The 121,491-nt window shown below is 42.1% G+C and overlaps 3 protein-coding genes across 11 annotated transcripts; 1 reads left to right on the forward strand and 2 right to left on the reverse strand.

The window, feature by feature from the left end:
* Window positions 1-13,957: 13,957 nt before the first annotated feature.
* On the forward strand, window positions 13,958-48,939 carry CTXND1 (cortexin domain containing 1). Its single transcript, XM_051796984.1, has 3 exons — window positions 13,958-14,406; window positions 40,808-40,983; window positions 45,491-48,939. Exon 3 carries the CDS (start codon window positions 45,545-45,547, stop codon window positions 45,722-45,724), a length of 180 nt encoding a protein of 59 aa, XP_051652944.1. The 5' UTR covers window positions 13,958-14,406; window positions 40,808-40,983; window positions 45,491-45,544; the 3' UTR covers window positions 45,725-48,939.
* A 6,857-nt stretch (window positions 48,940-55,796) lies between these two features.
* Window positions 55,797-71,913, reverse strand: FAH (fumarylacetoacetate hydrolase). Its single transcript, XM_051796961.1, has 14 exons — window positions 71,712-71,913; window positions 69,363-69,473; window positions 68,605-68,726; window positions 67,471-67,520; window positions 65,885-65,975; window positions 65,271-65,368; window positions 64,952-65,004; window positions 63,784-63,883; window positions 62,954-63,084; window positions 62,151-62,226; window positions 61,498-61,544; window positions 60,268-60,369; window positions 59,164-59,281; window positions 55,797-56,020 (listed from the first exon to the last, which is right to left on the reverse strand). Exons 1-14 carry the CDS (start codon window positions 71,904-71,906, stop codon window positions 55,941-55,943), a joined length of 1,374 nt encoding a protein of 457 aa, XP_051652921.1. The 5' UTR covers window positions 71,907-71,913; the 3' UTR covers window positions 55,797-55,940.
* A 3,020-nt stretch (window positions 71,914-74,933) lies between these two features.
* On the reverse strand, window positions 74,934-111,418 carry ZFAND6 (zinc finger AN1-type containing 6). 9 transcript variants are annotated; one of them, XM_051796975.1, is made up of 7 exons: window positions 111,304-111,418; window positions 108,421-108,510; window positions 86,124-86,293; window positions 85,086-85,197; window positions 82,852-82,952; window positions 76,513-76,626; window positions 74,934-75,907 (listed from the first exon to the last, which is right to left on the reverse strand). In XM_051796975.1, exons 3-7 carry the CDS (start codon window positions 86,272-86,274, stop codon window positions 75,759-75,761), a joined length of 627 nt encoding a protein of 208 aa, XP_051652935.1. In that variant the 5' UTR covers window positions 86,275-86,293; window positions 108,421-108,510; window positions 111,304-111,418; the 3' UTR covers window positions 74,934-75,758. The 9 variants fall into 9 exon arrangements, with proteins under 9 accessions (XP_051652935.1, XP_051652931.1, XP_051652934.1 ...); XM_051796971.1 differs by lacking the exon at window positions 111,304-111,418 and adding an exon at window positions 110,786-110,803; XM_051796974.1 differs by lacking the exon at window positions 111,304-111,418 and adding an exon at window positions 110,745-110,762.
* Window positions 111,419-121,491: the final 10,073 nt, after the last annotated feature.

Raw genomic sequence — 121,491 nt, forward strand, 5'->3', positions numbered from 1 at the left:
ATGCAGAGACAGTGGTATTGTTGTATCACTGTCTTATCTGGCAAAAGTAAGAAATAATATCTACCCAGACATGAATTTGGCTGTGACACAGAACAGCACAAAGTCAAAAAATATTTTCTTTAGTTCAGTGGAATTACATTTGACCAGCATTTCCAGAAATGCCTTCTAAAAATCCCCTAATAAACTCAGTGGGTTATGAAGTAATGTTGAATAGCAGACACAGAGCAGTGAGAGGTAATAACATACATTGTTGGATTTATTTATTTATGACACAAGATTACTGGAATATGTGCTGGAAGAAGAAAATGCAAGGACAGAGACAGAGACACTGCATTTGTATCCCATGGATCACATTAGAACAATTTGGGGATAAAACAGGGAGCCAGATTGTCAAAATGGTTTAAGTGGATGAAAATTATTTCTTTCTGTGAGTACCTTATTTGAGAGTGGCTGTCAGAAGACAGAGTAAATACAATTTTACCCTGATGTTCAGTGAGTGTGAGTGGTATTGGATAGCTGTGTAAAAAGATATTTTAGAATTTTATTGGAGCTAGGACAACCTTCCCTCTATCCTGCAGTAAAATTATAGATCAAAATGAAGACATTTTTGTTTCATACATATCAAGGTGCTATGTTCAGTGAGGTACTGTGAAAGAAACACCCTGATCCTACTCAGGTACTGTCTCCTGGTAATAGACAATATTGTTCCTCTTGTCAAAATTTGAAATTACATTTACAAGTGGATTGAGAGTCTTAAATACTTTCAGCAAGCTGTTATGAAGTTCCTGATAACTCATCCTACCTATTTAAGCATATTAGCATTGATTTATCTATTTAGACATTTATTTAACCCTTATCTCTGTCTCCCATGTTCTATGTCACTTTTAAACAAGGCACAGATTTAAAAAAAAATGTATATTTAACCATTATGCATAACTTCCTGTCCTTTATCCAGCTATAACTGACATCAGTGTCAATGGGAAGACTCCAAATGACATCAGTCAGTGATGCTGAGGACTTTTGATAATTAAAAATGTTTCTTTATTTATTTGTAATCCCTTTTTTCCCAAGGGAGAAGGTGGTGAGTTCAAACAATTTGTTACATTTGAAAACCAAACACAATGCTTGCTCCTGTTATGCTGTATAAGAGTAGAAAAAAAGCAAGAGAATTCATGGGAAATGGTCAAGAGCTGCAGATGGAGACAAAGCGAAATTGCAGCAGAAAGCCTGAAAATAACTATTCATAGAACACAGTGAACTTCCCTGAAACCAGATATGCTGCTCCCAGTTCTCACACCCCTGAACTGACATCCACTGGTGCTGCAAAAGACACTGTTCCCATGTCTGCAGCCCCTACACAAATGTCTTCATTTGTGAGGAAAAGTCACTGAGGTTTATGGCTGGTTCAGGGCATTTGAATATTAAAATATCACACTCATGAGCGACTCCCAGCCCTACCCACTCACTGAGCACACTGGGCAGGGGGTCAGAGTAGGCTCTCTCTGAGTACCACGCAGAGCCAGAACCACTAATACCATCTTTTTTTTAAGTCACCCTTCAAGACTCACTTTTTCCAAGTCCACATGTTTCTTCCAGCAAGGATCCTGGTGAGTAACAAATCAAAGCTGTAAATCTGTGACGATTTAAGACCTGGCCTTCCCATGGGCTTCAGGAGGCTGTCAGTGCCTCCACTGTGATGGCAGTTTCTTGGGAGCAGTCCTGAGCCTTCCTTTTCCCTGCCCTGGGCTGAGAACATGGTTGGCCTTTAGCCAAGATGCAGAGAGTTGCTCAGGTGGATGTTAATTTTGAGGAGGCAGATGAACAAGGATAATACATCACTCTGAAAACTCTGTGGCATAGTAGTTCTGATAGACTTTATAATCCCCTGCTGCCTTGAGCAGCACAGCTTTATCTTCAGTGGGTACATTAAGCTAGTTCTCTGCAGAGATGGAAAAACCCAAGCTCCTGCATTGCTCAGTGCTCCCTGCTAACATTAGTCCGTGGGTGGACCTGGATATTGAGCCCACATTGGCACAAACTGGGGCAGATGTGTGCCTGTAACACAACATCCATTTTATTGAGGAGAGAGGGAATGGACCCAACTACACCATAAGATCTGTAGCCTTCTGCACAGCAAACTGGATAGAAGCATATTTAGGGTTTTGTTTTCCAACTGCACATACTCTAACATGGAAGTCACTATCTAATGGTCCCTGTTCTGCTGTGGGCTATGGCTCTGGTACTGCAGAGGGATTTCCTCTCAGAAAAAGTAGTATTTTCCTGAAGATATGAACAAGAAATTCCAAATTCAAAAGCAATAATTCAGTACTTAGGTGAATGCCGCTTGGATGAGCTGTTGTTATTGTTTTATAGCAAATATTTCTGTAGCATGTGGTGGCCAGCTCACTGAAACATGAAGATAATGACAATCCTTGCTCCATGGAGCCTTCAGCTGATGAGCCATAGCAGATAGACAACACAGATCTGTGGGATGGTGTGGGAGGCAGGCACAATGAGATTTCAAAAAAATCTCAAACAAACTCCAGCCAGAGAAACAGCTTCCAAAATATTTATTAAGGTTTTCAAGGCTTCAAAGAGAAAAGAGTCATTCCAAACATAAACTCTCATCCCACATAGACAGTGCTTGTACTTACATGCTGTTGTCTCAACAAGCTTCTGTTTTCAGTATAAAACCTTCCTGGTTTTGAATATAATTGCCAGGAGATGAGTTTGGAGATGTGATGTTGACTGCAGAGAAGTGCTGCATGGGGATGATTACAATTTACCAAAGGGCTGAGTATGGCTTGTCTTAGCCTGTATGGCTCAGGAGCAGTGTTAGAGGAAAGAAAGAAAGAAAAAGAGGAAAAAATGGAAGGGAAAGCAAAGTATGTCACAATCATGTTCAAACAAAATGTATTTTTCAGGAAAGTTCAACCTAAAGGCACTTACTTACCAGACAATTTGAATGAAATATATTATTTCATTTAGAATTTAAGCATATCTTGAAGACTTTTTCCACCAGCCAATAGTGGACAGAAACACCAGCCATTACTGCAACTGGTAAGCACGTGGTAGCTTGATGAACATTGCTTGCTGAACAAAGACATTAGCACCCTACAGATCCTTTTAAGTAGAACTGACAAGAAATTTCTCCACTGCGTAGAAAGTACAGTCTGGCTAATGCAGGGAAATATTAGCACAGAAAAAGGTGAATTCCAAACTGTAAGGGAATATCAGCTCCAAAATGCAGTTTTAGTTTGCCCTCTTCCTCGTCCACTGAAAACCAAAGTCTATCAAAAGACTGACTAGCAGTGCAAATCCTTATGGTAATCAGATATCTCTAGTTACAATATGCCCAGGTGCACCAGGACTTACTTCCACCTACTGCTGAAATAAGCCCCGTGCAGGGGTGAGTTTCAGCCCACATTTTCCCAGTCTGTTCAGTTATCTCCATCTTTGGGCTCGGCTGCATTCCCTTCCTTTTTCAGAGTCTTCCTCTCATCCCCAGGCAGTGGCTCATAGCCTACTCCCTACTTTCCAGTTCCAATGCAGTCCTTTTAAGATTCATATTCTTTTTGATCTCCAGGCTCTCAGACTTGGCAAGCCAGCTGTGTAACTGCCCGGGGCCTGCAAAATAGCATTTTCCCGACTGATTATTGAGTTATTGTTATTTTAACTCCCTTGAAGTTGTTTACCCCAGGTATCATGTCTTGATCACTGTTCTGTTGACCATTGGTTTCCATCTTCTCCCAGACTAAACAGCTTTCTTGGACTTAACTCTATAAATAATCTTCACATGCACAGGCTAAAGCATATAAACTCTTCATGAAAGCAGTACACTTAATTCCCCTGGTTCTCCAAACCACAGGAGTTAAGATCAGTTATCTAGAACATTATACTAACAATTCCCAGATTTATGGGTTAGATCAGTGGTGGTAAAGGCTTCTGTGCCACAGAAGAGCTGTGTCCAGCTCTTGAATTTGCTCTCCTTCATAGGTCTTCTCAGCTATTCATATGAATAGGGAGGTGAGGGAGTAGGTGAGTTGTCCTGAGGTATTGTATAAACAAGCATCTTCCTTCCAAAAATTCCTAGCAGCCAGAGCTTTCATGCCTGGTATATTCACTTGCTAAAATTGTCCCTTTGTTTAATATTTTCTAGTTATCTTTCTTTTCTTGTCCCCTCCAACTCATATTTTCATACCATTTCTTTTTATAAACCATTTTGTACTAAGAATATTTTTCCACTATAGCCCGAGGTTTCTTACTTTTTTTGATTCCTTTTAAAAAATAGTGGGAACTGAATAAAAGAGAACCCTTCTAGCAGAAAATGGAAAAATATTTTTCAAGACTTCCTAAAATATACTATTTGTGGGTAGAGCAATGCACTGAAAACAGAAAACACTGCATCTTACTTCTCTGCCTAATTCCACACTTCTGCTACTTACAGTTAAAATGACATACACTGAAAACCTAAGAAAATAAGCATAAGTACCTGGAAGAGGAAAAATAACTTACAAGTGCATTTCCAGTTTTCTGGGAAATTTAGCTTTTATCAGTGTGCATGTCAGATTTAGCAGCTGTCATGTACCAACAGCAAAGCTGGATGTTGAACACTTAGGACACAATGCTACAGAAAGCTGCAGTGGGAACAAAAGAGGAGATAGGGCTGCAACAGCTGTCACCAATTCCATTCTGTTCAGGCCCACATAACACTCTATTAAAATCTTTTATGTCTTTTGCAACCTTGAATATACCTGTGTCCCCAGTCGCTGCCTTCCTAAAGTAACCTGGATCCATCCAGCATCAACTTCCACTAAAGTCTGGGGCTCTCCTCATACTTGGTGCAAGGGCAACAGTTTTCTTCTGATTTAGCATTGAGGTGGAATTGCAACAGCAGGAGTTTTTGTGGTGCTTTGTAAGAAACTTTTGGAGCCACTGCAAAATCCACCCAGACAAAACATCCAACTGCTGGATAAAATGCAGTATCCCATTGCAGAATTAGGAAATGTTCCTTTGCAATGCAGGAAAACCATTCAACATGCTGGTATTTATAAACAGCCACACATTGCAGTCATGAGCTTCTGGAGAACACATTCTTTCCAAGAAGAATGTCATTGTTAATCCACTGAAGAGTGAGTGGGTGAGTGCGAGAGACGGTGTGAACGTCTGAGCACAGCGGCAGGAGGAGGAATGAAGTGTGGCTGTCCTGTGGCAGAAGGAATGAAACGTGGCTCTCTTGATGCAAAAGATGTGGATGAGAACTACAGCACTTACAGAGCTTCAGGACCATATTTGTGCACTGAAGCTATGGCAGGGAAAAGTCTTCTTCCAGCCTTTGAAGGCTTTCCCTTGAGCAACATTTGGCATAGGATGTGGAATTGGATTTTGGGATACCCTTGAGGAAAACTCAGTCCTATGTCTTCGGATTATCCCAGACAGTGGGACTCATTGAGAGGAATTAATTCTCTTTTCCCCTGGCAGTTGGTGAAAAAAATCCATCAGTGTGGAATGAGTAGTAGAAAGAAAGAAAAGTTGTTATTACTGGTGTGAAAGGCTCTTCAGAAAATGTTAGAATGAACTCTGATTCCCTTTTTAGCTGAATAGTGAGTGAGAAAGTCTGCAAAGGGATTTCCATGAAAATTTCCATCAGCTGGGTTGGCTACATTCTCACACTCAACTGAAATAGGGCTCATTTTTTTCCCCTGTATTTTCTATATACTGAAATATTTAGCAGCACTAAATAAGTAACAAATGCTGATTATATTTTCAAATGTCAAAAGAAGTTGCAGGTCACTAAAAAAACAAAAACTCAAAACCCTAGAAGACATTGTGTTACAATAACAAGGCTGAGATCTAGAAGGATTGTTTTCTGGTCTTTCAATTTGTGGCAGAGATCTAAAATCTATTTTAGTAAAGGACAGATAATCCTAATATGAGCAAAAATTAAAAGAAATTTGTTCAGTACTGAGCCATTCACAGACACTTGGTAATAAAGCAGCAAACAACTCATCATTCTTAATGGTATTCTTCTCTAGGGAACTGAGCTTTTTGTTTGCTGTAATGAACTGTTATAATTGAGCTCAGTTTTACTGGAGTAGAGCTTTTTGCCTTAACAGCTGAGAAACAGAGATTTATTTTGATTAAAAAAGATGCTTGCAGCAGAATAAATGTACAGGCTTTGTAACCAGGACCTTCCGTGTATGTAAACCCCCCCTACATTCAGTTACTTCCACCTTCTGTTTTATTTTTCAAGGAAAGGCATTTAATTTTCATTGCTGATATATGCTGGGCATAGAAGATCAGCTGGCAGATATTATAATGAAGTGTTCTTTGTTTACAGAAAAAAATTGTGTTCATGATTTTTTAATAATGTTTGACAGTCTCATCAGAAAGAAATGGAGGTCTCAACTGGAATTGTTGTTTGTCATATGCCCGAGGCCTGAGGCTGATTTATTTTGTCACCAAGCTGAGCTGATTTTATTTGAACTAGTAACTGAAAGTTTTCTTGCATCGTTTGCTATGACAGTGCAATGAGTGAAGTCCTAAAGCATGAGCTGCATCTCTCAGAAAACTCATTATCTTAATGCAGCTTTTCCCTACACTGCCTGGTAATTTTTAAGGCCATAATGTTTTATAAGAAGATACATATAGTAGATAAATCAAGATCTAGGGGTAACTTTGCTCTTCCTTCTACATCTGGAGCTCTAATCAGAGCTGATCATCTGTGCCAAATCAAGCACTGACTTATAGAACAGACTAATATATAACAGGTACAAGAGTGAAATAAAAATCCTACTCATGCAGCTTCATCTCAGGCTCACAGTGAGGTCTGTGGTGTGGCTGGAAAATAAGCCCACAGGTGCAATTTAACTACCATCTTACCAAGCACATCAGCTAGAAAACCTCAGAGATAATAGTTCTTGTCTAAATTGGGCTTGGCATACTGTTTTACAGCACCCCTTGGAAATCACAGTGGGTAAGCCTGGAAAATTATTTTGTCTAATGAAAAAAATTCTAAGCATGCAAGAGCTGCCTTTCATAGGGCCAAAATATGCTCTACAGAAGGAACAGGACTATGACAGCAAAACAGATATGTCCCACCCAAGGCCCTTCACCTCTCAGCTCACTAACTCAAGGCCAGTTCCTGGCTTCATTGCCCCTCCAGAAAGGGCAATTCCAAAACAACCAGTCAGTTTGGGGGTTATGATTTCTCCATTTGGATTCTAAGTATGCTTTTTACATCAGCAAAGGAAATCTGGGGTCTTGAGGGCTGGTTATCATTTATACAGTGTTTGCTCCTAAACATCAATCAAAACCTCAGGAGGGGACTGTGTGCAGGTGGGAATTTCTTCTCCCTTGTGATGAAGACCAGGTGTGTAAAAAACATGAACACAAATCTTTTTCAAAGGTAATTTTGAATGGAGACAGAAGAACATTTTCCAATAGACAACAATTTATATGACTAATGTCACATTCTCACCACTTCTTAAGGAATGTTATCTATGTACAAAAGGGAATCTCAGACGTTTTCAATCTTTTCTTAATCCACACCCTAGCAAATAATTCTTTTCTTCCTCACTTCATGCTGAGATAAAGGGAGCAACAGTCTGACTTTTACGGATTTTTTTGAGATGTTTTCAGACCATTTCTCAACTCAACATGCCTATATATACTCCCTTTGGCAATAGGACATACTGGAAGGTTTATGTTCTTTGAAGATATTTTCCCTGCAGCTCTCTGAACTGCAGCAAGATGCCTATTTCCTGCACAGAAACCCCAAAGCATCCACAGCAGGAATGCATGACTTGCTCTCTAACAAAAAAAACCAAAACCAAAACCAAATAAAACAAAAAAATCACTTTAATTTGGCATGATGAACCGTTTTTTGTTCCAAGTCCATATTTTCATTTTGGTTCTCCCAGTCATAAATGTCTTGTGATGTTGAGTAACAACAACATAATCTGAAAATTACACCCAACTGAATGAGACCGTTCATAGCTGTTATTCCTCATCTATGACTTACACATTCCAGATATGATGCATATTTTACCTGCATGCTGTTCCAAGTGATACATGCCATGCACAATGGCAAACACTTGAAGGGAGCCTGCTGTAATGTATGATCCTATTACCCACAGTCTTATGATCCAACCTTTAATAACCTATTTTTGGTTGGAGAGTGTTCCTATCTCTTAAAAAGGCCTAACTTGCTGTAATTATTTTTTGATTTAGTTTTGTTCCCTAGACATCTTAATTCACAAGTTTTAAGTTGTTGCTTAATACAAAGCATTAAGAGCAGATTCACACCCAGCTATTAACCACTTGATGTATCCAGACATTAGCTAATAAGCTAAAATTCATGTGTTGAAAGAAATTCTAATAGTCTGGGTCTGCCCTCAGACATCATCTGAAATGGCAGATGAGTCCTTTCCATCACGGTAACTTTGCGTAAGTCCCAGGTCACCAAGCTCCGAGAGTAGGACCCACGATCATTTTGACTCAGTTCCACTGAGAGGCTGAGCACAGTTTCTGAAAAGTAACAAGATCTCCCTGCTGTCAGGAGGGCTTGTTAACTCTGTGCTCAGCACTCCCAGCCCCATCACAGGCAAACCGTAAAGACAGGGACCAATCCATTTTTTTCCTGAAGCAACTCTGGGCTACAAAAATAACTCACAGGTGCCGCTTCTAAACATTTCTTAGTAGATTCTTTAAAGCATTACTGGCACAAGAACCACAGCTACCCATGTCAGACAGCCTTGGAGAGCATTATGGACCCACAGAGCCAAATTCCTTTCTCATCTCAGCTCCCAGCTAAATTAAGTCAGGAGAACAGTAATGGGCACAACACTCACCTTTCTCTTTGTAGAAACTGGCTGCATAAAAGACCCATTTTGCTAAATCCTTCATTTTCAGCCAGATTGCTTTCTCCACTACTGCAATTCTTTTGACCCAGCCTTTTGAGTGTTTGACTTTAGCCCTGAAGAGAATAAGAATAAAGATGCACAGATAAGGAGTTTGTCAGATCACACATTTCCCCAAAGACACAGGAGAAAGAGAAAAAAATATTTCTCATAAGATCTCGTTCAACTTTCATTCTCTTGGAGGCTTTTGGGAACTGGCTACATAAAAATAATTTGTTTTATTCCTCTAAATTTCAATACCAAAGGAGGTTTGATGAGGAGAATTAACAATGTTCAAATGGGAAAGGAACTTCATTATCTCTCACTGCTGCTCAATAAATAACCATCACAGAAGAGCAGTAAGAGACCAGTCGCCTGTCCTGGCTTTATCTCAACCTATATCAGAGCTGTGAATTCCCAGCCTCTCTCCTGGTACAGTCTGGGATAGCTGGGACTGGGATTTGTTCTTGTTTTCGAGGTCTCACTTTCCTTTTTCTTCAGTATGTCCAAGAGGCAGCTAAACCACTCTCTTCCCACATTCCTCTCCTCAGCTGCTGTTCAGGGCTCTCAGTAGTTCCAGTCTCTTGCCACAACCACCTCAAGTTCTCACCCCTATGTTGTCAAAGTCAAAACTGCACCACATAAACTACCCTTCAGCCTATGATTATCTCTTTTCAAGTCAAAACCACCTCCAAAATGAACACAAAAGCCAGAATTTAATATCAGTCGGTTGCCCAAAAATTTCATTGGCAAGATCCAAATGCAAAATGTGTTTGGAGAAAAGACATTCTCTGATCTCATGGACAGTCGTGGCTGTCTGCATGCCTTTCCATTCACATCATCTGCTTTCCTCAGGAACACTTTGCTCTTTTTCCCCTCATCCTGAAATACAAAACTGTAGCATCCCACATCCCCTCAGAGCACATGCCTTTGCCAAACTCAAAGGGTTTTTTAGGGCTGGGCTTGCCTTCTCATCAGCTCTGAAGGGTCCAATGCATTTTTGGGCACAGGGACTACAATTTTTGTAAATTGATCTTAAATATTCTGTTAGACCAAGTTCAAATTCCATGATCCCACTTCCAGTTTTAAACTGGGGACATACCTGGATTTTCCCCTGTGACAGGAGGATTTCCTCTCATTCTTGGTCTGAGACATAACAACCATTTGGAAAGGGTAAGGAAAGTAAAGCTGGACTTATGAACTGGAAAACATTATGGATGAAAAGTTGTGAATTAAATAACAAATTTTATTTGTAGCATGTCAATAAGAGTAAGAGCACCAAGAGAAACTCAAGAAGAAAAGCTGAAACAGATTATAGAAGACTATGCAATCTGCTAATTTAAGAGAAAAATATTAGCTAATTAAGATATTGATCCCCACAGTTAAGTGTCCCATTAAATTAGAAAGCACATCTCTAATTCAAGTGAGATGCTTTGCTGACTAAATACTCAGTTCTTTTTTCTCCTCATCTTCACAAACTGTAATATCTCAAATGGAATAGAATGAAATCAGTTTAAGAAAGATTTGAGAATGTCCTAGAGGAGACAAACATTATTCCCATGCATCCACTTTTGTCTGACTACATAAGCATATCCAGGAAAAGTCATCTGAAATAAGTAAAGACGTGTTTAAAGCAGAGTTCTAAATGATTCGTTCATAGTTTTATGCTTATGTTGAAAATTAAGGCATTTGTCATTCAACTTAGGTCAAATTATTCTGGAATAACAGCATGCAGATCATTAGTGGTACTGCTATGAATTGGTGTCCATCTCACATATTAAACACAGTTCAACCGTGACAAGTTTAATTCAGTGTGTATGCAAATCTGATCTTACACATCCAACAAACTATTATTGTCCTAACTCAATGTGCAAATGTCTATTTTTTATAGTTATTTTCCTCTAATTGCCACCACAAGATGACGTGCAGCAAGGAAGTCCTTCTTCTAGTCCTTGATTTCTATAAGTTGCAGTGAGCAGCTGACCACAGAGTCAGCTGAAAGATGACGAAGCAAGAGAATAATTCAAATTTGAATTACATAATTTATTTAAATAAGTAAGGGAAAAGGATGATCTTTTGCCTAACTTTGGAAGGAGGCACAAAGCACTCTTGGCTTGTAACCTGAAGTTGTACTCTCTGAGTCCTCTGATGACTCAAGTGACATGATAAGCGTTTGCTCAGTGCCTTTCTCCCCATTTTTCTCTTCCCTGCCTGAAAGAGAAGTGACAACGTGATCTTCCTGCAGACATTGGCCTCCAGCTCAGCTTCCCACTGTGCAGGCCATGCTCTTCATCTTGCTGTACACAAGTTATCCCAGGCTATTTCTAGGAATATTAAATGCAACCACAATTAACCTGTAACATTAACTCAGTAAAGGCATACCCAGGGTGCTCCCAAATTCTTTTAAGTGTATGGAATCTCTGCTTGACACAGATACATTGTTACTAGGTAAATCTTTATGTATTCATGACAAATAAATAAATACATTTACAATAAACATAAAGTCATACATGAACTAGTTTACTTTTCTCACAGGCAAGCACTCTGCACTATATGGCTCTCCTCAATATTACACCTCCAGAATCAATTATAAATCCTTTATATTTCTCTAACAGGAAGGTTAAAATTCAATTCTCCTTTATTGTAGTTTGTGAATACAATATACTCTGTGGCTGGCTTGGAAAATCTCCTCAGTTAAATCATCTTGTGCAATACTATTTCTTAGTCACTGTTACCTCCCCACACAACAACAAACGGACAGCCCCACACTCCCAGGCTATTTATTGGTCTGTTCCTTAAATGTGACAGTTATTTTACAATATGTTTATTTTTTACTGAAATGACCACATAGACAGTTTGGGGTTTCTTTTGTTCTTGTGGGGGTTTTGGGTGGGGGCTCAACTGTGCTCTTAAATGATAAATGTCTCCTAGAGGCTTTGAGTCAATGCTGTTGTCCTTTGTGCCTTGTCCCCAGTAAATCAGTTGCTTGGTTCTTTGTTTTCAGGGTTTAAAATACTGTTAACCAGCAGAAAGTAAAGTGATGTGTTAGCATAGCAGACTTTCTGTGTTATTGAACTGAGGCAAGGAGCCCAGAAAACCAGAGAAAAATGATCCATTGCAACCTATAATCCTTCCCTCACCACAGCTCCAGAACATGAGATTATTATGCTTGTTAGAATGACTACTTATCTGCCCATGGCCAGGGCTGGTGTCTCCTGGAATGTTAAAAAGGTCCACACCTAATTACGCTGCTGACTTGATTATTTTTGTCCAACTCATACTTCAAAGAAATCCATTATAGTTTATCCCCCAACCAAGGAAAGTAAATGGACTTACTAGAAGGATCAATATACTCCAAAAGGGTGAGGGAGGAATAAAGAGAAGAATTGGAGCTCCTTTCTACAGGGTCTTATAAAAGCTGAGATCCTTCAGTGTGCGTTAATTGTTTCTGCTACCAGTGCTGTGGCTCCCAAATCCATCCAGGTTTTCCTGCTTTGCTTGCAGCAAGGTTGTCCCCTGGCAATCCTGGTTGTTACATGTCTGCATCATTTTGCCTGACTTCATTGGATACTCCTTGGGACAGGGACTGTGCCTTGTCTGCATTTTAAAAGTTAAGATGCACACATAATACATAATTACTGTATAAAACAAACTTAAAATTCAAGGCAGCATTGTTGGTTCTTACTTTCTATGACTCAACAAATTTGTTACCTTGAGGTGCTAAACACTGTTGCAAGCACAAGGGTGAGAAAAAAAGGTCAGTTTTTCTACTACAGGAATGTCTTCACAAATCATAGGAACCCATGGGCACTGACACCAATATGTGCTGGTTTCCCCTCTCTTCTGAGGTGTTATTTTTGGGAAAGTGTAAAGCAGCACCTTTCCAGTAACATCTGTCAGGCAGGAAGACTGAGTATCTTTGGCATTTTCACAGGGAGAAGTTACAGCACAGTAAACAATAGGTACAGGACCAACGATGCTGAGGGGTATTGTAGAAAGCTGCATTTGTACAGAAATTCCAGGTAATAAAACACTTTCCAAAGGAAAAAAGACACGATGGTCTCTTTCTAGATGTCTGTCCTTGACTGCCCTTTTTCTAAAGGATCCAATTAGTAGTCCTGTAAAATTTATTATCCACACTGTTTTGGTGGCTGGGATTTCCCTGTGCTATCTGAAAGGATAATCAGCCCCCGGGGATGCTCAAAGCCATTGCTAAAGGAGTCAAAACCTTCTCTCACCAACTCAAAGCTGCTGCTGTTCTCATGATATCTTAATGCTCCCTCCAGTGGCAGAGAAAATTTCCCCTGCCCAAGAGCCTGGGGGCCCTAATCGACACCTTCCACAACACCTAATTCTTCGGAAATGTTTAGTAATGACTGCTGTGTTACCTATTGGGGGTGCCTAAGTGGAGGAAGTATCTCACTGTTGCCCGCAGGACTGCAATGTATTTGTTTTCACAGGTTTGCCATGCATGGTTAGGCACAATTAGCATTAGCAGGCCTGGGTAACAGGTAAGCACAGCCCCAGAATGGGGCTTTTCTCCTGTGAGTCCCTTTGAAGGTCAGGGTGGTAGAGGGCGGCAGTTCAGCTTCACAAATCCGCCCGTCCTGCACCTCACTCCAGCCGGTTACAGGGAAAGCAAGTGCAATTCCCCCAGTGCTTCCCAAAGGCACAGAGTCAAACACCTCCGTGCAGTGAAAGATTAGGATCCCTAATGAGAAATTATTCACTGTGACTCTTGCTCATTCTGCCTCCTTATTATTGCTGCTCATTATTTCTACCTTGTCTGCATGCAGGACCCCCCATACGGTGTCAGACACTCAGCAGACAATGGACAAGGGTGACAGTCCCTCCTTCAAGACGGGAGCAAAGCTTTGAGCCTGTTAAATCTGGGATGTGAAAATCTTTGAAGTTTTAGGCTACTACTTTTTGACCGTCTCCAGCAGGGCTGGTACAGTCCGTTTCAGAGCTAGGAAACCCCTCCCCTTCACTTGTACTTCTGAAAAACAGAAGATTTAGTTCATTTGAAACAGTGTTCCTCAGCATTTAAAAAATGCATTGGCTTGAATTTGTAATGCTAACTTGAGCTCTTTCTGAAACAAAAAAATTAGGGTTCAGCTGCGAATTCGACTGTAAGTTACAGAATACGACAACTTGCTCGATAAAGAACTGTAAAGCAAGATGAAGCATTCCCAGCCCCTTTGCCTTTAAAATGCCATGGAAGCACAGAGGCTCTCGGCAGAACACCTTATCTGCTCTCGAAAGCTGTGACTCTTCATCCTTTCGTTATGAAGACCCAGGGGATTGCTTACTTAGCATACACCAGAGGCAATGGATAGGGTGAGCAGCCACTGCAGCCAGAAACCCCCAGTACAGAGCACAGACAATTCCCCTCCACATGCAGAGACTTTGGAGCTGAATTGTGCTGAATAGAGAACCCTCCAGCTGAGTGAGCCATGTGTGCCCGGGAAGAGCAGCCACTTTCGCTCCGCTGAAAAGCAATGCAGTAAGTGACTGGGATATTGCAGCAGGCACCGGTTCCCTGAGCTAATCGGGAGCTGAAACCTTGCAGCTTTTGCTGGGAGAGAGACAACCTCCAGTCCGGGAGCAGTGTCAGGGCTGCATGATTTTTTGTTGTTGTTGTTTTTAAATGAAGTGAAGGGATCAAGTCAATATGCAGTGACAGGGACTGTATGGTTTGCTTTGTGTGCATGTGTGGGTGTTGCAGGGGAGCACTTGCTTGTGTGTCCTGTGCTGAACTAATACTGCTCTCTTTGTAGGTTTTTTCTATAGTCATGTTTGACAGTGTTTGTTCAGAGATGGTGCTTAATAACTTAATGTCAGCGGACATTTGTGTTCTCCTTCTGAATCATGCAGCATGCTTCCTGTGCTTGGGTGCAAACTATTTTCTGTACTGGTACTCTAATGCTGGATTTACAGGGGCTGTGCCTTTGGATAATGATAAATTGTACATTGAAACTATGTGAACGAGTGCCTCAGTGATGGATAATACTTTTATTTCACTTCAGCACATATGGCTAATTTCTAGTTTGTGGTAAATTGTTCACTGTGGTCTGAAATTGCAGATGCTTTTTTAGTAGAGAAATGTTTGTAAGCAGTACTTTATCATAGCATAGCTGTGGCTTTCTTCAGATTCAGATGTTCTGGTTTTGTACTCTGCAGCAGCAGCTTTCTGTTTGTACTGAGTAGGAGAGGGAAAGCATGATTTAAAGTTTGGTTTATATGAAGAGGGATTTTTACAGAGTTTGAAAGTGTTTGCAAAATTAGCATTTGAGCAGTAATTGCAGGCCTTTGGAAGAAACTGCAGCATTTAAAGCAAATTTTACCATGCAGTTTTTGTTCTGTTATTTAGGGACTAATACCAAGCTTCACTCCTCTGGTTTCCTGATACAGCTTTCTCAGTGACTTATGAGGCTCTGGCTTTAGGATAACTGCCTGCCTTGAGCCTCACTGCCATTTTGGGCTTCAGGCATGTTTAACTCTTTAAGGCAATGTATGCTAAATTTTTAAGAGAGCAGAACATGCAACTGCCAAAAGTTAGGGATCCTTTTCTTGCTGTTCAGTCAAATGTCAATACTAAATAGTCATCAGTCTCCTGTAAAGGAGTACTAATGAAAGCAGTCTTTGATTTTCCAACTCAATTTTTGTTTTAAAGTTAGGGTTTATTGAGTTATTGTAAACTATCGTGAAACTTATAGGAAGTCTTAACATAATGAAAAAAATTCCTCTGATATATCTGTCATTTTAGCTTTGAGCAAAATCTGTAGTGTCACTATATTTGAAGGGGTAATTCTCAGCAATTAGACAAATGAAGTTCAGTTTCTGCTGGAAGAGTTTTTGCAGACATGTTGCTGAAAGATGTGTGTAATGTTGGGTCCCAGGCACAGATAATGACACCAAGAAACACCCTGGAAGTTCTGGCACCTTTTCCCTCCTGTGCAACATGCACGTCTTGGAGTCTTTTCTCCTCGGGATTGATACTCAGGTGCTGCTAAGAGCTATTTCCTCTGATGCTGCAGTCAAGAGAATTTTCTTCTTTTTGCCTAAGAGAAGCCTTGTGACATATAGTGCTATTGAGTTGCAATTGTTAAGCTAATGAGCAATTAATAAGCAATAATTATTCTTCATTAGCTGTACAACTTTGAAGATGGACAAATCTACAAGGAGGGAGAATCACATCTCAATCTAATCTGCTCCCCTCTTCCTTTTTTCTCCAATCCCAACTTCTCCCTGACTGTTTATGGGCATTTAGTAGGTGTTATAGCTGCTCTCCTTCAAGGACCTGAACCTAGGATTAGTACAGTTTTTCCAGTCACAGGTTCACAATCCGTGTGTGTCTCATCTGTTCCTGTTTTCTCCATCTAGATATCCAGCAAAGCCAGTAAAGAATTTAGAACATAGGAGGATTTATTATAAGATATCTCTAACTGAGCATTATTAACCTAGTGTTGGTTTATCTGTCATGAGGAAAGAGCGGGGATTTTACCTGTAACTAAAATATGCTCAGAACACACAGCTTTGATGACATTATCATCAGATATTTTCAGGTAAACTAATTCCAGTAATTTGACAAGCTACTGTTTTCAAATTATTTTCTCTGAGGAAAAAAAGTGGGGGAGGAAAAGAAATGCAAATAAGAGTTGGATGTTGGAAGAACATTGGATTTATAATGAGAATCACCAGACAAAAAGAAAGATTATGGCTGGTTTTATGCCTTCATGCAATTCTGAGTCTCTAATCAAAATGTGTTTCCTGAACTGGAACCTCAGAATTATTTGCTAAATATTATTGTTCATGTCAAATGTAAAATGGAGCACATTAGGAATAAAATCTAATTTCCCAGTCTAGAGTAAGTATATTGGTAAACAAACGTTTTCACTTCTTCATCTTGTCTGTAAGTAACTCTGGCAGGAGCTTTTCCTTGGAAGTCAAGTTCATTTTATTGCATTGCAGCCTCGGAGAGATACACACAAAGGGAAGTTTACTAATTTTATCCTATATTGCCAGTAATGAGTAGCAAGTCAATTTAATTAATGAAGAGCAGTTGCTTAACATTTGTAGTCACCTCAACTGCTTTAATTTGCATCACTGTATTTCTACCAGTTTTTGCCGTGTAGAAGCACTGATAACATTCCCTGACAGTATGAAATACGACTGCACCATCGTGTCATTCAAGTACAAGAGATACAACTTCCCTTACAAAACTGCATAAAAGAATATCCAGTGGGTGGATAAACATGCTGCATAATTTCAAAGCACAGTGAAAACGTGTGTCACAGTTGCACCAGGAACCAACGGTGCAGAGGATGTTACATTAAAAGATACGACACTCGGCACACTCTCAAAGAGATGAGTTTGGCTGCCTTTGTACAAGAGCAGGGAATATTTGTACCATCCTTAGTAGAGCTGTCATGTTTATAAAAAAATATATCTTACAGCTAGTGACGTCCAAAATGTGCCACATACATAGTCAAGACTTTCTTTCTGACTACAAAAGAAAGGACATTTTTTTCCTTTCTTGTTGTTCAAGGGTAGACTTTCTGATGGCGTCAACTACTTAGATATGCTGCATAGTAATTATTTTATTCATATGTATGAAAGCAGATCTCTTAGAATCTTCATTATACTTATCTGCTGTGAGCATCAAGATTGACTTTAATTGGGATTTTCAGATATATGGTTAGACAGTCCATTTTTAACAACAAAATGAATATGCTATTATTTTCTACTATCACTTCTTACCAAGGGCAATTACTTAATACTCTGTAATAGCTACAATTCAGGATATTTCTTTTGCCACAGTGACTCACTTCACTTTCCACACCCACACAAACCCCAGAACCCACTGTGAGTAAAGCAGCAGTGCAATAGTATTCAAGGAGGATTAAAGGACTAAGATTGAGAACTTCCTAAAGCATGCTGCCTGAGCTGTTGTTTTAAACAGGAGCAAAAAACAATGTACCTGCCTTTTTCAAGTGTTGTTCAAAAAGTATAGATATGCACCCAAAAACCAGGCAGAATTAGAAAGATCACACTCTACGATTTGCAAGGTACCTTCAAAGTGCACCTGGTAAGGCAGTCGACCTCCAGAAGATGCAGAAGAACCAGCCTGTGATTCCACCACCTCCTATATCTGTTTCTTAAAGCTTTAGGCAAGAATTCTGGCATCTGGTTTTTTGGAGGATAATTCAATACGTTGAACTTTAAAATAAGGCTTTGAAAATATGTATTCTGACAAACTTGATCATCAGTAACAAACTACAAATCAGATATCTGATTTTCACTGAAACATCCAGAAGAAACTCCAAATGCCATTTGCTCAGCTCTGAATCTCCAGGAGTTATTTCACGGAACATTTATTAATGTTTTCATTCATTTTGAATGCAAATACAAAGGAAACAGCATGTGAACTAAACAAGAGTGTACTTAAACAATGGCTGCAGAGACACACACCTTTTCTCAGCATTATTTTGGCATTTGAGTTTCAAATCTATTTTGTCCAGCTCTGGGGAGACAAAACCTCTGGGGGTCCTATCCATGGATACTCTGAATTCATAGTAGTCTGCCAGAGAGATTCCTGGACAGGAAGAACATCATATCCCCATTGTCAGTTGGCATTTTGTTCAGAGGGAAAGATGAAGAAATGAGACAGAAAGTTGTTGAAAACACAGATGCTCACATTTCTTCTGCTAGAAACACAGAATTACGTATTTCTTTTTATCATAAATCACAGGTTTTCCTTCAAAGCTTTACTTTAGACTTTCAATCAGTGCTGATGACTGTAAAGAACCCCATACTCAAGCAAATTTAAATTATCTGGTGGAAAAGCCTCCCATTTCTCTCCCTGCCCTGTCTGATTGATTTCATGATTACTTGAGAATATGCTGCATCACACATTCAGTTTGTATTATAAACCAGTCTAAAGTAACTGATGTCACCATATTTTGTTTCCATATTCAAATTCAAGCTCCCACTCCCTTTGTCAGCATCACCAATATATCTATGACTTCTTACCAAATAACCATAACACACCATATGTTGCAGAATTTTTCTGGATTTTCACCAGTTTAGTTTAGAATTCACCCTCAGTCTGAACATTGCTCAGCTAGGAGGAGATCCATCCTAGAATCACAGAATGGTTTGGGATGAAAGGGGCCTTAATCCCCCTTCCTGCCACATGCAGGGTCACCTTCCACTAGACCAGGTTGATCAAAGTTCCATCCAACCTGGCTTTGAACACTTCCAGGAAAGTGATTTTTGAAAATCCTGGTGAGAACCAGAAGCCACAGAGACTTCAAAAAACAGTGGCACTGAAAAGAAGAGGAAATCTTAGCTTTCAACACAGAAGGAGCCAGTTTTTGTCAACAAGATTTGTCAGGAAAGCATCTCCCATTATTAGAAGTCCAAATAATGACAAATCATAACTACTCAAAGTCATGAAACTCAAATAAACCAAATCAAAAAGACTGAACTGTGAAAAAAATAAACCTTGTATTCATTTTCTCTTCTATTTTGGGGGATTCTTTAGGATTTATGCTTCAAAAATTTCATCTAGAAGCATATGAGAGCATTTTGTAAAAAGGAATTTTATATCCTTGCACAGTAACTTCAGCAGAGCTTCAAAAGCATCACTGCATATGAAAATCACACATGGCTAAAAGTTAGATAACCCCTATATATAGAATCACAATTTTACAAAACGTTGCTTTCTTTTTTGCTGTTTGTTTACAATTTTACATGCCCATCTTTCTGTCTTACAGCCAGTGGAAATGTTTCCTAGGAAGACAAATTGAGAGATTTTCTACTGTCTGCATCAGCAAACCACCAGAAAATAGTGTTTTCTGGATTATATTCTGCCTCTGAGTTCACGATATCATCACTACAGTTTTGCAAGTTGCAAGCAAAAAGACAGCCAGAAAGAAAATACACAAATAAAGCTGATCCAACCCTTGTTCAGCTGCAAAAGTATTCAGAAAGATTTCCCCTTGCTCTTTTCATGTGCTGTATTTGGTCAGCACACTGAAGATGACTAGCATTTTATTCTCCCCCATTCAGACTCTGTCACACCGTTACAGCATTTACAGTTCTCATCTCCATGTTCACCATGGGTATTTTCTGGGAAGAAGCAGATTCTCCTGTTTGAAAACACCTGCTTTCGCTTCCTGCCAGATCTTAGTAATGAACCCTTTTAAGAATTGCCTGGAGAATGGGGAACAGGTTGCTAATAGGAAGTTAAAAAAAAAACCAAACAAAAAAAAGAACCCATAATTGCATCTGTAAAGGAGTTTTTCCCCAGCTGCCTTCTGCTTAGGGTGTTGATCCCAAATCTGTGGAAGGCAATGAGGAGACTCCCACTGACTGCATCAGAACCTAAGAGACTTCTATGGAAGTTATGTTGACAGTATTTTTGGTAATCTACAGCCACTTGGCATTTGCAAAAGTTCTGCTGCTTGTGGTGCAGGAAAAAAGAAGTGCAGGAGATCATGACCTTGCAAACCCTGGCCATGGTGAGCAGCCCCTGCTGTGCAAACACCCAGCTCTCCTCAGGGCCTTTATTTGCTCAAGTCCTTGCACATACATTAAAGATTCATAATGGGACTGTTGTACACAATTAATTTATGTACCATCCTGTTGTTTCCTAATAGTGTTTTGATTTAAATTATGTGTAGAACAAAGGAAATAATATGTTAGAAGATGAATGAAAGCATAATACAGGCACAAATAAAATTTGGTTACAGATGGAATTTAAGTAGATGGAATAACTTTTCTTATGAAGAAATACTGTGCCTAGGGAGGGTGTTTTCTATAGTACTCTATAGCCTGGGATTTGATTTTAAAAGCCCTTTAGACATCCTTAGATCTCAAAATGTAGAGAAAAGCAGCAAGGGAATGTATTTTTTTTTAAGCATTTACTTTATATAATCCCTGTAAACCTGAGATTTTGGTAAGAAATACTAAGTGCATACAAATGAAGCAGGTTCTCTAAAAGAAGCAAAACCCAAAAAAAAACCTCCAGTAAGTCACGATTTGGAAGGAAAATGCAAGAAGCATATATCCACATGAAGTTTCCTTAAACTGTATTTAGTGCTAAAGCGTTTATTGTCTTTAAGAGAAAAAGCAGCGTGTCACCTGAATGGGTCCCAGCTGAATACACCTGTCTGTCTTGACAAAGCAGCTGAGCATTTCAGCAGCAGCCACGGGAAGGGGAATGCTCACACACCGCTTCATTTCAAGCTTTCTGGACAGACTTGTACAGCAACAAGTCAGGGAATGGCTGATATCAGCATTTGTCTCCAAAACTACCCCATGACACCATGGCTGATTCAAAAGGACACTGTCTGGCTGTTAAAAAGCACAATTCATACAGAAACCATCACTGGCTGTAAGAGTAAGGGGTTGAATAAAAGTAAAATACAGAGAGGGCATTTAATATATAGTTGTGTACCTGTACACACACACAGATGCAAACCTCAGGGTTCATCTTTGGTGTTTCCACCAGCTGCCCACTAAACAGGCAACTAGGAAGGACTTGAGAGCCACTGGAGCCCACAAACAACACAAACTTTTTGTAGCATTTGTCCACATTATGAAAGGAATAGACTAAGTTTCTCATGAAACAAAGAACACTCAGAGCTTTTCTATTCCTCTTTTGTTTTCAACACTCTGAACTTCCCTCCTGGAGCTTGTAGACCTGAAGCAATAGTACCTTACGAGCTCTGCTCTCTGCCCTGGCCCGTGGGCAAGAGAAGTACAGATTAAATACAGCAGAGATTGCACCAAAACCTGCTGTCTGACTCAACAGAACAGCTGTTCTGCTTCCCATGCAGCTGGGATCTAGCTTTATAAGTGATGTTATGTTTTCGGGTGATATTTAATCAAGCAGACACTGTTCTTAAGAAAACACCTCAACTGTCTGTTAGGCTTCTTTTTTTTTCTTGTGGTTAATGCTGAAGTATCCATGTACTGGGCATGGAACGAATTGTTCTGTGATACTTCCCTGGGTTTCAAGCATCTGGACATGCTGTACAAGTGTAGGTGGAACTTATCAGCCTTCCCATCACTTGTAAATATGAAGGATCAGACTCACCATTTATCTACACCACAGGTACCATTGTTACCATAGCAACCTGGCCCCACAGATTCAAAATTAATGTGAGTGTGTAAACATGCCACCCTCAAAATCATTTCTATGTGCTCCAGTGACTTCACTGGGCAGTTTGGCAACAGAGAACCACATTGAATTCTTCTTAGCTAAAATCACAGGAGTTAGTTTAAGACTGAATGTGACAGACTGGCTGTGTAAGGGAACCACAGGTGCAACCAACCTAGGCTGAGCTTTTTTTATGAACTCTGTGATTTAGTGATTTGAACTTATTTGGTTTTCCGAGATGGACTGAGAGCTCATAAGCAGTCTATTACTCTGTCTCAGATGACAAGAAGTAAATTCTAAAGATCCATGACCTTGGTTGCTTGCTGTGTTGGCAACATAACCCTACTATATTGGAAGTAATATGCTAATAAAAAGTTCCCTACCCCATCTGCAGTTACGGCCACGTTATGTGTTATGTGATAGCAATAACTGAAACACATCAACATGAACTTTGCTAGAAATAGCTCTAACACAGCTTTGAAAGCCACTTTTTCAGGTGAATGAAGTAAAGAGAAACTTTTTCATCTTCAGGAAACATGAGCCTTTCCAGTGCACTTCAAACTTGGCCAACTGGAAACAAGTGCTGTAGCAAACTGCTGTGGAGTCTGTTTGGAAGCCAACTCCAGAACAGGAGTTGAAATAAATGAATTTGGCATCTAAAAGGAGGTTTTGTGGAGTCAATGCTTTCTAAGCAGAGGACAGAGAGAGATTTGGCAAGGTTGGTGCATACATTATTGACATTTTAATGTCACAAAGGGGTAATCCCAGGTCTAACTGATCCAGCTGAACTTGGAGCCGTCTTGAAGCCCACCTTTCTCAGGTGTAGGGATTAAGTGACCACCAGTGTGGGTAGGGGAACGTTAGAGGCTGTCAGAAAACACACACATGCCAAAAAATCCACTCCACCATTTTTGTACTAACCTGTGATTTTCTGCGTGCCCCACTACTCACCCCCTAAAGATAAAGCTTTTATGTGGGTAGTTGTCAGAGAAGGAGCACATGGAAATGTTGAGAAAGGGAATAATTCATGCCTTCTTTTGGTTGTTCAAACGAAAATAGTTTTTTTAAGGAATCATTCTGAAATGAAAATCAATGATGGTTGGCATCATTCTCAGAACATTGCCTTGGGACTCTGAAGTACACAAATGCTTTGCTGATATTTTGGACACAGCGCAGAAGAACTTTCCAAGTGATTTTCCATCTCTCAGCAAGGAAAATATTGTATTTTCTTACTTACATGTGGACAACTATTTGTATCTTAAGCAAGTATCTGCAAAACATCCATGCCTGCAGCAGTTTTTTAAAATTAATATCAGAGAAGGAAATAACACTGGCACTTTAGCAGAATTTTATCTGTTGGATTTGGTAAGAATGGGATACTCTGTGTAAAGAAAGTCTTGTTTCCTTATTTGCATAAGGATCAGAACCGTTGTCTTTAGCTTTCTTTTCTCCTGACAATTTGTTCCTGTAATCTCCTTATGTTCCTACTTTAAAACCTCTGGCTATATTGAGAGGTAGCTTAACTGACAATTTAAGCTACCCATTAGTAAACATAATAGGAGGCAATGGAGCAAGTCACCCTGCAAAGAGAGAAAAACCAATAAACTACAGGAATTCGTGCTGCCTCACCTACTGTTTTTTATCCCTTTAAAAAAAACCCTGTTACTTTCAACACTTTCTTTCTTCCTCCACTTGCAAGTCACATCTGCTCCTACTAGTTTCATGATATGTAAAATAGTTCACACCGTGGTGAGGTCTGTTCTAAGGAGATCCTGGACATTAATCAGTGGCAAGCACAGGAACAGCACGTTTGGAGGACACAGAGTCTGTGCATGTCCAGGGTAGTGAAGTGGCCAGATTTGAGATGGGCCAAGTGGCCTTGTTTGGAGGCACATAGAGCTCCTCAAATGGCTCAGCATCAGCTGAAAGCATCTTTTCAGCTGCAAGGTAGATGGTGTTGCAGAACCTTAACTGAAAAATCACACGACAGGTAATAACTCCAGGTAACTCCTCAGAAATGGGGAGGAAGAGGCAGAGAAGCCCTGGGAACCTCTCAAAGGACTGCCATCTCTGTTTCTCTGGGCAAGGATCATGGGCAATAACCAAATACAGTTAATATGGTATTTCAAATCTGTTTTCTGCAAGAAAACCAGGATTGCCTTACTCTGGAGTTAGAGCAGCACCACCAAGGTGTCCTCTTCCTCAGGGAGGAAAGGGCTGTGTTGGAAGGAATTCTTCTAAAGCACCAAACTAGAGTCCCAGCTGCTTGGCCACAACATTTTCCTTGTTCTTTCCCCTCTTCATCATATGATCCAACAAAGTGTCCTACCCATGGAATGTCTGGAAAATGTGATAAGACTGATCAGGAAAAGAAAAATTTCTTCCCCAGCTCTATTAAATTCACTGGGTGTCCTGAGAGAAGAGGATCTTTGGACAGCAGCAGGATATATGACTGCAAGCAGACGTTAATTTTATTACACAACTGCCCAATAGCACTTTTCTGAAATATTTGGAAGTTCTATGGCATAGAGAAAGTCAGCACTTTTTAGAGCAGTTTAAGCCATAAAATAGAGTAGTAACCAGCAGGGGGAAATAAGAGCGGCTGTTCCTTCAGCATTTTTGAGTGATTAGATTAATTTTGAACCTTTCCTGTGCATGATCTATTATTTAATCTCCCACCTTACTTCATAGCAGCAAACAACAGTTTTCTATTCTAAACTTTTGTTTTTCCTCCATTATTAAAGCATTTCTGTCTAAAAGAATGGATTTTTGCAAAATGCTGCTGTAAAAGAGATGAGAAAACAGGAGCAGCTGCAAACAAGGCTTCAAATGCCTATGCCAGTCCTCCAGAGTGCATGTCAGTGCTGTGTCACTGCTGCTGTTGAGCATATTCTTTACCTTGAAAGCCAAATCAAAGAGAATTTTAAATTATGGAATAATATTAGAAGACCAAACATGAGGAAAGTAAGGTCTGATCCACTACTTACTAACGTAAGTGAAATCAGAATTAAGCTTTCTTAACCAGGATCTCCCATATTTGTACTATCATGAAATAAAAAAATAAGTCAATGTTCTAACCACAGCTCATATCAGAGGAAAAAGGAGGAGGACCATCTAGTTTCTAAGTTTCTACACTTTTTTTTTTTTACTTTTCTCATATAACATGGACTATTGCTTTTTTTTTTTCATTTAATCTCCTTGTAAGATTATCTTAATGAGTTTGCCCCTGATTTGAAGAACTAAGTATGAAGGATGAATTCTAGCTCTAAACAGATTTTCTTGGCAAAAATTTTGATTTCTATTCTTATAGTTTCTTCTGGTTGTACTAGCACTTTCCTTTAGTTCCCTCCACAGCTCTGGCTAATATAAACTTATATTTGATTAACATGTCACTTATTGAGCCCATAAACAAATTGGCAAGCAGGCTGTTAAGTAACTAGTAAAGGTCTTGTAAAAAAACACGTTTAGCGGGTGAGAATGTGTTTGAATGAATAACAATCACGTCAAAATGGAGAAGATAATCCCATATATCTCTTTTTTTATGTACTTCCAGATCTCAGTAACTTTCTGAGAAGCTATGTTTAAAACACTAGCATGAGTACAGAGCAGAAAACCTGGAGTAATTCTGATCCTTCTCAAAATACGCTGCATTTGCTTGTCCAGCAGAACAACTACAGGGACACTGAAAGGGTGCTGCGAAAATCACTGCTCCATAAAGTCCTTGCTGGTTGCTGTTTAGAAAAGGAAATTGTGAAGGAATAAAAGGACTTTTTCACCAGGTTACAGAAAAGAAGGATGAAGGAATAGTTTCCAGTTGCTGGAACTAAAAAAGGCAAGGAAGTGCAAGTGCATGCAAAGAGGGAAAACCGCAATTCTCCTTTGCAAAGAGGAAGGAATTATGAGCAAAAGGCACTCAAGAAAACATTTCTAAGCCAGCCACAGGAAAGATTTGTATATAATCAACTTCTCTTTGCTGCATAGCAGTTGCCGACGTATTTCCATGCAAGCTGATGTTTTCCCTGCTTGAGCGGCACAGCAATAATAAATACATTTATTATTCATCAAATGGTATCAAAGTATTTTAACATGCCTCAGCGGTTCCAAAGTGCTCAAATCGCAGCAGTACAACACCCTGCTCACCTAATTTGCTGCATTAACAGCCAAATATTATAGTTCTGACTTTAAATTTTCTGGACAGAATGGAGAATCACTTAGGTATCCAGAGTCAAACCCTTACAAATATTTTTCTCTTAAAAACCCCACACCACCACCACTCCCCTCCACCCTCCCCCCCCCCCAAAAAACTGGCGTTATACAGAGCTCAGTTCTCCCATATTTTAAAAGAGGATTCATAAAATTCACCAACCTCAGAGGGTGTCAAAAGAGGAAAAGGATGGTTTTAAGGTAGAGGCAGATCAATAGATAGATGCTCTAGTATGTACGTGCATTGTTTTGTGTGATTTGGTTTGTTTGGGGTTTTTTTATATACACGAAAATAAAAATAAGAAAGGAAGGAGGAATTGAGATTTCCTCTTGTGTTTTTCTCTGCTTGCTGTTTGGGAGCAAGCCTTCATGTTGCTGACTTAACTGGCCACAGGGTCCCAGCTTACATTTGCATGATGGAGAGCTCTGCATTGCATTTTCCTGAGTGCCACTGCATGCCAAAGCAGATGGAAGGTGATTTATGGACTTTGTTGTTTATGGGGATAAATGAGGACAGAATTATGCCTAGATCACTGTGTCCCAAATAATTCCTTGAGGTTATCAAGTTTGCACAGCACTGTCTTATGTTAAGTTTATGCCAGAAAAAAAAAATAAATCAAAATAACAGGAAGGGAACCACTGAAGAGGAATGCATAGGGAATATCCAAAGCACATAGTCTTCTCTATCTACAGCTGAACCACATCAAGCAGGGAGAAGTTTTATTCCCAGTTACTGCTCAGTGCTTCCAGTGAAATGCTCCCAGATTGCATTATTGTCACCAAGTCCAGCATTTGGTGAACTATATCTACAATTAGAGTCCTGCAACATTTAGGGTATAAGCAAATGAATCTGAAAGCTAAATAGTTTTTCTTCTTAAAAGATTAGCACTTGAAACATCTAATGGCAGTTATCAATGTTGTGTCCTGTTAAATGCACAGAGAAATCATTCACTGACCTAAGAGCAGCCTGTGATAGAATGAGCAATAAATGCAGGATACTCTGTTCTTTCAGGAGCCTGGAGATGACTTCCATCCTTGAAAAGGGTTCAGAGACACCGTAGACATGATCCTACATGATCAAAACTGGCAGCAACATCTCACCAAGATGCAAAATAAGGCTGAAAATGCATATGCAAGTCCATTGGTATTGATATTATTTATTGCATGTCTCCCAAATAAGAGTATGGAACTCCAGCTTCTGAGGTATGGCAATGAAAGAACTGCCATTCATGAACTTCAGCACATCTCAGGAGCTAAGGCTGGTTTTGTCATTTACTGACATCACTGGAGTTTGAAACTTAGAACTTGTTGCAACTCTGGCCAAAGGCTTATCCCAGGGAGTTCTCTTTTTGGTACATGAACTCTGGCTTTCATAGTAATAAGGTCAGAGGCTGACAAACTGGCTCTTGTTTAGGGGAAATGCTACTGAAGGGGTTATGTGAGGCTGCGGTCTCGGTAATTGTGGGATAGGATTTACCATTCAGTTCCAAAATGGAAAAGTCCGGTTAAATGCTCTTGAAAAGGTCCTGTGCTAGGAAGAAAAGCCTTCCAAAATAGATTTCTATCTACTTGGTCCAAGTCCACAGTTCTTTAATGTTACTGTAAGCAGTAATGGTTTTGTCCTGCAAGACAAATACCCATTGATTTCAGTTTCTAATGACTGCTAGGTCAGGCTTGCTATATATTTGCTTAATTAATTCCCTGACCTTCCTTCCATTTAATAGTCAGGATGACAAACTTCCATTTTACCAGCTGTATGGATGTTAGTCTGAAGCACCTATGATGTCAAAGGCTTTGTATTCATTTACTAAGCAGGTTATTTTAAGCCTTTTTTTTTTTTGAAAATATGCCTGGTCAGCATAGATTTACGATTTTTTTGTTCAGCTCAATCTCATACAATTTTTCACATGGATTTAGATTAATTCATACACATTGACCTACAGGAAAGAGATGGTCACTGTTTCTTGAGATACGAGAAAATAATCTGAATTCCAAGGAGGATTTCAGATAAACACATTAATCTTCAGAGTTTAAAAGTTCCTTCCAGCTTGTAATTAGCAATGCTTCAATTTTCTGCCTTGATATTCAAAAACAGAGGTAGAGAGAGAAGCAACATATCCAGTCCAGAGACTGCAATGTACAGTCTGTTCTAGGTGCCACCCAGCAAACCAAGCACATACTCGGGGCATGAATTTAAATCTGACAGTATTAGTTGGACTTAGTTTAAAAGTCAGAGGTATAGGAATAGTTTGGTTCTTGAATCCTTCCTAGGAATCCCTGTTCTTATTCAAGTCTACAAGAATTCAGGAACCTGAATGCAATTATATATCTTGTCCTTAATGCTTTATTCTCAGGGCCACCCTGAAGACCTATTTAAAGTCAGGCATGTTCTTAAATCCTTATGTGAAAATTGCATTCAGATAAGTGATCTAAAATTAAAATATCACCCCGGCTCTTGTATATTTGCAAATCAAATTTGCTTTGACAACAGGTTAACATAAGATACAGCTGAGACAGAGAGCCTAGAGCTAGATGGGCTGTGTGATTTAAGGCTCTGCAATTAAAATACAAAACACAGAGATGCTGCCTTTTCAAATGTGGGTGTTCAAGTTCCACCAGGACTCTGCTGTCTGCGTGAGTGCCAGTGAACTGAAGCGGTTGCCACGCTACTTCATGGAAAATTATTAAGTCAGTGATTTATTTAGTCTGTTTAAAAAGGTGGGGTAAAACACTGGGCTGGTATTGCCGTGGTGATTATGCTGTTATTATTTTTTTTTAATTAATACTGAGCAACCTGTACTGCAGCCAACTTCAAGACACTTCAGAAGTGCACTCCTCATTCTCTGGCTGGAGAACAAAAGCCTTCATTCTAGACAAGGGTAGGATAAATAATGTTTTCATTCTAGGACCCTACAGAAAACTACTTTTCCAACATTAGGAGCATCTGTCTATGTATCTTCCATGCACAGAGAGAGAAAAAAGACTTGACTTTCCTATCTCATCTTACAAAGAAAACACCTATTTTTTCCCCATCTCTGAGACACGAAATGTAAGCCCAGAACAGATGGAGTCCCAGGTCTGAAAAGCCCACAGAGGAGAAACTCAATTCCCATCTCCCCATGCTTCTGTAACTCAATGCACTGTTTACCAGGACAGAGCCAGACATGGTTACCCTCACTCTGATGGCCTGGGATAAATGATTATTTCCACCTCTCCATCCCAAACCATCCATCACTCTCCCCTTCCTGGCAGAGCCCCTGCAGTTTGCTGGTGTGGCTGACCCTGTGCTCTCTCAGAGGGTCACTCAAAGTATCTCCCTGTGTTACTCCCAGACCTGCTAGGGGTTGCCAAGGGGGAAATTTCTTAATGCTTTTGACTGAGGTGAAACAACACAGATTTTTATACCAGAGATTTGGCATTGGGGTAGAGGGAAAGAAATACAGAGAAGAGCAGCTGGGCACAATACCCCCAGCTCGTCATGTCTAACCACTAACCTCTGCTTCTTTCTAGCAGCTGAACTTTACATTAACCACTGGAAAAGGTTCCTCCAGCTCACATGGGAGACAGCAGGATTTTGGTGCTGATATATTGCAATTGCCCCTCAATTGAGGTCAGTGGGGCAAAGGCAGGTGACAGTCAGTACCAAGTGATACTATCTGAGTTGTGGAAAACCATGTTAATTCAAAGCTGCCTGACCCAGAGAAGAGACACTTTGTTAACTGCAAACTCATCCTGGTGCAATGGTATAACACCATGTTGTGTTAAATCCGTAACAGAACAGCCTTCAAAAGCTATTTTAGTCAATTAATAGCAGTTGGACTCTTTAGCACATAGTTACCATCATCTACTTATTATGTACTTAAAATGCAATTATAGACAGGAAAATAATGTTCGTTTTCTATTGACCTCGTTTTACTCGAGTGAATTGAGTCTACTTCTCATCTGCATTCACAGTCCCAGCTGCTTCCTGACTGAAACAGATCCTGTAGGCTTTTTATATCCAGTAGCAATGCAGCAACACCATATGTAAGGCCAGGGTGTGTGGAGGAGCTAGGATGTCTCCTGGCTCCTGAATTATTAGACTGTTCCAAGTTCCAGTGCGGAATCATTCCCAGGATGGTGATTCACGAGGTAGCAAAGAACTTCCATCCAGTTCCCAGGCTAAGTTTTTAGGGTTAGAAAAGCAATGTTGTTTCTGAAGCTTAAAGAAGAGAGTCCCTGTCTATAACAGAGCACATTTCTGAGACTATTAGTTATCCAACAGACTGGCAGTAAAGTAAAAAGAGTGAATATATAGCGAAGTTTTCCTAAACATACATAAATAACAAACCATCACACTTTCACTGGAAGAAGGAAAATTTGCAGACAGGACAAGTTATTTTGCTTTGAAACAGTGTATGAAGACAGCCCAGTCAGGTGCATTTCAACAATCAACAAACTGCATCTGAAATTCAGGGCAGTGCACAAGAACTCCCAAACCCATAAATGCTCATCTTCCCTGAATGTCATCGATGCAAGTCACTTGCTACCATAATTAGCTCTGTCAGAAGATCTGAAATAGAAGGGAATGGAGGGGAGTCCCTGCAGCATAAACTGGCAGGTCCATGTACCAGAGTGGTGTGTAGGAAGGATGCCCCTAATTTCTCAAAAGCAGATCTGCATTTATTCCTAACCATGGCACTTACAGTGTCATTTGATGGACAGATATGCATAGGCTGGCTACATTTCACCATCAGATTGCTAATACAGTTTCAAGGTTATATTTTTAAGAAAGCTGGCAAACTCTTTGGTTGGTATCCACTGCAGCAGGTCACCAAGAAAAAATACAAACAAACCCACCCCAGTGCAGCATTCAGGAAACTGCTTCATAAGCTTAAGAGAAGTTTTGAGCTGGGACAAGACAGCCTATCAGTACTTAAGACTACTGGAAGACTTACTTCAAACTATACCTAGAGAAGATGCCAAAGGAATAATTTGGACACCATTCTTTGTGGTCAAATGTAAGTTTTTATGCTGCTACTGTAATATTTAAACACTTTCTATTTAATATTGCATATCAAATAGAAATGGCCATATCAAACATCAGGTAATTGCTGGCACTTATTTTTCAAAGTCAAAACTCTGCTTGGACTTCCCTTTGAGAAAATTAGGGTTTTATTAGCTGGCAGAGAAGGGGAGGTGATACCAAGGGCAATTTGGCTTGGGAATGCAGTGTTCTCATCAGAGCATCCTTTCTGGCAGTAAGGTTTTCCTCAGAGAGAAAGTTCAGCAGGATTTCCTGAGACTGCTTATCTCTCAGACCTGATTTTATGGAGGCCTTGGAAGACTTTGAGGTGATGCCTTCAGACATAGGGACCCACCCAGCAATGCACAAACTCTGCTGTCTTTCTCACTGCATAGTCAGAAGTGAGTCAGTGTGTGGGATAAAAAAAGCTGAGGGGGAGGAGGGTTAAAGTTTGTGCTTGTCATATCACTGCACAATATGGGAAATGCCAAGTGTAGGCTGCCAGCCTATACAGCCCACTGATTTCATATAGATGTCTTGGAAGCACAAACCTTACTCATTCTGAGTATCACATTGGATCTCCCTCTTCTCAGCTCTGACCCACCAGATGTCCATGTGAATAATAAAGCTGCCCTCGATTTTCCTGCTCATGGGGGACATTTGCCACAGAGATGATGACATTTGTGTTTTGGTTAGCCCCAAAACACTGGGTTAAGGTGAAGCAATCAGAAAATTCTAGCTGCCCACAGTCTGCCTGGTTGCAGTCAATGCAATTTTTATGAGGCATTTTATTATTAAAAGAATTTCTCTAGTAGTCAACCCACCCACTGCCAATCCCACATTTACAAAACTAATTTAGTTCAAGGGTGCTCGCAGTCAAGTCAATACAAGCCAGCCATTATTCTCTGCTAGAGAAAAGTCATCCAAAGAGAGGTACCCAGCCATGTGCAGACCATATTTTAGCATGCCAATAAAGTGCTATTTTCTAGCTTGGTGCTGTACATCTCACTGCTTTCCAATGGTTTGCAGTTGCAATGTTCATTCAACCCAGGAAGGGTGCCTTAGGCAGATCTGCCACACAAGCCCAATTATTCACTCTGGGTATCACCACAGGTTGCTGACCTTGGTAACATGACATGCATCAGGCTGTTTGTGAGCAGGCTCTCCAGCCTCCTTCCTGAACTCCATCTTCATTAGCCACCAGCAATTACACATCTTTCCTACTCTGAGGCTTGGCATATTTACAAGAACTAAATTTTATAGCAGTCTCAGGTTACTTTCCATATCTGACCCCCACCCTCAGAGCTGCGGGTGCAGTCACTGTACATGGATAGAGATCTTGATGAAATCTCCATTTGCAAACTTCAGTTTGCAGAGTAGACAAAGAGAAGGCACAGCACTGTCAGGCACAGACTTGAATTACAGTGGCAGTGTGGAGGTTTCTGCTAGTAAAGGAGCTTCCTTGTATCTTTTCTTAATATATTACTCTTAGGTAATGCTTAGTTTCACCTTACTCAGAATAATAGGTCACATGATTTTATTTGCTTTCCTTTGGAAATGTTGACTCTTCAAGTCATCTAAAATTGAGGTCTGTGCTTCCCTGTTACAAGTGACTTGAACAATCCTGCTCTAAATAGCCAACTTGAAGCAAAACATGACTCCTTGCCTTGTCCTGTCATAGAGAATCCCTGTGACATTTGTTAGCTCCCACTGCACAAAACCTGAGCATCTTGCATATCACTGCATCCCAGGCTGTACCTACACAGAGATTTCAACCCAAAAGAAAAATGCTGGGTTTTTTTAGAGGGAACCATTTCCCCCACCACCACTGCAACCAATAACAGGGGAGAAAATCAGAGTTTTTGTTATTTCTGTGGATCAGAAACACTGCAGAACTAATGAAAACCGGTTGCCCTTTTTTGCCTTCTAAAAGAAGGCCTATGCTGAACCACAATGGAATTACAAATCTCTTTCTGCCTCTTCATTATCCCTCTCCTCCATCAAAACCCTGTTTTAAGCAGTCTGACTGTTGCTGGCACACAAGCAGGAGCAGCTTCTGAGCACAGCAATGATGGAACAGCACCAGGCAGAACTGCAGCTGAGCAACAGAAAAGCAAGGTCTGCTTTTGAGCTGAGTGTCCTGTCCTTCCAGATGCTCCAGGCTCAGCTGCAGCACATTGAACCTGTGGGAGATCTGGAGTCACTCTGTACCATGAGGCTCAGCACTAGGATCATCAAGAAGACCCTGCAGAGAAAACAGTTCAAGGGGAAAGAAAGAATACTTAATCAAAAAAAAAAATAAAAAAATTCATGTCTGCGTTTGTGCATATATGAAAATTTGCCTTAGAAAAGGCTAGTTCTGTGTTGAGGTATGACTGCAGTCCTTTAGTTCCTATCCTAATACAAATCTTAACTCAGATGTACACCAAAGGAGGTAGAAAAATTTAGTTAATCCTGATGGTATCATCGTATCTTGCTCCCTGCATAGTTTTATAGATCATTGGCTGGATGATCTGTACTGAGTTACATGTCTGGAGAGATGGGGCTCAAAGGTAATTCTCTCTTTTTCAGCATACACAGATTTGGGGATGTAATTTTTATCTCTTAGAGGTGTACTTGCTTCTGGCCCAAAGTCAAGAGTGTTGCAAGACAACTCTCCATTGCCTGCATTTGCAATTAACTAAACCTCCAAGAGCATGGACATGAAACAAGCCTGTGACAATAAAGGAATACAAGTCAGGGGACAAGCAGAGACCCAATGGAACACATCTCTCCTTATTATTCATAGGACTGAGCTGTTTGAGTTTAGTTTCCTTTCATGCATGAAAAAGCCTTTGAGGAATCTCATTACTGTACTGAATATAAATATATTTGATAATAAAGAGACAGAGTTAAACTAGAAGCGAAGATCAGTGCCTGGTTTTAAAAGTATTAGAGCTATATTACTTACAGATACAAATAGAGATTGAAGCTGAAATTGGAGCAGACCTTAAATATCTTCTCTTTTCTTAAGGGGAGTTACCAGGAGGTAGCAGTAGCAATCCAAGAAATAAGAACCTAAGAAATCTGTTGCTGGGTCAGACCAGTGGTCTGTCCAGCTCAGCACTGCCAAGAGGAGATGCTCTCTGGGAGCACTGTGTAAGCCTGGCCACTTCTGGCAGCCCATCCTCTGACATCCACAACTGCTGTATCAGAGGGAAGACCTCTGTTTAGTGCTTTCAGGGTCTATGGACCTGTCATCCATAACTCATCCAACTCAAAAAGCCACCTTTTTTCCAAACTCAAGAGTCCCATCCTCTTCAAACACTTACAAAACAACTAATCATCCCTTTGACCATTTCAGTTATTCTAAAGAGAACTCCCCAATATCAGGTATCTATTCCTCAGCACACTGACCTGCTTTCAAACCCCAGTGAACCCAGTCCACCAGAAACCAAAATAATAAGAGTGGCTACGAGGGGGTGAAGAAGTCAGTGTGATCTCTGCAAGGGAGAAAAGACCTTCCAAACTGCTGAGTCAGTCCAGGTAAGCCCTCGTCGCTCCCTGTACATTAGGTTCACTTAAAAATGTTCCTTGTGGCTAATGGTGCATTAATAAGGTATTGGCTGTCTGGGACTGTTGGGTGCTGTGCCAAAAACAGTCTTTTGTAAATTGAACATGTACAAAGGTTCTGGCAGTCTGATTTCCAATGGCCCACTGACAGGCTACTGATCCAGCTGAAGATGTGGAGATGGAATGTAATTGCACACAATCTTTTTAATCAAGGACTACACTTCCAATAATCTGCTGCAGTGACAGAGAAAACAACATCAGGCTGTAGTACATGTCTGGAATCAAAGCTCTTTTCAGTACAGTCTTAATTAAAGAGTGTCTCTGACTACAAGTTTTATAGAAAAGTCAATGAGCTTCCAGCTGAGGAAAGGACCTTTCTTGATGTGATGAAAAGGCTGCACACGTAGTTAGAGCATGATCAGAAAAAAAAAAACCCACGTAAAAACATAGGTAACACTCAGGTCGTGGTTCTACTTGGTACTATCATTAATACAGACTGGGTTTTGGGGGAAGGAGGGAATGAAAAGGCATTCATCACCCCCAAAATCCCAAGCACAGAAAAAGCTACAGCCAAAGCCATCACTAGCACCAATCAGAGCTGCTGCAGGGATGCTACATTATAACCTGGCCTGCAGCAGCCCCCAGGGCACGAGTGCTTGAGGATTTCACCTAAAGGTGATCCAGGGAACATGACCCATAAACAGGAATGACAACCAGGGTAAGAGTCATTGGGTGGCTTTTCACTTCTTGGACAGTCTTCAATGTCAGGCTGTGCTGGTGGTCATTAAATCAGTATTCTCCCCACCTCATGCCACTAAATCCCAGTTAGAAAGTGGTCTGTTGCTTCACCATTCTCAGAAATAATTTTTGACTGTTCTCTGCCTTTGATTAAACATAAACTGCATTTTACACCCATCCATCTGGCACTTCTCATAAATACATTCTGCAACTAAAAGATACTCAGAGTTTGCAAGTTTAATTTGCCATCCCTCCATATAACCAAATTATAACATAACAACCTGTCACAGAGGTCAAGCTTAACAGTATTTTGTAGAATCACAGAACAGTTTGGGTTGGAAGGGACTTTAAAGGTCATCTAGTTCCAACCCCCCTGCAGTGAGTCGGGACTTTACCTAAATCAAATTCCTCAGAGCCCCATCAACCTGATTTTGAATGTTTCCAGGGATGGGGCATCCACCACCTCTCTGTGGTGTTTCACTTGTGCCAGTGTTTCACCACCTTCATTGTAAAAATTTTCTTCCTTATGTCTAATCCAAATAATCCCTGGTTTCTTTTAAATCAGAAGTTTAAAACCATTACCCTTTGTCTTATCACAACAGACCCTGACAAAAAGTTTGTCCCCATTTGCGTGTACTGCTCTTTACCAGCCAGTCTTGATGCCAAAAAGTAGTCTTGGACACATTTGATTTACTACAACAGATATTGCCCACACGTCCTGGAAAGGACAAGAGGCAGAGACAGTGAACAGCTGGGACTCAGACTCGGGATCCTGACTGATCCTCACTCGTCTGAGCAATGGGCCATTTATCCTTTCCCCCGGCCTCGCTCAGTGACACACCAAATTTGGAGGCTGCTATATTTGTTACCTACCTACAGAGATATAGACTAGAGTTCAATTATCCTTAAATTCTTATCAGGATCCTTCACTCCAGCCAGCGCTGTCATGGAAAATGTAATGCATGTCCTGACTCAAGGTTTTGGTTCATTTGTAATAAAAATCATCTGGCCTCCCTCTGAAGGAAGATGCAATCCATCCCTGCTGGGAGACAGTGGAAAATATAGTTTATGTGGGTGCCAACTGGATCTTCATCAGAAAGAAGCTTTTGTGCTGTATTCACGTGCAGAGCTGTGAGGATGGGGGTGAGGGGTCTGAAAATGGGAAGATTTTCTGTGATGTTGAGCTGTTTGGCTGCTTGCACTAGTTCCAGATGGTGCTGGAGGCACTCAGTGTCTCTGAAAACAGGCCAATTTTCATTTTCCCAGTTCTTTTAGTAACAAGAGAAAAACTGTTCTCTTGAGGAAAGAAAACAGGGAATAACTAGTAATGATATTTCTACTTCCCTTGTTGGCAAATTAGAACCAAAATTAGCTAACATGCTGCAACAGTTCTGGCTTTCCAGCTGGAGAGGGAAGCAGCAGTGAGCTTCTCTGGGTGTCTCACATAGCACAAAGCACTGCTCCCTGAAACAGCCCTAATCCAAACTCACTCAGATCACCTGGGCCCCTTAACTCTTTTCAGATCTTCAATTATTTTTTCTTCCAATTCCTCATACCAGTGAGGAGAGAAATCTGTTTAAGTAGGGCTGTTTTTACTAATGTTTTCTAAGGGTTTCTCATCCTTACCCAACAATATTTCTGGCCTCTGGGGCTGTTCCTTCTGTGGGTCAATTTTTGCCCAGTGACCTGGCAACAGATGCTGACAGTGTTTAACACCATGTCCTGCTTTGCAGTCAAGTCCATACTCCTACTATACCTCAGAGCTTATTAATTCAGTCTTTAAGACTCCTTTGCAAGATTTTTTTCAGTTTAAGATAGGATGTTCAGCTGGCATCACACCTCCAACGGGATCGCCACAAAGAATCAGAGCAGTGGCACAGTAAGTTACAAGCGTGAGCACAAGTTACAAACATCCATCCTCACCCTCCTCTTCAGATTAAACCAGTTCAGAAAAGGAACAGACATGAGCAGTGCCTTCTGTGGGAGCCCTGTGTGAAAACCTAGGGGTCAAAACACACTCTGGACTTTGAGCTTTATTTTTGCTTATGTTTAATTGATCAAATCCCTCTCACCATGAATTTCTGAAGATCTGAGTAAAATTTGTATTCAAAAAAGTGTATGAGTTAGTTATCAGTATGGATTGATGAGTACTTGCATACACAAAATCTACACCTATTACAATAGCAAAACTACTTGTCACTTTTTTTTTTCTGTTTTGCCTCAGACTTACTAATTTAACACCTTCTTGACTAGGAGCTTTCTTCATTAGTGAGAATTTAACTTTTAATGTTAAAAAGTGATTTGGAAATGAAACAGTACTATGTGATTTCTTCATGCCAACATTTGTGGCAGTTTGACAGGTGTAACCTAGTTATTTTGGTGAGATTTCATCCACAATACTTTTCCTGAAACGTCAAAATGTTCATACAGCCTCAATCTGATCCAGGTATATATAGTTTTTAAAGATGAGGGGGCAAAAGATGTGTTTCTGAGAAGTATCATGCAAGTCAGAGAACACTGGACATCACCACCAGAAGGTAGATATATTAACATAAAAAGGAGTTGCTGATCTACCTTTTGTTTTTATAAAGTAAAATAATTAAATTTTCAGAGCTGTAGTGGGAAAAATGTTTTTCTTTTTTCCTCCCTGTCAGCTTTGCTGCAGTGAAAAATTTTTCCATTGCTTTGCTGAAAGTTCTCCTGGCTAACAGCCATGGTTTAATTTATAAAATAACTGATAGGACCAACAGGCATGTTTCTCTCCTTTCAGAGGATTTAAACAGCAGAGAGTTTAAAAAGCAGATACTCCATTAAAATGAGTTTATATCATATCTTTTCAGAGCTCACAAGCCATGGCTTAAAAGCCAAATCCATTTGTTTCTCTAAGACTCCTTTACTTTTGTCACTCTCCATGATGAAAGGGGATGCACACACTGAGTCACAGCAGTGATAAGGAAAGCAGCTTCTACCCCCTTATCAAAACAAGCATTGAATGAAGGGTGGTCCTGCTGCAGACAGATGTTCCTTTTCAAGCTCATCTAAACTTTGCATACCATGGGTATTGCTTTGTGTTTTCCTGACATTATCTATTAAAGGATGAAACAACGGTCCCCACAGCCCCTGGGGGAAGCCAGTGCCGCAAGGAGGATGGGTTGGTTGAACCACCTTACAAAATCCCTGCAGCTCTCACACCACAGCACAAACATACAGGGAACTTAAGAAATGTCCCTGCAGCACACACAGGAGACACAGGGCTCCTTCCTCAAGGGATGAACTGGGCTATTGGCTCACCCATTGCTCAGATCCTGGCCAGCCAAGGACAGCACGGGAGATGTAGCAAAACCCCTGAGCTGGGGTCTGAGGGAACATTGGATGGCCTTTCTTCTCCTGCTCCCCTATGGATTGCAAAGGAACCAATACAAAGACATCATCACAACCCCTTCCTCGCTTACCTGCCCTTTTTTAATTAATATATGTTACTTAATTGCAAGCACTTCCCACTATTGGGTCCAACAATCACCAACTCATAAGGTCCATCACAGATCCTTACTCCACTTTTCTACCACTTCCAATCTCTGAGAAAGATTCCTACATGTTCTCAGGCTCTCACTTCAGCAAAGTTTATTCAAGGACTATCCACACAAGTTGAGCTTTAGGAGACTGGAGGCGCTTTTCACTCCAGATCCCAACTGTCCATCAGTTCACTAAATAGCTCTACACGGCGACTTGCTGCCAAGCACAACCATCTCTTTTTATCTTTTGTTAACAAGTAATTCTACATACTCCTTAAGTGCGAGAGAAACGATTATTTGATTCAGGATGCTCTCAAATTATAAGCAGTCCACAGTTATTTTAAGTGTATGCTGCATTTTTTCTCAATAAAGATTAATATTATTCTTGCCATGGGGCTGTGTAAGAAGGAAACACGTTGCTGTGCAACAGTAATTTTTAAAACTTTCTCCTGACTGATTTATGTATTTATTCATTTTGAACTTTTTGGGCACTTGTAAATGATGTCTTCAGTCTTCTGAGGGAATACTGACATCCAGTGATTTACAACTGGCTAAAAGCAAGTTTGTGGAAGGGAGATTATTTTTCTCTTGATCATAACTGAGAGGTCTAGATTCAATAAAGGAGTTTGCATAAATTAAGCTGAGCATAAAGATTTAAAATCAATATGTAGAGCAAGGAAAAAAAAAAACCAACAACCGAAACAAAACACCAAACAGTGGGTTAAAAACAAAGATTAAACCGGCCTGTGTACTACAGGTACACAGGAGAATTCATGCTCACAGGAAGACAGAGTTACTGAAATGAAGTATTGATTTTCTGCTGAGAGAATTGTAAGTATGAAAGGACAATTAGTTTTTAGACTAAGCTAACGGTCATATTATTGCTCTCTGGATATAGCAAGAAGCTCATCTGTCTATATCTATCTACAGCATTTGACTCCTGTGCTCAGAGGCAGTGAGTTTTTAATCGAAACTAGATTGTTAAGAATATTAGAGTATGATTAAGTGCCCAGGCTATTCCTTTATAGATTTGAACTTCAAATTGAAGGTGACTTCTTTTGACAAACACACATAACATAGACCTGAAGCAACACTTCACCTTCCTTCCTGGTCATTCACCTCTACTCCCTTGCCCGAGCAGCACTCTGTTCAGCTGAGTCCCCTCACAAGGGATTTGGGTCATCTGTGGCTTGTTCTTCTCAGAGTTCCCATCCTACATCTTAGAACTCCTTTCCACACCAATATGGAAAAAAACCAGGTTTGTCATCCAGCAAGTTTTAAGAGTTTTTCTGATTGAATTTATTTTGTATGTTTTTAAGTCTTGGTGTATCAGTTCAGATTAATCAAGTAGTTTTGTTTAAACAACTGAATTTTCCCCTTAAATTCCTGCCATTTTTGAAAGAAATAGGTTAAAAAATCCAATCCCTAACTAATTATGCAGACTCTCGAGTGGTATCAATTCAAACCTGGGCGATTTTTCACTATGAATTAAAAATAGGTTATTTCTGCTTGCTTGAGAAGAAATATTGATATGACTTCGGGCTTGAACATCACTCTTTATCACGAATGTTGTCCTAGGGAATGTCTGACAAACAAATCCATCCCGTGTATGACTGTATCCGATTGCCTCAGGCTGTCGCTGGAGCAATTCCCAACTGCTTAACGAACCCGTCACGCCCACATCCTGCGTGATGAGCAATTGTCAATTATTATCCTCTGTTTTCAGAGCACACCGGTGAGAACTGCTTCCAGGTCTGGGTGGAGGTGAACCTGAGCGGAGCCTGAACGCCGTTAAAGCCCCACTGACTAACAAAAACTTTTAAAATATGACTACAGTGAGGATTTTATCTCCACAATGCTGCTATGCTGGGATGTGACAGGCTTCCTACCCAGGTCTGGAAGGTAGGGATCGGCTTGCATACATGAAATCACATCATTCCCCTTCCTTCCCCTCCCTTGTACATATGTTGTTTTGGGAAAGGAGTACAGAAGAAAAGAAAGTGTTTTTTTTATATATCCTATGGTTTGAGATGAGTTGGAACATGATTAACCAGCATAGGAACCAGCTCTCTGCAATGTATGTGGTACATTATTACTTGATATTTAAAGTGACAGTGCCAAGATTGTCAGGTCTGGAAAAAAAAAAAATAAACCATTTCTTTTAAAGTATCTTGCACAGGGAAGACTGATTGCAAAATTTAGGCACACTGATGAGCACAAGCATTACAGAGAGTCTGTAACAGAGCTGGTACACTAAAGAGGATGACAACATCTGCCTGCTTGTGTACATAAGGTCATAAAAATGGAACATATCCTCTCTTCTGTGGCAATCCTTCTTGAAAAGAGCACTGGAAAACAAAGCGAACAGCAAAGGCCAGATGCTCAGGATGGATTCTTCACTGAGGTACCAAAGTTATTGATACCCAGGCCATATCCCTGACCCAGGCTGCAGAATCTCCTGACTGCAAGAATGGTCAGACAAATGCAAGCCAAGGGGACCAGGGCATCAAAACTAGGTGATGTCAACCCTTCTGAGGAGACACAACTGCTTCCTGGTCCTGGCACTCTGCAATCCACAAGGAGCCAAGTCCACAGAGTAATTTTTGGTACTGAATTACATGACCACCACAAGCCAGCCCAGCTCCATCCCTGGGTGAGCCTGCCTGTGTCACCCATCTATTCTCAGAAGAGTTAGAGGGGAAGAGATTGCAGTGAAAAACTGGGGGATTTATAGCAGAACATACACTCAGCACTGCTAAACTGCCTAATGGTTTGAACCAGAGATTGTCCTTCTTCATCTTTTGGCTTTGTTTAGACCAAATTACATTTTCAACAAATCTGAAGAAATTAAAAAAAAAAATACAATTCTAAAGCTCACTGTTGTCAAGCTGCAAAAAAGTAATTTTCTACAATTCAGCTATTCATAGGAAGCTTGATCATTCAGGTGTGAAACTTTATAACTGTTTCTGCTGATCTCTATTTTCCACACACACAACGCTGTCAACAACAGCCGTGCTAGTAAACAAGAGCAAAACATCCAGTCAACCACTCTATAGCTGGAGTGAGAGTTAATTTCAGTAGCACTGATGGATTTCACAAGCAAGACTGAGAAAAACTGACTGCAAAACCATTGTGCTCACCTCCACAGCACATCCCCTAGGGCTAAGATAAATGGTAGGATGAGCAGGCAGAGCCTCCTCCAGCATGGACCAACCTGTCAGACACTTCCACATCCCACTCCTAGCCTGGCCATACCACTGGGTATCAGAGAGATGAGAAGTTGAAGGAAATGAAGATTAAGTAGGACAAGTTATGCAGCTATTACAGAGATGGAAGACCACAAGTACTGGGAGACAGGAGGGAGCAGGACATAGCATGTCCATGGCAATACTTGGAAGCTGGACTTTCTCAAGAGGAACCAGTCTGGGTGAACACATGCAAATAGCTCCTTTTACATTTGGGGACTGTCTCTTGCTGGTCCCAACGTGCCTGATCTAGAACAGCGATATGTTACAGCCATAATAAATTAACCTGGAGACAACTGCCTTGGAAATAGCCCTATTCCAGCATCCAGATCTGTTTAGCACCAATAAGTCTCTGCACTGCCAAGCCCACTGGAATGCAATTCCAGTAACCTATGCCATGGAACACCAAATGCCTCCTGGCACCCAACCCACCTGCGACTCGGATGAGCATGGGTGTTATGTGCAGCTCTGACAAGGTGAGGAGTCTTTCCCCTCTGACAGTGCTGGTACACAGACAGATTCAGGTGAGCAGCCAAGCTGTGAGCAAGAAGAGCGAATTTAGAAAGCCAGACACTTCTGCCCAGTCCCAAAATATATGTTCTCCACCAGTAGTGACTTAATACATAATAGTAGTTCAGCATCAAAACATTATCTGGTTTATGGGGAGAGCAGAAGGAAGGAAGACATGTGATTTATACAGCCTCAAGAATATAGCTTTTTGGAAAAAATATTTCTATTCCCACTGAAAATGCCTACTTTTCACCAAAAGGGATCAATATAAACCTAAAACCACTAGGTTCAAACTGCCCTTGTAATGTCCTGTGCAAACTACAGCTCAGATGCCTTACACTTTCTTTCTGCTCTCTGGGTAAAGGTTTCTGCCTGGTCTATCCTTTCCATAACATGCTTTTGCCTTCCAGCAGGAAAGGGGCTGCATGACAGTTTTCCTGGTAAACATCCTCCAGCCACAGTCCTGGGGCAGAGGGAAGCAGAGGGATGCAGCACTTAAACCAGACTCCTGTGAGATTTTGTGATGTCATTTTGAAGAGAAAAATCTCCAAAGGGATGGAACTCCACTTGAAACCTCTGATCATTTTCCAAGTAAATGATTCATCATTTCAAAGAAAGTACATTTGATTGAAAATGCAGTTTTCCCTCAAAGATCGGTACTGATGGAAATTACCAGGTAGTTCTGATATTCTGCAGGAGGTAACTTAGTGTGAAATAACCTCACATGGTACAATAGCCAGAATGTCAGAAGACAAAAATCAAATCCATCCTTGTTGGACCTTCTCAAGTCTTTTCCCACAGGAAAGGACTGGGCTGCATTAGTAATTTTGATAACAATTTTATGTTCATAAAGTATTCATACTTAATACTCAGCCTTGCTGACGAACCCTTTTTTTCATCACATGAAGTTATAAACTGCAATGTAAGATCTCTTGGCTGGTGAAATAGAGCAGTAGCAGAGTCTTCTGGGAATATTAGACCTCTGATCAGCCAGGTGAGCATTACAGGCCTGACCCCACTCCTCAGTGATTTCTTCATGAGCTCCTAAGGATGTGACTGGTAAATCCATGAGATGATGGGATGTCTGCTTGGTTTCATTCACTTTGTGTCATCAGCTTCTTTCATCTCCCTGCTGCAGGACTGGCAGTCGCAGTAATTTCTGTGTTTTCAGGAAATTAAAAAAATCTGACATCCTTGTGCTTAAAATAGACTTGAGAGCCCAGCTGATTTATACTTGCCTTGTGGGATCCAAGAGGTTGTGAGGCTGGAAAACAACTTGAAAAGAAGTAAATTATGAGACGGGGAAGGAACCGTGAATTTTTGTTCTAAAAGGTCTCCAGTTCACCCTGAGGAAGATTTGCAGGGCACAGGAGTTCAGGAATCACTGGGACACCCACTGGCAGCTGGCACAGCATGATGCTGCAGGAACACAATGCTCCAGCCAGATGTGAACCACTACTGCAATAGCCCTGCCAGCAGCATCAGCTCACTGGAAACATAACCAGGCAAACTTGGCTGTGCAGATAAAACCTGTACCTGGAATTTCCTCACTGCATAAATGCAGTGATAGAGAGCAGCTGGGCCATTTGATACCCAAGTTTCACCCAATCCTCCCTATGGCTCCATATCTTCTCATTCCCATCTATCAACTCCAAATGAAGCAGGAACTAGTTTTCAGATTGAGTATTGCATTTGATATGAATGACTTTGTTGTTTTGTTTGCTTTAAATAGGCATTCCCTATTCCTGATCTTCATCGTAACCCTCAACACTTCTACCCCCCATCGTGGCCAAAGGTGAATGTCAGAAAAAGTTTCCCCCATCCCTGCGCAGTGACTCAATTCCCTAAGTCAGGTCAGTTCCTCTCCTTCAGCATCATCACACAAAGCAATTTGTGTTACCAGCTGATGAACTGTGCAGAAGAAAACTTGCAGAGGCAGAAAGGTCTCAATCACTGCTGAGGCCATTTTGGTTATGGATTCACACAAGGAGGCCAGAAGAAACCTTCACCTATGCAGATATCTGCATTGGATAAGATAATCCTTGTTTTAATCACACAATCACCTGTACCTCTCTGGGTGATAAAATACCCACTTAAAAATTATATTGCTCCTAAAAAAAAAATCTTCTACTGCCTGGAGAACCTATGAGTACTGGAAATTAAAAGATTATGGAAAATAAGTACGCATAATTTTCACTTTGCTTTGTGCCAGTAAGAGACAGAGAATGTTTGGACAGAGAGGAAAATTGGGATAGAAACAGTCTGCTGTGCCATTTGTCTGATCTTTCACACTAGTAGAGGAATGGAAATATTTTTATGATTAGGAAATGCTGAGACAAGAACAGTGTCTGTGCCTCTTTTAAGAGATGATATTTCAAGTGGATAGTTTTCATTCATTACTGCTTCTCTTTCCTTTGTTAACATCTCATTCTAGTGTCTAATATTTTAGCAAGAAGTATTTGTGGGCTAAATTAACATGGAGATGAGGTTTCTTCTGCTCATAGCTCTCAGTTACCTAAGCTGTGACATTTCCAGTGGGTTTATTTCCCTGCAACAATATATCACAGATGTTTTCTGTTTCCAGTTCTACCCCCAAGTTTCCCCATACCCAGGAGCAGCAATCACTCGTGCCTGACAGCATGTTTGTTTTGCAGGTGGTTGATGATGTTAGGAGTAAATATAAACCCAGATGAAGAGCGGCATGAGCAATGGAGGGACCAACCCCAGAGCCTGTGTACGTTGACGTGGACAAGGGACTGACATTAGCATGTTTTGTTTTCCTCTGCCTCTTCCTGATTGTGATGATCATTCGCTGTGCAAAAGTCATCATGGACCCTTACAGTGCCATCCCAACGTCCACATGGGAGGAGCAGCATCTAGATGACTGAAAGGACTTTACCACACAGAGCCATAAAATGCTGTTGTCCAGGAGGCCTTTTCCCACTGGGAAGGCTCACACACAAACGACCATTTTCAGATATGCAGGACAACAGCAATATCTCTAAGAGCACACAGTGTAAATGATTTTTGCTCAACAGGTCAAGATATCAGCAAGCCATTCTGACAGCACAGTTTACTACTATGCAGCAACCCTTATTTTACAGTTATCATTGTAACTCAAGTAGCACAAGATTCTCCAGACTTTTACTAACATAACTGTTGGTCTAGCACAGTTTGTCCCATCCTCAGTATCACCCACAAATCCTGGGTAACCATCAATACCATGAACAAGCAACAAGAATATCCTGTCTTTCCTGGAAATAGATTGCTTCAAATATTTCCCTCAGTTACTATAGTAGCATTTCAGAAAAGGCCTGGATTTTACTGTTTTGTGTGCCAGAGCATCTCTAAGCAGAAGTGCTGAAGGACCCCTGGTTAAGTAGGGTTATATGAGTAGACTTACTCTTGACTCACTTGGTTCTGCACAGACTCCCTACCCCACTGCAGCCATATTTCCAGTGATCAGGATGCAGAAGCACTCAGAATAAGGGGGTACTGGATTAATGTTGACCCTGTAGCACCACCTTGCTCTATCCTACTCATACAAAAACTAGGCATATCCTCTGCCATGGGTCCATGGATTAGTCAAACCACTGACTATGAGCTCAGTAGCCATGACAAGTCCATGGAGCAGAGCTTGGACACTGCTGGTGTCAACCCCATAGAACTTGCTGTGATTTTCAAAGAGTGATTCCACGTGCAACTTCATCCATCTTTTGTTTCAGGTGTATTTCAGTGGGATGAGACAGGACTAGAATGACCAGGACAATAAGCAGAGACATTGCTCCTGGCTTTGTCATTCAGACTCCTCAGCTTAACATTTGCAGTAACACACAATAATATGCATTCTACCTCTGAGAGATTCAGCACCTTCAATGGAAGATTTTTCCCACAAATTTGTAAGGTACATTTCCTTCTGTCCTTTCATTAAGACAGCCATTATGCAAGAAGTCATAAGTGAACATAGGAGCTCTGGAAATTCATTATTTACCTTTGAGGAGTGGGGACTGCAAGATTCCCATGTCCTCTGTTCCTCAAATTCTAAAGTTTCCTCACAGCTGCCTTTTTTTAGTGACTACATGTTCAACTCATGGGATTGAAAGGATGCAATACAAGGCAAGTACTGCAACCACAGCAAGCATCATGAACACACACAAGATTTGAAAGCACAAAACTGCAAGAAGGGCATTTCACTATTTCTCCTCTTCCTTACCATCCTACCTGACCTCTAGTTCTTGCCATAAGAGGAAGGAAGGAATTGTGGCAAGGAACTGGGACATAGACTTTGTAAGTTACTGTTCTAGCTCTGACAGATTTGTTTGATGATCACACAAGTCACTTTGTGTGCCTCAGTGCACAATATTATCTTGTCTCCCATCGTTTTGTCTATCTCGGTACCAGAAAGTACTCGTAGAGCCTTAGATAGAGACATGTGAATTAAGGTTCTTATTTACAGTTCTTCCTGATGAAACTAATAGGGAAGGTCTGGATCGTAGTATATAGCATGGGAAGTTCTCCCCAGGCAAAGGATTTGTCCAGACCCCCATTTACTCTCTCATTTTGATTGCAGGATTTTGAGCCATGACAAATGGCACCTGGCTTTGCTACGTATCCCACTGATTTCTGAGGATGTGAGGTGCTCAGCACTGTGATTAAAGAGATCCCAAAATAGCAGGCTATAAGGCACATGAAGAGTTTTGCATAGATCTTTTGAACTGCACAATTTTTGCTGATCTCTGTTGTAGGAGATCCCGTTCAGGAGGCAGAAGATTTGCAGATTGGCTTTAATTCTGATGTCCTCTAGCAAGAGTCCTCCACTGCTTCCATTACCCACTGCAGACTGCTCACCAGGCTGTTATTTAGCCTCAGTTTCTGCTAGCCAGTTAATCAGCAGTAACAGAGGACTTTTCCAGGTGTGAATGTTAATGTTCATCATACTTGCAGCAAACACACTGTTCTCTCTTATTTGTGAACGGGTCCATGTGTACCATAGGAATGGATGCCCCACCTCAAAGAGCAACACTTCTGTTCCCAGAAGTTTAGAAGCCATTTTTTGTCATTAAGTCTTGTATCCCACTTTGATACTAGCGGGGCTACTTACAAAAAAACCAAAACAACCTAATTTCCAATCTAGGAAACTTTCAGTTTGCAGGTCACCTGCCTGCACACACAGCTGAAGCAGAGCAAGGACAGAGCTTGTCCTCACACCTCCCAGTGCCAATACTCCACTCAGTGTTTATCTGCATGCAGAACCCTTTGGCACTGTCACATGTCACTGATAAGCTCCTGTTCAGCTAAGGACTTACGCAGGTGCTTAAGTTTAAGCCCCTGAGCAGGCTGTTCAACTACAGAGAGCAGGGTCAGTCATCTGCCTGTCCTTGGCAGGGCAGGGACAGCAACACACAGTCCTTGCAGGAGCAAAGTCTGTGTAAGAACAAAGGGTTACAAATGCTGGGGAAGCAAATTGACAAATTTTATCCGCAAGAATGTTTGCCACTTCTTTCTCTCTTTGTCCAGCTGAGCAAACCATTTTATGGATTTTTCTGAAAATCCTAATGGAAAGACCCCTCTGTGTAGCTCTATTTTCTAATAAAAATGCTCTTGCCCTCCTGGCATAGCCTGTCAAGTCCATCCTTCAGTTGACAAAAAAGTTCTTCAACAACCCCCACCTATATCACAGTGTAAAAGTCAATGTGATTGTTTTTATAGAGATAATGTAAATGCATTCTAACTTCTGCCTTTCCCCACTGGTTCCAGTCACACAACCTCACTACTCTTTAACCAAAAGCAATACTAAACATCATGCCTAAAGCAGACGTATTATCCTCCCTGCCCTGGGAGTCAGGACCCTCCCACCCAAGGTGCATCACTGCAGCTCCACCCAGTGCCGACCCCACCGGCAAATCCGCACTCACAGCCAGTGGAAGGTCTGTTTTAGCAGGGGCTGCATCACTGGGCTTGGTAGTAATTTCAGCTGCATGCAACAAGTGCCTCTGCTAGATTTAGTTCTTTTTTACTCATTGTGCCATACTACCAGCAATTGCACTCAGAGGAAATAACTCAAACTTGTTGCAAATGTATTTATCTAACGTAATAAACAGCTTCAACATGGAAAACCTCCTTGCTGTCTCTCTTGTGGTTCTCTTCTAGTTGCCAGGACATCTTAAAACACATTCACAACACAATGTGATTTTCAAGAAGGACATACATTCCTGACAGCCCTCCTTGTAGTGTGAGAGTGAAGAACTGTTCTGTGTGTAGCTACACCACTACAGACGCTCAGGAGCTCAGGACAGACCTGATGGATCTCCAGGTGTTCCTGCGGCTCTGCAGGTCAACCCCTCCAAAGAGGCTATTTCAGGTTACTCCCTCAGTCAGGAAGAGCACTGAGCTGAGCTTCAGCTCAGTGGGGGACTGCAGCATCTGAATTTCAGCAATTCATTATCAGTAACAAATTGCATACCAAAAGAAACAGGGCCACTGAGACCCGAATCCCTCCTGCTAGCAACTGAAAATGAAGAGCATGGAGCATCTGTGGGGTCTCTTTGAAGAAGCCACAGAGTGCAGGATATGCAGGGTAAAAAGCACCCAGGGAACTCCTCCTCTTGAAAAAGTTGAAAAAATTGCTAATTCTTTCATCTTGCAAAAAGACTCTGTTGCCTGAAAGCTGGGTGCTTTATAGATCTGCTTGTCCCTGAAGCGAGTCCTGTGGCAGAAGGATCTTTGTGCCTGGAACCCAGTTTGCCGCAAAGACTAAATTCCACTGATAAATCCTTGGCTGTGTCCTAGTCAGAAGCAGGAGCTGGAGTGGTTATGCTGTTTTCAGAGCAGCTACTATGGCTAATATACGAACAGACCTGAACTGAGACCAGCAGCAGTTGAATTTGTGCAGACACCCTACAGAACTATGAGCACAGATCTTTTTCTGAAATAAGCAGGGGCTGATGCTAGACCTAGAACCACATGAGCGATGCTGCTGCAGCCTGTGCTGTCCAAAGGTGTTGTCCCCAGCTCACTGGGTCATTACAGGTCTCAGCAGGCAGCTTCAACCCACATTGCTACAGCTCAGAAGTGAGTACAGGACTCAGATGGGGAAAACTCTGTGCTCAGACTCCAGCAACCTCCATGGCACACACAGGGAGGGTGGCAAGAACAGCAGATCTCAGGTGTTTAACTGGTTCACTTTAGAATCTGTTGATCCAGAAAATAGGAAATGTATGAGAAATGAAGGCAAGGAGTTTTCAAGACAGTCCCAAATTAAACTTTCATGGAGCAAGACTGATTTTGGTCCCCTGGGCTACCTGCAGCTCACATGCAGTCCAGCACTAACGCCCAGTGTAACTGAGCCTAAAAGGCCTTGAGATTCCCCACCCAAAGAGACCCAAGGACAGCAGTGACACCACGTGGACTGGCCATTACTGCTGGGGTACACAAACATCCCAAAGGAGCAGCCAGACCTGCAGTTTTGCATCTCTGAGTTCAACATGGCAACGCATGGAGTGATAGCCATGCACAGCTCCCCAGTTCACACCCAGCTCAGCCCTGGTCTGTGCTGATCTGCACAACCATCAGCACAGCAGCACCATTGCAATGACTTGATTGAGATGCCCTTGGTGCCAAAATTCTGCTAAAAGCAGGATGGAAAGTTTAAATTCATCTTCTCTGCTTCCTTACCCTCCCCCTGTCTCTGACCTTGTCTGAATCTGAACCCAGATTCACCAGGCTTCAAACCACTTATTTCAGCTGTCTCATGGTTATACATCTCAGGTGATTTGATTTAAATACCAGAAATTAAATTCCCAATTTTAACTGTGTTTTAATGCTGCAATGGGAATTCTTGATTACAGTCCACATTTTTGCATTTGCATTTTTAATTTTTTTAGAACTGTTTTCATTAAAAATGGTCAATACCCTTTGGCCACTACTTGCTAAGTAGGAGGAAAACTCTGCTTGCACACACATTTTTAAAGCAATACAGTTTAAAATTCCTGGTTATTTATTCTCAGGGTTCAATTCAATCCAAAACATAGAGAAATTTTGAGTGATACACTTCTTAGTTACAAAGCTCCATGTTTTGTACTGGAACTCGGCCAGGCAGCCCCCAGAGGAAAATCAGAAATCAATCAAAAATGTATTAAAATTGCATTAAATGTTCTGAAACCATAAGGAAAGCAAAGTTTTTTCAAAACTTATTTTATATTTAAGACTAATTGGATTTCTCAAGAAGCAGCAGCCGTCTCGCCTCTGCAGATCAAAGGAAGTGCCTGGTAGGGGTGAGCAGGCAGCAGATCTGGGCACCCTGCCAGTCCCCAGAGTCCCCCAGGAACAGGGTCCCAGGACTCCACAGTTCCAGTGCTCTTTTAGGGCAGTGGAGGTGCCGGCAGCAGGTCCTGAGCCCTCAAGCACATCTGCCCTGGATCGAGTGCGCAGTGAGGAGGGAGACAAGAGACCCTCCCTGTCCTTGCAGCCCCCAACCAATCCCTCTGTATTCATTGCCAAAGGTGTCAATCCTACAGGCTGAGCCAATGGATGCTCAGCTGCCACCAGGGTCTTCTGCTCCTGCAGCATTTTCCTTGGACATTCATTAACTGTGTTAAACCAGCTCTGTTTCAGCTGCCTATGGAGCAAACAGTGTGAAAATTAGAAAGCACAGGTCTGTAATTAAAACTTCATGGAAAACCAAATACCTGTGCAAGAGAGAAAGAGTTGAGGTGAAGAAGTTCTTGGGAATGAGGGAAGATGAGAAGGAACAGCTCACAGCAGATTTGTATGGAGCAGCATGGTGTCAGTACTTCAGCATGTCCCTCACGTATTTCCAAAGCCTTCAATCAATTTTAAAATCTCAGAAATGATCTCTTTCTTTCTCACTAAGCAGCAACAGTGTGGGCATTCTGAACAGAAGCAGCAATCAAGTCTGAGAAATGGCCTCCTGCCTTACTGCTCAAAGCCAAGAGCCATAAGAATATCACCTACTGTCTATGTCCCTCTTCACAAAATCACTACCTTGACCCTGAACAGCTACTGAAAGAGTGTTTTACTTTGAGTTATTACTGCCTGGTTAATGAAAGAATTATGAATATTGCTGACCCAAACATTTTCAACAAAACTAATTTTTTTTCCATGATATTGCATCTATTTCAAATAAGAAACTCTGCAGAAAACAACTTTAGGTGAAGAATGCCTGCATTTCACACCCAAAAGCCATTAGTCCCCTTAAATTCTGAAATACATTTTAGGGTTTTATTCCATGCTTTTCTTCTGACACTTAATTATACCAACAGCACTATTATAAATTATACCCGGATTTTCCATTACACACCCACCAGACGATGCTTTGATCTGCAAGAAAATGCATCTCAAAGTACCAAACAGTGGCTGCCCTTAGTTTTCTTACCAGCAAAATAACAAAATAGGGTGAAATATTGCCAGGTAGCATGATTCATTGCCCTTACAACCCCCCTGTGATAAGGCAGTTCAACCCAGAAGCACCTCCTGCATCCCTCCCAGACCTTTCATCCAACATCCCAGCATTACTTACGCCCAGGACTGTGCACTCCAGCACAAGTTGCTGATGAGAACTGCTGACCTCTGTTGAGCACAAAACACCAGCCAGCAAGAAGGATGCTCCAGGCCAGCATAAGAGCTGTAGTTTCCATTTAGACACATATTTCCATTTCCTCTGGTCAGAAACGCAGGGTCTGTCTTCCCACACAACATTGCATGACCCTGAGTTAAGCTTCTCAGGTGGCTGACACAGCAGAAAGGTTTTATTTTTCCTCCAGGCTTCTGAAGATCCAAGGAGGATTTTCTTCTCCTATGCCCAGGTCACAAACCCACAAACCTGGGGGCAAGGCAGAGGAAAAGGAGCTCTGCGTTTGCTTTTCATTTTTGCTTTTTCATTTTTGCTGGAAGCCAAATTTTAAGCAAACTAAGAAAAACAGATCTAAATCAAAGGAAAATTAATAAATTCTAGAAGCAGAGAGACATGCTCAAACCTAACTGCAGCAGAAGCTTTTAGAAGTAGAGGTGAAGCTCTCCATAGAGAGGATCAACCCAGCTGAAATTGGCACTTCAGAGTTAAACTCTTCTAAGCACCCAGTCAGCACACTGAACTGAGAGCACCCAGGCCAAAGCACCCTCTCGCTCCAAGAGCCTGACCCTTTACCTCTACCTTATAAAGACCCTCCCCTCAAATCACAAGAGAGCTCCATGACCCTCAATTTAAAGGACAAGGGTGTAAAGTGGTTCCACCTGCTCCAGGGGAGGTGAAGCAAGTGGGAGGTGCCCAGAACACCTGTGTGCTTCCCAAAACTTGGGTGAGGATCTGCTTCCATCCCAGGCAGCGGATGCTGCTGTGGCTATAGTGCTGCTGGTCCTAGGCCAAAGCAATGCTATTTTAAGGCCAGCACTGCCCACTGCAGCACAGATATACCCTTCATTGACCCCTTGACACAGTGTACCTCAGCAGGGATGAGAATCAGCAGTGCTGGTGGCTCCGGGCTTGCTGCATTGGGTGAGGGCAGCATGGCTATGGGCTCCCCACCTCCTCAGTGCCCACCCAAACAAAGCCCACTACCTTCTCCTGGGGGTGAAAAGAGACTGGCCTTGGGCACACAAAAGAATTTCTCTCCTTTTTTAGCATCTCCTGGCATTTTGGCCCCCATCCATGCCGAAGGCAGCAGATGGCTCTGGGCTCTGTCCTGAGTGAGGTTTTGGACGTTGTCCAGCTCACCTCTGAAACCTGCTGTGCATGAGCTCCTTTCCAGATATTCTGCACTTTCTGGGAACCTGGAACTTCTCCAGATGTCCCCAGGCTAGACAAGCTCAGATCAGTCACCTTGGGGCCACAGGAGGACTTTACCAGCTCCCACCCATACCCAGCACGGTGCAGCACTGCTTGGCCAGACACTGCAGGTGGTGGCCCCAGGATGCACAGAGTGGCCACAGCAGGTGCAAAGCCACCCTCCTCCCTCGGGGCTGGGGCTGAGAGTGGAAGTCTGGCTCTGGGGACTCTGGGATGGGAGCAAGCTTGGGGGGATCTGTGGCTGGGTGCCTCCATCCTGCCAGTGTTTGGTTTGCAGGTGGGCTCTCAGCACCACAGACCTGCCTCACAAAGCAACGAGCCCAACTTTCACTTGCTGGCAGCAGTTGCTGCACCCAGTTGGCTCTTTGAGAGAGGAACTCATTGCTGGGATCAGAAACCCTTGACACCACAGTCCTTCTTGGCTGCAAAATGTCTTGCATCAAGGTCAAAACTGATGACTAATGACATATTGCCCCAACATCAGCTCCTGTCTCTCTGTATAGGTGCACCCCTCTCCTCAGACATCCCATTTCCAGCACATCAAATATTGCAAGGTGCACCCTGGCTGTTGCTTCTGTGGAGAAATTTCTCCCCTGGATAAATGCTTTCTGTGTCCTGCTGCTGCCAGGAGCAAAGCCAGGCTGTGCTCAGAGGAATAGCATGGGTTATTTCTAAATCCAAGAGGGAAGGTGTCAACTCACAATTGTCCTTTGAGGTCAAAAGACAGCACAAAGCATCTATAAATTGATGACCGAGGCAGAGTACATTAAATAAATATCTGCCTATTAGTTCAGTTCTGAGTTTCTACAAGAGCCTGAAGGGAAAATAGCTTTTCCTTGATAAACAACAATGAGCCACTGTTTTCCTGGCCAGGTAGTCCTTGACTTGGGGGTGATCCTTCAGGTATCATTCTTTAAGGGACCATTATTGTTGCACACTGGAAGACTGTTTCAGTTCACATGCCCCATTAGCAATGATTTATCTGCACTGCCACATTTTTTTAATTAATTTTAACTTCAAATTCATTTTCCTCTTCTGCATGGTCATGAGGTTTGCATTCCTGATCAGCACCAGGTGCTCCCCAGGATGGCATCAAATGCCCACATGTCCCACAGCAGCAAAACTACCTGGCAGACCTTGGGAGCAGCAATGGGACAGCCTAGGAAAGCAACAGCCTGTGCTCATCCTGCTGTTGCTGCACAAAACCAGCAGCCTCATCAGGTTCTTCACTTTGAGGACCAAGCAAATATTTAACAAGTTCCCCTTGCACTGTACCAGAGTTCATTATCTGGTCTCCTGAGCTCCTTCCGTCAGTAATATCCTCTAATTGATGTGATTTGGCACTTGGCCGTGGAGTTAAATTGATTTGTAGGCCAGCAGGAGACAGCAGATGCCCTTTACACTTGAGAAAAGTGGCACGTGGCTTTGTTTACCGGCTGCTGCAAGGGGATGCCATGGCAAGAGATGCCTTTTAGGGGTGGAGGAAGGGTGTTGGCCTTCTTGGTGTCCTCTTACCACAGCCCCTGTTAAGTGACAAGGTGTGACTGCCACCAGTGAGAGTCTGGTGGCAGTCTCTCTAGTGATGAAGTTCACCTTTGCTCCCTGACCCCGGGGAAGCTGGTGTGAAGGGTGAGAGAAATGGGAAATTCCCTTCTGTAAACCCAGGCAGGATGCACGAGGCATCTCCATGCTCCTTTGAGGGGTGCCCCAACACAGGCTCCCACCTGTGAGCTGGAGGCAGGAAAAGTTGCCTCTGGTTGTGTAAGGGCAGGGAACAGGGACACCCTCACCTGTTGCTGTCAGTTGTATCAATTATCACATTTCCAAAGTGCTTTGTTGCAAATTATTTTAGGGCATAGTCATGTAACTCTTACACAGGATGGTCTGTAAGTTTTGACATCCATATGCAACTCACCTTCAGGGTTTTACCTCCAGTATATTAACACTGAGGAAAAAGGAAGTCAGCACGGAATCTCAGATGTTATCATCAACTTAGTACTCTGAATATTTAAGTTTACTTGAAAGTCTCTTTTTATAATTATGAAAAAAACATTAATATAGTAGAAAAGTTAAGAATCTCACTTTCCATTTCAATCATCTTATTCCTCTTCTGAGACTTTTAAGCTAGCATTGAAATATTTTTCTTATCACACACATTCATCTTTAAGATATTTATTGATAATTAAAAATAATAAGATTTCAATCACTCATATAAAAATAATAAATCTGAGTAAAGCAGCGTGACTGGTAGAGGTGGGGGGAAGAGTTTCTTCTCCTCAGATGTCACCTTACTCCAGTCATCAGGGATTTGACAGAGCTGGAAGGATTTTTCCCGAGCACTGGCCAAATCCCACGCGGAAGCCGTTGCCCTGGCAGTAACCTAAGGGACAGAAAACAACAGACAGCTTGTTCTGTAAGGACAGCAGGATTTTACCAGGAATAAAAGTGAATAAAGGCATAAAGAGACCAAAACCAAGTGAAAACATATCAGAAATTCAATGAGGGGTAAAAAAACCCCAAACACCTGGAAGAGTTCAAGTAGCTCAGAGATATAAGAAAAAAAAGAAGCACAAAATGTTAACTACAGCAATATGCAAGTTCAGTGAATTGATCAAAGAGCAAACAAGATATGCAATATTTCTGTTTTCAAACCTAACCTGGAGCACCATCAATCTAACTGGCAAAGCCATTTGCTGCATCATCCAGCCCTGCAATTAATCAAGTAAATCTGGATTCTCTTTCTGGAGCATTAGGTCTGCTCTTGGGACATCAGGATGCTTACAGCCAGAAAGATGGTCATTAAACCTTGTCAAACAGCAGGACCTACCCTTGCAGAAGTTGTTTTGCTTTCTAAAATCAAGTGGTTTAGTTCCAGGAAAAACTCAGCATCTGAGTCAAAGTACTCATTTATCCTCTCTGACAGATGTGGAAGGTCTGCTGGCTGCTGCTGAACTCGTGGGGCTGTGACAGAATCTCTAACTCTGGGACAACTCAATCTCTCCCTACTCCTGTGTGATGGAGGAGATGACATTGGGATGGAGATGCTGCAGCGCCTCTTGCTGCCACAGGCCAGCCAAGCTGCTCCAGAAACAGCATCCACCAGCAAAGCTGCAGGCAAGGCAGGGGAGGAGACACAGCCAGGGCCTTCTGGCCCATCTGGGAAGTCTATTCTAGGAAGAAACAGCTGAGGAGACCTACTGTAGCTTTCTGCTACAACAGCTGATCAAAGGGAGGACACAAGTGGCATATGCTGGATTTTAAGGACTGATTTCATAGTTAGAGATGGATTTTCCTGATGGAATACATCAACCTTCCCTGCATGTGATAAGAAACAGCTGCCTTCAAGAGGCCAAGATGGAGCTAAACAGAACAGACCTTAACTCTAATTCCCATCCTTAGCACAGGTCAGTGGAAATCACCTCCGAGGAAGAGGATGGGTGGGCTCAGGCTGCAGGGTAGCCAAAGTTAGCACAAGGACAGACCCTGCAGCTCTAACCCACGGTGCAGCTCTCACAGCCAGGCTGAAATGAAGTTTTCCCAAGGACAGCAGTGCCTGTAAATGCTTGTGTAAAGCCACAGACACCATCCCAGTGTCTGCCAGGTAATCCTCATCCATAAACAATACTGGAGTAAGGTGCTGTAAGGCTCACCTCCGCTTCCATTTGTCTCATTAGGCTTCATTGCCAGCTTTCCTTTGAGTGCCAGCTTATTATTTCAGTCTAGTTTAGTTATTCCCGCTGTCAGCCACGATTTAAAGCAGCACCAAGGAGAAGCACATTAAATAAAGCGAGCTCTGTGCTGCCAGCAGCCCTGGCCTGAGCTGTATGTGTGCCAAGGAGCTACTGAGGGGTTTTTGCAGCTGGCTGCCACACACCATCAGCAGCCCGTCCCCTGCAATGCTCCCTCCCTGACACATTTCTTGGGAGAAAGAAATATATTTCTCTCATTTTATGTGTTAGGTCTCTGAAATAGCTCCCACATGGCGAACAAGAATATGAGATTGAAACAGGAAACTAAAAATGATGGGTTGGGCGCTTGGAAGCACCTCAGGGATAAGATGGAATAGCACTAGCCCTGCCTCAAGAGTGCCTTAAGGCACTGGACCTGCCATACATCACTAAACAGGAGCAGATCCCAAACTGTCCCAGCAGACAGCCCCAGCAGCACCTGGCTCTTTGCAATGCCCTGACCACCACAGTCACAAACTGCTGCCAGTATAAAATAGCCCAGCAGATCAATGAACATGAGACTGTCCCACTGGGCCCACAGTGCCTTCATCCAGGTCAACACCAGTGCCACTCTGCCATCTTTAATGGCTAAAGACATTCGGGATTCAAGTATTTATGTAAGTAACACAGTTTGTTCTGGGCATGAAGAATAGCATGGGTTATGGACCAATCCCATTTGTCCCTGAGGTGGATTCCCATGGTAGCAGTTCCCAAACCACAAGGTGCTTCTGAAAAAAAATGATAATATTAGACTGTTTTGTCAAAAATTCTAAAAGTCCTGGTTGGATTAAGAAGGCACAGGTACGTAGGCTCACAGTAGCATCACACCTTCAGGTTGCTCACAGGCATTAGTCACTCACATTTTATCTGCCCTCAGTCACACCTGTCAGTGTTTTCCCATTGCTTGAGCCATTTGTTCCTGTGCAGACTATCTCTGATCACATCAGCAGGATGGAGCAGCTCAGAGCCAGGCTGGACCTCACCTGATGACGCGCAACATCCCACAAAACATTCCCTAAAAATTCAGTAAGCAACATAGCAAAGACATGCAGGCGTGAACCAAAAGTTTCTCATGACTGTTCTTGCCAAATATCTGCCACTTCAAAGCCATAAAGGGGTTGAAAAGAGGAAAGTTAAAAATACATTTGTTTTGCACTAGGTTTGGGTTAAAAAGAAGTAGGAGTGGGATTTAGATCACAAAACACCGTGGTAGATTTTAATTCACAAAATCCTTAGTTCATAGAGATGAAAACTAAAATCATGTCCCAGCATGAAATAGCTCTGAAGCAGAGCCCTTTTCAGAGGGGAACTGGTCAGCTGTTCTAGCAGGCTTCATGCTGTTTCCCACATATTTGATTTGCAACACACTTCATTGAAGATGCCCAGGTTACAAATGAAATATTATTTGCAGAATAACTTCTTTCAGCATTTGCTGAGCTATGCTCTACATGCAAACTTGAACTGTGGTGGCAGCAGTACATCAACTGCTTCTAGTCTCAGGGTATTTTTACCCTTAAAGGCAAACCTACCTCCATCATCCCCTTAGCACTCACACACCAGCATAGCAAGAGCCTTAAATACTTAGCAAAGCCAACAACCTCATCTGGAAAGCATTTATGGCAGGGAAATTTCTATCTACCTGCTTTTGCCTCCTGGCAGGTAGGATGGAAACAACTGTGCTTGCATGGCAGGTATGTACAGAACAGCCCATGTCTGCACCAGGTGCTTGCCCTGCTGGGATCAATCCATGGAACTGTGTCCTTGATGCAGTGTAAGAGCAGCTATCCACCAGTACCTGTCAGAATGATTTCATCTCCGTCCTGCAGGAATTTACGAGACTGTCCACTGCCAATAGGGATTTCTTTTGTTCCATTCCAGGACAGCTCCAGCATGGAGCCGAAGCTCTCTGGTTCCTGCAGGAAGAGTTTATAAACAAATTAACAACTTTTTAGTGTCTCTCCTGTTGTTCAGCTATTTGCTGCTGGGACCAGACACTCAAGTATGTTACCTCTAAGGAACAGAGTTTTGCTGTTGATTTAATTCATTGACACATTGGCTTCTTTCCCTGCCTTTGCATTTTAATTGCTTGCTGGCTATCAGCAGTGATATTTACAGCTGTTATCTGGTGCGTTTAACACAGTGCTCAACCCTGTAAAAGCAGTTTGGGTCTGCCACAGCAAGAATGGAAACAAATGGAGGAGACTTCTACAAATCCATTGCTTTTATGTGGTCACGTTTCAGATTTTTAATTACATTTTGTTCTTCAAAAGAGCAAAGCTGGCGAATGTTTGTGAATCTCTAATGTCATTCTGCCAGTACAATAGCTAGAAGATTCAAAAAGCACATGAGAAATGCTCAGACTGGAAGTACAGGCATCCCATCTTGAAAACAACTTACCTGAGGCTGTCTTTGAGACAGCATGTACAGGATTTGTATTTGGTGTTACTGAAAGTGTGAGTTACCCATAAATTGCAACAATCGCCCATATGGTAGTTCAAGGGGAATAACAGCTTGTGAAGTTGGCCCCAACTTCACTGGAGAAACTAAAAGTTATACCCATGCACCTTTTACATTCTTAGCAGACTTTCATAGAGGGTAAATGGGCTCTGTGGATGCTTGGACACAGAAATTAATTTGCATCTCTTGTAAAAGTTATTAGAGAAAGGAATGCAGGAGAGGCTAAAAACCAAACACCAATTAAAAAAAGAAAAACGAAACCAAAAACTCTTCACAGTGTGATTTTGGGGCTACCAAAGCAGCAGCAGATCAAAGTGCCTGGGAAAGAACTGCAAATAGTTCCGTGGCTGCTCAGATCAGCCAGGATTCTGACCCAAGCCCTGCTCAGCTGGTTCTGGATCACTGACCAGCTGCCAGTGATTGTCACTATTTAAACACTTACGGGTCCACTGATGGTGCCAGAGGCCAGGAGATCTCCAGGTCTGAGGTTGCACCCATTGATGGAATGATGAGCCAGCTGCTGTTTCATGGTCCAGTACATGTGCTGGAGGAAGCAGGAAGAGGATGCTAAAGCAATGAGGGACAAACCTCTCTGGTGTGCCACTAGGCTATGCAAAATATATTGCATTCTCGGGATGATGCTGGTAAGACTGTCCCTAAAGGAAAAATTCTCTCTTTAATCAGGAAACTTCAACAACCTAAAAGCAACATCCACAGTTACTAAGTAACTGCATTCTGAGCAGTTATGTGGCCTGGTTGATAGCATTTATAAAACACATACTTTAACATGCAATTTAGTTCTCTAAAATTTCCCTTTTTTCAGCTGGATGTGATTTTCCCTTTTCTTCTTCCTCTCTAAGGCCACCACTACTGACCCAGGCTCCATGATTAAGTCCAGTATTTTAATGGCTTTACAGAAAAATCTCCTTATTACTGATTTGCTGACTACTGATTTACTGATTAAGGTAATTACTATGCAAAGAACCAAATATGAATATGAAATTGATTGAGAAATGCTGCAGCTGGCACTCAGATCTCCTGGCTTCAATCAGTGGGTAGAGGCAGAGCTGCCACACTGCCCACAGAAGGGCTGGGGCAGACCCAGGCTGGCAGCAGTGAGTTACATCTAAATTAGAGCTGTGGCTGCAGAGCTGTATTGCACCTTGACAAGGCAAGAGGCAATTCCCTCTCCCTATGAGCCCTCTGCTCCCACTGCCAGATGGGCACATAACTTAGGATGCTCTGAGCACCCCAAACCAAGCAGTGGAAAGAGCTGCCCCCTTCCTCAGTGCTTGAGCACCCAGGAGGTTCCATCTCACAGGGGTGAACTATCACCACCCTCCAACCTTTTCCCTCTGTCTCCTGTGCAGACACACACCAGGCTGGATCTTCAGCTGCGTTGGAACAGGCTGCCCAGGGAAGTGGTGGAATCATTACCACCCCTGGAAGTGTTCAAAAGGCGTGTGGGTGTGAGGGACACGGTTTAGTGGTGGACTTGGCAGTGGGGGGTTAACATCTGGGCTCAATGATCTTGGAGGTCTTTTGCAACCTTAGTGATTCCATGATTCTATTTTATGATTCTACTGCAAAAAACCAGAGTTTAAAACTGCCTAAGGCTGGAGCTGATGGTATCAGCAAGACTGCAAACAAACAAAACATACTGGAGTCTTACCTTGAAATTGGATCTGCATATAGTAGTTGGTGTGTTCATTCCTTCTCCTGCAGGAAATAAGGAGTAAGAAAGAGAGAAGCAATTTGTTTGTGTTGGATGAATGATGTTGGAGTCTTTTATTTTACGGATGAATGGAGACTTCTTTTGCCATTGTAATCCCTAGTGAGAAACCAGTAATAACATTTTTTATTGCTACAGAGACCAGTATTTCATAGAAAACAAGTGGGTTTTTCCGATGGATAGCACCAGAGTAGCATCAAGCTGCTCATTTTCTATTCTCTGCTCTCCTACAGGAGCAACACTTGGACCTAGCAGTTAGCAGGGCCATGAGCTGGGGTCTGAGCTGAGTTGACATCTGGATCCCACACACATGTGCACTTTCCATGCCCCACTTTCCCCTGCCCATGCAAGGAGACCCCACAGGGACCCTCCTCATCAAAAGCTGACCATCTGGGAAGGCATTCCCTCCTTGGCACATTGCTGTATGGCCAATGGGGAGCAAGAACAGCTTTGCTTCTTTCTCTGAGAGGCAATCTGGGCAAAGATGGAAAAGAAGGACTGTGAAACCAAGAGCAAAGTGACTGAACAATATGGTGATTCTGCAATCCTTAACTGGCAATTTCAGCTTTGTAACCCACTCAGCTTTGCTGTACCTTTAATAGCAACGAAGAGATTGATATCAAAAGTGTAGGGTTCTTTATCCTGAAGGTAGGGCAGTGGCTTGGGATCCTAAAAGTACATAAAATGCATCACAGTCTAAACAAACAGAAAGGAAAAATTCCATAAGCCACCCGAGAGACTTTTTGTTTACCCAGCCTGTGCTGCCCACCCCATTCATTTCACTGTTCTTACTGCTCAGGTTATCACTTTGAATGGTCTCATGAACACACATAAAAAGATCTCTCTGAGCAGATAGGATATCCCTACAATCTGATTCCTTTTTCTGCACTTGGGCTCCAAAAGCCATCTCCATCATTTCCACGTGGATGTTTGCCCTGTGCCAGCACAGAGAAGATGGTGAGGTCTCTGCAAGACTCTGTTACCCTTTCCAATTTAACTAAACATTTACATAATGCAGACAACTGGAAATGATTGAACAAAGTGTTTTGGCTTGAGTCCACCCTCTCTCCATTGCCTGCTGGATGCTCAGTGCTACCAAAAGAAGATCTCTGACCAGTTTATTCTCCAGGTGTTTTAAAGGAGATGATTTTTCTGCCCTGTTAAAGCAGGATGACTCAGGGCACCACGTGCCAGGGCCAGTGACATCAATGAGCACTTGAACTCAGAGGGCCCTGGTGCCTTCATATGTTCTGAAGCAGAATCACACTTGTAAACTCCATGAAGACAATGCCTGGCATTTATACAGCTCAGTGATTTCCACTGATGGGACCTTCCAGCTCTGCTGACATTTTTCTACCACTGCTTTTCCTTTATTTCAACCCTTTCTCCTGCTGACCTGGACAGGGTTTGGCAACACAAATGGCATGAGAGCTTCCATGGTAACAACCCACGGAGAGATGGTTGTGCCAAGGCTCTTGCTCAGGAAGGGACCCAGAGGAACATATTCCCATTTCTGGATGTCACGGGCTAGGAAGAGAAAATTCAAAGCAATGCAGTTAAATGTATCCTAGGAGTTGCACAGCCATCAGACCTGTGAAAGAGTAACATGAATCAGAAATGTTACCCCCACCCTTTTCTAGCCATTGTGCCCAAATCCTAATTTCAATCCATCCCTTTTGGACCTTCAACCCCATTTTCTTTAACCAGCGAGATTAGGAAGAAAAGTCAGCAATAAGTAAAATAAGTCAGGCCATCCCCATATAACCAGCATTTTTATCCCCAGTTTAATTAATGCTTTTACACCCAGCTAATGGTCTTTGCCAGTCAGAGGGCCAATTTCAACCAGTTAAATCTTTGTAGAGACTGAGGGATTTGTGATTGCCAAATCCTTTTCCTTCTCCTGACACTGAAATCAATCACCATCCTTGGAATCACCATCCTCAGGGCTGCTCTATCCCTGCCCAGAAGAAACTAGACTGATATTAGCTCTTCTTTAAGTAAATAAATCTTCATTAGGAAGTAATTTCTGCTTCTACTGATTGATTGAAGACGGATTAATATAGACACTGAGAAATACAGACAGCACTTCATTTTCATCACTTCCAACTGTACCCAGTGGTTTCAAGGATTGCTATTCTACTATTAAAATATGTAATTTATCCCTCTCTAAGGTTTCTCATGACACTGTAACCCCCTCTCCAGGCAGACTCCTGCAGCACTGGTTACCGCTCCAGTCGTTCATAAGGACCATCCCAAAGATGTGCTCGTGGGCTTTGCTGATAGGAATTGGCTCCCCATACTTGTTTCCAGGACCTACAAAGAATGCCTGAAATTGAAAAGCAACACACTGATTGAGGGTTTTTTAAGCTAAAAATCCTCACTGCACAGAGGATTACAGGCACCAGCAACAGAGGCTGGACAGGACAGGCTGTGCATTTCCCATACACATTTAGATTTAAAAACCTGTGGCCTACTCCCTCTTTCTTCCCTTCCATGAAGCGGGCAGGCTTGATTTACTTAAGAACACTGTGTTGCTAAGAGACAGGCATTAAACAAGGGCACGATGTTGTCAAAACGAAGGAGTGAAAAACAGTCCCTCCTAATTACAATCCGGATGCAGAACAAGTTTGCCCACTGAAAGGACTCTGCTGCAGACAGTGAACAGGAAAGAGTTTAAAGTCATCTGAGGGAATGCTGAACGTGGCTGGAGCCTGTTGTGACAGTGGAGAAGAGGAGGTAGATGGAGAAATGTGACCACTAAATAAAACAGGTCATGAACTGGGTGCCTGCACCCGCTCCCTTAGGAAATGTACAGTCAGAGCACATGGCAGAGGATTCTATGGGGAATCAGTTGTCTCCTTCTGCCAACAATATGGAAGTTTTTTCTTCTGCTTTTGCAGCAGCCGCCAGTAAAACTCAGGCTGCAAAGCAGAGGTACAGCAGCACCACAGGTACCCCACTTTATGGGACTGCTTCCCCCTTTATAGCATTGATTTACAAAGCACACAGTATTAAAGGCTTTCACCTCATTTTTAGTACAATTTGCCTCAACATCACACTTCTTTCACTTTTTTTTAAGAGGAAAGATGGGGAACAAATCATATAAAAATTATATAAATCATTAAAATGACATAAATCTTAATGAACAGTCCTATACAACTCTCCCTTCTGGGAGCAAACCTCCCAGCGAGCTAATGCACCCTCATCCACGTCAAAAGGGAAGCTTTTCTCCACAGAACTCTTTACTGCCTGCCACACAAACTGCTCAGAGGGGAACACAGGAATGGACCTTATAGGACATTCAGTTTAGAAGAAGCTAAACCCACCCTTTCTTCCCTGTTTCTATTTTAATGTTTTTCAAGTGGTAAGGAAAAAAAACCCAAACCCATCTCACCATTTCTAACTCGATATCCAGACGTTTACAAGCACCAAACACTGGAGGTTTATCTGTAGGTAGGAGAAAGAGTATTTTACATCAGGAAGGCAGGTAGGGAAATAGATGTAATGGCCAGAAGAAACAGAGCAGCTGGTGCTGCCTGGCATAGAAACACAAGATGGACTTAACCCACAGCTTTCTCTTGACCTGACCCAAGGCTGGGCTTTAGACAAGGCCTCCCAGACCCTTCCTCTCCACTACTCTGTGATGTGGAGGAAAAGTAAAAAAAAAAAAAAAAAAAGTAATAATCCACATTAAAATCCTACCATGGACTCACCACTGTCAGGTTTCATTTGTCCCACAGGTCTCCGGATGGGTGTCCCAGACACCACAACAGATGATGCTCGGCCGTGATAACCAACAGGTAAGTGCAGCCTTGTGAAAGAGCATCACAGAGCATGATTAGCTGGGTACCAGAGCAGCTTTTTGAGGTGGAAGCACCGTGGGGTTGTGAGGTACAAGGAGAGAGCTCTGCAAAGATGGGCATGATCACTGGCACCTTACTGACTGATATAAAGACATGAGTGAACTGTAATCCAAAGCCATGTAGCACTCAAGGCACTTCAGTGCCACTGCTCCAATTAATTCCTTAGAGCTTAAACCCTGCTTTTTTGTCACTCAGCAAAAACTAATTTCTTAGGTAAATCTATCTTTGAACCAGGGGGCTGCAGGGTAACTGGTGTGGCTGCTGCAACAAAATGCAGTGCATTGGGTGAGGCTGGGAATATGTGAGGTTCAGTTCTGGTATCAAATTCTTGACTTTGTTCTCATCTGCTATGAATTGAAATCAGAACATTCCTGAAAAACTACTCAGATCATTAAAAATTTATATATACATAGAGATAAGCCTGCAAAATAATTCTGCACTAGAGAAAAATCTAAGCTACCCACCAGTTTGGCATCAGAGCGTTCTCCTTCCCCCTGAACATGATCCCAACATTTGTGGCATGTTGGCGTGAAGAATAGAAGTCAGTGTAATCTCCTGCATGAGAAGAAAGCCATAAATTAGGGATCAATGGCAGGAAAGTCCCTCATCTGCTGGGGGGGGCTAAAGCACATCATATGCTGCTGGCAATGAAAAGAGCAGAAAAGGAGAGAGCGAGAGTGCTGGGTATGGCCATGTAATTACAGCATGAAGGGGTGATTAACAGTTTACCTATAAATTATGCATACGAAAATGGCTTTTTTTTTTTTTTTTCAGTAGATAAGAGAGGGAACAGCACAGGACATAAAGCAGCGGCCCCCTTTCAGAGACAAGGCAATTCCCAGCGCTTTTCCTCTTGCCGGTGGTACCCCGTGGAGGGACTCGGCTGATAGTCAGGACATCTGCTGCCCTCTGCTGCCATCCTTGCAAACAGCTCCCACCCTTTGGAACCACGGAAAACCGGAGGAAATGGGGGGAAAACCTCAAATTAGGAGGATGCATTTTCATTATATTGTTTTGTGAGCTCAGTAAGTTCTCCTGCAGCTCCAGGAGGATCCAGCAGTAAGTTATCCCCTGCAGTTTCAGCCTCCCAGCAGAGGATCCAGCCATTCAGGACAAGCAAGAGCCACGCACAGAGCAGAGCTGCAGGTAAGTGTTGTGGAATCCTAAATTCCTTGTATCTCCATGATACACAGCCCCATCACACTGCCAGGGCAGTGCTCTGTTCCCAGCGCTCATGAGAGACAGGAGGCAGCAATTTTTTGACAAGACATATTGAATCTGAAGCTATTTTCAGGGAGGTATCACACCTGTGGGAACTCCACATGGTTCCTTTGGGACAGGCTAGGCTTTGTCCCAAACCGGGTTGTGCTCCATGGAAGTCAAAAGCCCAGTGGGAACAGAGTTGGATGGGAAATGGGCAAGTTTACATCCTTGCTCCTATGAAGGTTATGCCCTCAAGTGACTTTGATCAAGTTGGTTTGGGTCCAAATATAAAATTCTGTTAGAAACAGGAAAATGTTTATATCTCTACATGAATATACTAATTCCAAAGCATTCCATGGCCTCATGGGAGCGGTGGTAAGATCTGGGATGCAGAGTAATGGTCTGGGAGTAGAAACTCATCCCTATTTATGATGCCATGCTAGAGTATCTGCCTTGAAAAATATTGCAAGACCTGAATTATTTTCTGATGGCAAAAGGGGAAATTGTTGGAAACCGAACAAGTGTTTCCTGCCTGGCTGTAGTCACAAAGGCATCACAAAGGTAATCCAATCTGATGACAGGAGTTATGTACCACCAGACAACCCTGATTTAGTGGAAATTGCATCCAGGAATCTTCTGGCTGCTATTGAGCTTCCCCAGGCTTTTATTCTTGTGCCACAGACAGCACCTACCTTTCATTATGTGCAATAATCTACTTCTGGCTGCTGCAGAACCCATTCCCTGTCACAGCTATGATCTGACTGTCTGAGCAGGCTGGAAACAAAGCAGCTTCTCTGTGCAGGAGCAAAGGACAGTGCTGAGGAGCCCTTGGCTGCAGGGAACTCACCGATGTGGGCGGGCAGGTGCATCGTTGCAGAAGCTTGAGGTACAAACGCTCTGAAATGAAAAATGACGCCTTCAGCTCTCAGAAAACTTGCAACTCTCACCTGTAAGAAGCACGTAAGAGACCGACTTGCTCTCCCAGCTCCTTCCTTAATCTGGTTTGCAAAGCCTTGTAGCAAAAAAACCTTGCAGAAAAAATCTGATGACTGCAAAAGCTGCTGTTACTTGAGATGGTTACAGCCAAAAGGAGCATCTGTCAGGGTGCGAGTGGGAAGGGGGGCATGCCTGAGGCCAGCTGGGTTTCCAAGGGCCACAGAGAAACACCCTGTGCCTCTGCTGCGTGGGCAGGATGATTTCATGGGATGTGGCTCTTGAGGTGGCCGATTTGAACTTCTGGCACTGCTCAGGGAAGGTTCAACCGAGGTTCAACCTGCTCCTGCACATGTGTGCCTAAGTCCCCCAGGGAGGAACAGCTCCTGCTGGCTGTCAGGACAGGCACTTGCACCATTTAAAGCATCACTCCAGACACACAAGAAGATATGGGGTTAATAAACATACATTTTCCATCAGCACATCGAGGAGCAGAGCACAGTCCTCCCCTCCTGCCCCTAGGCCACTGCACTGCCCCAAGTCTGAAGCCAATCTGCGACCACAGATTCAGTTTTAGCAAAGTCAGGTAGTTGCTGAGGGCAAACTGCTCCAGGTGTGACAGGCAGGGAGGGAGATGCTGGGGAAGGGAGAGGTGAAGACTTGCAGCCACATCTTCATGGAAGGCCACGGTGAAGGGGCCATAGCCAGGGAACCAGTCCAGCCCACCCCACACCTGCCTGGGCAGCCCTGCTCAGCCTCCACAGAGAGGCAACAGGTCCAGGCACACCCCAGGGCAGAGCTTGGTGTTTCCAGGTGGAGGGTGACACCCCAGACCTGCAGGCAGTTACAGGATTAATCAGAGAATTATCTTGAGGTAGTAAAGAGAAGGAAGCACTCAGTGTGCTCAGACCCCAGTTAATTCCCACATAGGAGGCAGGTGGCCACATTCAGACTTTTGCTTCTGGTGGCTCAGATCACAGGGTGACCTCAGTGACACAGGGCACAGCTGGAAGCTCACCATTCCCACAGCCTCACTCCGCTCCCTCACCTTCTCCGCAGCTCCGTGCTGTCCCTCAGGGTGGGCTCTCCGGCCGACAGCAGCCTCTGGAGTAAAGCCCTCGCCTCCATCCACGCCGGCCGGCCCAGCCCCATGAAGGCGTTCAGGGTGGGCTGGCAGAGACACAGAGGTGGGGGAACAGGGAAAAGACCATGTTTTGTTCATCCTTCACATGCATGAAGATGTCCTGCACTCCCATCCGTGTTGGATGCCTGTGGCCAGGGTTATGCAGCAGTGGCTGCCTAAATCATCCGTCCCACCTGTTCATGACTGCCTGCACCCCCATTCACCCCCCACAAGTCCTCTGCAGCAGGACCTGCTGCATGTTTGCATCACCCCATCCTAACACACCACTTCAGGCCTTAGTGGCTTTGATATCTCAACCAGCTGTAACCAGAGGTCATTTATATTTACCTTTACCCTTAACACAACCTCCCTGTCATTAATATCCCATCCAATTCCTTGCCATGAAGTGTTGAAGGCACAAGTAGGATTGAATTGACATTAAGGCTTTGTGTCGGACCCCTGCATTGCCAAAGGCTGATGACACTTTCACTGAAAAGGCCCTTTGGACCCCCAGTGCCCCAGCTCTCCTTCCTGTCACACCTGTGATGGTTTTCCCTGTAGCAGAACCTGCCTGACAACACATTTCTAGTTCATGTTCATTATCTCACCACACGTTGCAAAAGTCCCTTGTGGAACATTTCTAAATGTGTGTGGAAATTAGAAGAATAGACTTTGATAAATACCTGGTCGAAGACGTGCTGATGTTTGGCAAGAGCTGGTCCATTGAAAAGATGTTTAATGACGCTGAGATCCAAAATCTGGTCTCCAATCGCTACCCCGAGCCTGTGGCGAGGCTGCAAAGCAGCAAGAGGAGGGGGGAAGAGAAGAAGAGATTATGCTTGTAGCCAGAAATTCTCCAAAGAGGGCATGGGGGAAGACAGTGACCACAGTGAGTTTAATCCATCTGGGACAAGGGTCTGATGCCAGGGCAATAGGCCATTAAGAGCCAGTCTATGAGCCTGGCTGCTGAAAAACTTCTATGGGCAGAGTATCGTTGCAGAATTCCGGCCGACCTTGAGAGGTGGAAGACAGCCTCAGCCCCATCCTTTGGGGAAAGGACAGCACAACAAGAAGAGGTTTCTCTCCCTTTCCCCCAGAAGTATTTGCCCACCCCTCATTAATGACAAGCATTGCAGAGTAAGCCTATACACCTGGAATATGCTGTGAAGTAGCCAAATGCTATTGCCCCTTCTACAAGTGAGAAACTGAAGCACAGACAGACTGCGGGCAGGATGGATCCCATCCCTATAACCATGTAACAGGAGAGAAAAACAGGCATTTCTGCACCCCAGCTCCTTCCCCGAGGACTCCGGGTGCTCTGGACCGCCCAGACAACACCAGGCACGCAGAGCACCTTGCCCAGGCACATTGTTTCTGTACCACACGGGACGAGGCTGCCCTGCACCACCCATCCTCACACCACACGGCCTGCATGTGAACCCCAGCCTAGACCCTCCCTTCAGGAACAGAGAGGAACGGTGGGTTGTGGCTGCACTGGCTGGACAGATGCAGCCCAAGAGACAAAGCCCCCGTTCATCCCCGGCGCGTGCGGAGCCGGCGGTGCCGGCGGGGCAGCAGCACGGACAGACCCACGGCAGCTCCGCCGCAGCTGCGTGGGGCTAAAAAATGCAGACAAATTTCAATTATTTGTGTCTATAGGCAAATGGAGACAAACTAGTCGCAGTCACTCTGAAAACAAGCTCACCAAAATAACCATCCGTGCTATTAAACCTGGGTTTTTTTTAACCTTTAATTTCTAAACAAGATTCCAAGTGTGGTAGTAAGTATTTATTCAGCAAACATTCCTGGAGAAAAAAAAACTAAAGGTCACGTCAGGTTAATTTGTAACTGGGATAGTCAGGAATGACATCAATTGTTTTACCCTGAAATCATTAAAACATTGGGCTACTTTTAGAATGTTATTTTCCTAAATAATTTCCGTAAGTCCTTGCCTGTCTTGTCACAGGGTTTGAGCGAAGATGTTTTCTTCAAGTAGTTATTGAAGAAGGCAGAAAAATAATCCAACCTTGCTAGATAACAGCACACACATCTAGGAGGAGATTAAATGAACCATCTCAGTTTTATCTTTAGAAAATACCACATCAGAAAACACAATCTTATGGTTTAAATTCTTTTTTTTTTTTTAAACCTGCACGGATAAGCAGCAGAAACCAAGAGGTAATCATGAAGTTTCCGTGAGCAATGATAAACAAATTCTCTGCTTTTTCCTTCCAAGATGCAGCTCTTGGCGTGTTTCCTTTTCTCCAGGAGGACTCATCTCTGGGCCTCCATCCCATCAGGCACTTGGAGGTGTGAGGTTCAGCCTAGCTGGGCTCAGTATTCATGAAAACAGAAACTGGGAGCTACCTTTTCGGCAGAAAGGTGAACCATGTTTTCGTATGTGATCATAAATACAAGATCTGAAGCTGGCTCAACCTGTAGCCTTTGGGCACAGCTTTAAATGTAACACACTTGCACATGTTTAACGCAGCACTGCATAAACATGCCCAGTAAAACACAACAGGTCAGCTGCAAAAACAGATAAAACATACATTTGGTGCCCTGGTTGAATGTTTTGGCAGCCACTAACCAAACTCACTAAGGGCACTATTTCATGTGGCTTCTTAAGGGTGACATTGCGATTACAATCACTCACAAAAAAGATGAGGGATTGAGTTAAAAAAACTGAGTGTGAACTGTGCTGTGCCTCTACGTAGGGAGTGAGAGGATCAAACAGATTTAATGATTTCACAGAAATGGTCAAACACACAAAAACTACCATACATATTAGCCAAAGTACTTCTCATCACTATTAACACTTCTCATTTCTTTTGTGCAGTTTTAAAGAAGATGACATCAAAATAATCACACAAGGAAATGCAGCAGCTACAGCTTTGCTGATAAGCCAGGAAGGCTGCGCAAGTGTCTCAGGCTGGGAACTTTTCCTTTCTCCCAGGCTGCAGGGAAATTGTGCTCTCTCATAGCCCTGGAACAATTACAACACCCCAAGGACAAAGTTTGCTGTTACTCACCTCCTCCTTAGTGGAGAAAACCCCATAGGGGAGATTTTGGAGAGGAAAATCCGAGTCCTTGTGTACCTGGATGAAAGACATGCTGAACCCTGAGCAGTCCCCGCTCCCAGATGACAGCACCCACCTCCCGGGTGCTACACGCCTTCCGAGGAGGAAGATCCTCTCCAGGTGTTGTAGCCCAGGGCAGGGAAGCATCAAATCCCACCCTCTGTCCTCAGACACAAACCAATCGCTGCTCAGTAGCCATCCCACCCCTCTGTCCGGTCCCCTGGCAGGTTAATCAGTGCCAGAGCTTTGCCTGAGTCAGCAGCTGTTGACTGCTCCCAGCAGGCAGCGACCCCGGGGAAACAGGGTCTCCCTGCCCACAGTTACCTTTCCTGCAGGCATTCAGAAGATGTGTAGATGTGCCACTTGATTTAGGGGTGGACTTGGCAGTGCTGGGTTAACTGTTGGACTGGATGATCTGGGAGGTCTTTTCCAACTTTAATGCTTCTATGATTCTATAAACCCTCACACGAAACTGAGGCCTTCCTGTAACAGGTACCCTGCTGCGGGTCAAGGATGCGACCAGACAGCTCCAAGACCAGAGGGAAACCCACTCATTTACCTTCTGAGGGGTCACTTCTGTGCCAGGATGCTGGTGAAACGATTATGCCCACGCTGAGCAGTTCTCCCACCAGGAGCTCAGCAGTCCTTGAAGTTGCAAAATTCACACCCAAAACTGCACTTTGTGTTTATTTTAGTTTTGCAGTGCTGCACCTCTCTGAGTCCTTCTACTTTCCCCAGATAGTTGCAGCAGCTTAAAACCAGAGAAAAAAAGCAGCCAACCATAAAGAGCAGGGAGGCCGATCCTTCTGCTTCCAGTCCTGACTTTCTCCCACCTGCAGGAGAAAATTGACCCATTTTCAGAAGTAGAAACCACTGAGGGAACATCCTTGAAATTAGAACTAAATAGCAGAGACCGCCTATTTCCAATAAAAAATTAGATATTTATGACTGCCAAGCCAAAGAATTGGTTTCCTGCTCATTTTTTTTTTTTTGGCAGTCATCAGAAGAAACGCATCAAGTTTTACAGCCAGAGATTTGTGCAAGATGATACAACAGCATCCATGACAGCCCACCTGGGACAGCCACTTACTAGTGGCTCACAAGGTGCTGTTTAAAGGGGGTTCTTCTTTAAATAATACAATGCATAGCACAAACTTGTGGAGAAGTTCCTGTAAAGTTCCTGTACCTAAGGTACAACTCCGTTCCACTGGCTGTTGGAATTGTTTTAAACACAGTGAAAATGTTTCATAGCAACACTGGAGGATTTGGGTTATAGAACCTGCTTATTCCAAAAACAAAGCAAAACCACATTGAAAGCGTGTTCCAAAACACCCTGTCCAATGCAAGAAGACATTTACTCAAGCATTTTGTAGTGCTGTGAATATGCTGGTGTTGATTAAAATGTTAACCTGCTAACCTCGAGCTGATGACACAAAATACAGAATGAAAAGCAGATCAGCCACCAGGATAACACAGAGCCAATGCCAAGGCAAACAAACATGACACACAATTCTCAGGTGTCAGGGAAAGGTGGATTTCCAGTCCAAATGCAAGTTCATGCATTGGGAGCATATACTCTTTCCATATTCTTAACTCTGAGAGACCTGCACAAGCCAGGCCAAAGGAGGTTTGTTAGATGGCTTGGAGAAGGACAGGTGTGGAAGCAGAATAGCCCAATGCAGACCTGCCTCACTGTGGGCACTGCCAGGAAAGGATCCTGGGAGCACAGCTGCATTTCCTACACTGTGATCAGGAGCCAGAGGTTGTTGCTTTTTAACAGGTGGTGGTAAAGGTAGTGTGTGAATTCCAAAGGCAGTCACTTTTGTTGTATCATTTCTTTTTTCAGTCTCTCAGACACCAGAAAATACAAACATCACTCACTTTCCCCCCATTGTGAAATCTCTGGTGTCTCCACTCTGCATGGCCCAGAAGTATCAGTCATGTCCAAGGCAGATTGGTGGGGAGGGTGCATAGGGGAGAGAAAGGGACACACTCAGGAAAAGGGAGAGAACAGAAAAGGGGAAGAGGGAGAAATCAAAGTGGATTAGAGAATAGGGAAGTAGCAGCAAAGAGGAAACCAAACAAACAACCACCAAAGATGATGCTGCTGCTCTTCCACGGTCTGTGCTGTGCAAGAGGAAGTGTTCTGAGGAAACACAGGATCTCTGACCCCTGATAAGGCAGGCCATTACTGAAACTTGCCAGTCAGAGTTATTTATTCCTTCCTTCATAAAACCCATGTGCTCATAGATTATGGTTACAACGTTTTTGCAAGCACAAGCTACTTCTTTTATTATTGGGTCTTGCAGATTACTTTCTATAGCTACCAGAGAAAGCTCCTTCTGCTGCACAGTTTATATCCCAAATGTAGTGCTTTATCTACTAATTGCCAGTCATAGCTTTTAGAAAGCATTCTGAATTTTAAAGGATGGAGCCAGCTTTGATTAAAAATTTAATGTTTTAAATAAAGCCATGCAATTACATTTATTTCACAAATGCTTCAAAGCAACAGCAAGTCAGCCAGTGAAATTTCAACTGCAGATCAGTACCATTTGGAGGGAAGTTGGTGCTACTTTAGTGTGGTGTTAGGTTTGGTGATAAGCAACACTCGCTGAAGTTTCCATGGCACTACAGAAACCACCTCAAAGTTATGGAGAAGACCAGGGGGGTTGAAGGGTTGAGGCACAGACTTTAATCTCATGACACCTGAAGAAAGACACTTACTGAGCACCTTCACAAGACAATAAAAGAACAATTCCTCCTGCAGTGCTGTCTGTCAGATCCCAAACCCCACGGCTCAATTTCCTAGAACCAGAATCACACACATGGCTGCTCCACATCTCCACTGATCACATCAGTTTTACCTGCAGGTCTGCCCCAGCTCAAGTACACTGTCACAAATGACCCAAACTCCTGCACACGAATGACACACTGCATGGGAAGCACTCCCTGGGCAGAAGCAACACACAAAGTAAAAAGCTTCTGGAAACTGGTGTCTGACAGTTACCAGTGAAAAGGTTAAAAAAAAAATAAATCAAAAGTTAGCTGGCATTGGGATAGACATGATTGCTGTGAATAAATACACTGTAAGTAAAGAAATCACCAGTGGAAGGTCCCCATTAAAAGAAAGCAAGAGAAATCCAAGTTATATATGCCAGTGACAGCCACAGGGGCTCAGATTTTTTTAAATTTTATTTAATCAAAGTTAAGACGTGGATAAACATAAATACAGCACAGGTACTTCAGATCATTCTTCATATTTGTGTACAGACAAACTGATGGATGAAATCCCAATGAAAACTGCAGTCAATGAAGTGCATACAGCCTTCCCCCCACACACACAAAAACAAACCCCAATTAAAAAAAAAAAAAGAAAACAACAAAAAATCCCCCACACAATCTCAGCACACACTCTCATTACAAATGATTCATACATAAATAGGTAGAGGGTGCAAACAAGCTAATATGCGAACATGTATAACCTCTCGTTAATGGGAAAAAAAACCAGAAGCAGCCATAATGATTAAAATACATTCAGTTACTGATAACTAGTTGTGCCATACAAGGCATTATCAAAAAAAAACAAAAAAAAAAGGAAATTGTGCTGCAGAGAAAAGCTATATACAACAAGAAAATAAACTGCAAAGTTAACGCATGCATGTTTTATCCTGGAAAAGCACAGCCCTCCAATATTTTCTCCATGTTTGTTATAAAAGCCCTCTGCACTCAACTAAAATTAAAATGATTTTAAAGGATAATATTTGTAAAGTTTACTTAAGTCTTCAGCCACAGAAAACTGCAATGAAAATAATGTTCAGAGTCATTTTCAAAACAAAAAAAAAATGAAAACAAAAAAATCTATTCATCTGATGACATGCATGATTAAAAGGTCTAGGCAAGATACACTGCTCTACGTTCCTGATGACTAAGGAAAAAAGCTCAAGTCAATTTAATCTGCAGATGGTCAAAGGATTTTTGTATTCCAGCAGAAGCAGCAGTTCAGATCTTCTGGATCTTTTCCCCAACAACTACAGGATTCTCTTTTCTGATCTTCTCAGCAGCATCAGCTTTGTAATTGTAAGAGCAACTGTGTACATCTGAGTAACGGTGCATTCCACAGTAAACGTTCCCACACCGACATTCGAACCCTGTGGACAGAAACAGCAGCTTAGACATTTCAACATTCTTAATTACACTGGCTTGTTTTAAATCCTGAATGTATTCACTCACTAGCAATAAATCTCAGTCACCAGTGTCAATCAGCCAAAGAGCCTCTGCTGCAGAAAGCATAAGAATCACAAATAATACATTTTTAAGTGATCACAGGAAGATTTGATTTGACCATTCCTTCCTATCACACGATACACTAGCACAGAACATATTCCTAGACACCTCGTGCTCTCTTCTTTGTTTATGAACCTTCACCCTGCAGAACTCAAGTTCTCAGGCCCTTTCACTTGACCACTGCAAAGCTGGTTAGTGAAGGGCAGCAAACTATCATCCAATTCCTCAGCTAAGCAGAGTTCCTAAGGGAAGTATTTGGAATTATGAACTTCACTTAAAGACAGGAGGCTGAAAAACAAAATAATACATGAAAAACTAATCTAGCAAGAGTCAGCAAAAACCATCTTTGACTAAGTGTTATCTCAAATCAACATCGAGACGACCATGCCCCATCTTCCCTTTAAGAGAACATTTCAAAGGTCCAAGGCTTTGAACAACAAATCTCAAAACTGAAATCAGTATTTCTTACCAGTAAGTCCAACCTTCTTCCTGCACATGAAACAACGATTCTTTTTCTGTTTTGGTTTGTCAAGCGACTTGTCTTGTTCTTCAGGTGTAGGCTCTGCATTCTCTGACACTGAAGCTGACATTAAAGAAGTTAATAAGAACAGTGGAAAAAAAAGTCTGTCTCTCCCCTCCTCTAAGTCCTACAATAATTTAAAGTTCATGATGTACAATTAGTTTCCACACCTGAAGTGTAATGGTGTCTCAGCAGTGACTGCAACTCCCTCCTTCTAGACCGTCAACATAATTTAAGGGGAGGATTCACTAAATGCTCACATAAAGTTCACAATACAATACCATAAAAAACTCAGAGTAATTAAACATTAGGTTTAAGAGTAAGATTCAGATATGGGACGATAATCCAACACCCCAGTGTTTCCCCACAGCTTACCAGCCCAGTTCCCACAATCTGCTTGTAAGAAGCACTGTATGTAACAGGATTGGTTGAGCCAAACACCCTCTTTCAAATCCTGAATCAACACTATTTTTGCTGAAGGCTGCAACACTGAGACCACACAGAATGTAGTGTTTCAGAACAATATCTACCACTGTGATGCTGCTGCTCTTGCACACCTGGAAAAAGCCTACACAGGAGCTAGTCACTACCTGGGGTGAGAAACATCAGCTCTGGATACACAGACTTACAGGGAAGAACTACACTGTCCTGAAACACAGAAGGAAGCAGGTGAACACCTAATTTTAAAGATGCTTTTGCTAAGGCCACTTTCAACCTACTTTAATGTTCTCTCACATCTAAAAGAAACAGGTTATAGGTTGTATGGGAGAATACAAACAAGTAATGGTAGTATTTGCCTGACCCAGGTAAAAATAGAAGTTGGCTGCTTTTCCTCAAGTATTTGCACATTCCTTACATTACAAAACAGAAATAGAAACCAAAACCCCCAACTTCATTTCAAGAAGGGCTAAGAGCCAACCTCTGCCTAATGAGACCACAGCAGAACAAGTCTCCAGTAAGGCACACAGAAGTTAGGAGTATTTGCAGCAAAGAACAAAAGCAAGCTCCAGCTGGGAGAAATGTCAATGGAAGCAGAGCTAGAACCAGTGTTGTGAGGAAAGGAATACAACAGTAAGCTCAGGCATTTGTCAGGGAAAAAGCTGCAGGCATCTCTGTGCAGCTGGACTTTTGTTCAGCAGAGACTGTCAGATGCAGTTCTGTGCTAGTTCTACGCCAGTCGACAGCCCTTCTGCATGACAATTCCAGTGGGGTTTTTCCTGTGCTGCTATTCTGATGATTTTTTATTTTTAAAGGAAAGGGCACTTATCATTTTGTCTATGTATCAAAACATTATAGTCTGTACTAAGCAACATCAGTGGGTAGCAAGATACCTGATCACCAGCAAAGACTTTGCCTGAGGGGACAGTGTATTCCACAAGTTCATCTAGCAAAGATACTATTACACATGGTTTATTAAATCCTTTTAAATCACCATGTATGTTACAAGAAGAGCTCTTCTTTGTCCTGAAATTTCTAACAACGATAGTTGGCAAAAAAGCTTCAATGGCTTTAAAAGGCTGTAAAGGGCACATTCCTGAGTGGACAGATAATATCCAAAGGTTTTTGAGATAAGAATCAAAAGCAGCAAAGACAAAAATAGGAGAGGTAAGTACCAGAAGGGGCAAGACTTACTCAAATGAATTTCTGCAGCTTTATATGAAACAGACATTGCAGTGTTTATTAATTCATTAAGGCAGCCTCATGCCATGAATTAGCCTCTAGCAGCTAAGACTCTCAAGCTTGCATTTCCTGTTGTAGCAAAATCCAGTTACCTCAATATAAGTTTCACTAAAAGCCTCTGTAACTATTTGCTAAATTTAGGGAAAACTGGCACTCTTCCCTGCATAACAAGGCTCTCATACATACTTACATTTTCTTTGTGCGTATGGCTCTCACATTAAAAAGGTTTAAAAATATTTAAGAACTGCTGCTCAGTGTAGAACTGAGTGGGAAGATTCTTCTACTGTGCCACAAGTCACTCACTTTGTATCTGCTGTAGTAACCATAAATTTTAGGTCTCAATTTGCACAGAAGCCAGAGATTTGACTCAAAATCCTCGATGACAATCACGAATATCCCAACCACTAAGACATCCTTAGATGACCAAGTGCCAGTGGTTCAGTGCTCAATCTATAAGCTAGTTGTGATGACCACAACAGAACAAAGGCAGGTAAAATACAAGACTGCCCAACAGCTTGGAGCTTGCAGGAAACATGTTGCAGCCACTCCCAGCTGCTGGACTTCATCTGGATTCCAGGATGCTGCTGCCTGCTTTCCTTGAACAAAAGTCCTCCCTTCCCCAGCCCCAGTTCTGCCTTTAGCCAGAGCACAGAAGCACTGGCAGCACCAGTACAGGGTGCCAAACCAAAAAGGAGTAAGGCATGAACACACACTCATTTTTCTGGAGCTGACAAGTTGAGTTGGCTGCTAAAAGTTCCCTGATTTACAGAACACGTTCTTAGCTGATCAAAACAAGCAGGGTCTGGATTTCCTCCTAAAGGTAGAAGCTTTTCCTGCTTCTTTGTTTGTGCCAACCCTGCCTGAACTTCAGTGTGCTCTGGCTGACCACAAAAACAGCACCCGCAAGACAGAGTTCACTCCAGCACTTGCAAATCCCTGAAGGCACAACTCGGCTCCCTGTGTGTGCAGCAAGACTCCTGACACCTCATCTGTTCTCTTCTCTCTCTGGATGTTTTACATTTATCACCCCTGCATAACTAGGCAGAGCCTCTTAAAGAAAAAGGTTCCTCATTCCCACAGGAAGAGAATAAAAAGCTACATTTAATTCTTAAGAGCACCTGATTAGATGGCCTAAGAAGAAGAATCCCCACTCCACCAGACAAATGAAATGTGAAGTTAATCCTAAGCAGAAGATCACTACTTCCTAACATTTTAACACTAAACTCAACTAATCAGCCTAAAATACACTATTTCAACGTTAGGAAGAGGCAAATTAAGTAAGAGCACACTCATCTACAAAATTTAGCTTTAAATCTCTCTGTTGAATGTTTCCTCTCTCCCTGGAGCATTCATCCAGTATATCAGGATATCCTATATTATTTTCTACACTTATATCATAGTCATACTCTACCTCCCTGGTACTATCACAAAAATCTCAAGTATCCATCAATTCCTTTCCCATACTGCCTACTGAACCAGCCCTGTTGAGGTCCACTGAAACTAAAGCCTTTAGTTCAACTGCATTCACCTTTGGTCCAGGTTACCTCCACACAAAATGCTGCAGTAGCTTAATTGTTTTAGTATCAATTTTTTAAACTCAGTCATCAATGACTGAATTAAACAGGTTTACCTCACTAAAACCTAGATGTGCCCAGTTATTCAAATCTAAGTTTGTACTCTGTTTGTTCAAAGTAGTAACCACACCACATTACGTGAGTGATGGCATTTTGCAATGCTAACAATACATGCTCCTCTCCAACTCACAATAAGTTTGAAAATCAGAGGGGCTGGTTTGGCTTTCTCAAGTTTTCAGCCCCAAACAGGCCGAGAGCCCATCTAGTGAACTAACTAGCCCATTATGAACTAACATAAATTGTTAGTTCAATTTATACTTTTAGCCCTATGTTCTTCAGCTTTAAGAGCTCCATAAAGTATGTGCTGGAGTGCTCCTGCCTTCCATAGCAAGTTTCATTTACCTTTGAAAACCTGCCTGAAATACAAGGTATGAATCCTAACCTCGATGGTTTTAAACTCATTAATCCTAGGGAAGGGAAGTGCCTCTTTACCCGCTTGCAGGCTTGCTGGGAGGCAGCCTGGTTAATCCTCTGGCTAACAAATCAGGAATCCTGACTGGCTAATCCTAACAGGGCTGTAATGTTAAGCAAAAGGTACAACAGCCCAGGAGGCAATCTAAAATGATTTGGAGAGATGCTCAGAATAGAAGACAGCTTCTAGAAAAGCTGGATTGTACTTAATGAGTTTCATTTTAGGTCATCTTTAATGGTATCTTCATGGTATTTAAGAACATTAAAGTTTAAAAAAAAGTCTAGTACTACTATCAAAGAGCATCTGGGCTTTTTGCAGTGTTGCATATCTACAAGTATCACCACAGAAACACTAACTGTAAAGCCTAGACTTATATTCTATAGTTTTTCCTCTATTCTTTTGCAATGCATAAATTGAACAAAGAAAAACAGATCTGAACTGCTCTTTGGGATTTTTATCCCCTCATGGTTTTAGCTTGTCTGCAAACAGCAAGGACTGTGTGCACACAGCACAAGTCCCATTTATCTGTCTGCTTTAGAAAAGTAATAATAGTAATCTAAGAAAGCTTAATTGTTCACCCAATCTTTCTTTCAATGCTGTTGTAGCCTGGTAATTTTTGTTTTAATGGCAAGTTACGGGGAACTCAACTAAATACAATACATGACCTTACACAAGTAGCATAGAACAATTTGCCCCAAAACAGACATTCCCACAAGGCAAGATTTTAGCAGAATAAATACTGAACAAGTCATTAGAGCAGACATAATTTCTCCTTTTCCTACCCTAAATCAACAGAAGTAGCATTAGATGTTCTTCAGTCTGGGACCAATTACCACATTGTTGTGATTTTCTAATTTTTTTTTTAATGCTAGAAAGTCAGGCAATACTAAAAGAACTTTGATTTACACATTTGTATTATATTCTTGACAGCAGACTGAAATTCAAATGTGGGGAAAATAAAAGAAACTTTAGGATGCACAACTGTGACACCAATTCAATGAAATCCTCTTAGCATCCATTCTAAGCTGCTTTCTTTCCAAACTTACATTTTCAAATCAAAATATTTAAACCTGGAAACACTACATTTCCTATAATTTTCAGTTAAGGGATAGCACAGAAGAAACTCCCAAGGAAATAAGGTTGACCCTGCCACAGTGAGTTATAAATAGGGACTGTAATTTAGAACTGCAACTACATGGCAGTGGTATTCTTAGTTTAGAAACTAGGGTACAAAGAAAAGGACACAGGACTCAGCTGAGTAATCTAAACACCTGATATAGGTTGATCCTTGAAACACATACTGTAAAAAAATGAAGATATGCCCCCCAATTAAAAGCTTTAAGTTGAGAAACCTATCTTACCTTCTACTAAGAAGAATGAGCTTTAAAGGTGGAGAATTAGAAGGAGCACAAATTTATCCAAATGAGTAAGAAGTGAACCTTGAGAACCATCTCAAAGATTAGTAAAAATAGTAATAGCATTAAAAACTTTTCTCCTAAGTTTTACAGTCACTGTTTGTGTGACCAAGGACGTGTCCTTACCCAGCACAGTTGCTGACTAATGACTCTCACATTCCACCCCACAAAAAGGGACAGGTCAGGTTTAGAAATCTGAGAAGTAAAACTTTGATACCAGAGGTACACTGAAAGTACTAATATTTAGCATCTTTAAGTGGAATTACAAGTTGTACCTGTGGAAAATCCAAACTCTTATGTTTAGACAGAAACGTGACTTCACCCACTAAAGCCTTAACTGTGTCAGCAGAAGTAAAGGCAGAATACTTACTGACTTACCTTTAAATACTTTTTATAACGTCTACAGGTTACAAATCTGAGCACATTTTGTATATTATCTGGCATTTTTGCATCTCCAAAAAAATATTATTAAAAATTTTTAGTCTTAAGCTCTGAAAGCTTGCACACAGAAAGAAAGTAAAAAAAAACAAAACCTTTACACTGTACCAGCAATAAGGATTTTAGGTCAATATACTTAAAACAACCCACTCAGCCATTTTCCTTCAACCAAGCATAGTCTGTGGTTTGGTAATTTTATATTTGATAAAATGAATTTTAGTAGGTCAAAATATTACACCACTACAGTTCATAGGTGAAAGGTTCTTTTGTAGGTGTTTCCTGTTTCTAAAAGATATTAAAGCTGTTTTTGCAATGGTTATGTCATAACACCCTCTATCACAAATATGCTCATAAACCTCTCTGGTATCTGCTGCAAATGGTTCCTCTGAGAGGTGGCAGATACTCAGAACTCTACTTACATGTAATAGCTGTAGCATAAAGATAGAAAAAAAAAGGTTGATTTACAATGTGCATTTCCAACACCAATTAACACACTTGTTATGGCAGATACTGACATCACCAGTGAAACATAACAGTTTTCAGCTTGACTTGCCTTTTAAGAAAAGAAAGTTTATCCTTATTTTGCCTTCTGATTTCACAGAACATTTGGGTTTGAGAACCAGTCATCTCTTGAACAGGAATATATTAAGAACAGTCAAAGTTTAAAAACATTATTCCTAAGTTCTCCCTCTGAAAACTAGGCACCAACCTTGCAATTCTTCTGTCTCAGGTACTGTTTTGTCCACAGCCGTACTATCCGGTTGGGATGATGCTACAGATTCTGTTAAAAGTGACTGACTTGACACAGGGCTGGAAGCAAAAGAAGACAGTTACAACTTTTATGATGCATTTCCACGTTCTTTTCCTGAAAGGGATACATTAGAGCACCTCTTGATGAAAAAGCATGCCAGAACTTCTCACACTCTGAAGTTGTTTTTATAATGATTTAAAAACACCACAACCTGAACTGACAAAAAAGGTAAACATTTTTTGCATTCATACTGAATGCAATAAACCAGTTCAACTATAAAAAGGGAAATATTTGGGGTAGTTTGGCATACCATCTTTTTACACAAAAGCAACAATGCAACATTCAATACACAAGGATTTTTATAACATAAGTGAGCAAGATAATTGTAGAGGAGCTACTTTTGGTGTTCTAGTGATAGGAATGAGAAGATTGCAGCATGTCTATGTTTCCAGCAATAAAGCAGCTGCAGCTGCACACAGAACCCCTTAGATTTTCACAGCATAAAGCAGTGCTGGCCAAACTTCCACACCCTGTCAGTCACACAGCTAAATCACAGCCTGACTGAAAACTCACAGATGAACACCCTGAACAGATATACAAGAAACCAATTCAATACCAGCAGCCGCTCCCAGCCAAGCTGCTCATCCAGGACCAGGCAGACCTGAAGTCCCAAGCAGCAGGTAGCCCTACCTCATTCACATTATTTGTTTCTTCCTTTCCACTTAGGGATTCACTTTGAAGTCAAACAATTGGATTATTCAGCAGCCCATGAGCCAGCAGACCATGACACTCCCCCAGCAGAGGTCCACAGCACAACCAGAGTACTCGAGTTGCAATTTTAACTGCCAAGAACTGCACAAAGGTCTTCAACTGCAGCTTTGGTTACACTGTCAATTTACTGTATGTGTCCTCAGAGTATTGTAAGTCTGAGGTATTCCCAGAGACTGAAGTTGAATTCCTACTTTTTATTTTAGAGAAAAAGCCAAATAAGTGACACCAATTCTTTTGAAGTACAAGTCCAAGAGCAACCATCCACTTATTTCTCCTGCAATCAAGCCAGTGATCAATGAGGTGCTTTTATTCTCTTTCATGATTCTACAGAAGTTGTATGAGAACAAAGCCAAGGCACTGTAATTGGTTCAGATCTGTGCACTGACCTGGATGACTTTTCTTTTTATTACACACACCAGAAGAGTTGTTTCAGGGTAAGATATATATTTTCTATCCCAACTAGAAGTCTCAGAATGGAAAGACTAAATATAGCCTCAAGCATGGCACCTAGCTCTCGGTTCATATGCAGGATCCAAGCACGAGATAACACGTCCTATAAAAAGCTAGGGAGCAGAAAACACAGTCTGAGCAGAATCAGCCAGCAATAACTGATGAAATCACCCTCAACCTGTGTTTTACTACATTCTGATTTAAAAAAAAAAAAGTTGGAATGAGTATTTCTGCAAGTTAGCTTCCATAGTGTAACACACTAACACTTTTCACTCAAAAAATTTCCAAAGCACTGGAGTTGCTGTTGGTTGTGTCATTCCAAACTGAAATCCAGCCACCAAATACAAACATTTAGCTTTTACAAATGGAGAACACTTAGTAAGTCTGAGCAGTTTGCAAGAGGACATTATGTATCCTTGAATAATCCAGATGGAAATTACTTGTTTAATAAGAAATCAGTTCAGTAGCACAACATGTACCAAGATTCAGAGATCAGTTCAGTAGCATAACTTGTACCAAGATTCAGATATCCTTCCCCTGTCCTAGTACTCTCCAATCTTTGTGAAACAACTGGCTCTTAACACATTATCACACATTTATTTCTGAAAGCTCTAGTAAGCAGCTCTCTGCCATTTTACAAACCCCTCAAACTTCTAAGGTGAAAAGAGCTCTCCTTTGGTAAACATACAACTGCAAGTTGTGGAATCAGAAGACTAGCCAGACAAATCTCCTCAGAACAGCATGAAGCTGGCAATGCTCCTATTTGAGGTTAAATTCTAAAGACAAATTTCCATTTGAATGCAAGATGAAGCCAAGAGATCTGCTAGTATTCACCATGAGATCCCATGCTTTAAAGTCAGCAGTTAGAGCTTACACCTTCCCCTAATTCAGGTCCCAGCATTTAAACTATGCAGGATCAGTACACTTCATTTCACCATCTTGACACAGATTTTTACATAAAGGCACCTTACCTTGGCTGCATAGATGGAGTCGATGTAGAATCTAAAGTGGACTGAGTTTCCTGGGCGCTGCCTTCTGTGCACTGAACCGGTAAGGACTCGGTTATACTACTGACAGAGGCTGCTGGAAGACACGGACCAATGCAGAATGTGTTACACTACTGCCTGGGATTACAGAAGTTACACACTGCAATTACTCTTTGACCCCTATGACACCAGCCAGGAAAGTAATTGAATCTCTGCCTATATCATAATGAAACATAACTTTACAAAAAAGTAATTATGTTTGGCCATATCTCCATCTCATTCCAGCCCCAGGCCCCCAGAACTTACACTGCGGAGAATTTTGAAGCTGGAGATTTGAAATAGTTACTATTTTTTGCTAATTAAAGCATCGACAAACAGCTTTCTCAGCATAAACTGCAGTATTCTGACATAAGAAGCTTGGGGTTTGTTTGAAAAACCAAGATGGATCTGTGAGAAACACTAACATAGCATCCTAATGCCAAATTCAGATCCATTTTGAAGTTGTAGAACTTAGATCCCCAGATTTCAATGGAAGCTTTTTCTTCAATTTAAAAGGTCAAGTTGAAGGAAAGGATAGTACAGAGGGTGCTGAGCTAAAAAGAAGTATCTGAAGACAAGGAGAAAGTATCAAGTGTCTACAGGTTAATCCTTCAGCATGAGGCTGCAGAGATTAAATACCTGTATTTTAAATGCTTTTCACAAACATACCCCAAGGTAAATCTTATCTCTACTGTCAGTAATTTCAGGAAAAATATGTTGGTATTTTTTCTGCATTTTTAGATCTTCAAATTGGAAACCCTCAAATGACTACCAAAGGTATCAGGAGTCTACTTCTGAGCAGATTAATCGCAGCACAATCATATTATGAGCATTTCATCCGGGCTCATTCCATGAGGGAGAGCAAACCATTTTACTCAAGCATCTTACTGCTCCTAACATCTAGCAGTTGGACATGAGCAGGAAGCTGCTGTCCACCTGTGTCAGTCTGAGCTGCTCAAACACACATATGTCGGTGTTACTTACCAGGAGGGCTAATTCTACCATTACTGTTCTGCCTTTGAAGATGTTCTTTGTAGCACACTGAACACATGCCATTTGTGCGAGGATTCCCGTAAAATCCGCAGCCAGTGGAACAAAGCATAGGCACTTGGCTACGGTTCGTTTCTTGAGCCATTTTCCCTTCTTCTATAAACCTGAAATTGATACACACAACCCAGTATTTAGAGGCCTGACAAAACCTTTCCTTTACAGTTGACATTTGAAAATCTGAAGTTTCCCATAGCTCAGCAAAAAGATCTTCCAGAATAAATGCCTTGTGGGTAACTCAGTGCCCTTTCCCAAGAAGTCCATAAAGTCTGCCCAGTACCACAAATACAGTCATCTGTGGGCTTTGCATGACCCACACATTCAGACCCTCCCAGCCCCACCAATTTATGCTCAATATATACCCACAAAGAAAATTCGTTTCAGCAAATATTGGAAGCATCACTGCATCTGTCAGTCAGGTGAGGGGAGATAGGTGAGGGGGACAAATCAGGCTGAATTCTCCTTGAAACCTGAACACCTAATACTGTGCATGAGAACTGCAAAATGAGAGACCAGCATGGTAACATAGGCTTACTTACTGCATAATAATTATAATTACCAGCAGTCACATGAACTCACACGTCACTGTTTAGTCACTGCGTCATTAGTGAAAGACAACATGACTTCTTACCACAAACCCCATGTTATGATTTTTCACATGCAAAAAAAAAAAATAATCACCCTTTCAGTCAAAAAAATGAGACCAGGTACACATACCTATTTATCAAGTTTGTGTGAAAACCTAGAGATATATGAGTTGCCATGATATTTAACATCCTTAGATTTAATCTTCAACTGTATAATTTATATGTTTCTGTCCCTGGCTTGTATTAAGAAGGTTTACAGATATTTACAAGAAAACTAGAGCAAATGACCATTTTCATCAGTATTCTGAGTCTCCTAATTATTATCAAGTGATCTAACTTGTAAATCAGTTTTGACATCTGTCACTTGGTGAGATGAAATTAATTTTCCATTTTTTACCCCACTCTATAAATATACAATTGCCTTTTAAATCAGTTTTGAAAGAAAAAACAGTTTCTCATTAAGAAACTATGTATATTAAGGTATCAATTATTTCATTCAAGATCGACTTGGGTCAGTCATTTTATATTTCCTGATTAAAAATTAAGCTAAAGCATGTGTGATTTTAACTCTTTAAGTCAAACCAAAAATGAGCAATATTACTGAAAAAAAACCGAAATCAATCTTTCAAGTAACATCAGTATATGTTTCAAAAGAAAAGAAAAACAAAACAGAGGGAAAGTGGTTTCAAGATAGTTGAATACTTCACCAATTGCCACGTTATAAAACTAGATTAAACCACTGTAAGAAGCACCAGGGTAAAAAAAGATTTCCTTTTACATAAGATGCATTTGGTTTCAAATACAAACAACTTTCCCATTATTTTGTTTCCAGACAAATCTCCTCATCTCCTCTCACACCCACATCCCACTGCATTTTGTTTTTATTTCCCCAAAACATATGAAATTGATACCAAGAGCAAACCTCTGGGTTGCAAAGCCAACAGTAACACAGAAACAAGTCTTCTGCTCACAGCAATAAGTGACTCTTAGGATGAGAAGGTGTTCAAGATATATGATAAGGAAGATGTACAGGCAAGAAGACAAAATCTGATAGTACCTTTTTCAGCTTCAACCTGCAATTAAGCTTATTCAGCTGTTGATTGCACTCCCCCACCCCAATATAGAAGCACTTGCTTTCGACATACAAAGCCCCCATTGACCTCACAGGACAGCTAAATTTGATTTTGCTGAAGTACTGTACTTGTAGCTGAAAGACCACTTTCATTCCTGCCTTTCCCCAGACAGCCCTTCAGAGTGAAACTGCAAGTAGTGCAGTGGGAATTTAATTTTTATGCTGGGCCCAACATCCAGCAAAGCCATTTCAGGGGAGCGTAAATGAAGACGAGTTTTCTGTGCTTTGGTAACTAGAAACAATTTAAGGATGAAACCTTATGCAAGTCACTCTTGGCATAGAATGTTTAAGATTGAAAGACTAATTAAAAACACTTTTGACTGAGAATTTCAAGTGCTAATAGAGATTCAATGTCACAATACACATATTAATCCTTTTAATTTTAGGCAGCAGCATATTAAAGAACCCTACCACACTAACTTTCAAAATGTACCATGATTGCCTTTCTGTTCAATATCAGCTTCAAGCAACACACGGGAACTCAATAACAGCATCAGCTACTGCTAATATTCTCCAACACAGTGCTGCTGAAGGGACCAGGTGCTAATGCAAACACAGCATAACAATCTTTAAGACGGATGTAAAAAGATAAATAATTCTGCTCCCATTTAATAAACAAATTGTGAAAGGTGCACAAAGATGCCCAGATGAAAAACAAGAAAAGCTGGCCTGAGTTCCAGCTAAGCCAGTTCCCAAGTTCATTAACCAGTGGGTACTGTCACCAGCCAAAGCACAAGCCACTGGCATGAGCTTCCAGAACACTTAAATCTCCAAGGGGAAGTGCCAGGGATTCTTCTGAGGAGTTTTAATAAGGGCCACAGGAAGCAGAATATCCTTCATTGGTTGCTAATATTTGAGGAATAAAAAGAAGAGATAGGATCAAACTGATGCAATGTTACAAAGTAAAATGAGAAAGAAATTGCACCAACAAAGCAGCTTGTTGTGTTTGAAGGGGGCAATTGTGTACAATCCCCCATGCCAGCTCTAGTGCTCAGCTGGACCCTCACCCACCCAATCAGTGCCATGAACTACCAAAAAAAAAACCACCAGGAAAAAAAAGGGCTATCACAACCACATACAGTTTTCTGACAGTTCAGTGAGCTCAATCAGATCACATACCAAAACACGAAAAGTAGAAAGCACAACAGAGGAAAACCTCTGGAATTGATGTGAGGGATGACATGTGACCAGGAGGAACAACACATGTTTTAGCAGCCTGTAAGCTGCTGAGATGGTTGAACTCATCCATTTGAGCCCTAAAGCCACAGAATGCCAAACCAGTATAATAAGCTCTCACTCCCTCATGCTGTGCCCTCCCTTTCAGTGCTCACATGCACCAAAATGAAACAAGGAAGTGATCAAACTTAAAGTCGACCACTCCATCTTCTGCCAATTAGTTTCACCATAGACTGGTTTCTCAGCTCCTTTGTCACGTGTGCTGTTTGGGCAGGAGAGAGGGTCTAGCTGCAGACACGTGTGGAGCCACTTGTTTCAGCAGCAGAGAGGCTTAAGGAATTAGGAGAACCACTAGCCAAAAACGGCATTGAGAGAGATCCAAGTGCTGGCAGTTCCTGGCACTGCACCTCAGACATACCTCTCCCGTACACATCCACTCCCTCCCTCGGGAGGGCAAGGGCCGGGATGACACAGCACTGAGCCTCAGGGACTTCTCCTCCCCACCGCCTGGGCAGGAGGAAACGGCCACGGGCAGAGCAGCCGGACTCTGTCCCCAGCTCAGCAAACATGAACAGCAGGAGATCATTGAACAGATGTTTTTGGGGGAGGGAACGACCTCCAATCACCCCAGTTTTTGGCTCAGCTTCAGATTTTTGTCTCAAAACTGTCCATAATTCCTCATGCAGGGAGATCCACAGTATCGCTGAGCCCAAACATCCCATAAGCCAGTAATGGTGGGCACTCACTGCTGGAACGGTGCAGTGAAAGGGCAAGCCCACTCCCACTGCTGCACACCCCTGCCCCTGCCTCCAGTCAGATCAGTTCAGTCATCTGATGGAAAAAACAGGACTATTTATTCTGGTGGACTGGAGAGCTTGCTGATCTGACAGAAGATCAGCTCCAGAGAACTGACACACACTGCACAGGAAGTGACATGTCTAAAAATAGGACGACCCTCTTTAGGGGCAGTCAGCTCTTGCTGAGCATCAAGCCCACTGTAAAATAAATCCCAAGTGCAAGTGCATACCCTATTCTGTATTTCAAAACTGGTCTCCTAGCTTGGCTTCAGTATGAAACTGGAAGCAATTTCATACCTAAAGTGACTGCAAGGTCTTAGGATCAACATGACTACATGTATGTCCTACTTGTTTGAGGTGTCACAAAACAAACGTTGAACTTGTAAAATTCCTGGAAATGCCTCTGGGCTCTGTCTGTTCCCCCCGAGCTGTGCTTGCACAACATGCACAGGGCAATTCTTTGAATTCTGAATGTTATTCTGAATGCAGAATTGATTCCTTTTAAAGAAAAAAACCCAGAACAACAGACTCTTTACAATATTTTAAGCACATTTCCCTGCTCTCCTTTGCAGTATAGTTGTATAACCAGTTGTACAAGCACTAATGAGAAGGAAGTATATTAGAAGGAAGTGCAAGAGCCTCAAACAACTCCTCTCAGTGCAACCCCAGAACATCCACTTTGTTGAAGATTATGGAATAAACTGGCTCTTTTTGCATTAGCTGATAAATTTAAGATGAAATTACCTCCATTTGCTTCTCAGAAATATTTATTGTTACTATAAGCATGGCAGGACATAGCTCTGCAGGCTAAATCCTCCTTTGGTGCTTAAAGTCTACCCATTCCAAACAACCTGATGCATCTATAAGGCCTTCCTCCTTACTACTGCTGCTACGGGTCCCACCTTTCCCCCCTCACTATAGCACATCCTCAGAGTAAAGTCCTCTCTGTACCAAGTAAAAATATATAAAGGGCATTCCTGACAGTAAAATGTATAGAGTTGAAGCACTAAAGTAGGGTAACTCTTATGGCCATCAAGTTCTCTGAGGAAAGAGCTACCTCTTCCAATACTTTGTAAAGTAAATAAAATACTTGTGCACATTCTTTTTCCACAGAGCAGGCACTGCAATACTGGTCTTCCCCCTCATCTTCTTCTCTTTGTTTTAATTAAAATGTTTATATGCTACTAGTTTCAAATAACTGATACTCTAGCTTTATAGACTTCAAATGTTAATCAGTAAGATCAGAGAGAGCAGCATTTAGCAGGATTAAACACACGAGGTTTAAGAATAATCTCTTTTCCCCCCCTTCTCAATAAGGAAAAGAAAGTCCCACACACAGAAGCCAGCCTTCTGTTCAGCTGTCTTCCCCAAAGAAAAAGGTCTCCTAAATTCCAGTTATCCTCATACTTCAGGCTGCGGTAAGAAAATGAGATCCTCACATCCACTGCCCCAGCTGAAGTACTGTCTTGTGTTCTGCAAACACTCCTAAAAATCTGTGACTGGTATGGGAAGGATCTCTCCCAAATGCTAACGCTGAGGTTGATGAGACCACCCAAATAGCATTCTGCCTCAGCACCACACCAGACAGTCTGAACCTCACTAATGCCAGCTCTGAAACTGCTTCTCAAAGAGAAAGCACAGCACTTGGTGTGAGCTACTCTTCCCTGTGAAAGACCAACACACTGACAGTTTTACATGACACTCAACTCAAATAATGAATCCAATTTTAACAAGTGATTAAAATTTTCCCTCCTCTGTCATAATCACCTCTATAATGAAACAGTTCAGCACTGATTTAAGTAGCACCAGTACTAATGGTCATTTTCTTTGAGTTAATGAAGCAAGGAAGAAATTGCAGAAGTGGTATTTTGCGCTGCCTAAACATATAAAGCTTCATCCCAGGCACAAATAAAAGCAAGACATGTAGTTGTGCAGACACTTCACTTTAGAGCATGTACTGGCACAGACATCCAATAACCACCTGTACCACCATATGAAAAGGCATGCTGGTACAAAAAACAATAAATAGGAAATGCATTCCTCTACAGGCTTATCAAAACAAATGGCAAAAAAAGGCCCAAGAGCAGAGTTCTGTTGAATCTTGCTGCAGAAGTTACCAGAGCACTGGCTGTGACTGAGGATATCTCTCCGTAGTGAAATTTGGTGCTCAGGTGTCCTGCTCGAAGCAGGACACTTCTCTGGGTATAAAGCACTAGACTCAATTTAATAGCAAGCTACAGAACAACCCTGTTTTCTTTTTACTTACTTGCTGTCTCCCAAAAGGCTCCAATTTAAATTCACTGAGCAGTCATTTGTAGCTGCTTTAAGGCACTGCCATGTCCCAGCAACTTGCTGCGGAGCCAAGAAGAACTGGCAGATTTGAATAGGGGCCTCAGTTATTACAGCTCAGCCCAGCTTGCTGGTTGCAGTCAGACATGTCATTTCATCTACAGCTCACCCTGGCTAAAAGACTGCAGCTGGTTCACATTTGCCAGCACAGCTATATGTGTATTACACTCTGACCCAGTTTCATCAGAATGCTTTGAGTTAAAAAAAGTGAATATGGTTAAGGACCAACTATGCAAGCAGATCTGTAAGGGCAGCGACCTCTTTGTTCCTGTAGCAGCAGAACACACAGCTGCTGCATTTTTCAAAACACAGGAGTGATCCAACTTCCTCAGCACCAAAAGAATCCATGCATTTTAAAGCTTTCCATTCATTTCAGTAGCCCTCCAGTATTCTTCCTGTCCACAACTAAGTAAACTTAAGTTGCAATTAAAACTACTGAAGGAGAATTTATATAATGACTTAGTATCAAAAACAAAATACTCACACTAGTGACCAAAGACTTACATAAGATGTTCTCTCAACTCACTTGACAAGTCATTCACTATCTACTTATGTTCCTGTCTATTCCTGTTGAACAGCTTTTTATTTTTGTTTCATGCATAGACTTATTTTAAAATCAAGCACTTTGATATATCAGACACTCCTAGCAGAAACTTCACAAAAAGACGGAACAAGTTACAGAAGTCTCTTTTCACCTCAAACTTAGGCAGTCAGCACATTTAAATCCTTCAGTACACGAGTTAAAATATAGGTAAATTTTGGACTCTTAAGAAAGCTGTATCCCAGGTTTAAGATTACAGGGAGACTGTGAAAGAATCACACTACTGGAAAAGAGCCACACACGAGAGAAAGGGCGAGCTCAGAAGTGGCAGATGGACAGAAAAGAGAGAGTTCAGGTCTTAGGAAGGGAAAGAACATGAGCAACTTTCATAACTAATCCAAGCCAGAATATCATACAACCCAGGAATGCTTGGTATAGACAAAGCCTCCAGTGTTAAAGTGTGTATATTGCTACGTACAGCTGTCTGCTCTTGTACTCAAGGTTACACGAGGAACAAGAGAACATTTCACTACAACCTCTTCACTCTTACTAGGCAAGAACAAAGACACACAGATTCTATACTGGTATCAAGGAGATCACTGATAATAAGGACTCAGATTCTCATGCTTGTCTGCACACACTATTAATAGATGTTACTTTGAAACTGTAATTACTACTTGTAGCCACGCTTAACCTTTGCAAAGTAAGGATTACTAGACCCAAAGATTAACTGCTGTAGGTACCTCAGATTCTCATTCACCTCATGCAAAAGCATCAAATGACTTGCAGTGACCACTTGAAGTCTACAAACAAAAACCAGAAGTATAAGCAACTGCTACTTATTTAGTTTCCAAACTTTCTTGTAGAGTCACTACACGTAATAAAGGGGCAATTCCATGAAATTCACTATTCTACTGAAGATTATTTCTATAAGGAAAACAAATTTAAAAGGCTAAGTAACACGGACATTTTACTGCCTCGTAGGAGGAAACACATTTTGTTTATGCTGGATTTCAGAGGCAGAATACAGACAAGAGAATTTTCATGAAAGTGTTGGAATTCCAAAAAGCTACCACAGAGAGCTATCAGTGTGATGGTGGGTTTTTTGCAGGAATGACCACTACTTTAAGCTGAAGCATGTGCTAACTGCTGTAGCACCTAAAAGATTAAATGCAGCACTCCGTATAAATCCTTCAACACTCTTATTTATCATGTTTTTCAATTTGAGCCTAAAGCAGCAAAATAGAAGTCAAGACACCAAGGATTATCACTGTTAATACACTTAAGCATGTACATTTGGACTTTTGTTGTTCAAGACTAACACTGCAGCACCACTAGAATTAGGCCCCTGCATATGACAGCATCAAAACTTTGTGAGATTCAAAGAAACATCAATTTTTCCTCTGACTTAGAAAACTTAAAAGCCTCTTAGTTACTACTTATTCCCCAGCAGCACAATACATTTATAGGCAACCCTAGTTAATCCAGCAGACTCCAATCCAGACCAGCACAGAGATGTCTTCAGAAAGAGCATCACCACATGTTCTAAGTTTCCGTCTCTTCAGTGATGACTATCAGAAAATCTAAGCTGACAAAGCTGCCTTTTTGGAGAGGTCAACCTGAATGCAAGTGAAAACAACAAAACAAAACTCACGCACACCACAAAGTCACTTCTTAGGTTCAAGAGAAAAACCAGCAAATAACCCTTGGGCTGGGCACGCTTGTTTACAGCAAGACATGACAGGGACCTTCAATAAAAATAACTAGTTAAACATTAAAAACACTGAGAGCAACACAGTAACTATAATTGTTCTGTACAAAGTAAAGACAGTTTCTGAGGAATTATAGACAAAGAAAAGTCAACCTGAGGAAAGAGCATGTCTTGTGTTTTGGGAAGCTGGTTTTAATCTGGTATCTTTGGGGGAGTCATGGTGAGAGAAGCCCAAGAGGCGTATCTGAGGAACACAGAGGACACCAGCCAGCCACCCCAATGGCCATGCTGTCCCACCCAAAGCACTGTATGTCCATACACAACCCAGAGGACAGTGTTTTTCTCCCAGAATATGAGGTTGTACTTAAGTTTAGCCTGCCCGGATCACACAACATTTAAAGCTAAAGGCAGACAGGTTCAGCAGGCCCATTTTTGGAAAATGGCTGTCTGAGATGAGACTGCCTCAGAAACCTTACATGAAGTTACACTTGTGATGGAATACCCAGCTACTATTAAAAGAGCACACTTTTAGGGAGTGCTTGCTCTGGTGTATCTGGTAAAGAGGAATAAAAATTCAGGAGTTACACCCATTAGAAAAATCAAACCATCTCAGTAATTGCTTGTCAGCAGTCTGCTAAGTCAGTTCACACAAACCACAGTTTCCATCGTGTGTGGCTGAACTGGTGTCGAGCTGCACAAGCTGTAGATACTGCTCGAGGAGCTCTCTTCTTTCCTCTGCAGTTTGTGCCATCTCATACCTGTATTTTGGCATTCAGGTGCTGCAGGAATCCTTGAGTTGCCCTTTGTATTTCTACACAGCCCTATAAATAAATTTAGGGTTCACTTGAAATCTGTCAGTAAAGAAATGCCTTCTTTTAAAATGCTCTATAAAAGTTAAGAAAGGCTGCTCTGAAACAGACCAGACAGGGCTACATTCTGCTTTCTTTGGCATCGTATTTTGAAGTTGGTCATTTCAGAAATCAGAGGTTGTATAAAATTAGAACCAGGAGATTCTAGAATTCTCTACATTCCTTTAAAATACCAGGCCAAAGTTTAATGGATGCAGGAAAGCAACTCCATAAACTATCTTTAATGCTATATTTTAAAACAGGTTTTACTTTACAAGCTGATGAAGAATAATCTGTAAGAAGATTCAAACACTTACAAGATTACCCTCATAATTACTGAAAGAATAGATATAGATTCAGTAATCGCTTCTTTTGAGCTTCAGTGAATAAGTAATCTTCTCTCAATAGAGCATGAGTTTCACTTATTTTAAGCATATCAAACCCAGAAGAGATAAAAGCCGCTTTAACACGAGTTCCCAAAATAGACAGCTTCTTGTTAACAAAGCACCTGTTGCTGAGAACTGACAGTAAGCACAAAACATGTTATAATTTGTTTTTATAAACAGCAGTATGTAGAATTTTAATTAGCTTATAATGCTACAGTTCTATGTGGGCTTAATGCTAAGGGAGCTCCTGCTCTAATATCAGGGTTCCTGTGTGTTAATAAATAAAACCATCATCACAATCATCATTTCTGGTTAGGGCATCTTGAATTCAGCTTAACTCCCAAGAACGCTGTGATTATCATGCATGATGTGTAGCTCTATTTAGAATTATGCACTATGTCTAATTTAAGTGTTCAAAATTATACAATACCCTTACTGTGGTTTGATGGGGAGCTCAACCTAAAGCTAAATCCTGACTAAACAAAGAGGGTATTTAAGGACAAGTTTTCAGTGTAAGAGGTATAAGTATGATGTTCCCTGTGGCAAAGCTGCATTCCTCATCTTCTGCAATACACTTATATTTAGTCAAGGGACTTAAAGATGCTACTTTGTTTTAACCTTAATGCTATTCTAGGGGGTTTTGGTTTTGCCTTTTTTATCCCTTAATTATTATTTCAATCACTGGGGAAGTCAGCTTACACAATTCTAAGTACTGGATGTCAATAGACTAAAATTTATCACCCTGCACAAAGCATAGGAAAATATTACACAGGTGATCAGCAGCACCATGCTGGGCAACTGGTATTTATCCAACACTTCACTGTATTGTCAAGTTTCACCAAATATATGAATACACCAACTGGTCACACTATGAAGTTTTGCATCTTGCCTTAGTTTCCCCTCAACTGTTACTTTATACTGCCTGAAACAAGGGAACATGTAAACATCCAAGTGTAACCTAAACACATGCATTCAATATGTACTTATATGCAACCAATGCAATGGTTTCATGATACAGGTAATTTGGGGCCTTGGATACCTCTGCCACAGCACTGCAGTGGGACAGGAACGGATCTACCTTGAAGACTTCATTCCTCAAAAGCTTGGATTGGCTCTTGTATGTGGTTTATGGCGCTGCTCTGTGCCAGAAGAGTCAAAGTTAACAGTGCACTGCAGGAGGAAGGTGAACCTACCATGTTGGTGACAGAACTGAACTCTAAGGCACAGACTCACTTACAGCTTAAACCAAGGAAAAACGAACACATCACCAAGAGTGAAACAAGGTCAGAATGAAAATTAGTAAGAATTGCCCTTGTGTCAGCTTTAACAACCTGAGACAGCGGGTAGGCATAAGGGACAAAGGAATGATCAGAAATTTGCTGTGAGACATACTCCTTTCTGAAGGTTTCCAAAACTACACCACTTGCTTAGATGGGGAGGTCATTACACTGTTTAAGAAAAGCTTAAATATTGGAAGCAATTTGATTGAGAGCAACTGGCATTTCTTCCCCCACTGCCACCATGGAACAGAAAATAGTTTTTTACACTTCTTCCCTAAGCCCATACAGAACAGACTGCACATATTTCAGTTTCTCAGCTGAGGAGAAAGCCAGAGCTGACAGCTTTCGAGTAAAAGTCTGCATTGCAAACATTGTGCTTTAATCACGAGGGCATCCTTTTTACCTACTAATATTCCAGTTACGGCTCCGTAAACTGCCCTCCTGGAAGTCTGCCATTCATTCTGTTTCCAGACAAGATTCAGCTATGTGAGCACACATTTCTAGTACAATGTCTCCCCCACTTACTGTCCAGAACACTTAGATCAGCAAGTTAAGAGCACAATTGCCTAAAAATAGCATGGCTGGATGCCAATCCCCCCATTTATTATGATGCTACCTTTGTACAGAGTTTTTTTCCTACAATTCTACATGGAAAAATAAAGCCATAAATGGCTTCAAGGGAGGGACTTGTATCCAAAAGGCCAAGTTGATAAGTAGTGGCATGGGATTTCCCCTTTTTCTTCAAGCCACGTAAACAGAAATTTACATTTTTAGAAGCATTTTGAACAATAACTCTTGAAGCAGATCTGACTTCTCTTTTTATCCTCTTGCCATAGTGATTGTATTCTGCCAGAGAATAGACTGACACATAACAAAGTAACAGCACTTTCTCTAGAGAAAGGAAAATTCATGATATAAAGGAAAAGTAGACAAACAGAAAAATGCAAGGCAGATCTCCAATTATGACATATTAAAGCCAATATCACACTTCAGAATGGATAAACAGGGAACAAAAATCTGCTCAAAGGATGCTGAACCTCAGTTGTCAGCAAGGTGTGGCTTTCTGTCAGTGTGCCTGTTGACCACCAACACTGGTCAACAGGGCTTCTATCAGGAAAGGATGGAAAAATAGCATAATATATTCCCTTTTATTATGGTATAAGGTCATAAACAAGAGGGACATCAGGAAGAACAACACTCTTTAGCTTGCTAAAGCTGTGTTCACAGGCACCATTACTTCAGCAAAGCTAATTCCACAAGTACCCTGTCCTCACTATTGAAAAAAAATCCCAACGCCTCTACACTGTCTCCCAGAAATCCCTTCTGTCTCACACCCCTTTTGTGAAGGCAAAAATCCACACAAGACCATTGAAGAATATTTGTATCCTTTACACACACACACACACAAAAAATCATTAATTTTAACCCATAACCCTGGGTTTCAAGAGAAGACTTTCCCATTTTAACAACTTACTTGATGCTACTCGAGGAAATACAGCAACACTGCAATACACATTTTACACTGTATGTGCCACTGTGTAAGTTCACAGGGTGAGACAGAGCTCTCAGGCCATACAAAGAGGTTTCAATAAATTCTTCATCTCAGGCCTTGCCAGTTTGAGAAATCAAGGTGTCAGAGCTGCAGCAAGGACACAGGTGTTCTTCAGAGCAGACAATTTCCGATTGTGCAATGGGGAATCTGACGTTGAAGACAGAAGGATAAGCAGGTAGCAACTAATCAGGGATTTATTTATATAGAGAATGACTAGGTATAAACTTAAGACCATGGGTCACAGTCACTTTATGACTTTGCAGAATAACAAGCTAATTCTTGTATAAAGAGAAACCATAGACAACAGCCAAAAGTTTGACAGACACCAAGTAAGAGAAAAGCAAATGCAGGAAGGCAACACAATCAATCAAGTGACCAGAGTGTGAAATTAGATATTTTTGTTGTTTTATTAAAAGAAAAAAAATTTAAAGCCAATTACTCCACTGCTATGCACAGGAGCTTTAAATTGCAATCAAAGCACCAAGTTTGACTGGACTTATTAAGAAGGCAAAAAATTCATGCCCAGCTGCCAGGACACTCCATAACAAATCAAACACTCCTTGATCTCAGCACTCCTAGTATCAGCCCCTGCATGGTTTGTCACACTCAGCTGACAATTTATTTGTTATGTAACTAATAATACACTTACCTTGGCCTATTGTTACTAATGCTGCTTTCCTCCTCTCCCAGGATACTTTAAACAAACACCATGAAAATATGCTGATATTCAAAACAATCCTATTAAGCAATTCTAGAGCCTCTTCCCTAAAGACCATTCCAGGTAAGTCCTTCCATGTTCCCACAGTTTCTTTTTTTTTTGCAAGCTCGTACTCAAATGTTTTTGATATCATAAACCACTAAGATAATTACTTTTCTTGTCACTTTTCATTTGGACAACATTTGTTTGATAACTACTTCTAATTAATACCTACAAAATCACTTTATTCAAGGACTTAACAGAAATATCCAACGGTGTGTCATACTAGCATGATGTTTGGATAGGATAATCCCAACATGAGAAGTCTGGTGAAATCACTTAGAAAAGTCTCCTGTATCAGCAACAAAAGCCACCTCTAAAGTGTCTTACCTGATTCTAAAGGAGCTGGGTAGGAAGAACAATCTACAAACCATTCAATCTACGAACACTTCTTTTGCCCCTACCTTGATAATGACACAGATACCAAATTAAGGTCATTCTGTTGCACAGAAAACATTCTGGTTCATGACAACACTGTATTGTATGAAGGCCTTGATTCCATATGATTTTAGAAAAACATGCTAAATTCATACATGGGGTAGTAGAGAAACAATTTTTATCCTTTTTTATTTTTTTATCCTCTGCCAACCCATCCTCAAAATCAGCATGTTCAACAACTCAAATTTTATCTTTTGACAATCTAAATTAGATATAGCCTTCTGTATAAAAATGCACTAATATGTCCAATTTAGGTACCAAATTCTAAAACTTTTGCCTGCAGAATCAGTGGTTCTCTCTCGTCTCTTGCCCTAAACACAATTTAGAACCTAAGTGGAAAATGCCTGCCTTCCTCATGCAATATTTTGCTTTCATCAGCCCAATTATATTCCATGGCACACACATGAAAACCACTCAGCCTGCTGTCTTGTTCAAGCTAATGGTGAAAACTTCAGTCCCCGATTAAAAACCACATCCAATGCAAAATGCTTAAATGAACTGAAAATGCCTCGTTTCTGTCCTCAGAAATACTGCTACTAAGCTCCCACTCCAATTTGATTATGAAGTTTATATTTGTTTCCCTAATCCTTCCCATAGATAAAGGTGCATTAGCATCATGAATCACAGGACACACAGGCACAGTGTTGTCTTAAACCCTGGGCTAGTTAAACTGTTGGGGTGGTTGCCGGGGCCTGCCAAGGCAGCCACACTGTTTATAGTTTAGTTCTCCAGATACAGGACTATTATGTTTCAGACTGACAAATACCATATCCTGAAGGTTAGTCCTGTGATGCAAATATATCCTGGCAGGGCAGAACGGTTGAGCAGGGGTGGTCTTTAGCATGGAGACAGTCTGAGCTTCTGCAAGATTGCTGAAGCATTAAGTTAAAGGAAGAACTGTGCATTTAATAAAACTGCTGCTTAAAAAGGAGCTATTTTTAGGAAACACTCAAACGAGTGTGTTCATTTGTCTAAGTAATACTCAAAAGACTGTCTTAAGTTGATCTAAATGGAGCAGAAGATGGATCAGGTTAGGATTTAATTCAGTTTATCACTTAATGCATAATTTAATAGCCAAAAAGTTACTTTTCAAATGAAAAAAACCTCAGTTTTTGCCAACAACTGGAGAATGAGCAAAAAAACACAACTTGATTGAGGAGAAACTATTTTTGCACTGTCAAAGCTTTGTTTTTGCTAATCTCTGTTTAGCTCAAAAGCCCTATAAACACACTTGGAAGGAGGGATCTGTTAAAAATATATCACCCCACCCCTTCAATTAAGGGCTGAGAAGCTTATGACACATCGGAGATCCAACAAGAACAGGGAAGGACTTAATGTTCCTGATATTTCTAAAGGTAGAAAAGCCCAAGCAGGTTTAAAAATCCCGAATGTTTCATGCCTCTGTTAAATAGATTTTAAAGCAAGAATCCAGATCCAAGCTATTTTTATTCGTTTGTAGGTCATGTGTAATTAACTGCTTGTTTTCACAAAACCTTATTACACTGTAAACATCACTGGCCAGATGATCCGCCCCACCCAGAGTGAGCTGCACACCACAGAGGGACAACTATCTCCCGAGGAGCCCTTGTATCTGCGGGAGAGGGCTGGTCCTACAGCACCAATCTGCCCTGCAACAGCACTGCTGTGCTGATCACACCTCCTCAGCTCACCCCTTTCCTAGAAACTGCAAGAAAACTACTCAGAGGCCAAACTCCACGTCTAAACCCATGGGCAGGTGGCCCTTTTTTGGATATCGCTGACGCTCTCTAGGATGTCATTATTCTTCTCCTCCCTCCCTTGTGCCTTGGGCACAGGGCAATTAGCAGAAATGATCACTAAACCACTTGAGAAACAGGGGGAGGAAGAGGAGGGGGAAAGAGCCAGTTGGGTTGGCTGGAGCCACTAATTTAGAACAATTTGAGCCAGGCTTTACCTTCAGACCTCACAGAACCCACTCTGCTGGGAAAGTGGCAGGGAGCACCTCAGGGAGGGACCCAAAGCCCACATCCCTGTTTGCAGGGTCAGCATCTGCCCTCCCTAAGGCTCAGGGATGTTTCACAGAGATGAGCCCATGGCAGACATGAATCCTGCTCAAAGGAGCATTGGACAGACCCAGAAAGCAGGGTCACCATCCCAGCTCATGCAGGGCCACCCACCTCACAACACTGGGCAGTGCCACCAGCATACAGTGACCTGTAGGGCACGGACATCCTCTGCCTCATAAACAGGGGAGACAAAATTTGGTCCTGCATTTTGTACACAGAGCTACAGTCACTTTTAAGAATCTCTTATTCACATCAGAGATGCATATTCCATCCTGGCACAAGAAGCAGACACATAAATCCCACAGCACACAGCACATTCACAGTGTTTAAGATTTGCAGATGGAGCATGTGCAGGAGAAGGTTTTTATGAACAAGAAATGCTGGAACAACCAATCGTCATGCAGGGACAACACAGGTCCTGCCAGCAACGGCTTTGAATGCAGGCAAGAAACATTTGCTGTAGCCTGAATACAGAAGTTGTACAGCTGTGCCAGCTAAGTGGTGTGTTTATCCTTTAGGGCATATTTGCTTTCTACAAACAGCCTGCATTAGAACTGTATACATGTGGCTGGAGAGTTGAACATTTCACTCCTGTGTTGAATAAATCAGGAAAACTGGTCCCAGCTAATACAACTTTCCTAAGTTGGGGGGCAGAGGGGACCCAAGAAGAATCGTTGCTCAGTGATTGAACGACAGGAACCAAGTTACCTCATGTAAGAAGCTTTTTTCTTGTTCTAAGCAAAACTAGCTTTTGGCTAAATGTAATATTTAATAGCACACAAATACTTTAGTTGGCTTCCTTTTGTTTCAGCAATTTCAATATACACATCACAAGTCTATAGAAATTCAAGTAAGCTCCATTATTCTTCTTGCCCTAACCTCATGCACCTGATCTAGTCACCTTGTCTAGGCCTAGCATCACATTCAAGTTAAAAAATGAATATAAATCCAGGTATTTAAATGTTTATGTGTTCTGGTCTTAAATATCTCCCCTGATACAGGAAATCTGTCCCACCTCTGAGCTAAAAGACCATATATAGTCACTGCTTATTCTAAGATAGTATTTCCAGGGTTTAAATACAATTCAGAACATTTAAAAATGTTATAAACAGGTAAAGACAGATCACAAGAGTGAATTAGTGATTCAGACCTATAAGCCACTGGACCATGGCAAGATGCCAGTGTGCCAAGACACCGACATATGTAAAAGTAATCTATACCCAGCATTTTGGGAGAAAACAGAATGGCTAGATGCAAAACTTGAAAGAATAAGGTATACTTTAAAAATAATACTTGTTTACATTCAGTAGAGGTCTAAGTAATTGCGTTCCATGGTCATTTGGAAGACTGTTGCTCAATTTTCACATCCATTCTTCTATCACCATGACTAATCATACAAAACCCATCAACTCCTTAGACTCAACAAGTATTAGGGGCATGAGTATTTCTTTCCAATTCCCAGGAGCAGCTGTATATTGACAAACAAGTAATTTTACAAAAATCAGGAAATATTTAGGGAAGTAAGAAAATACATTTCCCAGTCTGAAAGCCTTGTTTTGTATAAGGCCTCATCTAACATATTTGTCAAAGATACAGAAAGGATGGCAATTAAAAGAAAGTCTCTATCCTCATTAGAACCTCCCTTGCTTCCTGCCTCACCACTTCCTGCTCTCCCCCCTCTCACCCTATCCCATGCCACCCACGGCAAATCATACTTTTCCTGTTCCTGAAGCCCTTTCAGATGCTCAGTGTCACTAAAAATACCATATATGATAAACCTGGTACACAAACTGAAAATAATCTTCTCTCAAATAAAACACCTGTTATCATTAGACAATACAGGTTTCCAAAAAGATTCTGACCTTTTCCAAAAGAAAAAAAAAAATACAATTCCCCCCCCCTTTTTTTTTTTTTGGCTGGAAGGGTAGTAGCTGCAACATAGAGCAGTAACATTTAATTTTTCTGCCTGTGTTTGTAATCAGAGCTCTGACAGACCCAGACACTCTATAAAATGTATTAAAAAAGAGAAAAATTGCCATGTTTTACATAGTTTTTACATATCTTTGTTCTAAACGCTAAAGACCTGTGAGACATTCATCTCATCAAGAACAAACACACAGACAACAGCACAGCAGCCTTCAGTGATACAACAAAGGACAATTTAAGACAAACGACTTGGAGCAAATGCTATCACTGAATAATCCCACAGCAGCTGTCATAATTAGTTACCTCCAATCTCATCAGAATCAGGGAAGTTAGAGTTAAAATCGAGCTCTCTTCCTGTAACATTGTGTAACTCCAAAACAGCAGCATTATCCTCGCTATTTTAGAATTAACATTTCTCCATAAGATAATGTGGAACCACTCGATTCTTCCACGCCAGAACACTCGGTGCAAGCCGACAGATGACAAAAGAAACTCGGTCAAGTTTGAGCCTCTCTCAGCACCTTATTTCCTGTCTAAAGAGCCCTTTTGTTCTGCTTCCCTGCATAAATGTTAATATCCTGCCATCATTAGCGAGCGAAACGACGAAGGAAAAGCCCCAAGCACATGAACTCCGCTGCCCTGGCGGGCGGAACGACGCCACACGACGCGATTAGAACCGCAAAATTCCTACCACCAAGATCTGCACAATTCTCTGCTCGCTTCACCCCAGATTAACTTCACTTGGAGCTGCACTTCGGCGCAACCTACCCCGGCCGCGGGGCCCCGCCCCCGCGCTCCCATTGGCCGAGGCGGGTGGGGGCCCGCCCCGCCGGCCGGGCCGCGCTCGCCGATTGGTGGAGTGGCCTGTCCGTCACGCAAAGAACTTTTCCTCGCTAGCAGGTTAGGCTGGGCGGGCTCGGCACCCCCGGCGCGCGCTCTTAAAGGGGCCGCGTCCCGCTCCCGCCGTGACAGCCCACGGCCCCCCCGGGACGCGCAGACCCCGCGGGGCGCCCACCCCTCCCGGCACGCAGCCCCCGGCCAGGGGGACCGGGGATGGGGGACAGCAGAGCACCTTCTCTTCTCCCGCGGCAATTACACAACTGCTGCTTGCTCCACTTCGGGGATAAAATTAGATGTGTGTTTGGAGCCCATCCGCGCTTTAAGGGTGACTGGAGTTGCCCTGGGAGGCCGAGCACACTATATAAATTAGTAACCCCGGCTAAAAATACATCGGGTCGCCGGTTCCAAAGACTTCCACCCATTTAAAGCATGAGTCAGCAGGAGCTCCGCAGGAAGTGACTGTCTCCATCCCACAAGGTACCACGGCTCCTGCCAGAAACTTTTTGTGCTTATTCAGGCTTCACTCGGCTGAACGAATTTGCAAGATCCTGGTCACGTTGTGACAACAGCATTTCTCACGGCACAGCTTCCTCTCAGCACTAGACAAAACCCTGTCCTTTTAATCCTTAGATTAAAAGTGTTTCTTTTTCCTCAGTGTAAACACTGATGTGGTTCCCTATCCATCTATACAGTGAAAAGAAAAGTAAACATAAACAAGGCTTGATAAATATTTCACAAGGGCAGATATGACACCTGGTTTGAGACAAACCTTGCCCCATTCCAAACAAGCAACATGAGGAAGAGCCACAACACAGTGTTCCCTCCTGCACCCACAAAGTATCATCATGGTTACACAAGACTTATCTGGGCAGCAAGGCTGCCTTGCATAAAACATTTTCATGTGTTTAGTGTAAAATAACTAAAAAATATTAAGCTAGAGGAAGCATAACCACATTTAGGTTGTTCTTCTGGCTGTTGCCACCTTTCCTCTCCCAGTGCTGGAGCTGCCTGCTTTGCCTTACTTCACCCACTGCCAATACCACAAAATGGAGATGTTTTAACTTCCCTAATAGAGATTAAAAAGTCCAAGGCAGTTTAGCAAATACCACATAACATCAAGAAAATATTTACAGCTAAGTACTCCCTTGAGCTGTGAAACACCAAAAAGAGCATAAAAAACACCTTCAGGAAGGATATTTAACTCTCTAAAACTGTGAAATAGCACATTTTGTGTTACCTCCTATTTTAGAGCAACCTACCATGCCACAAATTCAAACAGGACCAAAAAGCAGCAATTGGTACAGCTCTAAGTTGCTATGTATGAAGCAAGCACAGAAAAAACAATATTCACATAACTTCCCCCTCAGTACCTAAAATACAAGCTGAAAGGAGCAGACCTTAACCCTTGCATCTGAATTCAGTGCCCTGCCAGAGCCAGCACTGCCGGAGGTTAATCTCGGGTCCCCTGAGGATAACCCTGAGGTCACACTTACATGACACTTTTTTGACCAACTCTTATCTAAGCAATCAAAACCAAGAACACAGTTCACGCAAACAAAACAGACTAGTAAAGTGTCCCTTAGGTATCACAGTAACCAATCTTGGAAAGCTTCAATTTAGAACACATTAACTTTAGGCCCATAAAAACAGCAGCACAAGTCACAAATCATATCAACCAAACTGCCTAGTGTTAGAAGACACAAGAACCCTAAAGTCAGTGGTGTTGTTTGGGTACTTTCAAAAGGAGAGGGGAAAAGAAAACCCAAAACACACTACCCCAAAACTTTCCAGCTCTATAGCTACCACAGCAGTTTCACCACCTGGCAACAGCAACAAAAAGTAATTTTTATCATCAAACATCCAACACTTCAGCTCATGCTTCTGTTACGCAGGCAAGCAGGAGCTCTTATCACTAAGAGGGAGACATTTCATCCCTTTTCCTCCCCACCTCTCTCCCCTTCATGCAGTCTGGCCAACTCCCACAGCCCAGCTCTGGTGCTCATCAGCCCCTTCCACCTGCCTCCGAATCTCTGGGCTGGCAGAAACTTGGCCAGTCTCTGATAAAGCAAGAGCATAGCTCACCCAGAGCACAAGGGGGATGGCAAAACGTATTCTCCTCCATCCAGCACTGACCACCCAGATTTGCTTACCTCATCTCATTTAAAACCAAAACAAACCCACCCACACAACACAACTGTCAGTAATACTACAAATGCCCCAAGAGTAGTTTGCCATCCTCATAAAAGTGAAGATTCCCACATCATCTGCTAAGTGGGGTATCCTGCAAGGTTCCTTAGCTCACTGGATTAGCAATCTGTATCCAGATGTTAGCAATCTGAGCATAAAAAAATTGCTATTCAAGTTATTATCCCACGCTGAAGGAGACCTAGTGAAACTAGACATTAAAAAAACCTAATTTTTTAGCATCAGTTTCTGCACAAAAGCCACTTATTTTCCCTGTAAACACACATACATTCTGGAGAAAATGCAATGGCACCACTTTAAGGTCCAGGCTTAAGTTAAGCCTTTGCTACTCTTACAATATCTGTGGCAATGCAGAAAAAACCTGGAAATAGCAGATTGCAGCTGCAAGAACATTAAACAGGGAAGCTTTGACAGCAGTGTTAAAAAAAAAAAAATCAGTTCTGTGCCACCCAACTTCGCACTGAGGACAGTAACAGAAAGCACCTGACTCTCATCTGACCATTGTAATCACAAAACAGCTAAAGGGCCATTTGTTCTGTAATCTTACATATACAGAAGACAGCAAGTTTGGAGGACTTGACAGCTCAAGAGATCAAGAACAGAGCCTTTCATCTTTAAGTCACCAGTTCAAACAGAGACAAGAATAGTAGTGATCAAAAGCTACATGTGATAGCTGTTCAGGGATTAGATGAGAGATGGTTACTCGCTGTCCAGTTCCCAAGAGATCAGTGTGAACCACGAGAGCTTTCTTCAGTGGTTTGCACCTGTTTTTCAGTCTTGAGTACATTACACCTCCTGGTTCTGTACATGTTAATAAGTAGCAAAGGAACTGATCTGCTGGGTGCACATACTGAACTGGCACTGGAGAAAAGGACTTTACCCTCTGGTTGTCAATTATGTCAGCACTAACATGCTGAACTTTTTATTCCTTATTATTATAGTTCTGACTTTGCTTTTCTTATTAGAGACAGATTTGAAAGTAGTATTTAGCTTCCCATTCCTTTCACACTCTCAGATGCTGCAATCCTGTTTATAAACAATAGTTCTCAAACTTGCTGGGTATTTTTGGAAATACATCAATTTTAAAAGCACATTAGCATAGCAATTTCAGAACTTTGGCATTTGAGAAATTATTCTGAGACATTATTACTAATTTTTTATCAAACCCATACAACATTAACTTCATAAGGGCAAACTCTGCATAAAGAGTGGAAAAAAAAAAAATCCCTGACTGAAGAAACCAACATTCCTTTTCATATTCTTACGCATTCTTCAATACATCAGTGTGCAGCTTCTGCAAAGTTTGTCAGCAATAGCCCCTTTCCAACCTGACTTTAGTTTTAAAAGACTGCATAAGTACCTGGAATTTCCAAACTGGATAGGCAAGATGAAAACAAGTTCAGAGTGTATGTTGACTAAAGGTTCTGGGAGCAGGAGTTCATTGTCCTGCTACAAACACCACTACCAAAAACAGTCTTCTACACAACCCCAGCAATACACGGGTCACAGTTCTCAGTAGTGTATTACTTACTAAGAATTAAGTTGCTGATGAAAAGCCAAGATCCTAGAAACCTACCAGGAAACTTAATCCTTAGCTGTAACTAAGGAGGCCCTCACATAAAAAGAATTCAACTTGCTATTCCAGGAGTTTAAAGAGAACATACCAGACTGATGAGATTTCAGTAATCTTGAACTTTGAGATTCCTCTTGCTGTTTTCAATCCAAGATGTACCACTGCTGTGCAATACTCAGACCTGGAAACAACAAAGAGGCGCACGTGGTAAATACCGGCTCTTCAGAGAGGTCTGGTGACTCGTCTGGACAGCAGCACAGATACACCAGACAAACACATTCCCTTGGCAGTTTTAGCAGCTGCCTCAAACCACCCAGATCTTAGCTACTCATTCATGTTAAATCCCAACTGTCTCCTCTGTGTAGGGAGTAAACCCTTAACAGAATCATTTGTCCTGCCTCATATTCCCCTGGCCTATAAAGCTGGACATCCATAACAGGTCTCAATCCCTCAGCAGTTGCCATGTTTAGTTTGAGGGGGTTTGTTCATGGGTTGTTTGGGTTTTTTGGGGGGCTGTGATTTGGTTGGTTGGGCGGAGTTTTTTGGTTTAGTGTGTTTTAGTTTTTGTTTGGTTGTTTGTTTTTTTTTTTAATCAAGACATGGAACTGTAACTTGTACAGCTGCACCACCAAGGCCTCTGGTGATGAATGGTCACAACACTTGCCTTAGTCAAAGTCCTTGCAAAAGGATCTAGACATTTTAAAAGACATTTCCTTGACATCAGGTATCTCTTGGGTGGAGCAAAAATAAGCATACTTCAGTTTCCATTGAATTGAGCATAGTCCAAGCACAGTTATATGTAATCTATAATACTCTTTGTAGCTCAAATCAAGTATCTTGAATGCAAGTCATAGCCCATTCAGTTCTAAAAAAAGAAAAAAAAATAGAAAAAGCTGCATAGTGATTAGCTGCCAAGAAAATGGAGCCAGAAGTTTGTATACTTCCAATTCTCTCAGAAATCACACTGATTAATATAGCTGTTACAAAACGACACACTTTCACAGAAACAGGGATTACCTTTATCTGTAACCATAGCAACTTTTCAGTAGTTTGTGTTAATGCTACTCTCCCTCTGATAACTTGCCACTATCTCTTTCAAGCTATTTGTGTAAGGTTTTCAATGTGCCATCTGAGACCACGAAGTAACAAGAAGTTGAAATGTAAACTTACATTCTTAGATCACACTCTTAAAAATATGCAGTGTCACACACACTGTTGTTCATTTTTGCCATAAATTCAAGATTAGTCAGGAAGTAAAATAATAACAGATTAAAATAAATTTAATATGATTCACAGGTTTTTAAGACAAACAAATATTATAAGAGGTATTCTATGAAATACATAAAGGAGGCAGTTTCTCCAGTACTGAAGAATGTCTTCTCTAACTGCAGAGTAGTAAACCCAAGGAATTAGGCCATTGATATGTCACATACTTTGTTATGTAGTATCACAAGAAAGAAAAATCCTCCCCAAACATACTTATTTTGGCCTGAACAAATATATAACTGATCAGAAGAGAGCCAGTCCCCTTGTTCTGTGTTAGGTGATAATAAATATAAACAACAGGTGTAAGTACCTCGGCACTAGAAAAACAAATCGAGCAAAACCATAAAAGTTAGAAGAGAGACAGGAAAGAGACAAAGGAAGGACTTTACTTCCTCAATTGTTGAGCTACCATCATCCACAGTTCAGATAAGGACAAGCACTCTGTGACAAGAAATTTTTTAAGATGACATCAGACAAACAAAGTCATTTGCTGGGAAGTAGTAGGAGGAAGAGCATAATTTCTTCTTTATTTTTTTTCCCCTGAAGCTCACAGGGCAGCTTACCAAGCTGTGCCCTTCTCTCTCCAATACACACAGAGCTTGGCACAGTTAAGATGCAAGCAAAGAACCTTAGAAGAGTGAAAGAAACTCGGCACGCTCTTTGCTCCTTGTAACTCTTACGCAATGACACCTATTAAAGGACAAGTCTGGACAAACACTCGGGGAATGGACTCCAGAACACAACGGTGCACTTAAGTCAGTCCACGCAGGGGCTGAAGCAACTACCATGGTTTTGCTGAATGCCTCCACATTACATCAGCACATGTGGTGGAGCCTTCTGTATTTCGTTGTTGTTGCTGCTATTAACAGTAGAGACAGCTGCCCCTTTTATTTTTTAAGATTCCCCAATCCTAACATCCCGTGGAAACACGAGTGGATGTTTGCATCTCTTATCTATCACTCCAGGCTTTTTACCTAGGAGTTAAAGTTTGGGTTAAATTTCGCAGAGCTCTTGGGCGAACACCAGCACAACAACAAAAACAACTTTTCACACGATAAAACTCAAAACTACGACAGGCTGCGTTAAGTTTTAACCCTTGGCTTAACCAGGGGGGTGCCACAACCCCAGCTAAATGCTGATCCCCGGTACCTCTGTCCCCACACCGGCCAGAACCGCTGCTCTGGGCTCACCCGAGGGGCGGCGAGGCCCGGACAGCCGGGGGGAGCCCTGGGTCTCACAGGGCACCGCCGCCGGGTCCAGCCCGGTCCCCACGGCCCCCCAAACCCCCGCGGTCCGTGCGGGGCCGGGCCCGGCCGGCGCAGCGCTGGCGACGGGCCGGCTCTGCCTCTCCCTTCCACCCAAGGACACGAGTACAAACACCTCTGCCCCGGGATGGCTCCTGCGCACGCAGCCGCCCGTCGGGGGTGGGGAGACGGACGACGGAACCACCAAAAAAGGCAGAAAAAAGACCCGTAGAGGGCCCCGCGCCCGCCGCCGCCGCCGCCGCCCCGCAAGCCCCGCGCCCGCCGGTTGCGGAGGGCGAGGGTCCGCAGGGGGGGCTCTCCCCGCAGTCCCGCAGTCCTTCCGCCGCTCCCCGGGGGCGGCAGGCGGCCGCAGCCCCCCCCACACCCTGCCCCGCCACGGTGCGGGGCCGCAGCCGCCGCAGCCACCGCCGCTGCCCCGGCCCGGCCCCGCCGCGCTCCCTCACCTTTGCCGGGCCCGCCGCGCCCGCCCGGCCCCGCTCGCTCCGCACCAAACTTTTTTTTCCCCTTTCTCCGTGTTTCGTTGCCCTCGGAGTGACGCGGGCGGGCGCTGATTGGACGAGCCCAGCAAGGGAGGCCGCGGGCAGAAAGGGGGCGGCGCTACGGCCCCGCTAGTAATTATGGCAAGGCGACGGCGGCGACGTCAACCACGGGATGGTGTTTAAAGGGACAGCGGCCCGTCCCCCGCTCCCCCCGCCCTCAGGAGTGACCTGAGGCGATCGCGGCGGCGGGAGGGCGAGCGGGCAGCGGTGCCTCGGCACGGCGTCATCCGCCCTCCTCCCGCCGCAAATAAATTCATTCCTCTGTAAATAAACCCCTGTGTGTGTGCCTGCTGCCGCTCCCTCTGCCCTTCGGATCCGTGAGGGGAAAGGTTTCCTGCCGGAGCGCGGTCAGGGCGCTCAGTGGGGTTAGTCGCTCACCCGCAGCCCCGTGGCCTCTTGTGCCCTGTGGGAAAGCAGCTGTACAGTCCCTTGCTACCTATAATGTCACATGCTTGTCTCTGTTTTCTTTTCCCATGGGGCTCTGAGACAATCTACCACAGCTTGTTTTCATACAGACCATTTCCACCTCCCACCCACTCTCTCTTAAATATACATATATAAATACATGTATTATACAGTCTCCCCTCCTGTCAGAGGTGGTTCTAGTCCACACCACGCAGGAAGGTTTAAAGGTGAGATTTAAGGATGATGACTGACTTGGCGGCTTGAAGCAGATAGGAAGGGAGGACGGGATTCCAGGGAGATAAAACAAGCCAAATAAAAGAGGAATTTTATCTGTGGATAGCAGAGAGGAGCAGGCCAAGGCTGGAGGAGCTGCCAGGAGGTGAGTGGCGTTTGCAGGGAGTTTTGGAGGAGAAAGAAAAGTGAGCAGTTGTGAAGCCAGAGAAGCTGAGGATGGGTAAAACATGTTTCCATTTCACAAAATCACAGAATATACTGAAGTTGGAAGGGACCCATCAGGATCATCGATTTCCTTGGGGAACTGTGAACAGATTTTAAAATTTTGGGTCTTTTTTAGAGCAGAGGAACTCCAGACCATTGCAAGAGGATACACAAAGATTTCAGCAAAGATAAAGTCCAAGTAGAAACCTCCCTAGGAGGGGAGGTTGTGAGCTGAGTAGGTAGATCCATACACCTGGCAAAAGCACTTAATGGGAAAAAGGCATCTAATTTTTTTTTTTATTTTGACTATCTGTGCTTTGATCAACACCAGAAAATGCTGGTGCAACCAGCGTGGAAGTGCTAACATAGCTTTACAGCTATTTCAGTAGAGATTATTCACTCTTGGCTGTCTTAGCTGATGCAATAGGTTTTCCAAATGCCAGGTTGCATGAACAGAAGATGACCTGCATTGCATGTGGGTATCACAGCATTCCCCACAACATTATTTGGAGCGCTTTCATGGTCTTGGCAGTAATCATAAGGAGCTGTGGGGAGTGATGATCACATTCCTCCAAGCTTCTCCATGATCATCTTTTTTTTATATGATTTTTTTTAAAACCCTAAATTCCCTTTGGTTGCTCTCAGACTGCTTTCTTTGTGCTAAGTTCCATCTCATAATTAGAAATATAAAGGCAGAATACTAGGGTGGAACATTCACAGTGCTTAGGAAAAGGCCAACTGATTCTTCTGCGGTTGTGAGTGACCAGCACAACAGCTGGCAGGGCAGCAGTGGGAATAAAAAAGGAATTGCGAACAGTGAACAAGACGATCACCTCCTGCCAGGAGTTATTGACCAGCAACACATGGTGGAACAAATGTTATGGCATCAGATGTCATGGGGGGGGGTAGCAGAATGTTCAGATGTGATCTTGCTGAAGTTGTGTATGAAGCTTGTCAGTTTTTTGATGTGCCAAAATGAGAAAACTCAGTTACAGTAATGCTGGAGTAAGTAGGTTTCTTGGCGCATTCAGAATCAGTGTGTTTGGTACAGTCAGAAGCTGCTACAGCTTAGAAGAGGAAAACAACTGGGAAATAGGCAACACAAAGTTTTTTATGCCATTTGCACAAAAAAAAAGCCAGTAGTCAAACTATCTCTGAGGAAGAAAAATCATAAACCAAATGGCAAGGCTGATTCCTTGAGTAGAATGAAGGATGCAGTTAAAAATTAAATGTACATGTTGTTCCACTGTGAATGGAAGGCATAATATTGGAGAAATAGTGTTCAATTTTCTGATTTTTGGATCTCAGGACTGATAGATTAAAAAACCTGACTGAAGTCAAGTAGGATAAGGACAAAGAGAGAAGTGTATAATCAGAGAAATGAACTAAGGTGTTAACCACCCATGGAAGGGCATCCTTGACTCTGAGCAAGGGTCAGAAATCAGCTGAAGAGATTTCTGAAGAGTGATCCTGAGCCAGTAGCTGAAAACAGAAGCCTGTTTTCTGGGGACCATTGCAGAGAAGGAATTAAAAGCTATTGGTTCACCTTAAGTTGATCAGAATAGTTTTGATTTTTAAGAGTGCACAAATGTTCAGCAGGACACAGGATTGCCTGAAGTACATGGAACTTCAGCGGGATGTTCATCTTCATGGAACAACTTCATTCTACCAGACATGATTTTGCTTTGATAGAGATGTCCTAAAGAAGCTACAGACAATTAAATAGGGGATCCCAGTACAGGCTGAAACACCCAGGAGAGAGGTGAAAGGTTTCCCAGCTATGCCAGCAGTTTGATGATGTATGGCAAAATGGAAAAATCAGTGAACTCCCTCATTTATAACATCCCAACTGACATGGTGTTTATTCTCCTTGACCTGCATTACTTAGATCTGTTTTCACGTTAATGCTCCCATCACCCTGATATCCCAGCACAACTTATTTTCATGGTTTTAAGGACCATCTATTCATATACCTCTGTAGAAAATATTGGCACAATTTTTCTGAAAGGAGTTTCTTCTGATTTTTACTCCCTTCTCCCAAATCCATTTAATCCATCTGCTAACACAGAGGACCTTTTCCTTTGGTTCCTTTTATGTTTGCTTCTGGCGTAGTAGCTTGTTATTTCTTTTGCTAAAGCTTTAGAAATCACTAGAGGAATCTCACTAATGTATTCATTTTGAGGTAGATTTATCTTCAGAGCTGGTAAATGAGAAGTTTCTTCTTCACTTCAGTGAGCTTTGGATCCCGTGTTTAGAGCTAACATCATTTCAGTTCTTCTAATCTTGTTGTTTGGGGCCCAGTGTGCAACCCCCAAGACTGCTGAGATTTTCACCATAGGCTTTAATGAGAACAGGATCAGCCCCTGCTTCCTGAGAGATAGCCTATAAAAACCCAAAAGAAATAAGCACAAGGTTTTCTTGAACAACTGAGTCTTAAATTTTATTTTATTTGATTCTGAGTCTCTCCAGATTTTTTTTTTATCCACAGCCACTTTGACCTCTGTTCTGTGCCTTATCCTAACAGGATGAGCTGGCTAGGCCTATTGGAAATTGGGCCCAGCAGTTATTTGGCAGTGGCCTTCAGGAGCAGCAATGCCAGCTCTCCATTGCAATGCCCACATTCAGAGATCTGTAGAATTAGAGTCCAAATTCAGCTCGTATTTGCAAGCCCAGAATGCCACTGATTTCAAGGGGGTTGTAGGATTTTAGCCAAGAGCAGAAATTGGCCCAAGATCTTTTCAGACTCCCTCATGCTTCTGTTTATATGATGTTACCATCAAGCTCTAACAGCAAGCTCCATAACGCATTTTACTTCTAAATTACATAAAAGATATTTACTGTGCCGATGCTACATAGTTTGCAAAGAAAAATGCACATATGGAAATGAAAAAACCACCAATTACCATCAGGATTTCCAGCTTTCAGCATTCATTTTCCAAAACAACCCAGAGACTATTTCTCATCAAAGAAATGCAGAAATGAAAATCCTATTTCTTGGCATTTATGTATGGCATTCTGGACTCTTACTCATGATGTCTGTTGTGAAAATGGTTGGAATAAAAAAGCCTCATATTGTACAGAGGTTTTAATACTCTGCTTTTATTCTCTATACAGTGTTTTCCCAGTCAGAGATGAGTCCATCTCTAAAAATAATTGTTTTTCTGCTTCTCAGAGAGAGGGAGAAGAGATCATCTGGGGAAAACTGAATGATCACCGAGGACAACAGGTAAGAACACTGGTAGAGGTTGAGAATTAAGGGATCAAACCTGTAAACACAGGCAAGTAGGATGCCAGGCACAGCATGTGAGACAATGCCCAGCACTGCCAGAAAGCATCCAAGGGGCCAGTGGAGCCAAGTCAGTGCTGCCCTGCCCAGAGGGATGGCTCCTGCTTCAGAGCCAGCAGCTCACTGATACTCTTGGAGCTGCACAAGGGACCTGGTTTGAGAGCAAACCAGCTGCTCGGTGTGTTTCTGGAGCAGGAGCAGTGCAGGATGAAGGGCCTCCACCAGCACAGTGCTCCATGCTGGTCCTGGTTGGAGCTACAGGGCTGCTCAATATCTTTCAAAATGAGGCAGATTGTGTTGCCACAATGGTTGCAAATCTGGGAGCTTCCTTCTAGATAGCCTTATTTAGAAATCTGGGCTGGGGCCTTTTAAAGCCCTAACGACTCCCTACTTAAGCTTTTAATATCCATGTTAAATAATTCATTGAGCATGGCTTGGTATTCAGGAGAACAGTGTGCCATTGTCAGCTTATGAGTAACTTTCAGCAAAGAAATTATTTTGTACCTCTGTGCTTTTCTTCGCCAGCATCTGCTTTGTCTGTGTAGATAGTAAAGTCTTTCAGGGCAGGAGTGGCTCACGCTGTGCGTGTCTAGTCATCAACACAGCAACTCCAGTCTCACTGAGAGCCTCTCTGTGCTCCCCAGCCCTGCCTGTAACAGAACCATCTTAACACATCAGCCTCTGTATATGTTTTGTATATCTTGTTTATATGCATATGCCTTTCAACTTCAGCAGAAACAGGGGGTTAATTAATATTAGTTACTATTTAAAGCTAAAACCTGGACTCCTAAATTCTGTAACATTAAAATAACCAGATACCATATGCATAAGCCCTTACACAAATAGGTTACCATAACAGAAAGCCCAGAGGCTACCAACTGCTCTGGTGCCCAGGTGCTAAACTGTGGTTACAAAGGGACCAGAGATGCTCTAACGGGGTGGCTTTGGCCACTGAGAAGTCTCCATGCACTCCAGAAAGCTGGCCCTACCTGACTCTGCTCTAGTCCTTGAAATTTAAGGGAACCAAAGCTCCCATTGTCAGGGCAGCACTGCTCAGTGATCCCTTAATAGCAGCACTACTTCCAAGGCCTTTAAGTCCAGCAGAATTTAGTGCATCCCTGAGGGTGCTCCGAGCCAATTTTTGCTTTTGCAACTTTCTGTTGTCTCCGCTGCATGTAGCAGAGCTCTGAGCTCATACTGTGTCACTGGATTCTTGGATTTAGAGGGTTGTCCCGTGTAAATAAACTCAGTGCCTGGACACATCCTGGTGTCTAGAAAGCAAACAATATGCCTGGAGCATCTGTCAAAGATCGAGATACAAATGTTCCAAATTACAAAAATGCCTGTTCATCTGTCTTCCCACCTGCTTAGGAATGCCAGGAGCACCAGACTACTACGGGTTTGTTGTTCTTGTTTGTTCTGTTCCTGTCCATCTGACCTTGCTAGCTTGGAGAGGCTATTTGTCAATGCCAGAGAAATCTGCTGCAACAACAGAGGGACTATCTGGTGTCAGTATTCTCCAGCTCCTTGAGGGAACTACCTCATTAGAGAAGCTAAAACATTGCTTTGATTGCTTAGAAGCAAGCCATTTTGCAAAAATCTCCAAGCAGTTACTCACTTCTTGTAAAATTATATTGCCTGAAGTCTTTTTCTAATGCAGTTTTGGATACTGGAATGGCTGGAAATTTGCAGCTGATAAAAAGTTTTACAGCAAAGCAGATCTGATCAGTGTTTCCTTAAGTGAGACAATTAATCTTCTCTGTCAAAATGTCATCGGATTTTGATGGATTTAAAAACAATAAAATGTTTTACTGGAGAAAGTAATAAAACAGGACATTTCTATAGCTTCACAGATGTTCATACTGCATTTGAGCTTTTGTATGCTTTCTTTGGGAAATTTGAAGCTGAGACTTTTAATATACCTACAGCACATATTTTTGTCCCATAATATCCAAGTATTGTGTCGCAGTCAGAGTTGAGCTCTCTCGTAAACTTTGGCAGGGAACATCAAGCTGACGTGGGATGATTGCTGTCCTGGTATTTCCCTTGGAAAAGAAGCCTATTGGAAGATTCATAGTTGGGGCTGCTTTTGGGTAGTACCCTTTATTCAAGGATCCCGAAGCAATCAAGAAATCCCCAAGTTTTCCTGGCCAGAAATTGGTTGCAGCCTTCCTGCTTTTCTGCAGTGTACTTTGCTCATTGTGTCACATCAGGAGGAACAGTCTATCCATCTCTCACCTCCATCCTGGCAGTTTCCCAGGGAATTGGTAGTGAACACAGGTTACAGACCACGCTCCCTGCACTCTCTGCACAGGGCAAAGGAAGGGCCAGAGAGATAGAAGTATCATGTTGCTGTTCTCCTATAACAGATGGAAATCCCTTGGGTACCATCACATGTGAGCAGCTCCTGCACAGCTGTAGCCTATGAGGACCTCAATGACAGAGAATCAGAGAAGAGCAGAGGCCTGTCCATCCTCATTCCTACCCTATCCCTGCAACATTTTATAAAGCCAGGTCTGGTCCAACTCACATACTGCTTAATTTAATTTAATTTAACCTGAAAAGGTCTGATGCCTGATTCCCTGTACTATCTTTCAACATCTTGTGCACTGTCCAGGATATATGAAAAAGCCATATTAGCAGCTTACCCGATTTACACACAGTAAATACCCAGTGGATTTCCTGAGCAAAAGTACACATGGAACAAGACTGAGGATTTGAAACATTGACAGATCTATAGTTGAAGAGCAATAAAACCCTCCCAGCTTGCTTCCTTCTGCTTCTTCCTTCTTTTTCTACTTCTCTTCTAAATGAAAGAGGACATCTTATAGGATTGCAAAATTTTCCCTCCTCTGGGAAATTGCTAATTATCAGAGTTGCCACAAAAAAGAACAAGTTCTGCAGAAAGAGAGCAACATACCACAGTAGAGTGCTCCAGACTGCAGTTGAATTTTTTTTTTTTCTGAGCAAAACCCTGTTATTTCTGAAAGTCACACCTGCTAGAACATAACGTCCCACATGTGAAGCTGTGATGGGCTCCTGTGCACTTCAGCTATGAGAAAGTTGGGGTGTATAAGTAATGTAAATTCTTCATAAACACTGCCTTATAAAAATCTATTTTACACTGTGCTTTGTTCTTTTGTGTAGTGTTCTCTAGAATGTGCTTGGGAATATTCATTTTCCCTAATTTCTTGTCCTTACTGGGACAAAATATTTACACCACCCCACACCGAACTCAGTAGCTCTCACAAAGAATAGTGTTTAATACACTGCTGCTGTTAATTTTCTGACATACCTAATTATATAGTTGAATATGTCAACATTAAGTTATGTCTCCATGACAGGCATTGATGTGGCTGTTATGTAACAAAGGAATACTCAACCCACTTTAAACCAAAGCTCAGGCACCAGCAGCCATTGATGAGCCACATGGGCTGCAAAACCAATCAGAATAATATTTATTGAGTCAGAGTCACTAGCCCGTGCCAAACTCTGGTTTTAACAACCAGAATGCCACTGGTTGTCAAGCCAGCTCATGACAACCTTGTCCAGTGTGTCAGCCTGCAGAGCAGTGATCACAGCCCCCAGTCATCTCTGGCCAATGAGCACTGGTGGGCTTGGCCACAGAAGGATATAGTTTCATCACCACCCTTCTGTCTGCATCTTTCTTCTCCTTGAGATGTTTCCACCTTCCTGGTAAGGACTGGAGAAAGGGATGGTGACCTAGTTTATAACTCAGCTGGCCCAGCTCACAGCTTAAAGCACTGGTGGAGATGTGCTGGTGCTAAAATGCTGGATTATGAGCTGTGGTGCAGACACACAACCTTTTGTGTTACTTTTATGTGAGTGTCAAAAACAACCACAGAAAATACTGGGAGAAGCACTGATCATATATAAAACTAGTGCTAACTGTGCTGGAGCTGGCCTGCCAGAGCCCATGCTACTGCAAGAGAGGAATTGGGAGGAATACAAACCATAAACCAGAAACCTTTCTATTAATAAAACATCCCAGTGTAAAAAATCAGTTAAAAATCAATATTAAGTCTTGAGTAAATCAGAGAAAGTAGACCAATAATAAACATTAAAGACCTATGGATTAGTCCATATCTAACACAAAGTTACTTCTCCAAGATTTTTTTCTGCGTGCTACAACAGATTTCCTGCGTGATCTTGGCCAAGATGCATAATTTATCTCTGCTGTGATGTTAGAAATACTTCCCTACCTTACAACAGCTTATGTTGTGAGTCACTGAGTGTGAAAGAGTGCTTTCTATATAAGATTATACCAAGTCCTGAAGAAGGGAGAAGACCTGCAAAAAGCAGATGAAAATGGGATGAGTTCAGTTGTCCTTGGAATCAGCAGGAGCTGAGGGCATGGCAGACATTCAGGTGTTCTCAACTCAGTCTCTTGCTAAGGAAGCATTTCCCTAACCAGCATCCAGGGAGCAGGTTTAGCAGAGGGGCAAATATTTACACTCGTTATACTCCATGGACAAATTGATTAATTGCAAAAAAATGTTGTTTGAGTTATCATTGGCCCCACTTGTAGAAAATATTTCAGTGGAGTCAGGACTGATTCTTCTCCCAAAGAATGAGTTTCTGGTAAGGTGTTGGGAAATGTCTAAGTAAATGTCTGGAAGAAGACAGGGGTGAGCATTAGCAGGTGACTGGGCACGTTACTCCTTACGGTGTTACACACATTCCACTGAGTAAAACACAATGGGAAACACTGGACAGTGCCAGCATTTGGGAAGACACCAGTACTTTGAATTCATCTGATGGCTAAATCAAGTGATATTTTTTTATGAGTGGGTTTTATACCCTTTAAAATTATTTCCAGCTGTTAGCAGTGTAATAACTATGGGTAGATCAGAACAAACAGCACTGACCATTTCTGTGGACAGACTAGAATCTTCTACCTGCAGCTGAGTTCCCTTCCCTGGCTGTTACCTTTATTGCCTTATGTATAGCAGAGAATCAACACTTCAGCTTTGCAGCACTCTTTGTCATGTCCAGGTAATTAAAAGAATGCCACTGCACCTGGTTGAACTATAAAAATGTCCTTATAAAAGTCTCAGCAGCATTTAATATTTTATTCATTGCTATGTTGTTGTGTTTTGCCTGCAGTAAAACAGCCTCATGGAAGGGAGACAGTACCACTGAAGGCTAACAAACACTCTCTCTTCAACATGTTATGTTAGCTTTGTGCCTTTTTTCTCCTTCCAGTTTTGAATCCTTGTTTTTAACAATCTTTCTCATTTCACGAAAGAAAAAAAACCAAACCCAACATTTCTTTTGCTAGAAGCAGGGAACCAGAACAGGCTGTGTTGGAGCTTTCATTTCTTTTCCATATGTGGAAAAGACTGTCTGAAAACTTTATTTCCCAGGGAAATATATTCCATGTTTTCATCTTGTAATGCCTGAATAATTGCCTTGCATATAACATTATATCTCCTGTTAGTGACTGAGGAACTAGAAGGAAAAATAAAACTGTTTAATATATACAAAATAACATTGATAGTTTTATTACAGAAGGTGTAGGAAGCCAAACCACACAAGCACAGACATAACTATCAAAGGAAAACTAGAAAGTTGTTGACACCAGCTGCTCAGAAATAAATTTTCAGGTCCCCCAAAGTCATGTGATTGGCATACAGATTTTCAGTTTTCAAAACACAGGTCCAGTGTGTTCTTATTTGTCTTCACTTTTTGATATGCTGGGGAATCACATGAAACCAGCTTTATTTTACATATGTGGAGGCTGAAAACTTTTTGTTTAATAGAGATTCTTGAGTGCTACGACTCCAGTGTCTACAGATTTCAGAAAATCATCACCAAGACCACGTGACCAGCAGTAACGTGCAACTTTAGTCTATTTTTCTATCAAAAAAACTGATGTTCCATCCATGCAATTCCCTGTGGGCTTGCTATTTTTTTCCATCCAGCAACCTTGTCTCAGAGAA

The sequence above is a fragment of the Manacus candei genome, unplaced genomic scaffold, assembly GCF_025592945.1.
Source record: "Manacus candei isolate 608988 ecotype Guabito, Panama unplaced genomic scaffold, ASM2559294v1 h1tg000046l, whole genome shotgun sequence".
NCBI classification, from domain to species: Eukaryota; Metazoa; Chordata; class Aves; order Passeriformes; family Pipridae; genus Manacus; species Manacus candei.

Excerpts from the sequence above, each read along its gene's own strand:
- FAH (XM_051796961.1), bottom strand. The coding sequence starts at position 71,906 with ATGCTTCCCTGCCCTGGGCTACAACACCTGGAGAGGATCTTCCTCCTC. Across the intron at positions 65,005-65,270 it reads ACAAATGAAACCTGACAGTG|ATAAACCTCCAGTGTTTGGT; the intron begins GTGAGTCCATGG and ends TCCTACCTACAG. Across the intron at positions 63,884-64,951 it reads TGGATATCGAGTTAGAAATG|GCATTCTTTGTAGGTCCTGG; the intron begins GTGAGATGGGTT and ends TTTCAATTTCAG.
- CTXND1 (XM_051796984.1), top strand. The coding sequence starts at position 45,545 with ATGGAGGGACCAACCCCAGAGCCTGTGTACGTTGACGTGGACAAGGGA.
- ZFAND6 (XM_051796969.1), bottom strand. Across the intron at positions 82,953-85,085 it reads ACTCCATCTATGCAGCCAAG|CCCTGTGTCAAGTCAGTCAC; the intron begins GTAAGGTGCCTT and ends TTTTGCTTCCAG. Across the intron at positions 75,908-76,512 it reads GAAGAAGGTTGGACTTACTG|GGTTCGAATGTCGGTGTGGG; the intron begins GTAAGAAATACT and ends TTCTGTCCACAG.